This window comes from Lates calcarifer, linkage group LG9, assembly GCF_001640805.2.
Source record: "Lates calcarifer isolate ASB-BC8 linkage group LG9, TLL_Latcal_v3, whole genome shotgun sequence".
NCBI classification, from domain to species: Eukaryota; Metazoa; Chordata; class Actinopteri; family Centropomidae; genus Lates; species Lates calcarifer.
Genome location: NC_066841.1, coordinates 6,491,084 through 6,635,262, shown reverse-complemented (window position 1 = coordinate 6,635,262; position 144,179 = coordinate 6,491,084). Strand labels below are relative to the sequence as shown.

Below are 144,179 nucleotides of genomic sequence, written 5' to 3'. Positions count from 1 at the left end.
TCCCTAATCTCTAATGAAGATCTCCATTGAAAAATTCCAATCATCTATAGTAATATGTCAATAAAGTAGTGCTTATAAATCCTGGCCTACACTATATATCACATCATACACTGTATTTGTGAATAAATACAGTTTATTTCTAAGTTACTAATTTCTTTCTATGCTGTTTTATGAGCCTGCAGAGGGCAATGAAACACTACACTCTTCACACTGTTTGTTTAAGCTCAGTAATTCTTTCACACAAGACTTGCGAGAGAGTCTGTGTTATGTTTTCTATTTACAATGATTTGTGTGTATGTGTGGGCACATACAAATGCATTTGTTAAGGTTAATGACTCTGCTAACATTCATCTTGTAATTTGTGACAGCAAGAGTCAGTTGCAGATTGCAAGAAAGGTGTGATAAAATTCAAGAGTTCCTTCTTTTACGTTGTCCTTTTCTCCTTTTGTTTGTTTCTCTCCATCCATCAAAGATTTTTCTTGATGTCTCTCTTGGGTATATTTACCAGCTTAGTCTGACTGCCTGCTGCACTGTAAAAACAGAACCTTTAATCGATCCAACACTGACTGACCTGTCGGCTAATTAATAATGGATCAGGTTGGCTCATCAGCTGTGCCCTTAGGTGCCTTGGTTTGCCTATTTGGAAAAAAAAAATCTTAAGACCTGAGGTGACAGTGGAGTATATTTCATTACCAGACATCCTATTTACCTGGGTTACACCAGATTTATTTCAGTTTAGGTCAGGTGAATGAGAGTCTGCTAATGTTTTTTAGTCTAAATCTTTCAGTGATTTTTTTTCCCCAAAACATAGGATCAACATGAATTTGCATCAGACCTAGTTTAATTACCATAACTTCAGCTTGTCAAGATAAATCCTATCCAGATACAGTTATGTACAGATAGAAAAAGCTTTGAACATTTTCTTTCTGAATGTGGAAGTTGTGTAGTTAGATACCTTTTAGCATATAAATGGATATTATGAATATATGACATTTCTGAGTGTACATGGAAACAAGATGATGAAAGATGGAGTATTCCTTTTAAATCAAGCTGAGACAGTGATGTGCCACTGCACATCAAAGGTGCATGGGCTGCTGTTGGTAGATGGCAGCTGATGGTGGTGATGCTACAAAAAAGAATCAATATGCCAACAAAGGCAGTGACAAGGAGAACCGCTAGGAAGCAAACATGTGTTAACAATAGACAATTTAAAACATTTTTAAAAATCAACTTTTCAAAAGTTTTATAACAAAGCAAATGCATTCAACACATGAAGGATAGCTCACAGCTTCGTGCTGAGAAACACTGAATGTAAAAAGAACTTTATTTTTGTTTACAAGAAAACTCCACAGGATAGCTTTAATATGGAACCAAACACCAGACAACTGAGAAAGCACTGAAATTTCTAATACACGGTATCTCAATTTCAGTACAGATTTAAGTGGCACAAATTGGGTCTAAATTTGCAGATGATGGTAAATAATTTAATTTTTGTGGACGGTCTTGTCAGACTTCTCCACACAGATCACTCTGACACCTCTCAGGTGTGCGAAAGCTGCCTTTATTAATCCAAAAGTAGGACAGAGCTGAGATGAAAGGTCAAGTGGTGTCAAAGAGGCCAGGAAGTGGTGTAACTGAAGTCAATTATTGATTAGGCCAGCATATTGATATGGATACACACTTCAGACCAGTTTTAAGTCATGTATATAAAGAAGTGATGAGAGAACAGTTGTTTTTCATTCCTCTATTTTTTCTGCCGGTGCTTTATTAGATTGTTGGTCTAACATATTTGTTTTTGTCTGGTATATGTATTCAAATGCACATGTTCACCATACTCAATATGTAATTGGATAATGAATTATATGTCAACATTCATGCCAAGGAAGCTTAAATGATTTTGATTTGAAATTGTTATTGAACATGGCATAGTGTGCAAATGTCTGTATCTTCTCTGGAATTTGAGCTCTATTTTTCCACACCAGATGGAGGATCATGCAAATCACAGCGTTAACTATGAGTCTTGTGCAGACATGTACTGTAAGTGCACATCAGTACAACAGTCTAGCCTCAGTCTCATCCATACAGGAAACTGTGAAACATGATGTAAATTCTCGAAATACCCATCCAACCTCTGTCCTTTCCAGTGATTTAGTTTGGAAGTGTCATGAATGCTATTGAGATTCTGAGCAGCTGTGCTTGCTAAGTGATGTAAAGCTAATATTTTTTGACAAATCCAGATGGTTTCACACCTGTCTCTGCAAGCAAAACTGGTTATATTATCAAGCAGTGTCATAAATTTGCATCATCAACACATTTTAATAGTAATCTTAACAGTAAACAAGACCAAAAGACAAGGTTTGTTTTTGGTATCAAGGGGCAAAAGATGATTCAGTTGAGATTTGAGATTTGGTTGATTACATGCAGTTCGAAATTGAATAACAGTCCAAGACATATGGCGCTGTAAGAGACTTGTATTTCCATAGGCAAAAAATTAAGGTGCATGATGCCAAACTTAGCAGCTGTGAACATCATGCAAACCATGCAACAACAGTTAGGAATCATGAAGAAGATCAGTATGTGAACAAACATGTTGGCCAGGGGCTTCGAGGGTGTGCTTGTGTGTTTCTGTTGAATTCATGAGACATCTGGCATCCCTGAACCCCCTGCCCTCTATCCCAACATACACACATACACACACACACCAAGACCTGAATAATGAGGTGTCATGTCTCGCTCACACCCTGGGACCTCCATTCATGCCTCATCCATTCACGTCATCTTCCAAATCCATCTCTTGTGCTGTAACTCTCCTGTGTCGGCCGCTCTTTCTCTCTCTCCCTATCACACACACACACACACACACAGAGAGAGAGGGAAACACACACAGCGTCAGGATGGAGGTCAGGTCATGGTGTTGAGAGATGAGACTTGTATTGAGAATAATTACAGTTGAGGATAGGCTGCTCCCTGGCCTCTTCAGTATAAACAGCTCCTATTGGCCAGACTGGCTGGTGTCTGGCCTACCAGCTGCCCTGTTTGTCTCAGGTGGTAAAGGCGATTATTATGATTAATGAAGATATTATTTATCATAGCACATAATTTGACAGGAGAGCTGGCTCTAGCCACTTCGCTACAATGGCTCCCATTGTCCAGGTTCTCATAATTTATCTGCTCTGCATCTGTCCTGCATTCTTGTGAGAAAATGAGGTGTTATTTTCAAAAGCATTTTTGAAATAGGAAACATTTGCCAGGTTGGTGCTTGGTCATTCAGCTTACCTAGGCAACCCATTACTCCATCTATTTTTACTTAGTGCTCCCTTGAAAGACAAGAGAGGCCAGTGCAGACAGCTCTCAGAGAAGTTCAACTGTGCCCCTGACTGTTGTTTAGAATTTATGTTTTGGGCACACAATTTAATAACAATTGAATTGCTTGTTTTACAAGTGCATACGTAAGTGAGTCCATATATAATTTGTGTTTACATCACATTTCTAGAATCACAATCTCCAGTAATTGCAAATAGAATAGATTGCAGTCTTTACTATTTCATTATAAACTTTATTTATTAGAGTAGTAAAACAGATACTTATTTAATGAGTATCATCTCCTTTTCAACTGCCACATACTGTGCCTTCGGTTTTTGCACCAATCCAGTGACTTTCAACTGAAAGAAACATTTAAATAAAGCTGTTTGTGAGATAATATTTGCTTCCAGAGTGGGCTTGTAATGGCTGTGGAGTGTAGCATTTATCTATCCTCTGAGAGAATGTACCTTATTAAAGGAATACATTTTCATCAAAGATGGAGCCACAGAACTGCTTTGAAGAACTTCTCACAGTTACCTTCATTGTTTAAATATTCAGGTTTTTCAACATCAAAAATTCACAAAGGAAGCACAAATATCAAAACTATGCCAACACTGACTGTGAGGCCATTAGGAGATGTGTGTTCTTCCATCAAAGCTCGGGAAAGTTTTTCATTTTCTTTTTGAGCATCAAAAACTTTACCTGTTTCCCTTTAAAAGTTAAGAGTTTGCTCCTCTGGCTAATGAAGTGGTAATGAAATGATCTCAGTTCATGTGCCTGTGTGTGCGCCTGTAGCTTAGAGCCATCAATAACTGCTCTGTGATTCGGTAGGTTAAGAGGACAAGGACACACATGCACACATATACACACCAGCCCACGCACACACACAAATGTGCGCACTCACCTCCTGTCTTGTAACCCCGATTACCCACTGGTTGTGTCTTGCTGATGACAGCTTTATAACACTGCTGAGAGAGGCAAAACTCTCAAGACCGTGTGTATGTGTATGTGTGTGTGCGTGTGCGTGTGTGCGTGCACATGCATTCATTTGAGTGCACGTGTTTGTACCTAAAATGACAAGGAGACAGCAAACATTAATGAATGGGATAGACTGATCTAATCTAATTAATTCTTAGTTTCTCCCCAACCCTTTTTTGTTTGGCAGCTCAGATATTGGGAACAGACAAAGAGCAAGAAGGAGAAAGTGGTAATGAATAAAAGAGGAAAGGAGTGAGAATGGACAGAAAGAGATGCAAGGTACAGATAGAGAGAAAGAAGTAGCAAGCACAGGTGTAGGAGGCTTCTGAGAAAGGAATGGAGCAGGATAATTTATTCAGCCAGTATGTAAATAGTGTGAAATATAATGCTATTAGCTGTGATTATATTAGGCAGCTATTTCTGGAGAGAATCTGAACCCAGCTGCTATCACAGATGTTAGAGAAGAGGAAGAGGATGAGGATGAGGAGAGGAGAAGAGATGAGAGGAGATAGTTATGGAACTTCCCATTCATGCAACCCAAAGATTTGTTTAAGTCAAACAAGCCATATGCAGAATGTATGGGTATGAATGTTATTTATTGTATCTGTGCTCATATATAAAAATGCATCTCTTCTAAAGAAAATGCCCTTCCTTATAAGCAAGTGAATGTGTGTTAGCATCCCTAAGTGTGTATGTGTGTGTCTATGTGTGTGTGTGCGTGTGTGTACCTGTACTTCTGTTTGAGTTATAGACCCTATGGAGAGAGGACATTTTTGAAACGTGAGGAGTATTAGGTTTAAGTTAAGGTTAAGGTAAGGAGCTGGGGAATACACTATGTCAACGAATGTCCTCATAAAGATAGAAGTACAAGTATATGTCTGTGTGTGTGTGTGTCTATACTGTATGCACATGTACATCTTTCAGTAACAGCATCCCTGTAAAATCTTTTATACACACACAAGTCTGCAGATCCAGGGTCTGCATGTGAGGGTGTGTGTGTGTGTGTGTGTGTGTGTGTGCGCATGTGCGTGTGTGCACGTGTGCACCCTCGCCACTTCTCCTAAGCCCTCTTCCCCCCCTCTGTTCCTATGTTGAGGTATCCTTGTTCTCTGTATTGTGATGTTTTTATCTGTGTGTGATTGCTACAGTTCCCCTCAGCCAAAACACACAGCTCTCTGAAGGCACACACAGTGCCAGCTTTAGCCGCCCTCCGAGGAGTATACGTCAATAAAATATGAGCCCTGGCATACACACAGGCTAACAAACACTCACGCTAACCCACACGTTTGCACACACACTGAGGCCTGCCTCGGCTTGTGCGTTTACACTGCTGTGAACATCAACACTAAGTGGAAGTTTGCACGCAAACATGGCGGCCACGGGAGTTACCTCAGGCCAGCTGCTCTGTCATCCAGTGAATCAAGCGCACCCCTGTATTCCCTGCCCATCATCACTGAGGCTGATTTGACTGTTGAGTATGTTTAATTTATGAGCACCGTTTGTCCTTTTATATCCTGGCCTGATCTTTCAAGACCTTCCCATCACTCTTACCCCCAACAAAGGATGGAAAGAGGAAGATTGAGGAAGAGTGACACGTGTAAGAGAGAGAACAAGAGAGTGGTTCCCACAGGGGAGTGTGTGCGTGTTGTGTTAGCGTGGGAACTGTTGGTACAGCAAGCTTGTTTGTTGGTGCATCAAGTGACAGCAACAAACTTCATGTGAAAGTTCTGCAGGCTGAAAGGCTTTAAGTGGGCATCTCAGCACAGCAGAGGATCAGAGGGATGAGAGGGCACACACGGCATTCACACACACATACACACACAAACACACACACATACACAGCGCCTATCTAAGGCTTGTAGATTATGGCTGTTCCACCACTACTAACTGGACAATTTGAACCTAAAACGAAATAGAAAATTATATATATATATATATATATATATATATATATATTATATATATATAAATATATCTTATATTTTATTTTTATAGAAAAATATAATAGGCCAGATTTTGCCTCTGTACTGTAGATGCTACCAAAGAGTGATCAAATAATAAAAGATAATCCTTAAATCCAAACTATTTTGCCAGTGTTTGTTGGAAACATTGGTTAGATCACTCCAACCAGCAACTTTTCAAGCTCAAAGCATGGATACAACAAAACAAAAAAAAAGTATAAACCATCTTTTTGACTTCAACTGTAGACTTGGGTTTGTGTTATTTTTTGATTACATTTATGTTTTTCTTTTATTTCCATTTCCTTGCAAGTAAGTCTTTCACCTTATTCTTTCATCCTCAATTTGACTTTCCAGCTGCCTTCTGTATATTTAACTGTCTGTCTGCATCCGGCCAAAAGTGTGAATTCAACCTACTGTTCCTGTAAATGCCCACTTATTTCACATCCAGCTTGAAGCTGAACTCTAATAGTTTGGACCACCTTGGACTAATCCATGCCAAAAGTGGACCATAGAGAATAATCTCCAAGCATCACCAGATGTGTTTGCCTTGAGCTCCTGCCTGTTGTCACTCATTCTATTTATTGTCAGGGATGTAGCTGCCTCAGAGGTCCTCGAGCATGAATTTTTTGGGATCCCAGAGAGAATGACAAGAGGCTTTTTTGGCAACGATACCATGACTCCCAGAACAACTCAATGGCCATCAGGTTCACTTTCCTTTCAATTTACCAAATGCTCCATATATGGGCTCCATATATAGGCTGCTACCGGTAGGTGTAAGACACAGCAGTGTGTCTCCCCTGTAAGACAACCCATCTCCCCTGCACAAGCCCTGACAAGTGCAGTGACAAGGACACGATCCACCACTGACCTCCTACATGGTCAGTTGTGTTTGTTGAAACACGTGACCGAGTCAGAGGTGCTGCTGCTAGGAGTGTGTGTGATTCCCCAGCTACACCCAGTTGTCCAACTTAAATTCTTTTGCAGAGCATTGTGAGAACTTCTTCACATTATATTATGATATCAGTTAGATATGACAGTCACATCCTTGTCTACACCAAACATCTTCCAGTCACATCCTCACTTTACCATCCCACATTTGTCTTACACCGATTTGCCTCACCTTTAATCAGCACTGCTATGCCACGTTAACAGCTTGTGCTTCACAAGTTTAACTGTGAAATATCATTGAGTTTTTCAGATCTATTTTCTCAGTAACTGTGTGATGGAGTATGAGCTTTGTCACAACAGCTGTGTAGAATATATGTGTGTATATACACACACACACACACACACACACACACACACACACCCCAACTCAACAAACCTTGGACCCTTTTAGCCACAGAAATCCTTTGCCTTACTCAAGTTTAAAGCTCTGTGCCCTGTAACAGTTCTACAGTTCGGTCAAACTTTGCTAATTAGTATTGACAATGAGAATTGGATTTATATTAATGAGTGTGTTATCACTTTAGATCCAGACTATTGGGGTATTTCATGGTCTGGCTGGAGGGACATCAAGCGTGGATTGACGTTTGCAGACTTTTATGAGCTGGATGCTCAGACACAAATTAAGCCAGAGCCACTGAGAACAGAGACAGTTTTCTGAGTATAATTCAAGTTTTGTCAGATACTGAGAATTTCAGGTCACCAAAACCAGTAATTGTAAGTTTATTAATAAATTGTGAAATTATATTTTGATGGAAGGAATATTCTGCTCTTTTTTGCTTCTGTTTTCTGGCTCAATGCTACTCTCTTAACAGCTGTACCTCTTTTCTCCCATCTCTTTCTCTCACTCTGACCCCTTCTCTTTATAGTTTCCCCTTCTTTACCTTTCTACCATTTTGTTTGTCTTCTCCTTTGCTTATTTCTTTAGGCCCCCCTTTCTTTTTCTTTCTCACCTCTCTGTGAATGGACAGGGGTGCTCATTAAAGCCATTCTTTATCATTTAATGAAGCCATTGGATTAGAGGTGATGCATTGACCAGTCAAAGGGGAGAAGTGAGGAGAGGCATTGGAAGCAGGGAGGAGGTGAAGGAAATCAGCTGCTGGTAGCACCAAGTGAACATGTGTTTGATTGATACTAAGAAGTCTATACAGAATAGTTTGACAGTAGCAACTCAGTTTATTTAGTTGCACCATTATGGCAAAGGCTATGATTAAATACATTTGCCTATTTTATCTTTCTTAAATTCAGGGTCCATTTGTACAAATGTATGTTCAAACATTTGCCACCAAAGTACACTGACAACTGAAAGACAAGGCCCACAATTGAAATTTCATTCCTGAAGAAAGAGAAAATTATGTTTCTATAGTAGAAATCTTCTGTTTTCATGAGTTCAGACTTTAAGTACAACTTAAATCATTACAGTTTAATAAAACTTTAATAACCTACTTTGAAATACAAAAAAGTCTTCAGACTACTTGAGTATTCTTTGTTTAAACTTGAGAACACACCTCCCCTTCTTAACATTGCAGTTCATTCTCCAACATTAAAGTGTAGAAAGTCATATTTTAGCAACTCAAAGTTTTAGAAACTGAAACTCTGCTTCTAAGGAAAAGAGGTAAAGAGCAGATATCTGATCTGATCTTCATATTCAGACCACATAAGAAAAAAGTTTTGATATTCTTTTTGAAGAGGAGCAGTACTTCAAGCTTTGTCCTGTTGTCGATCCTAGGGGGGATAGAAACATCAATGAGGTGATAGAGCTTTTAAGTGTGGATGCACTGTGCTTGTATCCTCCTGACTCCAGCCAAGGAGACTGTACTGTGTGCAGCTAGCTGTGTCAATATTGAGATATCTCAGCTTAAAGAGACAAGAGAGGAAGCAGGCCCATCTCTCTCTCTCCCTCTCTGTTCTTTTCCCTCTCTATTGCTTTTGTTGTCTTTTTCTTTTTTTCACCCACCTTGTGTCTCTCTTCTTCTTTTCTGTCTTTCTCACTTATTGCTTTTTCCATCTTTTTCTATCACCTTTCTCTTACTCTTCCATTCTTTAACTGGTCCTGTTTCCTTTTTACTACCCTTCTGTTTCCCATTCTGATTTGTCTTTGTTTGTGTCATTCAATTCTGTCATGATGAACACCCGACCCTTTCTTGGGTGCTCTCTCTTTGTTTAGCCATTCTTTCCCTTTCTTCTTTTGTTCTTCTTTTTCTCGAACAAAGGAAAGCACATGTTGCATGTTATCATGAAGCCCAAAATAAGATTTTTATCCCAAGACGTCTTGGGGAGGACAGCAAACTGAACCCAGTCAGTCAGCCGACACCAGCAGGTGTCTGAACCTCCTGTTACCGAAAATCATGGAAACAGTGAAGATGAAGACACTGAATATGGCAATCTGTCTGTGAACAATTGTCTCAAAGCAGTGAGTTATACAGGCTGTAAATTAATTCAGTTTGGAGGAGCTTCTTACTGCTTTCTAGGCACATTGAAACATTTGTCAGAACACACACTGCTCTGCAGAAGTTTTTAGGTTTAGAGATTTTAGCTTTAGACATTCTGAGGCAGAAAAAGACGATAAATAAGCTCTATGAATTGATTTGTTACTTTAGGAAAGCCTAAGCTAGACATTTTGGTATAGACCTGTCTTATATTTGTGAGCAAAAGTTATTTCTTTTCACCATTGTGGTCACTATAAGAGACTCTGCTACACATAATTCAATCAGATTCCAAGGCCTGTAAAAGTGAAAAAGAAGGGGTGCCAAGACTGCTGCTGCAAGGATTCCTAAGGATTCTTTTGGTGGCATGTGGAGTTGGGGTCCCTGTGTTGTCTGCAAAATGAGCAACACAGAGAATGACAACAAGATCCAGTTTATTGATGGGAAGAGACACCACAGAAAGCCTGAACTCATGCTGTGTTTGAATTAATGAGGTAAGAGTAAGGAAGAGGGGTTGTACCAGAGCGAATGGCCGCATGAGCCTGGCATGAGTCTCATTGTTGAACTTCAATAAACTCCCAGTAATCTTTATACAACTGCGTTATCACTTCCTCCGTGACTATGAAGGACACAGCCAACTTTTGTAGTGATCTTTGCCACTAATGTGCTTTCTTCTACTTTGCCTGATTTTTCAGTGGCGTGTGCTTATCAGTTGACTGCACAAGACTGCTTCATTAGTCTAACTGGAAAAGTCACAAGTTAGTTTAGTGAAACTGATCTAATGCAGAGCATGAAGTCATGCATAAGTCTTCCTCTGTGAGCACTATGCTGCCAGACATTCGATCCAGAGCGCCTGCTAGTGGGCAAATTTGACTTACACATGATAATTTGGAGGATTAATGGTGCAGCTTATGTTTTATACTGTTGGAAGATGGCACTGAATGAAAGCTCTTCATGAATTTCCTGGACAGAATGCCAGACTTTGCAACTGCTATCTCCTACACCTTTAATAAACAGGTAATAGTGGTGTGTGCTGCAGGTGCCTGCACAGTGCAATCATGATCCACTGAGAAACAACTGCAGAACAGTAACTGCACCTGTCTCGTGCTCCCCAGATTGAAAAGCAAAATACTTTGTTACATCCTGCAAGTCAATTTTGCAAGTGAATAAAGCCATAAAGACATCAACAAAAAACATTTTGGTAATTATTTTGTTATGGTTCTTGATTTTCTATGGGGTCAGGTATTGTAATTGCTAATCCTGACCTATATGCTAACATCTTAAAAAGTGGTATTAAATGAAGATATCATTAAATGACTATTTAAATTTTAAATTCTCTCTATTTTCTCTCTCTTCGTTTCTCTCATGTCCTCTTCCTCTTTCTTTCTCTCCTCTGCCTGCTCTACTTACCTTCCCCCATCCTCTCCTTTTTTTCCCCCGCTCTTTCTTTCCTCCTCCTGATCCTCCTCTTCTCTGTTCTCCCTTCCTTTCCGTTTCTTTCCCTCAGTCTCTCTTCTCTCTCTCTTTCTTCCCATCTCTCTCTCCCCCTGAGTCTTTACCCCTCTCTCTTTCTCTCTCTCTTTCTCTCTCTCTCTCTCTCTCTCTCTCTCTCTCTCTCTCTCTCCCTTCCTCTCTCACCCCCCACTCTATAGGGATAGAGACTCAGTAGAATTACCATCCTCTTGATCTATAATTACCACACAACTCTCTCTACCCCTGGCTCTCTTTTTCCTTGCTTGCCAGCCAGCCAGCCTCAGAATGTACACAGGATACATCATCATTTAAACATTTTTTTTTCTGATAACAGCCTCATCCTGTTTGTGTAAAGGAATACAAGAATCCCTGAGATATTCAATGGAGGATGTTAAGCATGCACCCTATGACAAATGCATGATGGTATGACCTATATATTGGGTAAGCCATAAAGAAAACACTGAAAATATGAAGTCTAACATGACATCTTTTCACCTTCATAACAGGTGATTCACTGAACATCACAGACATTCTATAATAGCGGCTGTGACCACAAAGGCTAATTGAATTTGCAAATGTTCCATTCAGCTATCTCAGATGTCGTTCGTGTCAGCTAACAACTAATTTCTGACAGATACACGTGATCCTTTCTCTTTCATGCTTGCTCATTGTCTAATCATAGCATAGTCAATTATTTGCCTCTTAAAGTGTGTGAAGCATTTGCCTCTCTTGCTCAGATTTGACAGCTTGGGTGTTAAAGTAGTGTAGAGTCATATTTTGAGGGGTGAGGGGTATCTTTTGCTGCTGTTGAAACATTTGATTAAATTTGCACTTCCTAGAGTGCATCTTCCTCTGTTAACATGAGCACCTCTGCATATGTGAAAAAAGCTGTGTGAAGCCTGGCTTCATAGGAAGTAGTGTAAAATCTGATAAACTGATGCCTACTGGGGCTGAAGACTACAGTTAGACTGGAGTTAGAAAGAAGTAAGTTTATGAAACCTCTGTAGCCTGCTCCTCAAGGCAGGTCAAGGCTACATTAGCCACTATTAGAGTAAAACTGTCTGTGGTTGAGTTGCATTGTGGGTAATGTATGCACCAGGTTTTGATAAGGAGGAGGAATGCATAGAATTAAAAAGGCACGATCTCTGGTTCTGCTGCATCATCTTTGTTTATGTCCAGTGTGAGTCCAACAAAGCATAGGGTCAGAGCAATACTAAATTGGTGGAGTTCTCTTTTAAACTATTGCATGTACACTGTCAACTGAACTACTCTAGGAGCTTGTAGATTGCAGCTTAATACATTCTGTAGGGAATATGTTTTACCTTTTTGAATTAATGTCATAAAAGTACAGTGATCAGTAATGGTAGCTCAGTGTTGGTACATATTGGATGATCCTCATGCCCCAATTCACATTCAGTACCAATGTTCACTCCTAACACAGGAGGTAGTGTGTAGGGAGGCAGAATTTAAGCATGTGGTTGGGGTGGTGGATAGATATGAAGAACATCAGACTTTCATGTACAAGGGCAGAATTTGTATCCTGTCACAGACCTGCGGTTTCCTTTTTTATCAAACGTAATTGCAGTTTTTCCCCAGCCTTAACCAAGTGTTAAAGTGATCTAATAAGTGCTCAGAAGCTATAAACTCTAAGCAGCTAATCAAGAAGAACTTCACTTAATGTCATACTGTATGTAAATGCACTGCATTTATATACATATATAGCACTTTCATCTGAAGCACTTAACAATCTACCTTTTATTCTCCATTCTCCCATTCACACACTGATCACAGAAAGCTTCCATGCCAGGTGTTGCCCTAACCATCTGGGGCAATTTGGGTTTCTGTGTCTTGCTCATAGACACTCTTGCATGCTGCACCACTAGTATTTTCATATGGAGACTGTGGATGACTATTCTCAACTATGCATTGGTAACAATACATTCAATCATTAGTTACCCTTTAAAAGAGCAGCAAAGAGTGTAAAACATGGCTTGTCATCTAGACCTGTAATAGTAAATCTGGATAACTGTGTATGACTGTTTTTATCATGATGGATCACCTGACATTATGCTACTGATTTTGGGAAACTGCAAGTAACAGTTTCAACAGGGTAGAAACTTAATAAAATCAGCCAGTCTTTTGTATGATGAAATCAATAAAGCAGTATGAGGCAGTGACCCAGTATACTTGTATGTCCCTTCTTGGGCAGATTTGAGACCATGGTGGTTGCCCTTTTCTTTTCTTTCTTTCTTTTTTTAACTAGTGTGCCACTTGATAAGATCAGTCAGTCATTTGTTTAACTATGATGGAATTAATAAAGCAGTAGATGAGGCAGTGAGAGTAAACACAGTTTGTAACCTACACTTCTATTCTCCTCAACATCTATTATTCATCGGCCAAGATGATTCTTTCATGAGGCAAGCGAGTTGCACATAATTCATAACGCAGGCTGTGGAAACTAGGACAGAGTGAGATACAGGCAGAGAGGGGGGTAGGGGTAGGAAGGATGAGAGGGCTGACTGAGAAAGAGGGTGACGAAAAGGATGAAGACAGAGAGAGTGTCAGGATGAGAAGGTGAGAGAGAAGAAGAGGAGAGAGGCAACAGGATTTGGGTTTACAGAAATGCAGTAGAATGAGGGGGGAAACGTGCCGCAGAGTCTGTCTAAGTTCACCACGGAGAGAGAAAAAGATGGAAATTGGGAGATTAAAGGCATGGGAAAGAGAGGTGGGGAAGGGAGGGGGGTTGCTGAAAAATATAGGAGAGTAAGAGCAAGAAAGATGGGGAGGAGAGAGAGAGAGAGAGAGAGAGAGCTTAAGAAAGGGGAGGGGGGTTGCGTCTAGCCGATGTGACAGACATCTCTATCAGGCGGTTGGGGGGAGGAGTCTGCAGTAAAAAGAGAAGTTTATCATTGGTCCTTTGTTTTACCAAAGCAAGAGGAGAATACATTTTTTCAAGCTTAACTGTGCTGCCTGGTGAGGAGACAAATGATTTCCCTGCATTATTTTCTTTTGCAAAGAGAATCCATCTTACAAATGCACTAGCAATGAAACCAAAATGACCCTCTTGATTTTGTATCAGATTTTGTATCAGACTTTTGCAGTGAAATTCTCCTCAAAACAATTGTATTTCAATTTTTCTTCAGAAGCAAAGCCTGCGTGGCTCACGTGAAATATCACTGAAACAGTTCATTCCCTTGCACCTGTGACTAATGCTGCTAAAACCTGAAAGAAAGAGTGAAAGAAGAGAGATTTAAATGAAGAAAGAGACAGGTGCAATTCTCTGGTTGAAGAGGTGAGGCACGGAGACAAAAGTTGGGACCAAATTTCTCTGATCCGGTGCTGGGAGCAAAAAGATCAAAATTCAAACATGCAGCAGCTATGTGTGTGTGTGTGAGTGTGTGTGTGTGTGTGTGTGTGTGTGTGTGTGTATATGTATGTGTTTGAGGAGGGAGAGAGAGGGACAGACCGATAGAAAGAGAGAGAGATCACAGAGAGAGTGTGCACTTTCTCCCCTGCTATATAGCTCTGGGCCATGTACACAGCAGAAAGTCACGACCCCAAAGTACAGTACATGGTCTGAATTCCAATGACTTTTTGACTGAGATAGAGCATTTGTGTGTGTGTGTGTGGTGTGAGTGTGGGTAGGAGGATGGGTGGGTGTAAGCGTATGGGGGACAGTATCCCTTTGGGAGCTGAGAGCAGAAAAAATAGAATGCTGAATTGTGACAATGACACACTACCCTGGTGTACACACAAACATACACACACAGGCACACAAACATAACAACCATCCTTGGAAGAGGTGCAAGTGTAGGGCAGGACAAGGTGACCACAAATAGAGTTGGAACAGGGCTAAGCATCTTGGCACCTGCTTCTATATAGTCGTGCCAGTATACTGGGAAAACAGAGAGCTTAAAAAAGCTGTTAAAAAAAAAAAAGAAGAAGAAGAAGAAGAGACATCATTGATGGAGACATCCTCGAATGTCTGCTTTCAAATATGACACTCTACCTTGAAGAGGGCACACAGGTAGGAAGGAATATCGCAGTCACTCCGCTGAGGTATTGTTGACCCACACAACATCCCGTTGATAGACACTATTGTCCCACAGTGCAACACACAAGTATTTAACATGTTTTGAACCCACGTACATATCCTACATTTCTACCTGACCTTAAACAAAGTGATTGGATTTCTTTTCTTTTGGGCAAAGAATTGTAGATAGGATTGTGCAACAACTTTTTTGTGTGATAGTAAATGAATGTGTGAATGTATGATAGCAAACACAGACACACAAATATTCTGTAGAGCAGTTACTAAATGCTTAGTAATTACATCATACTGTAGTGTTTTTTTTCACTTGGATACATTACATCATGTATTTTGTTTTTTCATCTCACCAAAATTTGCTTGGTAAGAGTCCATGGCATTGAAAATCCCAGGAGCACATTTTTGTGGTTTGCAAAAGCTTCCTGATTGATCGGTTTATGTTTCAGTCTTCTTCTCTCCCCATCTCTTCCTCATTTTACACAAATATGTGTGTACGTGTATAATTTTATGTTTTTGACTCTATGCTCAGTGTTATATTTTGTACAATTGTGTGTGCATACATCTGCGCTTACATAGCAATAACTCTGCAAGTAAAGCTGCAATCTATCTGTAACTTTGTGTATTTGAACTTTTTAACTGTATTTTTATAGCAATTTGTGTCTGAGACACAGTGAAGCACTTAGGGAAGGAGCACTGTGTTTGTCTCTCATATTACAGTGTGAGTTACATGTAATAGTCCCAAGCAGTTCTTAGACTGTCTGATGGCTTCTCTGAATGCTAATGTCATTTTATAGCACTGAATCACTATGATCAATAGGCACCTAAATAATCTTTGATGCGTACAGTGAATTGGAAAATATATAATATAGATTTTAATATCCAACAAATTTGTAGCAATCTCTGGTTTCATTCTGAAAATGCAGTTAAAATGAGTGAAGGCATCTGCCAGAGGGGTGATATCATTTCTGTTGGTGTGTTATCAGTTTACTATTAAATTGTGATAAGCTCATTCTTGCAGTCAGTATTAAGAAACTATCCTGACACCAATATCACAAGATGTGAAAACTTACAGAAAATAACTCTTATATGGTGTCTACCACTAAACAGCATCTTGGGCTTTGAATGTGTACAATCTTGTTGTTCACTTGTATAAACAGTTGATTTAATGTTATTGTTGATAAATTCTGAATCTCAACAGTCCCGCCACTATGTGGGAGATTTTTTAGACAACTGAGTCTGATTTTCTGTCTCAATGATTTGATCAAGAAGTCCTCCAAGCTAAAACAACCATATAGGTTGCTTGTCCCTAAGAGATATGCCACCAATATTTTGGCTTGGTTTAGGCACAAAAACAGCTTGGTTAGATTTATGGAAAGAGCTGCTCATTAGATCAGCTAAAACATTAAAACCGCTAAATATTGTGTACATCCCCCTGGGGCTGCCAAAAACAATTTTGACCTGTCACGGCATGGACACAGGACCTTGGGGAGTGGGACATTGGCAGCAGATCCTTTGGGTCCTGTGGGTTGTGGGGTGGGGCCCCCGTGGATCTGGCTTGTTCCGGGTTAATCCCACAGATGCTGGATCAGATTGGGATCTGGGGAGTTTGGGGGCCAGGTGAATGCCTTGGGCCTTTGCCGTGTTCCTAGAGCCATTACTGACCTGTTTTTGTGGTGTGGTGCAAGCACTGTCCTGCTGAGCGAGGCTGCTGGGGAGTACTGTTGCCATGGGGGGTGTGCTTGGTCTGCAACTATGTTTAGGTGGGTGGCACATATCAAAGTAACATCCAGATGAATGTCAGGTCCCAAGGTTAAGCAGAACATTTTAGTGTAACAAAATGAAAAATGTTATTCACTTCACCTGTCAATGTTACAGCTGTTTGGTGTACTTACTTATAATTAGACCCTCTTTGTCATGGTTACAATAATAAACACATGGTAAAGAGAACTGAATGACGTAGATTATGAGATCCTATCAATACGTCCACAAAAAGCTAAGTTATAGTACAGTATTTCATCTCTAAGAGAGACAGAGGAGGTCACTGATTAGTCATGAATTGTTAGAAAGGTCACACAGTGAAAACAGAGGGCACCTAAGGTCACAAGTAAGACTCCAACCTTCACTTTATTTCTCCCATGTCATTTTAGAAGCACTGTTTCTTCCATCCTTTACTTAAAACCCCAGATTTGCACTTTGCTGAAACTTTAGAAGATGCTCTGGCTACCAGCACACCCATTTAAAATCAATAGCAGGAGACACTGCCCCTTTAGAGATCAATAGTGGCACTTAATGGAAGAGTTTTGGTGAGGTCTTTCTTTAAGTTGGGCTGTCCACTCCTTTTGTTGTATTTTATTTTTTTCTTTCATTGGGATGTACGGAGAGTAGCGAAATAACTCACTTTAAAGTACAGAAGGTAAAAATGGCAAAATAAAAAACAAAAAAACAATGACATTTATGGGAAATTTATGGGAATCCTCATTGTTTGAGATATGCACATACATTATACTGTACACTATTTCTGCAGCAGTACATATCCATCCAATTACCTCTTTAGACTTCAGGGGAAAATATGTTCTCTATTACACCTTCTATGGCCAATAACAAATGAACTGGAAATGTGACTTACAGTAATTACATGGGTTGTAAAATAGAGTTGGCCGTCCTCCAAACTCTGCTGCAGGGTCTTACCCCAGCAGGGCATGTCTTGCACTTAATAGACAGTGAGAAAACAGCTTTTATGGAATACCCTCTGTAAAAGGAAGGTTATTCCAGAAACCTCAGTCAGTTTAATTTAAAAAGATTTGCCTTTGCATCATTGCAGAGCGTGCTATATTTAACCACTAAGGTTTCTTGGAACAAACCTTTTAGAGGCAACCTTGTTTCCCTAGAAATTACATTTATATACAACTAAATAACAAATATGTCTTGTAGGAAACATATCCAATACAACCTGAACAGACACCAAAATTCAACTCCAAAGCATGTGATGTATTTATTTCTGCATGTACTACCTGTTATCCTTTACTTCCTACTAACTGCTTGAACTGACATGTTCATTGATTCATTGTAGACATGAAAACAAGGAACTGCTCAGACAAGGTGATGATCATAGCTTTATGAGAGACAAATTACTGTATTTACTGCTTTTCATCAACAACTCTGATGGTGTGCAATCAATATGTCAAGAAATACATGTTTTGGGATTTCACTTTTGTAGCAACAAGTAAGAAGTGTGTAGCTCTTAAAGCAAGCGATGATATATTTGAGAGAACTGATTACCTTTAAAAAAAGTTGAACATAGCTGAAATAAATCTGTTTAAAAATGTACCACTCCACATCACTGCACAGTTGCCCTGAATAATCGCATCACTCTTGCTTTATGCCTACAGCTATTTAGTGATGGTTTAGAATTCATCTGGCAGGTTGGAGTTCTGACTTGCTGCATTATCTGCTTGGTTTCTCTGTCTTTGTTGTCTCTTTCTCTCTGTTTCCAGTTCTTTTCTTTCCCCCCCGATCCCTGTGTAGAAGTAGGTTGACACCCCCTCAGAGAAATCATGTAGCTCAAATGATGACTCAGTCATCAGAAATACCTCTCTGACTCTCTGTGTGCCTTTGGAAGCATGTGCACTGGCACTGTGCATGTGTCACTGGGTGTGTTAATGTACAGTATGTGAGTGTCTAAGTATGCTAATCGTAATTAGTTGTTTCCTGTATCAGGCTGTTTGCAATTTGAAGCACAGTCTCTGCCAAGTGCCCAGAGCGTGTTTGTGCTTGTGTACATGTAGCTGTGTGTGCATGTGGGTTTGTGTCTGTGTGTGACTCTGGTGGCTCTTTGTTTATATTGGGGTCAACTGACATCACACTTCCTGTGCACCAGTATTCCCTGTCTGTCTGTGTACATATGTGTGTGTGTGCATACTATATTACCACTGGCAGAGTGATGAGTGCACACTCACAGAACCCTTAGTAAAGCTGTTGCCAAACCCAGTGACTTTTTTCTCCCTCTCTCCATCCCTCTTGTACCACTCCTTTATCTCTTCTTTCTCTTGAAATGAGCTGCAAAACTATAATCTATTTCTTTTCCTCTTTCACTGCAACACATTGTCCCCATCATCAACCATGCTCTGTCCCACTTCCTTTCTTATTCCTCCATCTTTTTTTAATCTATTTTGACCTCACAGTTATGTTTCCTTTTTTCCCTCTCTTCATTTCACTTATCCACTGTCTTATTCTTCCTCTCTTTCCACTTTGTCTCTTTTGGTTTTGTATCTCACTCCCTCACTCTTTGTTTAATCCATTTTATTCCCTACTCTAACCATCATCATCTTCCTCTTCACACCCTTCATTTCCAGTGTCTTTCATTTCCATTCTTCGTCTTCCTCCTTCCCTCCATTCTCTCATCTTCTTTTCATATCCCTCTCTCTTGCTTTCTTTTTCTCTGCCTGATGCTCTGTCTCTCTCTCTCTCTCCTCCCTTTAGAAATGGAGGGATTATGGAGATGAGAATGTTTATTGTTAGGGACAGGACCCGTCTGTGATCCTCTGGTTAAAAAGTCTCAATGCCCCCAACTGGAAAGAGCTGCATCACCAGGATAAATAGCATGTGGCTGTCAGACACATACAGACACATATACCTACTATTATGCTGATATAAATGTATCCTCATTCAAACAAGGATATAAGCACTGAAATGTCTGCACATAACCAGGCATAGGTATGCACCAAGACAAAAACATGCAGTGATTTCGTATGCATAATCAGACAGTGAAGTATACACTAAAATAGATGTGAAACACATCTATTTTATATAAACAAACACCTGCACGCAAACATAGAAACACCTAACAAAGCTGTCATGGTGGCACAACTAACTAGACGTGGCAACCACCAGGGGGTCATTAAACCGTAGAAGGGGGGTTCTCTCTTTTTTTCTGTCTCTCCCTGCATTTACTCCTTTGAAGTTTTAATTGCCCTCTTCTCATGTTTGTTAGTATGCTGCACACTGTATGCATGAGAGGAAGAGACAGACTGAATGTAGTGTGATTCATTTTGTCACAGTTAGAGCTCACGCTTACATTGTAAGTTGTAATCCAATAATATGTAGGATGTGTCAGAACATATAACCTTTGTAATTAGGCCATGAAACTGGTTTGATTACACATGAGCAACAAACACTATTTGCACAAATGAGGTATAAAGTCCTCCATAACAGAATTAAACCGCAAATCCATTTAGCCTGTATCATTTTTTGCTTTAAATTGTTTTCTACTACCATTTATACTCCTCATACATGTATCAAAATGATATTTATAAAGATATTCAGCATGCAACTCATGAGCTGAAGTTAGGGACTATCTCAGATAAGAATACTAAGTCACCAGACATCAACAATTTGCATGTCAATCTGTTATCCATTTTATTTTACAACCAGCCAGTTCAGATTGAGACAATCATGACAGAGTACTGACATGGTTTATTATATTGATTAAAGGTCCTTTACCTGTCCAAAAACTCTTTGTGCTACAGAAACAGCACAGAAAATTGGTTTCTGCATAACTGACTGGTTTTATGATAGCATTTTGTAGTTGCACTGCAGAATACATTTGTCACACAAGACAACATCAGATGCTCCAAACTGTTGTGAATTGTTGATGAGGCATTTAATCCTCTTTTTCCCTCTTTCTGTTCGGACAAAATGAAATTTTCCATTGGTTTACATATAAGAGTCTATAATGGAGTGCTGACATGCTCAGGTTTTTTTGGTCATCTGTACATCTGTACATGTACATGAACCCTGACTTAGAATAAGTGGGTTCATCCAAACCACCTATTTTCTAAACTGCTTATCCTGTCCACAACACACACTCATAAACACATATATACACAAAATAACAATCACTTTGTTTTTGCCTTGCCTGTTTCTTTGTTGTTTTTGTAATTTAATAAGAAATTATTGGATGGTAAATTGGAGGGTGAGTTCCTCTGCCACCTCTTTTATACCAGCATTAGTCAGAAAGCAAGCACAGATCCCTACAGAGGTTACATCCAGGGAATTGGAGTAAACTAAGAGAGGGATGTGGACTCTTGCAGCTTTGAAACTTTATTCTTTTATGCATCATTCCAGTCCCTGTGCATCCTTAATACTGTTAATAATAGTGGAAAAAAACAACAACTTATTTTTCATTTCAAAATGCACCCCGCTGCATCATTGCACATAGAACAAGGCCAAGGAAACCTCTTAGCTACCTTTCCAAAAAATAGATGTAGGAGTTCTCATTTGTTGTCCTTCATTTTTTGAAATTTATGGGGCCCATTTATTACTTTGATATATTTGTTTTTCTAAACCTAACTTCTGACAATTAAATTGCTTTGTGCCTTAAATAACTGCTGTTGTCTTTACCAGGTCTCCTACAAAATCCAATTCATCTCATCTAGGTAAATCAAGATTTTTTTAATGTAAACCCCTGACTAAAGTCAGTGGCTTTGACATGTTTGGCCACAGTGTCTCCCAGCATGAAAGAAACATAAAGCCATAAGGCTGTTTTACGTCTACTTTAATTGCTGTCCTATATGTCTGGCTCCAAGCTGTTCTCCCAGCACCACTGCAGTGTTGCCAGCTGTGCCGCTGCTCCCCTGGCAGGTAAATGATGAGGCCTGATGAGATGAGATGGCGTTGTAATGTCAGCTTTTTAAGTAAAAATTTGTTTTGCATCCCAAGTAGCTGCATGTAACATAAAATATGGTTAATGTAATGTGTTCTGGCATATGGCAAATAGACAATATCTGAAACATGAAATTTTTTATCATGTTGACCTTGAGGCATCCTTGGCATGGTCAATAAACCACCTATAGATTACAATGTTTTCCATTGAGAAGCTTAAATTTGATATAATAAGTTTAGTCATTAAGTTTGATGTAAGTGATTTTTATGCCAATTCTCACCAAATTTCTTTATATGACACATACCAGTTTATTTCACTCATTGTGGAGCAGCTGAATGCCAAGAGATGTAAATGCAAAAGTAATGAATGACCCATTGAGCACAACAGGCTTAATTTTTCAGCAGTTCGCTGTGAGCATCCAGTGAGCCCATACACAAGCTGTTATTAGAGAGGCTCTGCAGTGTCTACCAGCTGTGCCAGCTCTCTCCTGGCAGGCAGCATACAGTCACAAAACCATCTGTGTCTGTGGGCATCAGGCAGCGACACCAGCACAGTATATATGTCCCCCTTTAAACTGGCATTGTACCACTGCCTCCTCCACAGCCACAAAGATAGACCAAATCCCTTTTTAAAAGCTGTTCAAAAAATCAGACACTAACGTCTGGGCTTACATACAACATATATTTAATCACCATTTTAATTCAAGAACAGATTTGATATATTCACATCACTTAAATAAATTAAATGCAGTTTAACCTGAGTGGTGAAGCACTAAGCTGGAAGTCATTGTCCTTCTTATTTCTGGCAATGTAAGGTAGATTTAGATAATAAGGCTACAAAGCCAAAAAGCTCAATAATATAATGCATGAAAGAAAAATGTTTCAGAAGCAATATGAGAAGTGAATTAGGTGAGAAAGATAGCCTCTGACCTGGCTATAGTGGCTTTAATTACTGGCACATTTTTGCTATACAATAGCATGATGAATCAATTTTGCAAGGCATGGAAAAATATGGGTCCCTTGTGGAAACGACAGACAATCCAGGATATAAGACCTCAGTTAAATCCTAGACTGTGGCAAATTTTAGTGTGTTGTATTCGGGTGGCTCCCTGCATGATATAAACTGCACGTCCACCTAGCTTGGCAAATTTGCCTTTTGAGGGAAATTTCATGGGTTCATTATTAAAATTTTCAGCAAGAGTGTGAAGTCATTCACAATTTTGTTTTCTGAGTTTTGAGTTGTGTGTTTTTTCTGTCTTTTTTTTTTGTTTTTGTAAGACAATAGTTGATGTGATGTCATATTGTACAGTAGTCTGGTAGATGAGTTTAGTGTCTTGATATGCAAACAGTATATTATTTGCAAACTCCAAAAATTTGTAATTTCAGAGAGCATGCCACCAGGTACTTTCTTAATATCAGCTGGATGCACAAGAACTAGCTGATGCATCATATCCACATTACTCAGTTCCACTATGTATATTCGCATTTGATGTGAGACGGTTCTGTTTTAAAAAAATGTCTTTAGGTGCAAATCTAATACAATCACAACAATAGGTAGTTATGATTCTTTCTGTTGCTTGTGTCTTTTGCTATTTAGGCAACTCAGTAAACAAGATTTTAATAACATAAGCATTAGCATAATATTATTAAAGTGTTACACGCCTTCAGCTGTGTCTGTGAAATGATTATAGAGAAGTTGTGATCATACCTTTGGATTATGATTACTTTTAGAGTAATTAAGGTTGTGTGATAAATGTAAAGTGAATCACTGAATATGTGGGTGGTTTGAAAGTGTGACATCTTGCTCAGTCAGCAGTGACAGCTGTTCAGCTCCATTGTATTTCCCATCAACTCTCCTGACCCCAATCTTAGGCAAGATTATTACACATACAAACACATAAATGCACATTGCGCACTAGAATATAACTGTTTCCAAGTATCATATATGTTTATTCCCTGGGGAACTTCTATCCATATTCTCTCTCCTTTATAAGCATTTACATGCACACCATCCAGTCTATTATTGCTCTATAGGGGCCCATTTATTTTCACATGTAACATTCGAATTAAGCAGCACATGCATGTGTGCACAGGGGGTTGGTACTTACTTATATATATCAGTGGGAGTAAATGGAAGGAGAGGATACATATACACACACAGTATGTCTGTGAAAACTGCAGGAGTTTGAGCTTCATGAACAATTATTACATGTGACTGACACTGGCTCCAGGGAGTATATTGATTTTGCATATTACACTTCATCAGCATATTGACTTCTGATTGGTCAATGAACCCACTCTGTGGTTAAATAGGGAAAATTACTCCAGGCAATAACTCTACTATTGTCAGTCATGACAAAAGGGAAAATAATCCCATTACTTTAACTACTAAAATGTAACATTGTCACATTGTCATTTGCAATGTTAGCAGGGCTTTTATTTTTGTCTTACTGTTATCTCAATACTGATTTAATTCAGCACTTGAATGCTACATAATGACATCTCTATTCTGCATTGTACTTCACTGATGATATTGACATGGTTACCATTCCTTGGCCTATGGATTTTTTGGGTTTCCATTTGGACGTGATTGATAAATGAAGCTGCTAAGCCAAATTAGCTTGTAAAGAAAAATATTTTCAAGCCAATATTTTTTGTCAAAAATGTCTGTTGTTTGTAGCCATGTCGCTAATCAGTGTTCTGACTTCCTGCAAAGTGGTTATTTGTCTCCTTAAAGCATTGTTTTGCATCCGCCTCTTCATTCACCCTCTTGAAGCTTATTTGCTGATGATTCCCATTCTTTCTCACTTACAAAGTGTGAGTGTTACAAAAGGCCAACTGTAGTGACATTGTCAACGTATAGTAGGGCTTGATAAAATTTACTTAGCATACTACCAAGACACTAGTCTATCTATGCTTTTTCCAAAGACTACGCTTGATAGTCCTTTTGGCTACTCAAGAGAAGAATATTTATATCATGGTTTAGCTCGTTGGTTAAACTGTACTGACTCAGTGGCTTATCGATGTGTCACTCAGTTCTGTTGTGAGGTCTATTGATACTGTAATGATTGTGCCATGCTAAGTGCCTCTCTGCTTAGCCCCTACATGTCATTGATATAAAAAGGACAGCACTGAAAACTGCAAACAGCTTTTATAGTAATGCAGCTTATTGTGTTTTGTACCATTTTATTGTTCACATATTTGGACATTCATATACGTACTACATATGAATCTGTTATTCTGAAAGGTTTTCTGTATATTTCTGTACATAGAGGCATTGAGCTCAAGAAGCATACTGCAGATGTGTCTGTAATATTTTCCTGTAAGGGAATGTGTAGACTGTATTTTGGTGAAAAGGTGACTTGCTTGCCATCGTTTTGCCCAGAGAGGGAGATAGACAGATAACAGATGGTCAGAAACTGGAAAAAGAAAGAGTGATGCCAGCATTTTTGCTAACACCACTGAACTGGACAGACAATTGATTGAATTGCCCTGAGCCCTGAGGGTGTGTGTGTGTGTGTATCCAACACGATGTTAAAGTTGTAGGTTAATAGGAAGAGGAAATACAGGGTTTTAGAGATGGGAGGGTGTGTGTGTGTGTGTGTGTGTGTCCTCACAACATGTCCTCCCAGTGAATTCATTTTTACAACTCTCAGAAAACACTTAAAGTTAGCTTTAATGGAATTTAGGATTTTCCATACCTTTGCTCTAGTTTTCATAGTTCTAGCCATCAGTAATGTCAGTTAGGATTAAATTGTACCAGACTAAACTCAATGTTGCCTATGCCTTATTAGCCATATTAGCTTAATTGGTACATAACCTCAGCTGTTCTTACAAATAAATGTGAGCTTGTGTCAATATAAGAATCAAGTGGAGAAGGAGTAGAACAGATGCAAATGGTTGGCACCAGTACTGAAAAAAAGAGTGTAATGTATGTTTTACTGGAGAAAAAGCTGAGGGAGAGAAAAAGCAAAGTGACAGAAAAGTGCGAGGATGGATGTGAGGGAAGGCTGGCTGAGAAGAGGGGGAGAGGAGGGGGTAGATTGTAGAAGACAAAAAAGAATAAAACAGATAAAAAGGATGGGGGAGCAGGGCATGCCTTTGGGAAAGGGAAGCAATTGATAGAAAAAGATGCGAAAGTGTTGGGGTGTGTGTGTGTGTGTGTTATATAACTCTAACATGGCAGTGCTGAATTGCGGGATAATCTGAATTCTGTAGCACCCTCATCTCCTCCAAGTCGACTTCTGTGTAATCAAACCACAGACACTGTCTCCTGCAAATGGACTTGTATGAACCCGAGGGTAAGCTGAAGCATCGTTTATGCATCCCAAAATGTCAAAAAAAAAAAAAAAAAAAAACATTCAAGTCAACCCTGCTGCACTGAGGAATTTCTGCATGGTAACTATTAAGCAATGAGGGGTCAGAAGCATCTCTAATAGGATCAGTTTGATCCCACTTGTCCATCAGCATCAGCTGTGTAGAGGGATTGAGAATAAAATCAGATTTTTTTGTTTGTTGGTTTGTTTCCATTTAAATCCAGCTGAGGAGATTTGCTTTTGTGTGTATATATATATATATATATATGCTCACCATTGTCTATATTTTGTTATTTTTCAAACTGAACAGACAGCATAGCATAATTGTTTGCCCACACATCCTTCATGGAAGGTAATGAATGGTACACCACCATTTTGGATTGCTCTGGAGGACCTGTACTCACAATTGCTTAATGTACTATGATTTTAGTACATTTTAATCTAATGTACTACAACATCACTTTATTTATACTTTACTTATTATAAATATATTTTTATAATAAGTAAAATTATGGATGACGGTGAACACAAATCAGTGGTTTACTTCTTTGATCTATAATTGTCTTCATGCTTTTTCAGTCGATATAGCACATAACACTGTATTTATGCTATGGCTCATCTTAGATCCTCCGGCATTGTTTTCCTCGTGGATTGCACTTAGAATAAGTTATCCCCCAGCCCCTACACACTGTTTTTCATGTGAAGTGTATATATTCTGTAGGTCCTGAGTTGGGAGATAAAATGTGTGAAAAGAGAGCAGTAGGATTTGGAGCAGCATGCAGAGGGGAGCAGCCAAAATAGAGAGAGAATATCAGCAGCACTGCCTGCCAGCCTCACTGAGCTGCTAAGCAGGGCTTAACGATGCCCAGGGGGTTGTGTATGTGTGTGTGTGTGTGTGTGTGTGTGTGTGTCAGTGTGAGTGTGCGAGTGTATCTCTATGTGTGCTTTCCTTCTTTATAAGCCCAAAACAAGAGCTCCATGTTTTGGGGTCAAATAAAGGCCAGAGAATCTGAAAAGCAGAACTTTGTTTGAGGGTTGATAACTTGTCAAGTAGTTAGTAAACTGTCAAAGTGGATGCAGGATATTTTAATAGATGATGGGAGGAAGACAAACTTGTTAAAGCTGTCTTTTCTACTTGCATGGGAGTCCGGTTGTGGTGGTCTCTGTTCACATCACAATTGATACTCTTAACTGTGTTTTTTTCTTGACAGTATGGTGCTATAAGTATCTTGCTGTAACAGCTCTCAAAGCAGCTCATTCTTAATGTAGACACATGATAAACTGACAGGGAGAAGTCTGATAAGATAATGAGGTTCACACTATCACCTATACCTCAATGTATAGTCAGCCCAGCCAACCAGTAGAAGTTGCCAGTGCATCAATTTGGATGATGATCTTTTTCTGACTTCCCATCTGAGAAAACTGCATTTAGAACTTTACCACGCCAGATATATTTACTTGTCAGAAAAAGCAGGTGTAACTAACAATGTTAATGATGGCTCTTTTTCATTTATGTGCTCCAGTAAGCTGTGCCAGTGAACCAGCACGCACAATAGCAGGGACCTGGAAATGGGACATCTAAATGGAATGAAGCCATTATTCTCGTTGGTAATTAGACACATGCTTTTCCTGCTATGAAGTGCCAAAATGTCTGCCATGAAAAGGGTCCATCATCCTATTCAGATCAGGTTTGTAAATGTTTTTTTTATGCTATGGCTCCCAAAAATATATAGCTCAAAGCAGTAAAGCCGAGTTAGATTCAACTTGTTTCCAGTTAGTTTAACTGTGAATGTGAAAGTGAACTGTAGTTTTACAGCTTGAACCACTCATGTTGATGTGTTTTAGAGCCCAAGAGGAAGGCTCATCCAAAGCATATGAACTACTGTAAATGTTGCCCCAAAGGCCTAATGTGTTGCAATGTCTCACCACATATTGCCGTGGCATTCTGGAAAATCCCAAACTTCCTTGCATCAGAGGCCAGCTGGTCAAGCCCCAAAGCTGATTATTTTGGGAATGGGGGTGCAGTGTGTGCATGTGTGTGGGGAGCAGAGGGGAGGGGGAGTGGGCAGGGGTGGTGGTCAACTATATCTTGAGGCCTATTTCTCCCCAGGGACAGTCTGGCCGATCAGAGGGAATCAGAGGCTAACAAAATGCTTAAGAAATGTCATGTCAGTATAAACCGCCTGCTTTAATGCTTATTTTTCTGTAAGACAGTAATTCCCATCATTGTGAATATATATCAGCACTAGTCAAAATAGAAATTAGAAATGTTACAGAAATACTTTAGAAGCAGTTTTTATGGCTCTTGCAATGTAAAAAAATATCAGTAAAACAAGAATATACTCAGTAAATGATGGTAGAGCTGTCTAACATTTTCATTTTATTGACAATTGGTTGGAAAAAAAAATCATCTGTGGAGAGTAATTCTCGAGTACAACACACAAATATGTGTGTGTGAAAGTGAAGTGAGATTTTCTCAGTTGGAGGACTGAGTCAGTTTTGACTTGCTACTTCTGCAGGAGACAAAGGTGTCTTTCCTGTTCTAACAAGGTACTCCCTTCTATAAATGTGTGTGTGTGTGTGTGTGTGTGTGTGTGTGTGTATGTGTGTGTGTGTGTGTGAGTGCGTGTGTGTCTATGTGTGTGTACTGTGTGTGTATGGTGTGTCTGACTGAGTGAGAGAGAGGCACACACATGCATGAGTATATGTGTGTGTGTGTGTGTGTGTGTGTTCCACTGACCCTCCCTGACCTTGCTTTCCCATTCCCTCCCCTACTGTCATGAGTGGGAGGACACAAAATCACAGCTGACTGTTCAGGCCCCAAGGTACCATCACATCTGATTGCACCAAACCACTGGTTTTAGAAAATGCTTTAATATGGTGCTGCATCCTGTAGCAAAAGGAGAGGTTCTAATACCAAAGAAAGGTGGGGGAAATGGTTCATAATTCCTCTTGAAGAACATGCCCATTTCAACATTTTACATCAGATTGTTGGTGTTTCAGTTTGCCGTGTGTTTACTGTAATGTCACTAATCTTAGTGCTTATTTAAATGACAAGCTCTTTACATATCGCAGCAGAGAAGCTGTGTAGTATAGTGGAAAAAAAGAAACAAAAAAACAAACAGAAAAATAACAGAGTAGAGGTCTGGGTAGTAAATGGGAACATAAGCATTTGGCTGCAAAGCAACCCTCACAATTTTCTGTTTCTTTTATCATGAGCACAGTGTTTCCCAAACCTTAAGCAATGAGATTTACTATACTTAAGTGTCCATCTGCAGATATAGGAATAACCAATATGAAATAGATTGGAGAGGATATTTTATAGATAACAGACTGTATGACATGGAGGAAAATTGCAGAAAAAATGACCTAGAACTGTAAAAATGTATTTTGTAAATGCAAACTAATGGGTTTTCTGATAAAATATAATAATAATACTAATGTGTGGCTACTCTTTCTGATGTTAAATGCATTTAGAGTAGATCATATGTTGCAGTTTGGTTTTCTTTCTCTTTCTTTGGCTTTCCACATCCTGTATCATCTATCTCTTTAGTATGTTCCTACCTTTTCCAGACTGATCTCTACTCATCCACCCATTTACCAAACACCCAGGGAAATAAGAAATGTATCCCTTGACAACAAAATGAGAAGATACATCATAACACCATAGCTGACTGTTAAGGAGATGGTTGGAGGTTTGGGGGTGGATTTTTCTTGCACTTTCCTCCGCAGACATTTTATAGAATTAAGCCGACGACACCTCCATGAGACAACAACAGTTTCTGGCATCCCAGAACCACCTCCACACCCGCTGTCAGTGCTGATCAGACCCCTACACGTCTACAATGCACCACCACCCTGGCACTACACCTACAGTTATGGCTGTGCTTGGCAAACAGTGTTTATCATTTACTGTAAAAGAGGTAATATTTCAGATTTAACATTACAATTTGTGACAAAAAGAGGAGGTGGGGATTAGTTCATGTGTTGAGTTTGACAAAGAGGGTTGCTGTGGGGTCACTGAACATCTGATTATGTGTTTGGCTCGCGTGAGTGAGGAATGAATCAGTGCATGCATGTATGTATATCTGTTTACATGTGTGTGTGTATCTGTGTGCATGCACAAGGATCGTGGGAGGTGTCAGCAGGGTAAGCCACAGGAATATCACCCAGAATCCTTCAGTGATGAAAGGATCTAATTGCACCATGCAATGTGAAAAAAATGGGGAAAAAAATAGCAAGACAGACAGCGCACACTATAAGAACGAGAGAAAAACAAATAGAGAGAGGAATGAGAGAGAAAGACCCGGAGTGAAAAGTGAAAGAGACTGAGTTAGATGGTGATATATGACAGAAAAGGAGGATTGAGAAGAAATGTAGATACAAGCCAAGATGCCATTACAAACTCATCAAACGACATCTCACAGTTTTATGATCCCATAAATATAAATTCATTTAACATACTTTAAAAACCTGTGATGATACATCAGCTTTAACTGTACAGAAGGAGCCTTACAGAAGAGAATCTGTGGTGAGAATGTTTTACTTCAACGCACATTTAACTCAAGAGCAGACAAAGAACAGTCATTCACAGCTACAGTGTAAGGAGTTGGCAGAGGGTATTCTGTGTGTGTTTCTGAGAAATCTTAGTAAAGGGGACTTTATGGGCACATTTAAAAACTGTTACTGTTTAACTGTCTTGATCTAGACTGCTCCAGTTTGTCCTTGTGCATTGAATTAACTCACAGTGATAATCTGTGACCATAGCAGTTACCATAACCATAGTGCACACTGTTGTATGGTGTTCGCAGAACTTATGATTGGGGTCACTGCACATCAACAAAGGTCAACTTTGATCTTAACCCTCACTAGTATAGGGTTACAATACATGCAGTTATTGAGTGTCAGAATTCCAAACACTGTCTTAGTAACTGAGGAGTTGTAAAAACTGAATTTAACATAATTACGTGTAAAATTGTTTAATTACGTTTTTTTCATATCCTATTCGTATGTCATGTTTTCCAACCACCACTGGATACCGAATGAAGAATACAGTGTGAAAAATTTCACAGTCAGGCAAGACTCCAAGTTCACACCATGTGTTGTCCTGGTGCCTAAAGGCGCCCATAAAGCCCATAAATTATACTGAATAAGATACAGTGGCCATCCTCCTATTGATTTTATTGGAGCAGCATAAAAAGTGTAATTGAAATGGTTTTTAATGACTGAACATATGGTAACGATCTTAATAAGTAACAAGCCCTGCGCTGTTCATCACATCCACTTATGTCACCTTTGAGAAACGAGTTCAGCAGCAACGGGGTTCACCTGTGGAGGGTCTGTGATTGGAGAGGGCTTCGCGCTGCACTCCGCCCCCCTCGGCGCGCCGCCCGCCTCCCCAAACCCAGAGCGCACGCAGCTCCTCAGTACCTTCCTCTACCCTCAGCATAACATGAGCTCCCATCTCTCCGAGCGGACGCGTAACGATACAGATGGTTTCTTTACGGTATCCCGCTTTATGCTGACCGAGACTGCTGTTGTTTAGGAAAGAAAAAAAAACTCCCTCCCCTGTTGCCGGTTTTGTGTTTTCTTGGATGCGCCATGCAATCTCGCCAGTGGAGTTGTGGTGTTCGGCTGGTGGCATGGACGTGGGTTTGGAGTCTGGCATTGCTCGGAGCGTGGTGTATCCCCGCAAATGAAGGTAAAACACGCGACATTTTTGGGTTAATGACACAGTCTTTTAGTGCAGCGCTGGGGTTTCATTGGCACTGACAGGTCTGGCCGGTTAAAGGTCCGTTGTGTACCTTAGGTGCCCCCCCGACCGTCGGTCTCCTTCAGGCTGGCTTTACGCTTGCGACGGCGTTTGACAGAAAAGGAGGTCGCCTATAAAATTCATTTGAGCAGATAATGTTTATGACATCAGTGCCCCTCAAGTCAGCAGTGACTGAGTGTTCCGAAACGGCAAAAGCCGGAATAAAAAGGGACCTTTGAACAGAACATGCGTCTCTCCAGATAACCAGTCCTTTGAGGACTTGGCGGCGTCTACAGACGCACAGTGCGCTGCGAAAATCTCTGTATTCACCTTAACCATTCTCCTGTGCAGCGTGTAATGTCTTCACCGTACTGTTGCAGATATTTACCTGAAGACATTTTACAGCATTTTTAAATAAAATTTAAGAGACAGTCACGATGGGAATTCCAGTTTCCTTGGCTTGGCTTGTTTGCAGTGAGTTTTAATTGACCTTATAGTTTCTTCTCCTCTTGGGTGACGTTATGACTGTTTGCTTATGATTGCTGCTACATTCACATTTTAGGTTTATTCTAATCCAACATTCTGTCCCTGAAGATGTGGAGTGAGTCATTTTAACCTCTGGATTCAGCCTGTCAGTCAGTAACTTCAGTAGTCGCTTACAGCAATGTTCCTTGTCAGATATTAACAGTTTCGTGTCTTACCGCACAAAATCTGAAGCAATTATTTCCATGTGCGTGCAGCGACCGTCAACAGTTATCAGTTTTTATATCAACTGAACTAATGCACACCTGCATTTCCTCCTCCTAAGCCAAATACGGATCGCAGCTTAGTTTAAAAATACAAAAAGACAAAAAACGTAAAAAAAAAAAAAATAAAATAAATAAAATAAAGTATGGAAGAGTGTGTCAGATATTGTTCCCACGCTATTGTCCGCAGACGGAGCCGCGTTTTAACAGCTCGCGATGAATGCCATTGTTTGGGGCTATTAGACAAAATTATCCGGGAAGGGGGGGGGGCATTCATCAACCTCCTCATTCTTCATGTGGCAGATTTATTTGGTCAGAGTTTAGATTCACAAAGGTAGTTCCCAATGTGTGGCCATAGGACAGGCATGGGTCCTCTAGTGGTTTGCAGGGTATCCTTTAACAACGTATGTAATACTTCAAGTTCACCTAGGGTGTGTAGGTTACCCCTTTGTGGCAGTGTCCTCCGGATTAAATGACCACACCATGGTTTGGGACATTCAACATATGTATTAGTGCCTAACTGGATAAAGCACACTCTATATGAGCCTACAAGTTACAGAAAAGAGAGAAAAGTCTCATCCAGATCTCTGTAGTTTACTTTAAAGTCTAACCAAATTAATTACTTTTGAGGTTTCTCGTCTTTGTTATAACACAGCCTTGTTAAGGCCAAGCATGAGGCCGTGAGAATGCTGTGAATCAATGGCAGACTGGATCATATGTCTATTGATGAATAAAGAGAGAAAGAGCCGAGAACTCCTCAAAAACATCCACTTTTGATCTTTCATGTGTTAAAATTAGTCTGACATTTACTGTCTCTGTTGTCCTCATCTATCAAGTCTTTCCTTTGTTTTGCTCTGCAACAGCACATTGTTTCAAACTGTTTCATTTTCTTAAAAGTGCTCCCCCTCGAATTTGACTCAAAAAGCCAAGAACTTCTACTCAGCAAAATAAAACCGTTTAACACCTCACCCCTCAAGAGTGATTTGCCAGAGGCCGCCATTCAACACAAATTTTAGATTAATTTGGCACATATTTGCATTGCAATGGATAATCACACCACTGCATGCGTAATTGGAGGGGAGACAGAAGCACATAATTAAAATAGCCGCTATTCTGTCATTGGGGTAATTTATTGTAATTGTAGAAAAGTAAGATTAGACCATTTCTCAGCTCACCTTAGAAATCTTCGGGGAATCATTGGGGATTTTGGCCACTCGCCCATCTCAATTTTTACCTTAGTATGAGAGGGGCGTCCTACCAGGCAACGTGCTGAGGTTCTGCAGTGTAATGTGTCGCATTACACAGCAGACTTACCTCATTCACCTGTCTCTTTAAAACTGAAGTTCACCTTTAATTTAATTTCATTTGCAGCTACATGCCAGCCGAGTTTTCAGATCAGTGACTAATTGAAAGAAAAAAACAAGTAGCTAGAGAAAATCCTGATCCTCCCCGTGTTATATTAACATTTGTCTAGCAGTGGTGACAGTTTTCCTGCAGTGGGGTTCCACCACTGATGAATGATGCTGAAGAAAACTGTATGCACTGTGCCAAGTTGATTAATTTCCTCTCTTGAAACTAATCCATTCTTATTTAAATTGATCAATTTTCCGAGAAGATCTCGATACAGAGCCAGATGCCTCACATCTGTTTTAGAGATTATTGTGTTCAACTAATAATAAGGTCTGACTAATGAAGATGATCTGGGGTGTGTGAGTCCACACATTAGGGAGTTTAAAACCCATCACTTTGCTTTTTGTTGGTAATGGTGTTGATCAAATGAGGATGGGTAAATTTGGGTAAATTATAGAAAATGGCTTGAAAGAAGTGTGTGGTTCTTGCCTGTGTGTCTGTGTGAGAGCAAGAAGGCAGGCCATTAAGCCTAGAGTGATCCGAGCTAACATGTAAATGCCACAATCAAATATCATGAGGCACAGACGGGAAAATCAGGACTAAAGAGCCAAATTTGTTGAGAAAATGACATGTTTTAAAATAATAGGAGGTAAATATGGTTGCTAGACAAGACTGGGGTCAAGTTGGCTCTAAAACTCATCACCTGCAAGAGTGCCAAAAGTATGCAATTGAAAATAAATACTCTGACAGCCTTGTGCCTCCCAGATCAAATATTCAGCCGTCATTTCAAGAAGAATTTTATCAGTAATCCCCAAGCTGAAAATCCACTTATTCCTCAACATATTTGAAATACTTCGAGTATCCTTGAAGTAATGTCACTACAAGACTTTAAATCACTGTAGTCATTCAGTGGTGCAGACTTTCAATAATAACTTCTGTAGATCATTGTCACAGCCAGGCTGTAACTTGTTAGGTAGTTTGATCCTTAGAGAGAGTGAGAGAGAGTGAAAGAGGTAACATATCCCTTATGATCTAGTTCAGCATCACTTATCTCTTCTTTATGGCCTAATTAGTTGTCTAATCGCCTCCTAAGGACATCTTTTATTATTCTCTGTAGAGCAGTGGAGACAGTAAGACTAGAGAAGTGTGTGTAAGTGTATCTGTGTGTGTGTGTGTGTGTGTGTGTTGGGAGGAGTTGCAGACCAAGTATGTGAGTTACTGAACTAGCTCTCACCCCATATTTTGTTCATATCAAACCCATCCAAAGACAGTACCAGTTATTTGCATAGAAATCCTTCTGCTGGACCTTCTCTTTTATTGTTTGAGTACACAGTGTCAGATGCAGAGCAACCCAAACGATATCACAGATGAGATAAAGAAAACTGAACTCTGGCCTGACAAAACCCGAGAAGCGTTTATGACTGTGCATGTCAAGTCATGTTAAACTTAGACAAGTTTTGAAGCTGTTGCAAGAGAGCCTAAAATAAGATATATTATGTTCACTAATATGTGTTACTGTGTTTGGTGTCTGTGAAAATGCTGTTGGAGAATTTTTCACTAACTGTAAAATGTTGTAAAGTCATGACCAGGCTACTAGCTGAACAGGCCTCAAGTTGAGCTCCACCCAAAGAAAATGTTGCAGCTTGAAAATGTTTTGAAGCTACTTTGAATTTTGTAAGTCTCTCCAAATGTATCCAGAAATTCCTCTGTGAGCTCGCAGTTGCCTCTTTCAACAACAACTTTTCTGACTTTTATATTGAAGAAGCAGTTGGACACACTGATTGGCAAGATAAGACAGATTTCACAAGACTACACTGTCACCAGCGCTGCGCAAGATGGAAACATGTTTTGAAGAGTGCAGTGGTCAGATAATTGCAGTTGACAGCTTTCAACCGAGAAGCTGAGAGAGAAGGATTTTAATGGATCAGTTTGAGTTGAGAGCTGTGTTCAGCCCCTTGCCAGAGAAAACTGCATGGACGGGCATCTGATCCGCACCCCCCCAAAAACAAGATTCAGAATGTTTTTTTATGTGATTTTCTTGCTAAATCAGTACATATAATGTATTTGCAATTTAGCCAAGAGAACCACAGCATTACACTTACACTTTTACACATCTTTATGCAGAACACTTTCATAATCCCTCGGAAAATAGCAAATCATATCTCGAGAGCATTGTGAAATTAAATCTGCGAAACAATACAACAGTATGTCAGAGCGAATCAAGATAACTACATTGACAGCACAGAGTCATCACTCATAACAAAATCACACTGTTTAAGTGCTGGTGTTGGCTGAAAGCTGGATTTGAAATGTATTTTGTCCATGCTGTAGAGGCTGTCTGAATCCAATCCAAACCTTCTGACACAAAAGATCAACAGGCCTACAGACAGATAACTACAGGCTGCATGGAAGATAGGAAACAACCTGGGGAACTTCTGCTGCTTGCAATAATATAAAAACGGATAGGTTTGTTTAGGGTGACAGGGTTCAGCAGAGAGGGGTGTGCCGTGACCGTAAAATAATAATAATAATGCAAGTACATCTCAACCACCTGGAGGTGGGGTTGCTGCAGTGCCCCTGCATCTCACAGCTCTGGCTGAGCGACATCTCGGTGTAGAATCTCCACAGGACCAGCTGCGTCTTACGTTCATGGTACATCAATAAACAGCTGTCAGTGAAGATGTCCCCTTTTTGCATATTGCAGTGGATGTGCAAAATTTTTCCTTTACTTTTTCTTTGGTGGAGGGGTGTGTAACTGGGGGCACACAGTTGCACCCCACCTGCCAACCCCCACCCCAGGTTATATTTTTAATTGGAAATTTATTTAGAAAAATGCCCAACAATAGAAATCCTGTTACCTATGATAAGATTTAGTCTGGGTAACAGAGCTGGAGTGAATTTACAATAATGTTACAGATCAAACACTCTTCTTTTTAAATCCTCAGTTTGTCATAAAATTGGTGTTGGTGCTCAGAAGTACTTTGAATCTACTGAATACCTATGATTGTAGGTTGCTCCACCCAAACAGGTGATAAGTACACTTCCAGAAAATATTATAGGCCGAATTTTATGATAAGAAGGTACATTTTTCAGTTTTGTGAGTTTTTTTTAATTTTGATTAATTGATGTGTTCTTTCTCTGTTCTGACTGTGTTTTTAACCTTTAACAGTGAACCTGCTGGATTCTCGCTCTGTGATGGGAGACCTAGGATGGGTGGCCTACCCTAAGAATGGGGTAAGTATGACCATTGCTTAGATCTCTTTGTTACTGAGGGGTGATTTTTGGTTCGGTTTTCGAGGCACTTAGATGTGTTGTCCTCATTGTTTTTTAAACCATTAATACTCCATGTGACATGAAAACACCATTGACCATATCTAAATATAAACATCCGTCCATCTAAAATGAATGAGTTTTGTTAGTTTAAGTAGCTAACTCACTTTCTGGGTTTGACGAAAGACACCTGTATCTTTGAGATTTTACACTGAGGTGCAGGTACTTCATTTGTTTTATCAAGGTTAAAGGCCATTTCATTTCCAAGAACTCTCAGTTCATTATCAGGGTAAATTGAATTCATGAATAAGATACTGAAAGTCACCATGGAATATATTATTCTCAAGCCAGGAATTGAATTTCCATTTCCACCTATTCCCAGGGTAATGGCTAATTAGAGAATGACTTACTAGAGTTGGAAAATAGTTATTTCATGGTGTTATATAGTGTATTTTAATGAAAAATAAAGGCTGTTTAAAAACATATAATAATGTATTCCAGAGTTTCAAGACAACCTTAAGTCACGAGACAGTAGTTCACAGCCCAATCTGTCATCTTTCTCTGGAAAAAATTTAATTCCGTAACCTCAAGGGGGTTGATAGTGCTGGGGTTGGTTTATACAGGAATTCATTTGTGCACCCATTTGATCCATATGGAAAATCCCTAATATAGTTACAACTCCTGTTGGCAAATATGCAGCTATACACACCCAGACCAATAGTGCTGACCTTAGCGCTTTCACAGCTCTGGGTATTCAAATCACAGCCCACTCTGTGGCTGTATGTAGATGGGAGAGATAGTGCTGACAAAAGCAGCCGTATGCGCAACCATATTAATGAAGATGTGATTATGGTGTGTGGTTTCGACAATGCAACTGCATAAATAACTGCATTCAGGTTAGACGGAGGGAGAGAAGACAATGTAAGGATCTTTTTATCACATTATCTCTCATTGGCTGTTATGTTTTTGCTCAGCTACAGTTTACGTTGATTGAATTTAATCTTTTTCAGTTAAACTTGTTGTCTGGCATTGACAAACATGTCAGGCAAAATAAATAATCTTTTTCCTGTTTGGCATTTTAAATAACAGACGTTATCCATGTTGGCAATTATAATTCTTATCATGTTCACTATTTATACGACTGCGCCCAATGTTCAGCGCACACTCGCACATTCTCCACACACACAGACATGCATTCACACTTGGCAGCAGCAGTCTACCGTGGCTAAATAAGATATCAAGGAGGCACACATGTTTTTTTTGTTTTTTTTCCCTTTTTTGGGGAGGGGAGGGTGGTGGTGGTGGTGTTTTTTTTAAGTCTCATGTTCCAGATGGTTTGTTTCATCCCTCATTTTCTCCTCCTCCCTTTAATCCCCATCATCGCTTCTTCTCTCATTCTTCACTTTTTTTTGGCTCAGCTCTCATCCCTCTTCCTCCCATCCTTGCTTGTCCCCAAAAAATTTGTTTGGTTCCTTATCCCCATTTTCTTCTTACTCTTGTCATCTGCTCATCTTTTTTATCTCACCATCTACTCCCCCCTCCTTTCTGCTTTCATTTTCCAAAGCTTACATATGCCTCGAAAGTTCTTGAAATATGCATTTAGTAGCTTGAAATTGAAGACTACTGATTGAAGCATAGATAGTTTAAGTTTTCACTGTAGAAGCTTATTTTTCATCTATGATAAGCTCCTTGAACCTTAGTGTTGAGGTGAGGCTTCTTCTCTTCATTATACACAAACACTGTATAAACTGAAATTATAAAGGCTTTAAGAGGAGTCATTTTTAACATCTAATTTAGAACTGTGGCTTGAAGACATAATAGCTAGCAGGGGACCAAAGTCAAATTTTTGCCTTGAGGCCCCCCTAGCAGGTTAATCTGGCAATGTGGAGACAGATGTGCCGTGAGACAGAGGTGGAGAGAATTGGAGAGCTTCAGACAGTGACAGCCCAAGACAGCGCGTGAGAGAGAAGAAACCAGGCTTCATGCGACCTCGACAATACAAGTCCTCTGTCTCCTCCTGTTTCGCAGTAGAGGAGTGAAAATCACTGCAGATGGTAGAAAAAAAAGAGGGCATACGGGGAGTCAAGAAGACAAAGATAAATTGGAGAAAGAGGTAAGGGAAGGGAATAGAGTATGTGGCATTTAAAGTATCGCTAGAGCAGGATTAGTTTTTGTCTCCTCCCCATATATGACCGCAGCAGAGCAGATGAGGTTGATGAGGGTTTTGGATGGAGACAAAAGAGTAGAAATAGTTGCAGCCAGATTTTAATGCAATTAATAAACACTTGAGAAGAGATAGAATGTTGGGCATTATTCAAGTTTTTTGCTGACAGAGAAGGCAGGACAATTAGGAGGAAAACAACCACCAAAGTTCAATTAAGTAATTTGAAATTCCACATCAGAGCTACATTACAAGACATTTAACTGGTATTTAAAAATGTCATATTTGGAATTTCAGTTGGTTAATGAAAGGTTGCATCCTCAGCATTACTATTAGTGTAGTGTTGGATAAAAAAGGGGAAAAACTATATGGCAGAATTTTGGTTCCCTGCCCGTTGGGACTCTTCGGCTGTCAACCCGTTCTCATCTAATACCTTTATCATTTCCTGTTCCCATTGCATTGGAGGAGTGCGTGGTCATAGACTGGGTGGGCTGCCAATTATAGGACATTAGGTAGATGCTTTTATCTGCTGCATCTTTGAGCATCATGGAGGGGCAAGAAAAAGTAAGAAAAGTCAGGAAGCACGGTGCCATTAAAGGGATGAAACTCAAAATATGGACTCTTTTCCTGTTGAATCCATCAGTCTGTCAAATCGAAGAGCCTTTTTACTCCAAACATTAGTAGGCAATGGCGACTTGTTCTGTAAAGACCCCAGACACACTAAGCAAACCACAAAGAAGCTATAGTGCTGACTGATGAAAACCTCTTTGTTGCTTTGCGTCCCCTCAATTCTTCACTTTAAGCTTAAATCAAAGGAAAACACAAAGACTGTAGCTGATGGTTAGCTGATGGCTGATGTGCACCTCGTTCTGAGCCTGTGTGAGAGGAAAAAGTAAGAGGAGAACCCCAAGTCTTGGCAATGCACAAAGATGAACATGCCAAACTAGCCCGCCATTTTCACACTTCTGAATCTAGATTCACGCTCGTAGTACAGACTGAGAATAGGTCTGACAAAAAAGTTTCAGCTAGCACTGCAAAGTTTTGTTTTGGCTTTGGCTGATCAATTTTAAAAAGAAACACTATATCTAATTGTGGTTTTTATATTGAGATTACGATTTAAAATTGGATTATTTTCCATCTATTGAGGCCTCTAGTTGCGGTCTACACAGAAAAGACAACTGCCAAGCAATATTGATGACTTTTCCTCAGGAAAATTTACCATATTTTTCAGTTTGGCCAGTTACGGTAATGATGACAAATTGCAGGGGTTGGACAAGTGTGTTATGTGTATGTTGTTGTATGACCTAATAAATGAGAGCTAGAAAAAGGTTATGTCTAACAACATTCAGATATCAGACAACCTCTAATGATACAGCTGACAGCTCTGCATTTAAAGCTGCTTAAGCTAGCATTAATGCTAGCTTTATACAAAGGGACACACATAGTCTCACCATCCTGAATCCTAGAGATCCTGATTCAGATCTTTTCAGATGACAAGCTTGAACTTGATCACTTTAAAAGCGTACTGGAGATTCCACCAAATCTATTCACCAGTGATCCGTCTTCCACACTCCATGTGAAATGATGCGAGGCAATCAGTGCCATTTGCCCAAAGTCTTTTGCTCATGCAAAATGAAGAAAAAGAGGCGAAACTGACGGTGAAACCGTACTAAATTACCAAGCTGAGCAGCCTGTTTGAGAGCTGTCTTTCATTGACTGACTGATTCAGCATGTTCACTTAGCCTAAGATAGGGGCAAGCTAGCATCAAAGGTGCTGAACACACTGCAACAACTGTGCACAATGGTCGGGCACAGACACTCAAAGATGGCCCAGTGACAGCTAACAGTTGGCTCGGTGTGTCGGGGCTCTAAACTATCTGTCCCTAATGAGGAAGGGGAGCGGCTGTTTGAACAGTTCAAGGAGTGTTTGCTTAGAGATTTGTTGTGCTGCGGCTCTTGTGCTGTTCAGTGTATCCTCTCTTTTTCCCTTGACACATTACAGTACCATGAAGGAGGGAAGACAAGGAGAGGTAAAAAGCGGACAGAAGAGAGGAGAAAGATAAGAGAATGGTGGAGATTAACTAGAGGAAGTGTGACAGGAGGAAGGGAAGGAGGAGAGAAGTTTAAGGACAGAAAAGGAGAGAAGCAGAAATCAGGGACAAGGAGGAAGACGAGAAGCCAGGAGCTGCAAGTGGAAGGGGGAGAGATGGAGAAGTGGGGGATGTGGTCGAACAGTGTTTCTGGGTTAGACTTAAGATTGGATAATTAAAGGAAGAATAGAGGACACATAGAGGGAAAATGATGATAGACATGGATGAAATGAAAAGGCAGAGGAATGAGGCATGAGTAGGGGGATGTTAGAGTGAATGAGATGCAGGCAGAAATACATGGAAAAAGGGGGGGTGGGAGGGTTAGGGTTAGGGTTGAGGGGGATTCTTGTATGGGAGTGAGCAGGACAGATCTATTATAGTGTCATGACAGTCAGTGGTAATGGGGGGTAATAATAAGTCGCAGACAGCTTTATAGACTTTGAGCCAGGAGGGCACTCAGCACAGCCACAGGGGGTCTGCTGACGGATGTGACACACGGACTCACAAGCACACACCACACACATAATAGTGAACAAAACAAACACACTAATGAGAAACTAGAGGGATGCCTATAAGGACAGTTCAGTGTAGGGAGCAAGTTAGAAAAGGGCAGAGGGTAGAGAGTAGACACTGCAGAAGTGAAAGGGAGGTTAAGGCTGCATGAGAGGGTCTGTAAGGACTGAAATTAAGAACCTCTGATCACTGGGAACATTCACCATCAAAGGAACTCAAAACTCTCAGTCTGTTGGCTTTTTGATTGTTCACAATAAAGCGTCAAGTCACCCAAATTGCAGTTGGTGTTGAGAAACCATTCTAATACAATATACAAGAAGTTTCTTTGGAAAACATACATTTATAAACTGTAAGAGAGACAGTTCTTTTTGGAAGCAGTGTCGTGGTAACTCAGTGGTTCTAATGGAAACTGCACACAACAAGCAAACAGGGATACTGTTTTAAGGAATGACACAGCAGAAATCTTTGAAACATATCCGAAACCTTCAGCAGATAATTATAAAGGTATCTGTATTGCTAGATACCACGAGGGATAAGTGGGGAAAAAATGTTGCTTTCTTGGACTTTGGGTGAACTGACCCTGTAAAAAGAGACTATGTGAATTACATGAAAGGTGAGGTGGGTGCACTGAAGATTATAATTTAGAATGTTTTTTTTTTTTTTTTAAACAAACAGCAGTTAATTCCTTTACAGAAACAGAGAGAGATAAAGAGGCAAATCAAAAATAGATATGCCATAAAACTAGTAGTTAGATTTTAAACAGTACAGTATTTAGTGCATGCTTCTGTTTCTAAAGCAACTCACATTATCAGCATGGGTGGCCCTGACCTTGCGGTGTTAGTGTGTTGCTCTCTGAACCAAGCTTCGTGTTTGACCTCTGAGGACCCTACCCACCTAATACCATGTACTGAAGTCTTACAAGGTCCCATGAAAAGGCACTTGAACTTCCTAGAAAGCAGCTGCGTCCTGCAAATCCACGCATGCTCAGTGGTCACATCAAGTGTGTGTAACTAAAAAGATCTACCACTAAAGTGTGTAGTGTTTTTTTTCCTTAAATGAAAGCCCTTTATTTTATACTTGAGATGGATCCCCCCTATTTTAATAGGAAATACATCACATCAAGAAAGTAAGGACACCATTTCATGGAAAGCAAGAGTTTGAACCCAGTAACCTTCAATGGAAGAATGCACTTCTAATCTCATTTCATACAGGGTATTTATTGGCAAACTAATGGCTCATGTTAAAGCATTGTAAAATGACTCAGTTTTTAAACGACTTAGCTTATGCAAGTGTCATGTCCCACTTCCATTAGTAATCAAACACTATTAATATAGTCGAGCTGCGGAGTGGGAAGATTTCCAGTGGCAACAATGGCAACCACGCTTCATCCAGAGATACTGAACCCATTTGGTTCCATGCAAGACCAGTAAAGGTCATCTGTTCAACTCCCTGCTGGGCTACCAATGATGATTGGTGTGTATGTGTGTGTGTGTGTGTGTTAAGCTGTGTAAAGCTCAGAGCAGGCTGGTGGATCTGTGTGATCTAACCAGTAAGAGGCTTAATGTCTGCACTGGGACTGACTGGGCTAGAGTCTGGGAGAGATAGGGACTCAGTCACACATAAAGATATGTTTGTGTATCTATATTTGTGAGGACCCTCCTCAACATAATGCATGAAACCCTTCCCCTTAACCTAATCCTAACTAACATAACAACATCTGAACCCCCAACTTCACTGAATTGGCAACATTCAAAGTGTCTTCACTTTCCACTTTCCTCACTCTCAGGGACTAAAACTGAAAACGCACACTGTAAGCATATAAACCCTAAGGTATGTGCGTTTAACAAGACACATACTGTATAATAACACTTGATAATGCCTGTATTCATTCACAAATGGTTCAGAAACTGAGTGATAATAACCATAAAACAACAGAGAAAAGACTAAAGCAAGGAGGGATAAAAAGAAAATTGTGAAAAAAGACAGATGGTGAACAAGACAGAGAGAAGAGAGAGAAAAGACAAAGACAGAAGGTTGTACACAACAGCTACAGCAAGGATTGATTAATATGGGCTATTAAGCTATAACACCAGATCATAGTCTGGTCCCTCTGGCCATATTACAGTGACATGATGAAGCGCCTGTATTAGCCATGGGAGAGTGCTAGTGATGCAGATAATAGCCATATCCCAGGAGACCTGCAGAGGGAATTAATGCTGCTGTCTGACACACACACACACACACACGCAGGCATGGATGCAGACGCTCACATAAGCACAAGCTAGAACACTGACAGAATAATTTACATATATGCACACACACAGGCAGGAATGGATACACATACACACTTTATGGAGCTCTGGCTGTATATTACACACAGATGAACACACGTTTAAGTGCACGTTAATTCTTTTTTTCGCTGACAAGAACTCTACCTCTCATTTATGGTAAATGCATATATGCCCTATAACACTATCTCATTCTTGTCTGTCTGTTGCAGTGGGAGGAAATGAGGTGGAAGGGATGAGGATTATTCTGCTATCTATACGTAGACACTCTCTCTCTCTTTAAAATTTCCTCCCTACTGTTAAGCCATTCAAAAACGCATTGCTGAGGGTATAATTTGAATTTTTCTAACACTAGCACAGATATGATACCCCAGTTTTGACACTGATATCAAAACTAAACTTTTTTTGATTCCTTGCTTTGAGGACTACAGCCATATATTTCCATTTTATACTACTTTATACTTCACTAAATTCCAGATAGAAATGTTGTACTTTCTGTACTCAACTACATTTATCTAATATTTACAAGGTACTTTTCAGATTAGGTTTCCGCATAAGCAAGACATATATGAAGCTTATAAAATCCACTGCATAGCCAGTGTTTGTGAGCAGTTGAAGACAGAAACTTCTCAAACTGTGTCATTGAAATAACTGTTCCAGGCAAAGAAATATAAAATTAACCAATATTCCATAACAAATACCTAAAATCGTCCAAACATATAGATATCAATTTGTGTAATTGTTTCTAATTTCCTTTCTTGTGACCCTTTTGCAGGGGCCTGACCTCTTGGTTGAGTATCATTGGACTAAACTAAGTATATGTAAAGTAGATTAAACTAGCTCCATTTAACTACTTACAACAGTAAAATGCTACTTACACTTTGATGCATCAGTGAGTACTTTTACTTTTGATACTTTAAGCACAATTTCCCATAACAGCACCAGAAAAGTACTAAGCTTTGATACCCAGCTCGACATCCTCATTATCAAAGGGAAGTGCTCTCTTTCCCTTCTCCCTGTAACCTCCTGTCTTTTTTCTGCCTCAGTGGGAGGAGATTGGTGAAGTAGACGAGGACTACGCCCCCATCCACACCTACCAAGTGTGCCGGGTCATGGAGCAGAACCAGAACAACTGGCTCCACACCAACTGGATCCTGACCGAGGGCGCCCAGCGGGTCTTCATAGAGCTCAAGTTCACCCTGAGAGACTGCAACAGCCTGCCTGGTGGGGTCGGGACCTGCAAAGAGACGTTTAACATGTATTACTACGAAACGGATGGGGACGAGGAGGAAATGGAGGATGGAGAGATGAGAGATGGAACGGGGATGACGGAGGAGGAAGACAGGGTGATGAAGGAGAGCAGATACATCAAAATTGACACCATAGCAGCTGACGAGAGCTTCACAGAGCTGGACCTGGGGGACCGCGTGATGAAGCTCAACACTGAAGTCCGTGATTTAGGTCCTTTGACCCGAAAAGGCTTCTACCTGGCGTTTCAGGATTTGGGGGCGTGCATCGCTTTAGTCTCGGTGCGAGTTTTTTACAAACGCTGCCCGTTTCTGGTGAAGAGTCTGGCTGAGTTCCCCGACACCATCCCAGGCTCAGAGGCCTCGCAGCTGGTGGAGGTGGTGGGCCGCTGCGTTAATAACTCCCTGCCTCTGTATGAACCTCCCAGGATGCATTGCAGCACGGAGGGAGAATGGCTGGTGCCTATCGGGAAATGTGTTTGCCAGCCAGGGTTTGAGGAAATCAACGGATCATGTCAAGGTGAGAGGGAAAGTAAAGTTGATGTGGTTACTTATCAAGCAAAAAGCATCACATTATCCCAAATCGAGTTTTTCAAAAGTGAGAATTTCCCACTTTTTACTTATTTTTTACATATCACTGCTCAGTGGTCACATTTGTGGTCTTCTTGGGTTTGCGAGTGCACATTCATATTTGTGCTTCTTTTGGGTTACTGTCTTCATCCTGTGTGTTTATTTTTATATCCATGCATGTTTGTTTTTAGTATTGTGTGCTGGAGTGTGTGCATGGATCTGTTTATTCTTTTACTAAGAGTGCTTCTCACTGCGTGCATATGCGTGTCTGAGTGTGTGTGTGTGTGTTTCTCCCCAGCTTAGTGCAGGGTATTCCCCTGAGCCCTGCAGCACTTTGCTGCTCTCACACAGCCGCTGTTCTGCTCCCGACTCGAGCCCAAACATCCCCACCGCCGACCTTAACTGCCATTTCCACGGGCACCCAGGGCCTCTCTATTTTTCTCTCCTTCACTCCTCTCCAATCTTTCTCTGTGCTTTCTTTAAATTACTCAATTTTCAGACTTGCACACTAGACTCTACTTGTGTAGCCAAGAGCAGTTCTGAGTGGCATGGCGAAATTTCAGAAAAAATCCAGAGGATGGTTATTGCGGCGGGCATGAAGCTACGTGGTACAGAAAATTGAAATGTGTGATTATCTGGTAGCTCTTGAGTGTTTCATCTCTTCACGCAATGTTCAATTGTCAGTCTCAAGTGATGAACTAACTTTTTGCTTTGCTAATTTGCACATTCCTTTGTAGGAGTGTGTGCGTAGTGTATAAGAAATCTGAATTTTATAAACCCACTCAACCCTTGTCCTTTGTACTTTCTATTCTGAAACCAGTAATGTTGGTTTGTAGCTCAAAACCATGTCCTGCTAGCCATGGCTTAAGCACTGATACATTGGATGTACTGTATTATTCCTGTGCCACAAAGCTTGTATGATACATAGATTGGAAACTGGCTTGAACATTAGAGAAAGATGGTTAGTGGTGTGCGTATCTGAATTTCTATTGAATCCATCATACAACGCCCCCAAAAGGTCCAACAGTAAATCCTTTTCCTTTAGGACTAGTGCCTCTTTATCTATGATCAGTTCATTATAATCAAGTGGTAAAACATAGGAGCTATTGAAATAAACCATCTCTAGCTTTACTTCGTCAGACATGGAGTCTCTGTGGGGAGATCATTAGGAAATAGCTGTCAGTAGGTTACTGGCCTGCCTGGAGTCATACAGCAGCAGACTGCGCAGTCACCCAGACTGTTACAGATCTGCCGTTGACAAGGCTATAAAAACATTATGGTGTTCACCGGTAATACCTGAGACCTCATTCTATATCATATCAACAAAATTTGTGCAGTTTAGAAAAGGAACAGCTTTGAGGATATTATGCACTACACATTAACACTGTACTCAGAAAGGACACATATGTGCAAGAATAAAGATGTGTCAACATCTGAGTAATACTGTGATTACCGCTCATTAGCTTGCAGCCCAGTTATGGCAAAGCTAATTATGCTTTACAGACTTGTGCCTTTTGACTAATCTGGTCTGACCAGTCAGGTCAACCGAAGCCTGCTGGAGAACATTCAGAGGTACACTACATGTACAGTAGTTTCATCTGAAAATAATGTAGTCTCATTTTTTGCTCTAGTAGACTAGACTTGTATCTTTATACATTATTGGCAATGTGCAGAGCTTATTTAGTTGTTGTCATGCTAATGTTTCATTTACACAAAATATTACAGACAGCAGTTTTATTTCCTTCAGTTTTTAACACATCAGTGGCATTGTTCTAGAGATGATGATGGTTGATTGATTGGTCTCTTCATTTATATATACTCTGGTAGTTTTGAAACTATGTTCACATTTGAAACATTAAATGAAGCTCAGAACCCAAAAGGGAGAGTAAAATACTCTCTAGTTTATAAAACTAGCATCTGCAAGTCATCTTTTTATCATCTGCAAACTGAGCATAATGTATGCATATGTGTCATGCAACTGAAACCAAAAACATTTTCCCATTTTTAAAGTGAACAGATCCCAGTGTGCTCAAATACTATATAAGTTTTACAGTATAAGTTTTAGAGGCCTATGTATTTAATTGGAAATATATTTTCACATTTCCAAAGACTTAGTCAAAAAGTGGTTTGTAACTGCATAGAGCTGGTGTGGACAGCAGCAAAGATTAAAACTGTATTTTTGTGTCATGAGACATGAATATAAAGCACAACTGCATCTGCTGTGGTGTAGACTGAGCCAAAAATGAGTTTTCCTATTGTAACCATGATGTGAGGGTGTTATATGGCCCTGCAAATCTGACCCTAGAATCATGTCTTGTGAAATACAGAACAGTTTAGCCTGTTTTCACTGTCATGTTACAGCAGAATGACAGTGTTGCAGAAGGTTTAACTGATTTTCATTTTAATGAGTTTCTGAGTGTTTTGCATTCCAGGAAGATGAAGTAATGTGATATGCAAATTTCTACCACTGGTTAAACATTTTAGAATAAAAACAGCTCTGGTGCTCACACACAAAATTGATTCATTTGTTTTTCTGTTTTTTTTTTATGTATGTCATATGTACAGTAAAATGAAGTAAACATACTCAGTGGTAAGTAGTCGGAATAGAACATACTCCTCGCAATTAGTGAAGCTACAGGATGATTTTTTTCTTCACAGTTTCAAATGCAGATGAGACTGTTAAAGTGTTTACAGAGGGAAACACGGCAGGGTCTCTTCTCTCTCAGCTTTGTAACCATATGTGTTCACTGCCATAGCAAACACTTTTTCATGTGCATTTCAGTCACTCATATTGGAGCGTGAAGTGTTCAATTCTGTGTTTTTTTTTTTGAGACGCTGAAAGATTGCCCACACTCCGTACTGCGAGGAGTTATGTATTCAATGTTTTCTTATGTGGGATGGTTTCTGGTTGGCTCTCAGATGTGGAAGCTGTGAACATCTGCCGTGTTGGATTGGAGAACCTGTACTGGATGTAGTGGTTTAATTTTCTCTCCATTATGTCTACTTTGCCCTCTCTGTAAATGTCGGTGTGTTTTTAAAAAGGGTAGAGCTGTTTAAAAGGAGACAGAGCATTGTTAATAGCCAGAATTTATTTGATAGCCTGTGTTCAGCCTTTTCAGTTAATGTTTTAAGCATGCTTACTGTAGACTGTGAATCAGTGGGTTGCAGGTCAGAATACAGTACAATGTGTGTGAATGAGAGAAAATGTCTAAGTCTGCGTGGATCCTGGCTGTATTGGCTGTGTGTGCTGTCTAGTAGAGCATGATTTAACGCAGCCTTTGTGAATGTAGGACAGAACTTGTTATGGACACCTCTTTCTCCTCCTCTTTGTCTTTTTCCTCTTCTCTTTCTGCCGCTCTATCTCATTCCCACATCTCCACTTCGTCCTCGCCGTCTCAGTCCTTTGTTTTCTGTCTCTTTGTCAATACCTCCATTCCCCATCTTGCATCAGTGTCCTTTTTCCTCTCTCTTTCTCTCATTTTGTCTTGCCTGTTATTCCTTGTCCATCTATCCCCCTCTTTCCTTCTCTTCCTCTTCATTGCTGCCAACATTAGCACGATCTTGTCTTTTACACTCTTGCCAGTGCTTCTCACTCAACTTCCCTCTCCTCCCTCCTTTAAAGATTTGTCCATCTTCCTCCATTAACAATCCAGCTCTTGTCTTATTTTTCCCTTATTCCCTTATTTATCCCTCTCCCTCCTCCTCATATGCATACACACACACATCTCTCTCAAAAGTATATCTCTATTTATGGAAAACATTCAGACACAACACACCAGCACAGTGTGAGTGGTTTCCTCAGTGGTGAAATGATGAAGCATGTTGTACAACATCATTTGTGTTATTCATCCCTATCTTCTCCCATTGTCCTTTTCAATTTTTTTTTTCTTTTTTGCAGCATAGTTAACATTATCATTTAATATTCCTGTAATATGTGTTATTTTTTAAAATTCACAGCAAGTAAAAGATGCCTAGAGAGTAAAAGTAAAAATATTTACATTTAAAGTGTGTGGTGATGCTGTCTTATCATACCAGACATAATATTGTGTCAGATGACATCTAAAGATACTGTAGGTGATTGTGTTAGATATATAGATGTAGGCACAACTTTAGCCGGGATAATTGGTGGTAGCCCGCAGCACTGTCAGCCCAGCGAGACTAAAGAGAGGAGATGTATGAATAGATAGACGGAAGGATGAGAGGAGTATAGAGAGGAGAATTGATGGCTAAACAAGGGGACGCAAGATAAATTGAAGATTTCACACCACAGGATGTGAGGGCACAGAGACGCAGAGATGGATGAGTGTTGTTTCAGGGGTGATGGCGATAGAGGAAGGATAACCGAGGATAGAAGTGGGCAGATGGATGAAGGAGATGAGGAGGAAGGAGGGGGATTGTAGATTGAGTTCAGCAGATGTGACTTTGGCTGAATGAATACTAGAAAGAATGAGGGAATAATGGCTGAGTGGAGCACTGGAATAATGTTTGAGCTGAATTTTGGGTTTATGGAAGAACTGAGTTAGGTGTCAGAATGAGCAGAAACTCAGTCTTGAGTCTTATTCTGGTTTGGATCATATTTAGGGAATAACATTTATGTGAGGCTTCAGGAACCTGGTTATTTATATCATTTTTTTATAGATTATTAGGATGAACCCAGTTTGTAGGTTGGCTGTCAATACTGTGCCACAGTAGCATAATTTGTCATTACCTTTTTTCAATAATATTTTTTCCTTCTTGGTTTTGTTTTATTTTACTGACTGATGGATGGACGGACAGATAAATGGATGTACTTTATTGATCGGGGGAAAATGTCATGTTGCAACAGACTGGGGATGGCAATAGAATAAAAAATTTAAACCACAACTGCAGATCTTGAGACCTGCAGAGCCAGATGTGGAATGAGGATATACAATATACACATTAGAAACCGCATTAGACAGAGATACAGTGTGCAATTTAAGAAAGGTAGGAGTGCAGTAAAAACTGTGCCAAACGGCAGTGTATAATAAATGCAGTAGAAGTAAATATAAAGACAGTGTGTACGGATGGTAGTATGTTTTCCCTGTCACACAGAAGTGAGCCGTTGTACATAGTTATGAGGAATGGTGGAAATGATTTCCTGAAATGTTCCCTGTGACAGCAGAGCTGAATGAGCAACTTGAACGCACCAGCACTCATGGCCCAGACTTATCAGAAACTTGGATAAGGTGTTTACATGGCATATTATCTTGAGCAAAGTCTGATTTCTTAAAACTGGGATAAGAGCTTATCAAGGTATTTGGAACCAGGGTGTGATGTTTGGATACTCCAAAAGCCTTATCACAACAAGATTCCTCCTGTTTGGGTAAACACACTGAATGAAGGAATAAGTGAATGGAACGGGAATGGAAAATTGGTGAAATAAGGGGTGAAATTGTTGTTTATTTTTGGGTGAAAAAGTGTTTCCATAATGGATAAATGAACAGTTGAAATGACAGATTAAAGGCTGAAAGGAATGTTGGGTGGAATAACAGTTCCTTGAATGCTGGAATAATGACATGAGCTGAGTGAAATGTTGTAATGACAGTAAAAGAGCTAAATGACATACTGGAATGATGGAATAATGGAATAAGGGCTAGATTCATTGTTGGAATAATGAAGAAAAGGGCTAAATTGGATGTCAGAATGACAGAATAAGAGCCGAATGCCATGCTGAGAAGATGAAATAAAGGCTGAATGCAGTCCTCAGATTGACAGCTCTCAGGCAGGATTCAGGCTGCGCTGAATTCACGTGACAAAAGAAAAAAAGACTTGGAGGTACAAGATGGGCAGCAAAGTCAGAGCATGAAAGGAGGAAAAAGAATGACAGTAGATGAGGAATACAAGTGAAAATGAGAATGACTGTTGGTATCATCAATTAAGAGAATTGCCTAGAATGATAAAGTGCCACTCAGTAGTAGAATAATAAACCTGGAGAGAATTTTGTTCGGCGAATGCTGTGTGTGTCACGGGAAGAGCTGGATTTCCCTTGACGATACTTTGTTTCAGTGCCAGGGCTCCCCTGATGTTCCTCTGTGTTTGCCTGCCTGTCAGACGTCACTGCAGCATATGTCAAACTCGATCTGGTCACGGTGGTGGTGCTGCCATCAGAAACTGTCTCGCTGGCGTAGTAATGTGAGGAAGCTTTCTGCCTTCTTCCTCCGGGGAATTATGGGCTGGTGAACGAGCAGCTCACACTTTCGGTGTGGGGCTTGTGGTTGATGGTGTTCTGACAAGGGTATTACAAACACTTGCGTAACACAGAGAGACACACGATTATACCAGCATCTGCCATTTCAGTATGATTACCAACATGTGCTGATAAGGATCTGTGTGGCAACACCACCTTGCTTTTGGTTGGATTTATTCATGTATTAATTCGTTGATTTTAGTTAATTTGTATTTTTGTATCATGCCAAACATTTGGTCCATCTCGCACGGGATTTACACTGTTGGGATATACACTGTCTTAAGTAAAACTTCATCAAAAATCAAAATCATCATGTTGTATGTTTGTCTACAAAGTTTGAAATTATATGTCCTGATTATGTTCACCACATATAACTAGACCCGAGAAGGAGAAGAGACACAAGTTTCTAACATCTCTTTACTCAGGATAATAGACTTTTTATCATCTCAAAATTTTCTCAGTGTAGCTATAACAGTGGAAACTGATTTATTTGAGCAAAAATAGCCAGCACGATATCTGCATCATCACTGTATTTAAAAAAATCTCAAAATTTTACCTTACTAAATAAAATGTTACAGAATTCCAAGTAAAATGGCCATTTAATTAATTTTGTGTCTTGGAGGTGACAAATCATAATGATTACATCATATATCTTTGGTGGCTATATTTATTAGAGATAGTGTTAGCTATACAATATTAGCATGCTTCTTTAGCTGAATATTTAGCAGCCAAAACGTGTGCCCCTATCCTATCTATCTAACTAGATCTAAAAAATCCAACGGCAAGTCAGATATTTGTTCCCCCCTTAATGTGTCTTATAACTTTTTACCATTTGAATTAAACATTGTTTAATTATCATAAATATAGAAGTTCTGTCATCTCAGAATTGCTCCAGAGACAGAGCAGTGTGGTGAATGATGGTGCAGAAATCTGGAAGTGGCAGGAAGCCTCTCTGATTCCACCATCTCCTGAAATATGAATCGACTGGATTTATCACGGAAAGAGCCACCATTCATCTTTTTAGATCTTGTTCAATTGGAAACTGCTACAGGCTTTTCCTACACTCCCTCCCTCTGAACTCTCCTCCTGCATTTTCCTCTCTCTCTCTCTCTCTCTTTCTCTTTCTCTCTCTCTCTCTCTCTCTCTCTCTCTCTCTCTTTCTCTCTCTCCTCCATCTTTCTCCCCACCCCCTCTCCATCTCCCCATCATCTCAACGTGGTGATGCTGTCATGACAACTAAAGTGCTTCCTGAGTGCTTGTTGGGTAAACTGACTTTCCCAGAAGTGCTTCCTCCATTTTACCCTTCCCCCTGCAAACGTGTGCACACATTGACATGTTTTTACTATACTTGTGAGAACTCTAAATGACATAGCGCTAACACCTAACCCTGATTTAGCCACAACCATCATAACTAGATTCATAACCCCATTTATTTCCCTAATATGAACTTGAATCTGACTCTGATCTTTGCCCTGTAACCAAGTCTGAACCCACACACCCCGCTTCGAACAAATGTGGGCAAGCTACAGTGTCCTCACAGAGATATTATTACAAGAGCACACACACACACACACACACACACTCCTGCAGTTGGTGAAATATTCATAAAATGTTTCATTCAGCAGAGCCAGCTTCTTTCCATGAAAGCCTGGTCGTCTCCAGTGGCCCAGTCAGCAGTGGCTTGTAGGACTGGTTAGACTGGTTATGGTTATGGACACTTATATTTCATGTATGTTAGGTGTTGAGTTTCTCATATGATACAGTTTACAAAACAATTATTATTTAGTTATTGACATGTTTTTTTTATACTTTCATTGAAAAATAGTGGTGGTGAAACTGAATTTCTGTATCTCAGTGCTGTTTCTAGTCCCACCAATATTGATTTTTAGCAAAGATGCATATTTTAGAGCCCTGACTGGCACCCTCTTCATTTTAGGATAAAAGCTTACACCTTTACAAACACAAACTGACATTTAAGCTTTCTGGGAAATTTGGGCTTACACAGCCATTGTACAGTACAAGTTATCAATGCATTTATCTTTGCTATACAATGCAGATGAGCCCTGGAAAAACAACTGTGGCGCTGTCTCTAAATTAACTAATTACCTGATCATTCTTGTAGCCTCTGGCTGATTTTTTTAAAAAAAGAAATCAAAACAAGTATTCCTGGCAATGAAATCAAATTGCATACAGAAGTGTATCAGCATGCATCTGGGTAATTTAAAGTAGGACTTGTGCAGTCACAGCTCTTGCATCAGCAAACATAGACACACACGAACATGCACACAGACACATAAATGTTCTGCACTGTTGTATTTTAACAGGACAGAAGAAATGTTATTAGACTCACAACCAATTTCATGCACAATCGTTGCATGTCTCACCCTCCACTTTTTGCTTAAATCAAATGTCTCAGGAGTATTGTAATACCACTGAGACACTGACCCTTGCACACCCAATTTGTGGGTGGTTGCAATTTTTTTCACAATTGTTGGTCCACTGCTAGGGACTCAATATTTCAAATAAATGAGTGTCAACTAAATGCTGAAACAGTAATATAATATGTAGACTAGTGTCACAGATATTCACTTGGTTGAATTATTTTCCAACACATATGGTCAGCATAATGTGACACTTGATTTATCATTATGATGTATTGCTAATATTTAATGTTCCCCTCTAGACTTCAACTGGCCCAATGAATTAGTTTATGAAGGACCACTGTCGTGACCCTCTTGACCTGCTGGTTTCTGCTTGTGGCCTGATTGTGAGAATAAATGGGTGTAGACAATGACCTCCTCCTGTCTTCCAACAGACAGGAAAACCCCATTGACTCTATTGTATATTCTTGTGGTATTATCATCTGCCTTTGTTTGTGTTCACACACGGCATACACAAATATGAGCGTGCATCAACACATACACATGAATACATGAACACAAACACAATAATACAAAAATAATGCATGAAGGTATGAAACCCTTATACATGCACACACACGCACACACACACACACACACACACACACACAAATAGGCCTACATACACACACACTGTGTTTATGTTCCTTAGGCCAGTAGCTCGCTGTGGGACAAATACAGGAACAGGATATTTACTGTGTTTCCTTAGCCGGTTTATTAGTCCACAATAGTATCTGTTAACAAAATAGGCATAGTATTGAAATTCAGCCTTACCATTTTTTTGTGTTTCTTCTGTCAAAGTTTACGTTTATATCAGTCCTGTTGAATCTGTGTACAATTGGAAGAGTGACAGGAAAGATGAAAATATCAGTGATTGTCACGTCCAACCAGTAGTACGAGCGGTTTGGCTTTTTGGTCTTATTTTATCTGAATTGTGAAGTTATATTTGACATTGTGTGGTTGAACATAACTGCAGTGAGTATACTTAGTCAAGTACTGTTATGCAAGTACTTAATATTTTAACAATGCCTGCATAATGCTTGTATTTGATACTTTGAGTACATTTTGCTGGAAATGCATCTGTGCTTTAAAAACATGACTTTCACTTAGTGTTTACTGGTTCTGACAGTAGTCATGAATTATTTTCTTTCTTTAGATATCTCCCAACTCCCAATCAGATTCTTTTGTGATAAATGACCCTTGACCTTATGATATTTAGAAATTTGTTCTTATCATATATCAATAGGAATGTAATATTGGATCCGTACTGTCTCTACACTCTTAGAAATGTTAACTGAAATGCTTAACTTTATCTTCTGTTTTATAACACCCATCTACCCACCCACCCCTCTTCAAGTATGAATATCTCTCTCTGCCTTAATCGCTTACTCTCTTTAATCCCACCAAATAACAACCAGTCATATAAATCAACATGTTTACAGTGAAATGTTTCCAATTAAAGAGGACGCTCGTTAAGAAGCATCAACGGACACTGCTGGATCCTTAATTGCCTGGGATGCCAGTGTGTGATGCATATTAATTACGTATTAACCTCACACAGAAACACACACACACACAATTGCACACAGGCGCATTAGTGTGTATTGCATATTAATTACCTTTTACCCTTTGTTCCATGCGTTAAGAGTTGCGTAGCATCAGAAAGACAGCTTGCCCAAGGGCAACACACATACACACTAGCACACACATGCTAATACCACCAACACGTCTGTTAAGGTTGCATTCACAATGAGGAGTGAGCCATTTCAGTTAGCCAGCCATGACCATAACTAATCTCAACACAATGAAGTGCGCATGTGTTTGTGTGTGTACCTGTGTGTGATCGGCTGTAACAATGTATTCATGAGTGGGTATGTCACTTCAAGACAATTAAAGCCACCTGATCTTCGATTCATATCCATCTGCCTGTCCTTGCATTTCTTTAGAGGGCACCTACCGAGACAAATGATGAGAAAGATTGTTAGATTAAGTGACGGAAATAGTCGCTTAATAAATTCATTCTCAAGTGTTATGACCTCTGATATATTTTTGGGATTTGCATTCTCCCATACTCACACTTTTCTGCATGCATAAATACATTCACTCTGACAAGTATGGAAACATGCATTCAAAATTGTCAAAAAGTTGAGTGTGAAATTATGGACACTTCTCACCCTCATCTTGGCTATGTAGCAGAAGGGGAAGGACCATCAACGTATTTTCAAAGTTGTGAAAGTGCTGGCCAAGGAAGGAGAACATGTGGTTGTGGCTGATGGCACAAGCGTGAAAGGAAAATGTTTATTTTCTATTATTCAAGTTAGCACAACAGACGGTGGATATTTTGGCCAGTGACAATTGTGGTCACATGTTGTTAACATCTTTTCTGGAGAGTGCACAGTGGCTGTGTTTGGTTTGAGACATCAACACCCTGTCAAAAATCACTATGCCAGTGAATATACTGTGTACATAGTGTTCTGCATGTGCTTGTGTTAACTGAAGTATCCAATTTGAGGCCCAGCAAAGGTGACCATGCTAACATGCTGATGCTTAGCAGATACAAGTTACCATATAATATCCCTTCTTTAGCACGCTAGCATGCTAACATTTTCTAATTAAACACAAAGAATAGCTGAGGCTGATGTAAATGTCATTATATTTATAGGTAGTGGACAAATCATCAGCAGAAATCACATCAGCAGAGCCATACCACTAGCATGGCTAAAATATATAATATAATAAATGCACACACCGTTGATTGTGTTGTAAGGGTGCACTGGTTTATTATTTGGCGTAAAAAGCTTCATTTCCCGAGAGCGATAAACCACCTAATGTATACAGGGTAAATAAAAGCAATAGTCAAACCCAGTTAACTTGCATACTTTTTCGCTCTCATCCTGACTTTAAGGCTGCCCTTCAACTCCACACTGAACATATACAGTATGTTCTTATTTACCCTGTGTGGCATTTTAATCGATTTATCCCAGTTTCAGCCTTTGGCTGGCTGCTCCTGACCTTCATGCCCCCTTTCGCCTGCATGTGGTAAATCCTTAGATACATAATTAAGCAAAAACAGTCAAAAGTGCAACATAATATAACTATTTAACTCATTTGCGCTCATGCTGTCATGTTATGTCTAACAATAAATGCATGTCGTTAATTTCCACACATGTTCTGTGTTCGCTTTTCCTGTAGAGCGTGGATAATCTCTTTACCCTAAATGGAGATGAGCTAGAATTAATGATAATAAATAACTTACCATCTACCCTGTTGGTGATTATTAGTCAACTGGAATTAACTTTCATTGAAGTGGCATGCAATGGAGTTTTTTTTTTTCACACCAATTTGCACATTTTAATTGCAAATGTTCATATCATTCTCATAATCATTTGCAACTTCCAGGGGAAAGACATTCCCATGCATTATTTTAATTTAATCAAAACACATCATCTAATCCTTGACACCACATTATCAGCAAATGTCTATCTGTCTATGCAAATGTCTATGTCTATCTGACTCACAGGCTGAATATCTTTCTTTTTTCAGCAACATTTTTAAGCAAATAAAGACAGTTTTATTTTGCTTAGAGTTCAAATGCCAAAGTAAAGCTTACATATTTTCTCTTCCATTGACTTAAAGCTTTGTAGCTCTTCCGAAAAAAAAAAAAATCCTGGATCATACAGTATAGTGAACATTATCTGATATGCGTCCCCAGTGTGTGTGAAATAAATAGAAAAACAAAGTAGTTATCCTCAGCAGTGACAGCTGGCAGCGACTGAGGCCAACAGACATATACAACAGGAAATAAAAAGATCCATACAAACTCAAAAACTTGATCAACAGGAAATCTAAGTCAGGAGCCATTACAGTACCACGCTGTGCCCACACCATAGTGTTTGATTGACAGGTGATCTTTGGGGAGTGCAGCACCGACACGCCAGGCGGTGAGAGCTAAGCACCAAAAATAAAAATAAATAAATAAAAATAATCATAGTTACACTGGCATGGATATCTGAACACACTATCTGAAATTATTAATATATCCAAAGCAGTTTTTTTATTTGCCTCCATTTTTTTCCTTCTTTCTCTTTCTCTACTATTCTCCATTATACTTCACTCTGTGCATGTGTGCCTGTGTGTCTCTATATGTGAAATGAGCTGCCACCAGATTTTTATTGATTTGGCCGTGGGGGTTTGGAGGATGAAGTCAAGGAGAGCTAGACACCAGACTATGACAATAAATCTGTATGCGACCATAAATGTGAGTGTGTGTGTGCATGCGTGTGTGCGTGCGTGTGCTTGTGTGTGTGTTTGAGAAAACTGGCTGAAGCAGACAAAGGATCAGGTGTGTCCTAGTGCCCCGAATACAGAACCCTCACATAGAGGTAGTATATTGTTATAGACTGTTAATAGTAAAATTAATACAAAACATATGGATCCCTTTTTTATATGCTTATCCCATGAAAACAAAAACAAACTGAAAAATAAAACAGTGAAAAAATGAATTTATTTATTATTTATTTATTTATTTATCTTTTCACATCTGAATAAAATAAACCCTAAAAGCATACATTAGCATCTGTGCTCTTTTGAGCATGAATTATGTCATCAGATTTATTCGTCTGCTCAGTCAAAACTAGGCCAGCTTCATGAATGCCTCAAAAGCAATGTCTTGAGCCTCAACTCATAATTAGGGAACTTGTGGCATCCTACACACCAAACACATTAACAAAAGGCTTCCCGTGTGTGTGTTTGTGTGTATGTGTGTGAAGCAGAGGTGAGACACAGAGCGATCCAGGGCAGAGGGAGAATTTTTCAGGCCTAATGTTCCATGACAACGGGCCAAGGTTCCGTCAAGGTGAATCAGAGCCACCGCCGCCTAATGCCTGAAACACACACGCACAAGTCTTCCCCTCTGCTCCTCCTTTGTTTCATCCTCTCTTCCCACTATCCCCTCGTAAATGTTGCTTTCTTCCTCTTTTTCCTTTCTTCCCACCATTGCCTTTTCCCCCCACCTTATGTCGTTTTTACCTTCCTGTTTTTTCTCCTTTCCTGTTCTTTCTCCCCCCAACGTCTCACTGGAAGTCTAATTATGTAGTTCTTAATCACAGTTGCAGTCTGAGTGGGCTTCACAATTGGTGAAAACAACAGCGTCAGGCCTTAGAGCCTTTAGAGGACAAACACAGACATAGCTCATCCCTTCTCTTTTGTCCTATACTCCTCTCTCTGGCATCCTCACCTATGTTCTCCTCAGCCATTATTTCCCTTCTCTCTTTGACAATAAATGAAACAGAAATTTGTCACTGACCATACAATATCTCTGGACACAGTAATCTATGGAACTCTGCTTATCAAGTCCAATACCCCATTAGTATTTCATCCCCTATTGCATGTGTCTATTTGAGCACGACAGCAAATTCAGGATGGAAATGATGCTGTGATAAGTAAGTGATTGGTTGGCAGGCGGGGGGGGGGGCAGCCATTGCGACAGAGGTTGTTGATGTACTCTCGCGCGTTAACATTCTGAGGGTGTCACCCTCCTCTCTACCTGCCCCACTTAGATCAGCTGTCTGAGTGTGTGTTTGTGCGTGGGAGGAAGAGAGATGATGACTGTTTCTGTGCTTGTGGCATTTGTTTGTATATGTTGCACATATGGGGCTGGGCAGGTACAATACCGTGCAGCAGATGCAAGTGCAAATTCTTAATCAGGTGCTGGTCACAGATCACTGAGTTGAGTAGAGGACTTAATATTAATAAGAAGGAAACCCCCTGCAACAGGAAAAAACAGTAAGCTTTGTTTTTTTGGGGAAAAAAAAAATGTGAAGAAGACAACAGGGTTGTACACGTTGGATAAAAGAAATAATCCCTAGAGGGACATAAGAAGAAATCAAACTTCAAAAGAAACAAAAAAATACAAATGTGCAACAAAAACTAGGTGACAAATGCTCCTTTTAATTTCAACCCTCCAACTACAGTAGTATCTCTGATGAGGAACCTCAAAACAACCACAACCACCCAGGGAATTTTTTCTACCGCTGTGATTCTGACCTCCTTTTTTTAAAGAAACTAACCATGCTGTCCTGCTTTTTCTCTCCCCAATTTTTTTTTGATACCTCTCTCTCCATGACCCCCTTCCCTTCCCTGTACGTCTACTCTTATCATCTCATCTCCTCTTTATCCAAACACCCCATGGCGTTGGCACCCTCCTCCCCTTCTTTCAGTCTGCAGAGTGGGGTTTTATCGCTCGTTGCTGGAGTCTCTGGCCTGCAGTAAATGTCCACCTCACAGTGTGGCCAGGCAGACAGGAGCCACTGCTTGCAGCTGCGAGGATGGATACTATAAGATTGACTCTGACCCTCCCAATATGGCCTGCACACGTGAGGATATAATACCTGATAGCATGAATCAAAGTTTGTCAAGATGCTGTTGTATGATATGATTGCATGTGTTTGATTTCTTCTTTTTTTCTAACCCCTTTCCCTCTCTCTCAGGCCCTCCCTCTGCTCCGCGCAATGCCATCTCCAATGTCAACGAGACCAGCGTCTTCTTGGAGTGGTCTGTCCCCATGGAGACAGGGGGCAGGAAGGACGTGCGTTACAACATCCTGTGCCGACAGGTCTTGCCAGATGGAAGGGGCCTGGAGGAATGTGGCCCCAACGTACGTTTTCTGCCACGCCGTGTCAGCCTGTCAAACACCTCGGTGATGGTGGCCGACCTGCAGTCACACACCAACTACAGCTTCCTGTTAGAGGCTGTCAATGGGGTGTCAGAGCTGGCCAAGGACCACGCGAAGCAGTACGTGTCACTTAATGTGACAACCAATCAGGCAGGTATGTTGCACCAGATCTGTCACAACTGTCAATATAAGCTGTTTTGTCAATCACAGTCTCCATATGAGTGCTCCAATCAGCGCCACAGCTGTCCTGTCACAGCTGTACTGTTTCTACCCCCACCCCCACTATTTAAACTTATTCTGAATTTCCAAACAGAAATCATCACCATTTTGTCATGACTCTTTTTTTTTCCCTTTCCCTCCTTATTGAGACTGCCACAGACCAACCTGCGTGTTGGATTCCAAGCGAGAATATCTGGGTTTGATAACAAAGACACCAGATGATCAAATCATCACAGTATTTGTCCAACAAATCTGTCGCTGTATTAATTCTCTCTTGTGTGCTATCCCCACAGTGAATGATGGAATGTTGCTCAATGGAAAGCCTATTTTTTGTTTTTGCCTTTGCATCCAGCTATGTCATTGAAAAAGCAGCTTGATCCCCTCAATTAGACATTACACTTCATCAACAAGATTTGCAGGAATCTGTGGCATAATGAAAGCTCTTGATTTGCAGGCTGTTTGCATAACGGGTGTCTTGTGTGGTAGCAGGTGTTATTCTGCATGCCTATCAACAATGATGAATCAGGGCTGATGACATGCAAGTTTACATGTTAATTTTAGGCTGGGAAGTACTATTTTTGAGGAGCTGTCAGTGAAAAAGAAAACTTCAGCTGGTGTAATCTTTCTTGCACTTGTAGCTGCTGGGAATATTTTATTATTTGCGATCCCAGAGCAGCTTAGAAAATCTGTGTGAGAAAACTATAAATTATGCTTGAGCAAACCAGTAAACCAACACAACGACATTAACGTGAGCAGCACAGTGGCCAAACATAAAGGACCACTCTAATATTGGACAATGAACGAGCCCCACTGCACCCCATAGCTGTAAATATCCAATGCTTTGTTAGCTTCCCTTTAAATGGAGATTAGAATTCATGTCTGCTTTGGGAACCCATTTTAAAATTTACGGGAGGTATTTGCTTGTGTAGTTCTTTTATTTGCTTGTAATGAAATGGGGTAGCACACAGCGTAATGAAATGAGGAAAAATATGAGATTAATGCTCTCCTCCCCAAGGCTTCCATCTGGAGGGAAGGCTAGAGAGAAAAAACAAATTTGAAGGAGTGTGTTTGTTCCGTTTTGTTGAACAGATGGTTCATTGGCAGTCAAGGAATAGTAGGAAATAGTAGTAGTAATAGTAGTAATAGGATGGGTACAGTTTGTGTAGGAGAGAGAGAGGTAGGCAGACAGACAGAGAGAGAGGCAGATGGTTGTCTGACAGTTGAGAGTACTGACAGTCCTTTAACTGTGTTGTCACTGTGGCTGTCAGCAGACTGAGTGGATTACACCAGACTACACAACTCACATTCAGTTTATTGGAGTTGTAGCTGGATTAAAGTTAGCCAGTCACTGGACCAAGTGGAGATTAAGGATTACAATAGATTACACATGGCTGGCAGAATCGCTGGCAGATAAAATGTGCTGCTCTTTGGCATGGATGTGGTACAAGCAATGCTATAGTGTGTTTTTGTTTTGCCTTGGAAATGCAGCACATGCTGGGAGCAGTCACTGGGACAGGGCACAGAAATCAAGAAATCAGAAGATGAATAACTCAAACATATATTTACAAATAAGTAATTTAATTGACTTATTTACTTAATTTAATTTACACTGGCAGACAAATGGAACAAACAACAAAATGGCCATATGAGATTAGATTAGCATAGAAATTGTAAAAGTAAAATAAAACTGAAACAAGAAAATATGGAAGGCATGTAGTGACCATTAAAACATAAAGAGAAAGGGAAAGCCAGGCTAAAGGTACATTTTAAGTTAATGTTTAAATTTACCAGCACTTACAGATAGCTTCAGCTCCAAGTTAAAATTGCCTCACCAAAAGATTTTGTCCTGCATTTGGGAAAAAAAACTACTGTAAAAGCAAAACTGACAACAATGCATGAACTTTAGAGCACCCTGCTTGGCTAACAGCCTAATTTATGTCTGCCTAATTTTAACTTTCTGCTACTGTGCTGTTGTGTTGTGCTGCTGATGTTGAATGGTTTCATTAATGTGGGAAAGGTCAATATGAACTATATCTCCAAAATCACTCAAGTTTTCTTGAAAAATGTAAGACTCGTATTTAAAAGTCAAGTTGTTTTAAGAGCAGTCGAGAGCAACATTATTTAAATGGCTCAGTATCACAAATCATGTTGTGTTCACCGCTGCATGGGGAGAACTTCAACCACTGCAGGTCATATGTGTAAACTGACTTACCAAAGTGATGGGAACAATCATTTTAACAATAGTCGTGAAGCCATAATTGTAATGAGCAGCTTAACATGCACTGATCCAGCCTCACCTCTGTATTGCAGATGTAATTACCCTATCAGGACTTTGATTAATGTTGTAAGCATCTGTGTTTTGCCTTCTTGTGTCGTGCTTGCATGTGACTGCGCATTATGACCGTGCCTGTGCTTGGTGAGGGTGAAAAGGCAAAAACAAGATACCAAAACAAAAGTACAGAGAGACAGGGGCAACAGGGAGACTGAGACAGACAGAGATAGAGAGAGGGAGTCAGAGGATCTGCTGTTTGATGTGTGGGAACTGTCACACTTGATAAGGGATCCGTGAAAAAGGTGATTTCACAGTGTCCCTGTGAAGCCCTGCTGAATAATAAAGTGTTGGTGCTCATGAGGAGGAGAGGTGAAAGGCAGGCGAGAGGGAGGAACAAGAAAGACGGAGCAACAGGATGGAGGTAGAGAAGACAAACTATGAGAGAGAAATGATGGAGAGGTTGTGATAAGGAAAGAAAAAGCAAGACTGAGAGAAAAGGTGGACATGAACTGCTTGTAGACATTCAAAATCACTCCAAGGTCTGGTGCTGCTACACAGCTTTAAAAAGGCAAGTCATGTATTTTGCACTGCTTTGATGTTGCCTTTTACACCAGTACATATAATTTTGATGGGGGTAAAACTTAAATTAATTTAAAAAGGAAAAATGTAATCACCAAACTGACTACAGAACCCAGTAATATTTTAGGGCATTACATTTTAAGTATTTGCTCATGTACCACTGTGAAGGCTTGAATTGCCTGTTAATGGTCAATCATTACAGAACATTCAGCCCAAGCTTTAGGATTATATATGCATTAAGTGTTTCTCTGGTAGCTCCGCTCTATTATGTCTGTGTTTCTGGTCATTTGTTTTTTATGTCGTTCACAGTGTGGGAGCACTGCATAACGGCACACTAAACGCTCTCATACATTGTTTTTGCTGTTGCTGGCTATTAACCAAATGAATCGTGATACATTACCTTGTGGGTGGTAAAGTGCACAGCTTGATGCTCTGGCTATGTGTCTTACTTTTTTTTTTGGCACAGATACTGTATAAAAGTAGCGGAGTGTTTGGTCTGAACTTGAATTGAGCTGAACTTGGAGTAGGACATTACTGGAAAAGATGGACAAGACGTTTAGTAGATCAGAGCAGAGAGGATACGGGAACAGAGAGTGGGTTGGAAAGAAGCTGGCCATGGGGCACATAAAGGAAAGACATAAGTGGCTTCATTATTGGGTTAGGTGGCATTTCATATATTGAGTATGGCTGTCAATTGCCTTGATATGAGACTGTTTCAGTTCTGGACAGCTATCAAAAGAAAGAATTTCAACCTCTCTGGCATTCATAAAATGTGTTGAGAAAAATGCCAAAAATATAAACTTAACATAATGCAAAGCAATCATCATGACTTAAAATGGCAGTTATAAGGGGACCAAAAGCACAATTTATTCAGAAAAAACAAATAAAAGACCTCTGTGCTGCCCCTAGTGGCCAGAACCAATATGTCACATAATTTTCAACCTCTTACTAAACAAGTGCCTTAAACCTGGTTGAGTCAGTACATTAAGTATTCCATCTGTCCATTGATTATCTATACTGCTCATCCTTTAAACGTCATGGGGGACTGGAGCCAACATACAGTATTCTTTTAAAGGTATTTTTTCTGAATTGTATGCCTTTATTAGTCAGACGAGAGTAGAGAGATGACAGGACAACAAAGTTCTAAGGTTTCTAATGAAGTGGGGATGATGCAGTTCCTGGTCCAGACCCAAACCCCCCTCTATGCCATGGAGATCCCATACTTTCATGAACTCCTGTATGGCTGAAATATGTATTTTTCAACTGATAGGAACGCAGTACATTGTATGATGGTCCTTGTTCAGGGATAGCCTGCCAAATGGCTGTCACAAAATGCACGAGAATGTTGAGACTGACATGTAATAGAGTCAATGGGTTCGATGTTAAGTTGCAAACAAAAGAAATGGCAGCAGCTTTGGTACTTTACAACCTTAATAACGCCATCTCTCTCTCCGCCTCCTATCTCTCTTTTATTCGGTCTCCCAGTCTATCTTTCTGTCATTCTCCGAGGGTAGTTAAAGGATAATAAACCAGATAGTTGAAGGCATGTATTGATTTTGGTGATGGTTCAGACAGATAGCAGTCTGAGAGGCTTATGTCCTACACTGTGATAACATTGCTCTTATCTGAGGCCAGAGTTGTTACACTGAAGGGCTGCGCTTGTCCACTGAATAACTTTCACAACCTTTTCTGACCTCTCTCTTCTTGAAAATGAAGATGTCTTGCAGCTACAGATTGATGGCCAAAACAGACAATGACCTCACAGGCATAAACGATGGCAAAACATGAGGAGTTTATGTTCATTTGTGCTCTGCATTACCGTGCTAGTTGCTCATTAGCAGGTTTGACATGCATTGGAAGTGTCTAAACCAGGAACTGTGATTCCACTGTCACCCTGTTGCTGAAATTAAAGTGTTGCTGGGGCTCTGTCTACACTCTTTCATCATGTCTCCCAGCACTCACTCTCATATTTCATCTCTCACTTTTTTCTTTTTTTTCCCATTTTTGTCAACCCACTCGCTTGTCTTCCATCCCCTCCTCCTCCTTCAGAACCCCCTACCCTCTCTGCTATCACCTCCCATTCTCTCTCAGCATTGGCATTTCTCAGATCTGTCAGATTTTAAAAGACGTGTTTGTTTGGTCTCAGCAGCTGAGTTGTGGCACTAAAAGGTGTCATATTGTTTAGATGGGTGCTTCTGTTGACTAAAATGCTGCTTTGGGTGTTATATATGGACATTGTACATCTGTGGTATTTGGTATTTGGTGAGAAGAGAGAGCTGGGGCTGAAAAGGAACAGGCAAAAATTAGTTGTTGACTTGATCAGGCTGTGATCATTTTTTGGTTTTAAATGTGCTCCAAAAATAAAGACGTGGTATATGTGTGTGTGTGTGTGTGTTAAATGTATGGAAAACAGTATGTATGGAAAACAGTTGCAGTAGAATTCCAAAGGAAGAAAATCTAACAGTTTAATAATTTAAGGTTAATAATTTAAGTCATTTATTAAGCAAAAATCAAAAGCTGATTAATTGCTTCTAAAAATTTTTTTTGATTGCAGCCCTAATTCAAATTCGTATATATATTTTACATGTGGAATGTCATATTAAGTTTATTTATATAACCCAATATCATAAGTCTGTATACTAGAGGGCTTTACAGTCCATACACCCTCATATGACACCCTCTATTCAAAACTTTTGATTAAATACAGCATGGCAAACTGCATCCATTTTTAGAGGATTTAAACTTAGATTCTGGTGTATTGTTACTCGTTAAGCTGCTGGGAAAAGAGGCCCTCTCTCTCATCATCGCATCCCAGCCTTTATACCATTTAAGCATTGAGTGTGTGTGATTCGGTCTCTGGTTTCAGGCTTTTAAGATGTTGCAGATAACACTTCTGTGCGACCATCCACTCAGGATACAGTTACTGTGTTTGTAGCAATGATTTATTCCCTGTGGAGTTCTGCTGAGGCTATTGAAACCTAAACGGTGTTTAGCATTTGCAGTAGAGGTTTACACACACACACACACACACGCACTGTTGGGATGTTGCCTGAGGGAGCATTTTGCCTGGTTAAAAGCTCTTTATGTGTCAGAGACTCTCCAACTGTCCCTCTGAGAGATGGGCCAACAGCTCAGGTTACAACAGGATGGTTCGATGATTGATGCAAACTCACACAACTGAGCTCACTTGACTTCAGGACTTCCAGAATAAATTACAAAACAAAATCCTATAATGAAAAAGGAAAGTTTAGCAAGTACCAATAACAAGCGAAAAAAAGAAAAGAAGATGATGATGAGTGTTGAGAGTTGTAGAAGGGCATTTACACAAAGGATAGTTTAAAAAACTATTGGTATAAGAGCAATTGGCTGAATTTCTATCCTAGTACGCTAACAGTGGAGTTTAGAGTAGCATAGCTGTGAATAAGTTTTGTGAATTTAACATGTAAGCGACATGATCTATATGCAACATCAGCTTTTTGTTTCATCACCACATTAGAACAGTTTTACAATGTGTTTTGTATCCTTTGCAAGGTGCCAAAATTGGTACTCTAAACACTCAAAGCCAGATGTGAAGAGTCATAGTTGACTTCACAGGCTCGTCTGCCAGCATGTACTGAATAGCAAGATATAAGGGGATAGTTTAATTAGGCGCAGGTGCACCTTATTGCCAGATTGCAGGCATTTTTTCAGAGGCAAAGCTGCTTTGGAACCAAACACAGTCTCACTTGTTGAATTAAAGCTCAATGGACGGAGCCAAACAACCTCAGAGGAACTTTGGTAACAAACAAACTTGAATTCCAAACAAGAAACCCTGGGGAAAATATGACAAAAAAATGTCTGATTGTTTTTTCCTTTATTTACCCAGTGTTACAGAAATAACACGACACAAAGACAAATGTACATTACAGTGTGAATTCTGATATCTCTCCTCATCGCCATCTTTAAAACCATTTTTCAGTCTTTTTTTGGGGTGGGGTGGGGCGGGGATTTTGTGCCTTGATGTTTCATCTGCATTTTAATATTTCATAACGTACAACAATCAAAGCAAGCATTACAATCAGCTCTGGTCATGTAAACTTCAAAGGATGAGGTGTCATCAAAAGAGGACTGTCTTACAGATGCTGATGGTACCCAACAGATTTTACAACTTTGGCATCACTTCTCCTGTGTTTAATCACTGTTTATTAGGATTTTATGTCAGTCATGGTAAATGCTGCAATTAAAAGGGTGCATTGGTTTGCATTATATTAAACTACTGTTTTTGTTTGTTTGTTTGTTTTTTTTACTTTTCAAGTATATTAATGATGGTGCTCGAAATTGTACTGTATTTATATCTTTGTGTGTTTGCAGCACCGTCCCCAGTGAGTGTGGTGAGGAAAGGTCATACTGGGAAGAGCAGCATTGCCCTTTCGTGGGCAGAGCCCGATCGTCCTAATGGTATCATCCTGGAGTACGAGATCAAGTATTTTGAAAAGGTAAAAAAAAAAAAAAAAGTGTATATCTGATATACAGTACACACCATATACTGTATTGAGCTACGATCAACAATCTGCAATTCATGCAATGTAAAATTGTGCAGTTTGTGATTGTGAGGATTATGGTTACTGGGCAACTGTGTTAATTAAAAAAAATGCTGCATATGAAACCTTTTAAGTTACGGCCTCGTATAAAGATGACACACAAAGATTATAATTATTTTTCATCATAGTTTCACAAGAAAAACAGCATTACAGGGTTTATGTTTAGTGCTCTATGAGGTTACCTGGTAGTGAACTTTCAAAGATGCTTTTGAAACTGCTGAAAATCTACATTTCCATGCATTTGAGATTTTAATGATACTAAAGGGACCACAACTACCACCAATGGATTTTTGCCTCATTCCAGCTCTCTGCTCCACATATTTAATATTTGCATTTGCAGAAACTTTTAGACCAGCATTGTTTAAATTGGCCCTCGGAGATACAGCTGAATGATCATTCAGTTTTCACTGAGGTGGCTTTTTAAATCAGGTCCACCACTTCAACATGACTCTTTGATGCAACAGTGCTATAGCTTGGGGTTATGGGTTTTGTTTTTCAAAGTTGAAACTATAGTAGTTTGATATTGAGATCATTGTTCCCATGCCCTTCCTCTTCTCTCTCTTTCATCTTCTGAAATCTTCTTTTCTGGGAAGGTCAGAATCAAGGTATACAGGAGAGCCGAGCAGGGTTTGTGGTCAGTGGTTAGCTAATGGCTTCTGGCTAATGGAGGAGGCATTTAGCTGTGTTAAAACCTGATGTGGTTACAGTTGGGAAACTGATCTGTACACACATGCACTTACACACTCAAAACTCACACATATACTACAGGTAGCTTAGCCAAAGAAATGCACAGAGGAATGGGCAATAATGTGAACACACACAGAGGTGCAGGCAAGAAGACGCACACTTAAAAGATTTAGCAGAGTCTACTCTAATCAAGGCTTGTGAGTCTAATCAAGTGTTTGCATGTAAAGCGTGTTAATAAATAGCAGTAACCCTCTTGCCCTTTCTCCCACTACAGGAACAGGACTCCAGTTACACTATAATAAAATCCAAGGAGACTGAGATGGTGGTGGAAGGCCTGAAGCCCTCTTCAGTCTACATCTTCCAGGTTAAACATGGGGCCAAAAAATGAATAAAAGCACACTGATAAATAATAATGGGGTGGAAAAAGGGAAAAAAAAAATCCCAATATGTAGAAATGACAAAAAACACTTTGTTGTAGTCTGTGTTTAAATGCAATTACAAAGAAGTTGTTGAATTTAAGTCTTGTGTAACATATATGAACATATTTAAACATATGATATTCATGATAGATGTGATATATATGGATATGATGCATTGCAGGTGCGAGCAAGGACCTCAGCAGGCTATGGCGCATTTAGCCGGCGTTTTGAATTCCAGACCAGCCCTTACTGTGAGTACACCTGAGAGAGGGAGAGAGAGAGAGAGAGAGAGAGAGAGAGAAAGAGAAAGAGAGCATGAGAGAGCATGACAGTACAATAAAGTTCAGCTTGTACGTGACTCTCACCTGCTTTTGGAAGCTGTATCGACAACAGATGCCAGGTGTATTTTGTGTGTATGTGTGTGCATGACTTTGTGTGTACCTAACTCTTTATTTATCCCTTTTTCTTTGGCAGTAACTGCTACCAGTGAGCGTGCTCAGGCTTTGATAGTAGCAGTGGCCATCACGTTGGCTCTGGTCCTCCTGGCAGTGGTGGCTGGATTCCTGCTTAGCGGACGGTAAGAAATGAGACATAAATACAACTAGGAAAGCATGGAAATGATATTTATACTGATATGTGTGCAGGTGCACACTGTCTACGCACTTCTTTTTCCTGTGAGAACTCAGGTGTATATCTGGCAGCCACAGTACATTAAATGCTACCAATTGTGGTAACATTGATATGGGAATTGTGAGGTACTGAAACTGAGATTTTATTTTACTTTCAAATGCAGTTATTCTAGTTTTATAGAGCACATCAGTCATGTACATCTCAGTATACGTGGATGTATGTTAGCTTAGTCAGAGGACATCCCCTTATCCCTCTCTGACCTAATGCTGACTAACAAAAATTACAAATGTCAAATCTCATTCCTGACCTATATATTGCTGTGTTGTTGAGCAGCATTATGGGATTAAACACATGGCTTGAGGTTAGAGTTTTGTAATAGGTTCGGATTAAGCATTACTTTTTAGATTATAGCTTTCGTGTCAGTGCATACAACCTTACTCTGCTACACACCAGCATTTAGGAATCTGCCCTCCATACATTATACAGTACATTAATGCTGCATTTGCATGCCTCTGGGCTTACATGACCTTCACTTAACCTTGAGTTGTAATTGTTACAACCAATTTTCATTTTCATCTTCACACATGCACACACACAGCCATACACAAGTGTGAATATACAGTTGAGAAGGAATTCAGATACATGCAAAGCAGTTAATCACTGGCCATAGTAGAATACATTAAACTGTTTGAGAAAGCATTCAGCTTTTGTTTTTGTCACTTGAACTAATTTATTTGTCTGTAAGTTTCATGAACTTGCTCTGATTTCCACTTCAGTAATCACACTTTCCTTTGATATGTATCTGATTAAGTTAATTACAGGCTGCATACTGTCCTTTTATTGAACCATAATTAACAAAGCTGAGGGCATTTTGATAAAGTTCAGAGGATGAATTCAGATTCATATCCATGTTCTGAAGGTTCCCTCTCCCAACATATTTGTAATAATGATCTGCCTTACATCCATCCATCCATGAATCTGTTCAGTCGTCTTCATTTGTCTACACACATTGTATGGCTTCTTTGTTCATTGAACTCTCCATCCCTTGAAATAATTTTAGTAATTTAATTCATTCTTATTCAAAATTGTATTCACAAAGATGGCGAATGTGTAGATCTTTGACAAAATAAACACATGAATAGACAGTGGGTGCACGCTGGTGAGGTTTAAGGATTAAAAAGCAAATCAGAAAGATACAGTGGTGATTTTGGTTTAACCAAACAGGGATGAGGATCGCTCTGGTTTTGTGTGGGGGAGGACGGATGGAGGAATGCCAAATTTTTCCGGTGGTCGATTTGGGACGCAAGCACCACAACCGCCTCCATCCAGTGTATTCCTACTTCCCCTCCCTCCTGAATGACCCTCCAGACTACACAGGCATGCATAGACATCCAAACACAGCACACATGTAGACACACGCACACACATACGCGCTGATGCATCTATACATGAGTTAATACACACACACACACATACGCACACACATACACATGCAGGAAGTTGGAGGGCTGGCTGGGCTCTGAGCGTGCTCAAACCCCTTGACTCAACAGATCCGGCAAACTAAACACCCTCGGGCAGACACACATGTACAAAACGCAGACACACACACACACACACACACAGACTCTCCTCCCCCCATGTCTATCCAGCTGCCCATACCAAACCCCTCTAGCCAAGCCTGGCCGTCCTACAGAGAGCTGTGATGGGAAAGATTTGGACATGACCCCTCTGTGTGTGTGTGTGTGTGTGTGTGTGTGTGTGTGTGTGTGTGTGTGTATTTGTGTGTTCATGCACTTTTTGTCTTCCAGTCCTGAAAAAATGAGGAAAATTCTACCATCTAAAAATATTTTATTGACTTTCACAGATTCAGTAGAGTAAATCAGTGTGTTTACTTCACAAAGCATAATTTGACTGTGTGTCTGTGTCTGTTCTGTCTGTGTCATATGTGTGAGTGTGAGTGTGTACATACAGGATTAAGTTTAAAATCAATCCTCCTGTTTAATCTGGGTTATCTGTGATTATCTCTGATGCTTCCTGTCTAAATATTGACATACAGAAGCTTTTTGAGCTCATACACATATAGGCATACACCATGACATATACTGACACACATCCATACAACAAACAGCTTAATACCCATTTTGACCATCAGGGCAAAACACAAACAAGCAGACAGACATTAGAGAAAAGGATATGATGCTGATATAGACAAAAGCCAGCAGTTTAAACAATTTCTCTCACGTGTCCTTTTTCTTTTTCCAGCAACTTGACAAAAAAATAAATCTTTCATTTTGGATACAGCCTTTATCAAAAAGTGCATGACTGTTCTCTCCCGTGTCAAAAGTCAGAGTTGATCTGTTCACAAGGGCTTTCTTAGAAAATGATACTATTTGAAAACTGCAGTCCTTTGCTTTCATCTGAAAGGCTGGTACTTTTAAGCATTTTCAGCAATATTTTTTGAAAACCTTGAAATTTAAGTTAACAGTTCCTATATAGGAAATAAAAATCTTGCACTTAGATCTAAGTATGATTCTGTCTTGTGTTGGCCAGGGTTTGCTTAATGTGTCTGGGCTGTTCTATGATATCTTTACCACAATATCTATCAGTCACCGTTTCTTGTCTCTGTTTGTAAATGTCACTGCTTGCTTCTTTTTAGATATACTGCAGACAAAATGCCTGAGACCATACAATATGTTGTGCTACTTTAAACTAGAAACTGGAAAATTATGTAAAATCATTGCTAAATAATACTTAATAGACAATTTGAAAGAAAATGTATCTCTTAAATTGAAGGTTTTCTAACATGTCACTAAATTAAACAAATAGAAAAAAGGGTGCAGATTAACAGTGCTGTGCTATAGCCTAATTTGTTGCACGTTTAGCAGTTTCTTTGTGTCATTGATACAAGTGTAATTGTCAGATGGCATGAAAGATAATGTGTAATGTAATGTGTTTGGGTCTCCTCCCTCTCAGGCGGTGTGGCTACAGCAAAGCAAAACAGGATCCTGAGGAGGAGAAGATGCACTTCCACAATGGTCACAGTAAGTTAAAAAAGCCCAAACTTATTCTGTATATGTGTGTTTGTGGGAAGTTCATTCAAAGTTTACGCTACATGTACAGCGGAGGGTTCAAACAGCGGTCATGTCTGTATGAGTTTGTTCATCCCCGTAGGCCCACGCGTATGTGTGTGTTACCAGTACAACTGACAATGTTTTATACTAGGAGCTATTCTTTCAATGACAAGCACATGACATGGTTACATGACAGCCCTGTTGACAGAGGACACATAAAGCTATGATTATTTATAGGCTGTGACGGATTAATATATTTGGCCACATTTTTGCTATCCATCTGTTGGAATCAGAGCCGACTGTCACGGAAACATCAGCTCTGGAGAAGTCCAGTGAATTGTGCCAGTGTGTGTGGTATACTGCCAAATTGAGCCATACCATGAAAGAAGATATTGTAAAATTAATGTTAATTACTTATGCTCACAAACTGACTGAAATGGCATCTTCTTTTTTTGGTATAATTAAAACAATGATTCACTGTATTTTGTTCTTAAGATGCAGTCGTTTTGGTGAATACTTTTAGAAGGGGTGATGTTTTTTTCAAAAAGGCCTCAGAGGTTCAGTGCTTGTGCTTAATCACATTGCAACAAATAAAGTGATGATAATAACAATGACATAATTAACAACTGCAATGGCAGTCCTTTCATTCCCAAAAATTCTGAGGTGATGTTGTTTAGGACTGGAAAATTTGTATAAAAACTTATATCATGGTATACATAATTTTATGTACATAGGGTAATCTCAGAAAGTATTCAGACCCCTTCTCTCTTTTTGAACACTTTATTATGCTATAGATTTGATTTTACATGGATGAAAGTGCAATTTCTGCAAATCAATCAAAGATTTTAAATTATTTGCCAAATTTGTCTAAAAACATGTCTTCTTTTTGTCATTTTGGGTCATTGAGTATAGACAGATGGGCAAAAATGGCAATTTCATCTATTTACAGTTGTATCTACAACACAGTAAATTGTGCAAAAACTGAATGGGTATGAACACTCTCTGAAGCCAGTGTATATCATTATAGAGAAAGATTTCAGAAAGAAAAAATGCTTGAGAAGTTGTTTGCAGATAAAGTGACCAGATGAACAAACAGATTTATCACACTGATGTAAAATAATCCTGTAAATTCAGTAGAAAAACAGTAGAAAGCCTGTAGAAAAATATTTATCGACTGACTAATTTCCATCATCCCAGTAATGATGAATGCAGTAGCAAAGCTTGAAATATTGCCAGCACTGGTATAGAGAATGAGACCACTAATACTATTTAGCTGTTTTGTATGCATACCTTACCCTGTGGATACAAGACTGACTACATGCTAATGTGTTAAATGACATCTAAATGGTAATGATGTCATGAATGTGCCTCTGCAGTTAAGTTCCCAGGGGTGCGTACCTACATTGACCCCCTCACCTATGAAGATCCTAACCAGGCTGTACATGAATTTGCCCAGGAGATTGACGTCTCATTCATCTCCATAGAGAGGATCATCGGAGCCGGTGAGTCAACTCCATGTGCCTGTCTGTATGTGTTACAGATACACTCATTCTTATTCTGAGCATCAGTTTAAGGTTGATTCGGCCAGAATAATGTATCACAGAATCCATTATTGTTCACTCTGAACCACTGAGGTGAACCTGTTCAATCAAACATGCTCAGGTAAAATCCTCCAATGTCCTGTAACAGCTTAATATCAAACAATACTTTACAATACTTATCCATTTTCTCATTACCTCTAACATAGTCCATCATATTTTTCTTCCACCTGCATAAATCTGTCACATTCATAATTGCACGTCATTGCATAGACGCAGAGTTACACACAGTCAATTAAGCCAAACAGTGTGCTAAAAAATGACTGATCACACAGCTGTAAATGGTGTTTGTGCTCTGCTGACAAACATGTTGTTGATTTGCAACCTTTGTTAGACTCACAAGCTCTGTAGCTGTGCAGCAATGAAGTCTAACACCTTTTTTGGTTTGTACTTACTTGTCTATTGCAATAATGAGCACTGAATATGAGATTGAATTATGTTTGCCCAGTGTTTACAGTATTCATGAAAGATTGCATTGTAACACTGATCCCAAAAGGTAAAAGAAATGGAAAAAAGTGTCTGAAAAAGCTGCCTATTCTGGGTTGTTTTACCACAAGGTGTTGAGGCCACACTAAAGCTCTATTGTCTCTCCTCAGGGGAGTTTGGAGAGGTGTGCAGTGGACCACTGAGACTGCCTGGGAAAAGAGAGATCCAGGTTGCCATTAAGACCTTGAAAGCAGGCTACACAGAGCAGCAGAGACGTGACTTCCTTTGGGAAGCGTCAATCATGGGCCAGTTTAACCATCCGAACATCATCCGTCTGGAGGGCGTGGTCACCAAGAGTGAGTCATCAACATGTCTGTCTCTAGTCAGATTTAACACTGTCTTTTTGCTTTTCTGGGCTGTGAGACTAAAATGCACCCTGTAGGATTTGAAACATATGTCACAATGCAGATTACTGGGACGAGTCATATGGAAGTTGTGCTGTGTAGATATTTAGGCATCTCAAGCTCAGCTTGTCAGGTTCAACTCTACTTGTCACACTCTGCTCTGATTTCTTCAGTCTAAAGGCTGCACTTTGTCACGGTTTTTCAGCATCCACAGCCATACGCCATCAATCAGATTCAGATATGTTTTGACAGCTTCAGTTGAGGTTTATCAAGCTCACTTCTACTTTGACTTGTACTTTGACCTTTTTCTGTCTTGCACATACAGTTGATGTCATCATTCAAGTGCTACCATAATGGGAAATTATAGATTTTTTTTAGAGATCTACAATATGTTTAATTTAGCAATAAACAGCTGATACAGAGTTGTCTGAGCAAGCATACAACACCCTCAGATCAGCCAGCTCCATTATTAAAGATAACTAAATCCTACAGCAGTGCTGTATTAATTGATATTTGATGGCTGCATAACTAACTCTGCCTATCAGGGCTGGTAATGAGAACAAAATTAATACTGACATATGCTCAGTTTCCAGTCTATTAGGTACACCAGCTAAAACTAATACAATCTAATCCAGCTGTCATGTAATACATTGTACATCATGACAGTTATAAGTTTTGACATCATCAAAATATAACATTTAAAATAATGTTCAGATTTGTCTATTCATTTGTATTCTAGTTTTTGTAGTAAAGTATGTTTTTTCTTCTCTCAGGTAAGCCAGTGATGATAATCACTGAATACATGGAGAATGGATCACTGGACACATTCCTTAAGGTAGGACAGGAGGAGGGAAAAGATTTCATAGAATGGTGAAGGAGTGGGAGGATGGTAAAGAAGAGTAGGAGGAAGATGAGGATAATAATTATAGGAAGTAGATAGTGGATAAAGACAAAGAAGTGGAGGATACTGTGGAGTGAAAAAATAATAAAGGAAAGGAAATGGAGTCAGCTCTCAGACTTAGATCAGTGTTGCACTGAATTACTTCAGTGGACTGAGGTAAGTGGCAAAAAGACAAGGGAGGAGAGCCACTACTTGCTGATATGCCAAATTGGGAGGGCAATTATCATAGAGGTGGAAAAACGTTTAATCTTCTGGAAGGGAAAATACATTTCTGAGAGCTATTTGTAATGGAGACACTCCACTGGAGGGAAATGGGGATCAGGATATGTCCACCAAGTCTATCATCATTCCAATTCAACAGCTCATCATTCTACACATTCAAGCAGAAATTAGCTAAAGAACAGTGTGATACTTAGGAGTGTTTGTGTAACATTTTTTCTGGAGTTACACTGACATCTTTCAAGGGGAAAGCAAAGTTACTCAGCGCATGAGATAAATCAGTTAGGAGAGCAGCAATGAATATAGAATAATCAGACAAGTTCAGTTCTGTGTCCGTCTCCATGGTAGAGATTTCAGATATTGAAATGTTGAGTAGCCCAGGCTATGAGATGCATGATTTGGCAGAAGATATGAAAGACATCTGAGCACTCAAAGCTTGAATCATGTCTGCGCTGTCTAGACAATCTGGACTTCACTGAGAGGAGAAGGTGGACTATAATGAAGAGGCAGGCTGGCAAATCTCTGAAATAAGTGATCCCTCTCCAGAGCACTTCTGTTCACTGGTTACAGTGGCATGATGCTCAGTTGGCAGACAAGGCTAAATCCTGCATGAAAAAGGGGGTAAACTCCTGCAGCAGATGGCAAATGGAGAGATGAAAGAAAGAAGGTTATGCAGTTGCAAGATGGTAAAGGTCTCAGAAAAGAAGTTACGGAAATCTGGGAAAGGTGAGAATAATATGATAAGAATATGATAATAATAATATAATAGTGTTTGGAAGTACAGATTTGCTTGAGAGGCAGTGCCGACTGGAAACATCAGAGACTTGCACAGGATGTTCTAACCCAGATGGCATGGAATGAGAGGATGCTGAGAGACAAAAGACAGAGGAAGGAGGGAGGAGATACGCTATATGGTCAGTGGAAACTGCTGACATGACTGTCCTCTGTGCTCTGAGGGGAGTAATCCTGGATGGCAAAAGGGAGGCAGAGGAGGACCGGGCAGAGCAGCACAGAAAAACCCTGTGAAGTAATTACATGGATGGCTGGTGTACTGAGGCCGGTATTAATGACACAGCCATGAGAAAAGCAAGGGGCCGGTCTGACTCCTGGATTAAGTGTCACAGCTATGGACAATGCTCCGTGAGTTTCATAACTCACCCCTCGCTGGCTTAACATCTCATTTCACATGTAAGTGGGATGTTCTGCTGTGGATGGATGGGGAAAGTAGCTGTAGTATTGATGGAAACTGAGGCTGAAACCATGAGGGGAAAATAAAGTGTAGCGCGATAGCTACAGTACATGTCCTCGTGTTGAAATATGGAGAAAGGATGAAAGGAAGATTGGATACTTTACACTTGGATTGGAAGGAACTGAGGCTTAAAACAGTGAGAGCTGCCATCAGGAGAAAACTAAGAGGGACCCCAGTGGAAGGGATTTCGGTTGGAGGAAAAGAGGTTTATTGACCACCAAAACCTCTACATCCTACCAAGATTCTGTCCTTGTCAAAGTACCTTTGCCCTAACATTGGTTTTTTTGTTGTTGTTGTTTTTTTGTCAGATATTGAAAACCTAATTATTAATACACAGGTATGGAAATATGAAGAGAAGTTTAAGTCAGGGCAAGAAGTGAAGAATTGGAAAGTGGCTGTGACTTGCTTGAGGGAACAATGGCTGTGCTGGAGTCTGTAGCAGAGACAGTGATTTCATAAAACATGGTGTGACTCAGAGCAGCAATGAGCCTAGAGCAGGATTAGAGGAATCTTTAATCTTGGTTTGGGTCTGTCCGTAGAACAGGAGATCTACTGACAGGAAGACTTGTGGATGTATTGGAGGGAATGACCTGGGGTACAGAGGTGCACAGGTGATAAGACAGGAGAGCAACGATTGGACGACCGTCTTCGCTAACATTAGATTGAGGAAATGGCAATCATTAGAGATAGATTACCTGGAAATTATATTGCCAGCAATTAGAATTAAATGAGAGCAAGCTGCAATAATGTGCTTTCCCTCAAAATCCACCACTGACACAAAACTGAGATAAAGCTTGGCATGCACAGTGTCTTTAAGGCTATACTGTAAGGTGCAGTAATTGACTTTTTGGCTTTCATGCTACCAGAGCAGCTGTGAAGCGGCCATTAGCAGAGGTCATACATATCGTCTCTCTTTCACTTTTCTATATTGTCTTGCAAGCTGAGCCATCTTAGCAGGCTACACAACTTAAACCACACAGAGCAAGTGATAGGGACTGAACCACGTTTTCAGCTAAATTTTTCCAGACAGTTTTTAATGTCAAACCATGTGGGGATTCCTTTATCTTTACAGAACTACTGCATACATACTACAGAGTTATAGTGCAGTGTTGACAGTAAGGGGAAGCACTGCATTTACTATATGCAACATAGTTTTAAGTGCATGTAGGGCATTCTAGATAAACACCATTAATACCTGCAGCTATTGGCAGGGATTTAACCATTAAGACCTAAATTAAATATGGGTAAACTGATAATAATTACATATTTTTAATCTTATATGATTTCTGTTATTATATCATTTTTCTTCTGATATGTATATATCTGACATCTTCATCTTCTCACTGTTCTGTTCACTGCTTTGATTTAAGATATCATGAATGTCTTTTTTTCTATTTATTGTTTCTTTTCTTTAGAAAAATGATGGTCAGTTCACTGTAATTCAGCTGGTCGGTATGCTGCGTGGCATCGCGTCTGGCATGAGGTATACACGTCCACACAAACACACAATGCATTACTGAACACATCATTAGGGCAAAGTGTTTAATCATCTTCTTGGTCTTTGTGTTGATAAATTCAGGTACCTGTCCGACATGGGCTACGTCCACCGTGATCTAGCAGCCCGTAACATCTTGGTTAACAGTAACCTCGTGTGTAAAGTGTCTGATTTCGGCTTGTCCCGGGTCCTGGAGGATGACCCAGAGGCTGCGTACACCACACGGGTAAAACGGCTTGTTTGTGTGTGTGTGTGTGTGTGTGATAGGGCTGCGAGTAAGGATATTTCTATTGTCATCTAATCTGTTTATTATCTTTTTAATTAACCAAGTCTGAAATGCACACTTGTTTTGTCTGACCAACACTTCAGAATATGAAGATATTCCATTCACAATGGAACAAAAACAGAGAAAATGAGCAATTCCTCAAATTTAAAAGCTTGAGCAAACAGGTTTGGCAATTCTGCTTACTAAACTTAAATAATTAATTAGTTGTGGCCAGTTTTCTGCCAATCAACTGATCAAATAATCAAGTAATTGTTTTAGGATTGGAGTGAGAGAGAAATAGGAAGGGACATCTAGAGGACACACTGTTGTGGCTTTGAAAGCATTTATATTTAATCCGGTGTGTATCTCCATGTGTGCGCAGCTATTGTGGTATTTTAAACTTTGGATTAAGTGGAAAACTCTCACACAACAGAGTGTTTTTCAAACCGAGTACACACATACGTTCTTGCATGCACACACACACACACACACCCGCGTATACACAGAGATGGCAGCAGCGGGTTTTAAATTGAGCCGTGTGTCCCAGGCTGAGTGGCGTCCTGTCAACCACAGACGGGCTGCTTCCTGCAGGAGGAGGGCCAATTAGTACTCGACTCAGTCTCCGCAACACTCAATTAGCACTGAGTCTTGCTGCCTTAGCACCAAATATCCTGTCACTCACCTCTCACTGCCAGGCTACATCTCCTATTGCTCTCTCTCTCTCTCTCTCTCTCTTTCTCTCCTTCTCTCTCTCTCTCTCTCTCTCTCACTCTGTCGCTGTCTGGCTCTCTTTCCCTGACAGAGCAGTGAGAATAACATAATTCGCACCCTTCAAATAATCAGACCCTGAGATATCCTGCTGCTATGTTCATCAATACTGCATCGAGCTAATTTCACTACTCATCAGCTAAAAACACATTTTCCTCTGGAACTCAGCAGTCATCCTGTGAACTTTTCCGTCTTTGCAATGAAAGCGCAATAATGAAGACGAGGGAAAGGCGTAGAGGAATCTCGGGCCCCCCGTCAGTTAGGACAGGAAATCTGTAAAAGAAAGTGAAACTTGGTATCATGAATGTGTGCCTAAATTGGTATTCATTAGTGTAATTGTGAGTTGGACCACATGTGGCAGAAGTGTCTCAATTAAGGTCTGTTCTTGGTTTCCATCTTTTGTGTAACAAAACATGCAAATTTTGAATGACTGCAGCTGCATTTATACACCAGAAGGTCATTTGCACAAGTGTGGCGTTGAGCTGTTGTCTCTGTAAACATAAGGTTATTTATATAAAAGCTGCTTGACATTTGGAGAGTATTTCAGTCTTCATTTTCTACGTTAAATTCAATTCAATCTGCTGAGGTGTATGTATTGTCTGATAAATGGTCTTTTGTTTTGTCATAGGGCGGGAAGATTCCTATTCGCTGGACAGCTCCAGAGGCGATCGCATACAGGAAGTTCACATCAGCCAGCGATGTGTGGAGTTATGGGATTGTCATGTGGGAAGTGATGTCATATGGAGAGAGGCCCTATTGGGAGATGTCCAATCAAGATGTAAGTTTGACATGACAGTGTTATGGAAATCATTTTTGTCCATGCTGTAATTTTTCTTGTTTTGATTAATACCCAGGTCAGCTACATTGGAATTATTGTTTCACCCCATAAGTGGTGCATACAAAGTAAACAAAGTACATTTAGTAGCTGCTCTGGAACCTGATCATTTCACACTGTTTTCATCAGCAGGTGGAGTTTTCCCAGTTGTCAGGGAATTTTTTGGTTTCCTTTTTGTCTCGCTAATTAAAATGTTGTATCTTGTTTCTTTAATCCTTACAAAAACTAAGGTGTAAAAACAACCGCTTCTTGTTGTGTGCCAGATTATTTCTTGGCCACAACCTGTAACTTCCTGGTTCCTGGCTGCCTGGCAACTGCCCAGACACAAGAAATAGTCTTGGCACATACACCTAAAAAAACAGCAAATTGTTGGTTTCACACTTTTACACAGTCTTGTTATTTGTTTGTCTGTTTGTTTTTGTATGGTTTAAATAAATGAGACATAAAGCTTTGTCTTTGGACAGAGACAGGCCAACTGTTTCCTCTTGTTTACAGTCTTTGAGCTAAGCTAACCTACCAGGCTACCAGCTTAAGTTTTAATATACAGATGTCTCATCTAACAGAATGCCAGAATGCCACCTTAGAAACTGCAGCTGAGCTGTTGAAACAGCAGTTTTACTCGAGTGCTATTTTCAAGAATGAATTTTACACGTCAGCTAGGTCAGTTTTTTCCAGCCTTGGGCTTCCAAACACGGGGTTGCATCATACAATAATTTAACACAGGTCATGATAGGGTTCAGATTAGAGGTATGTCGATATTTGTTTCATGTTTACCTGCTGAAAGAAATTCTGTGTAATCTACGGTTTTTGGAGCTTCATCCATGCTCTTGCTAGAGCATAAAAGTAAGTTATACACAAATTAACACATGATTCAAGTACTGTAAAGGTGTACACTAGCAGCATGAAATCACTGATATTTTTGTCTTTTCAGTTTGTATCCAAGTGTGTACTTGCATTAGAGTAGAAAATGTTAGCACAAGCCAAGTGCATTGTTCCTTGGGAACATTTAAAGGGAGATGGTGATGTTGAGGGAGTAAAAGAAGGTGTAGGTGAAATATACATGTTTCCTGTCAGGAGGCTGAATGGATTAGAAATAAGGAGGGCTGTGCAGGAACCTATTATTATAAATCTGTTACTGCAAAGTTTGGACAATGACAATGAACACTGTGGGGTGTAGAAAAAGGTGTGCGTAAGCAAAAGGGTGAAACAGGTGAATACGCAAGGAGATGCAGTGCTAAGCAGAAAAATGTGTCAGGGAAAATAGCTTGGCTTGCTTGGGCTATAGATCACCCATAGGTGTTAAAGGATTTTAGATCACTTGTGAACAAAATGCAGACGTTTATTTCCCAGTCACGGCATGATATTTAAAAAAAAAAAAAAAAAGTCCAAATGCAAAATTATAAACTTGTAAATGAGTGGCTGGTAGCGAGTTAGCTCTACTCAGGAAGAAGAGACGAAGAAATGTGAGTCAGAGAAGAATGGGATGATGAAAAGCGAAGGAGAGGGTAGTGCCTGCATTATAGTGCAGCCCAGAGATCGCTTTAATGGTGAGATCTGCAATTGTGTCACATGGCGATCAGTGAGAATGTAGCATTTGATTCTGACACCACACACAGGTGCTCACTTCCCACCCACAGACACACACACGCGCACACATAGGCAACATATGCACGCACAGCCCTCCAGTGACCTCTTCATCCCCTGCCTGAGACCCCTCCCTCCTCCTTTTGGTTATTAGGCTGTCTGTCTCGAGAAGTCTAGAGACGGGGAGAAGTGGAGAGGAGAGGAGGATGAGAGGAGAGGAGAAGACGTTTGATGTTTAATTGAAAGCGTTATGCTGGATTTTCTCTGATCTGTGCAAGAAAGTGCAGTCTCTCTCTCTCTCTCTCTCTCTCTCTCTCTCTCTCTCTCTCTCTCTCTCTCTCACACACACACACACACACTTTCTAAGCTCTCTCCTTCTGTTTCCCATTTCTCTGCCTTTCCTCCTCACTTCTTTCTCTCATCCTCTCTTTTGTCTCTCAAAAATGCAACCTCTGTCTCTGTCTCTGTATTCTTTCTTGTCTCTCGTCTGCCTTCTCTTTCTTTTTCCCACCTCAGTCTCTCATTTTCTTCCTCTGATCTTTCCTCCCTGCCAGTCAGCTATGTGTAGTTCTTCTCCTTCTCAGCGAGCAGCGATGATTTGATGCTGCGCCTCTCTCTTTGGTGTGTCTACGTGTGCTTTCATGCACACATGTGTATTGGAGTGCTATCACGTCTGTCTTTTGTGTGAATTTGACACAAGTAAAGGCTGTCATGAACTCAACAAATCAATTCCCTCCAGTGTCTTGCACTGGCAGAACTAGGCTGAAAACTCCAGCCTGCTTTCCATTGCAGCGTCCAACAGAGAGAGCTGGGGTTTATTTATTATTCATCTAACTCAAGCACCCCCCCTCAAAAAAAATTATTTCTGTGATTCAGTGTTGCATCTTGTTACTTGCAGAAATTATTAACTGGGCTACGCAGCATATCAAATAGACAAATAATGATTTTATGATGTGTTACTTTGTTGTTCTTTGCTAACTTCATGGAGGTTTAAGATAAGAGAACAGGAGCATCCCTGGAGCGAGTATCAGAAATCAGGATCTCGCTCTAGTGAATTCAAATTGGAAGTAACATCACCTTGCTGAGGTGCATCATGGTGCTGTTGTGGAAAAGTTATTACATGTTCAGGTGTAAAAACAGGTTGTGTCCTCTCCGCACACTGATTCGCTGTTGCTCTCTCACTCTGGCCATAAAGTAGATTTTCTTGTATTTTCCATCTCTCTTTCTCTAACTGTCATTACTCTCATTCTCACACTCATTACTCTGACTGTGCTTTTTAATAAACCAACCTCCTATCTATGTCTATCTGCAGGTAATAAAAGCAATAGAGGAAAGCTATAGGTTGCCGGGTCCTATGGACTGCCCCGAGGCTCTGTACCACCTAATGATGGACTGCTGGCAGCGAGAACGCAGCAACCGCCCCAAGTTTGATGAGATTGTCTGTCTACTAGACAAACTCATTCGCAACCCCAGCTCACTAAAAAAACTGGTCAATTCCTCACACAGGTGGGACCTCACACCACAGAACAAAAACATATCTACATATCTGTTTGGACTGATTGAATACACATGGCAGTCTTTTTATTTATTTATACATAAATTTTATTTGAAGGCCAACACAGATACTGACATTTTTGGATTTAAGCTACAGACAGCCAACTGTTACACAGATGTATGAATTTGAGCATTTTCTTAAATTTATGCTGTTTTAATTTGATATGTATGTTGGCCAAGGACATGACACATTTTTTCAGCCTTGAAAATATGTTGTGTTTTAATTGACCTGTTCGTTCTTAAGTCAATTAAACCAGCACTGCAAGCTAATAGACCCATCATCGTTCAAATGAAATGTAAATACAGTCTCCTCTGAAGTATTGTGTAGCTTCATAATTAAATGAAGATGGACATAGTCTCTGACTCCTGAGTGGCAGCAAAGAAGAGCAGAGAAATAATGAAGAAATAAATGGCTCAATTTTCTTAAAACTACGCATTAGTGTGAAGTGTACTCAGTGCAGTGTCCTGTGATTATCATACCATTTGAACATTCAATTGGTATTTCCCCGCTATGTATATGCATTGCATTAGTGTATAATGGTATGAAATTGCTATAAGTGCTCTGAAGCAGACATTTAGTCAGACACCCTCATTACCTTATTTTCTTCACAGAAATAATGAAATAATGTGAGATATTTTTTCTCTTTTCAACTTGCACACACACTAACACACACATGAAGCTGCCTAATAAATCAATACCATAGCTAACAGCCAGCCAGTTAGCCAAATTAAAGGGACGCCAACAGGGCTTGCCCTTGTTTGCACATGACAGTCCATTCTAGCTGTAGCGTGGAGAATATTGTTAGCTAGCATGAACATTTCTGTTTGATAGCATGTAGAACTCTATTTTGTAGCATGAAGAGTGAGCTGAATGACAAAGCGTTTTGAATGGACAGCATTTTCAGCTTTATTGTGCATAACTAACATTATGAAGCATCACTGGTAACTGTCAGGAGCTATGCACTGAGCTTCAAAATGCAGTTGATTGCACAGTGAATTCCTGTCCTTTACATTAATGATAATGATGTGAAATATAGCTTGTGCAGATAAAGTCTTTTAATCTTCTTTTAATCGATCCTGATGAAAAAATACATGTATAACCCTGTGTTTTAATTTGATTACTGTCTTACTCTTTTGTTTACTGTGTCTCTACTCATGTAACAGGGTTTCCAACTTGTTAGTGGAGCACGCCAGTGTAGAAGGGGACTGTAGCACTCGGAGCCAGACTGTAGGGGAATGGCTCGATTCCATCAAGATGGGTCGTTACACTGAGCTCTTCATGGAAGGTGGTTACTCGTCACTGGAAACAGTGGCTCAGATGACATCAGAGTAAGGACACTTAAGTACATGCAGACATATACAAACCATATGACATGAGAATGCAAGCCTGTGAAAAATGTTCTACAACACCAGCATCCCTTTTAGAACTGAGAGTCTCTATGAAGAAAGAGATAGCTGCAAAAAATGTGTATGACCTATGCATACAGTACTCTGGGAACAGAGTGCTTTAATCAGGCTCTCTAAAACATTACAAATAAACCATGTGAAGAAACATTTTTTTTTTAAAGTGTGAGTGCACTCATACATGACTGTTTGATAAACAAGTGCCTGTTGTTTGTATGCTGTTTTTCAGGGATTTGCGGAGAGTAGGCGTGAATCTGGCTGGACATCAGAAAAAAATCATCACTAGCATTCAGGAGATGAGAGTCCATATGAACAACACCAACTCTACTGTAAACATCTGATGCATATGTACAGGCACGCGCACACACACACACACACACACACACACACATAGACGTAAACACAATATATGGACCTAGTATGTGACGAAAAGACTCAGATTTGCTGTTGGACCTAGAGCGGCTTAGCACTTTCTACGGACAAGGATACCCAGTGTTTATGGATCTAAACTGGAGATCACATTTTTGTGGTTTTGTGTGGAGTTTGCTTGTGGTGTCACTGGGGATATTTGACATTGCAGGACTTAAACCAAACTGAACTGAACTGAGTGGTCCTACATGAGGGGGAGATGATGGAAAGATAAATGAACTGAACTGCATTAAGCTCAAGTGAAGACTTTTCATTCTAATTATTCCATTTGTGTGAATCTTGGGGATTCTGTTATCTTGTGCACTGTTTGGAATATCTCAGATCAGGCATGAAACGTAAGACTGCAGATGGCTCTGAAAGCAGTCAGCACTTTTTGTCTGTATCACAAACATGGGAGTTTCATGCAGCGGGCTCAAACTGACATTTTTCAGCCTGTCTCAGGTGATCTGAGCCCAGTGGATCTGAACAACACTGGTTTATTCTGTGGCAGTTTTCTCTGGAAGTACAGTTCCATCAGGCATCATTGAATTGGACACCATTCTCAGGCAGCGTAAACATGTAATAATGGGTCACAAGAGCAAAATCTTCATTAGTTTACATTTTTGCTTTGCCCTGTTGATGTGCTTTGGTTTTTGTTTTCCTGTCTCATGTCACAAGACTGCAGCTGTAATTCTGCTGCGCAAATCATGGAAAGTCCACACTCATATTCAGTATCACATTCTTCATTACCTTTCAAAGCAACACAAGACAAGAATGCATAATGCAACCTTCATTGTTTAAAGGGGAATACATTTAAAATTGGGTCTTATTGAGCCTACAGAGGAAAAGTGTTAAAAGATACAAGGCTTTAGGCTTTGGAATACTCTATATCTGTTCTTCATGCTGAATGTATAGCACTACACAGAACACAATGTTCAGTTGCAGCATCAAACTGTTGTAGTTTGATATGTAAATGCTGTTAAAAATGGATAGAATGTGGCAATAGAACCATTCTGGTCCTTAAAACCAGCTTCTAAATGAAGTTGCAGATTGTACAAGACATTCAGCTGGGTTTCTGTCATCTTTGTTCTGAAAATCTGTGAGAATCTCCTCGAAGATCTTTATTAGTTCCTACAGAACTCACTCAGAAAATTCCTTCATATACTTGATTACTTCACTCATATTTTAATGGAACTGTCACTCCAATTCTGAGGAACCTTCATGCATATTCTAGCAACATCTAAAATCAGTCTCACAGCTTCACTGAGAGTCTAACAGAACTGTTTACTGAGAATCAACTGGAACCTTTCTTCAGTATTGCAGCTTTCATGCAGATTCTGATAAACCTTTACCGAGGTTCTAACAGCAACACTGGACATTCATACGGAACAGTCACACAGATTGTACTGGAAATACCACATCATGCCCAAAGGCACATTTAGTAGGATCCAGTGTAATATTCAATCCAATGGAAGTTTCATTCATGGAAATTCATGGAATGTTCAGTCGATCGTGATTGAGTATTTATTCAAATAATAATGGATCTGCTACTCAGACTCTCATGGAAAAGATTGCACAGACTCTAGAGGGACTGTTTACTGATATTCTAAAGGAACCTTCACTCAGATTCTAAAGGAACCTCTCTATCTTCTGGGATTCCAATGCAGCCTTCACTCAAGAGTGCACTCAGATCTTCATGGAGCCTTCACTTAGAACCAACAACCTTCAGGTACGGCAGAAAACGCTCAGCAATCTGTTCAGTTCACCGTGCCGCAAAATCTGTCTGCCCCACACATCTGCTACACCACAATAAACCTCACTCTTAACAGGACTGCTGAAAGTAAGGAGGCAATATTGATCAACTTGATAATCATTTATTTATTTATACTTGTTTAAAGAAATGAGCAAAAATGATGTAGACAGTTTGTGTTTCATCATAATACTCTTGTGGACTACTGAGCAGCTCTGCCCACGTCTTTCATGTATATAATGTATTATATATTTAAAGCAGGGAGCATCGTTCTTATGTCTACCATCACGTGGACAAGTTGGTATTGATTAAGAGTAGTATACATTAGTAAATAGTGACAAATATTCAAAATCAGCATTCCTGCTACTTTGACACGGGCCAATGTCAGGTGGGGGCAACCAGCACATCTGTCTCCAACTAAGAAGGCCGGGTATGCAGACAGATCAATATTCATATTATGTTGTTGATGATTGTGTTTCATTTCAAGTTCTGATGCAAGACCTACAGATATTTTCAACTGGCTTCTGTAGTTTCTAAAAGCAGGAGAAGTATGCACAGGGACTGATATAAGAACCTCTGGTATATGGTATGGTCTAGTTATACAATGATGTCAATAATAAAGCCCTTGTTTTACTTCTCCTTGGTATATTAGACATTACTACTCAGTGCTTTATTGCTAAAACTTGACCCTGTTCACCATAGTGTTCAGCTGAAGCAGGAACTGAGTTCTGACAGTATATATTCTCTTTGCAGATGATATGCTAATATTTTTCTTGATTATACACAGTGTACTGCTAGTGCCGTGGCATGGAGTGGAAATGAAATGAGATTGTAAAGTTAGTTTTATAAGAGGTGGTATCACCTGACTGTATGAAGAGCATAGAAAAGCACACAAGAAGAAGAATGTAAGGTTAAAGGGGTATTTCACTTTATTTGGAACATGTTTGTCTTTTAAATACTCAGACCTGCACCTAAGTAGAATCAAGGTAAAAGGCCTCATTAACTGGTGTTAAAAGTCATGTGTCAAGGTGTCAAGATCAAGATCATACTTCTTGACTGGTTTCATAAAATAATGTGAATAAGGAATGGTCCCAATTGATATTCTACATAGTTATGAGTTTTTAAAAGTCAAAATGTTCTACCAGAGTGAAAGTTCGCTTGATGTTCATTTGTTGAAGTGGGGAATGCATCAGTAATATGGTGCACTTTTTTATAGTAGACAGTGTAAGGCATGTACAGTGAAAGTAATTGGGCTGGGTACTTTCAAATTATCACTCAGCCTGCTTTCAATTAATGTTTCAGATGAATACCACAGGCATTTGATGAAATTTCACAGTGTTTTGATTCCTTCGAAATTTCATGTTATTGGCTTTTTACAACCACCCTTTGCAGTTTGATTTTTAACCTAAAACCTATGCCTGGGGCATGAACAATTGGTGAATAGTACACCCTTATAAGTGCCTCTCATCTTTTGAGCACCATTATTTCCTCCCCTGCCAAAATGCTATGCCCCAGTTGTGCCCCAAATTTTCTACAGTATTTACTTTTTGCCAACAATATCTACAGGCAATAAGAAGAATGTCAGACAATGTGTATGTTGGAACTAATTTAATTTGCACTTTATGGGAAAACTGTTGCCCTTTTGTTTAACTAAAATGTCTATAGGTGATTGACTTTTTAGCGTCAAAGGTTTTCTTAATGATTTACTATATAATTGCTATAATTACTGTGTTCCCTGATGCTCATTATATCACTACATATTCTCAATGCTTCCCATGGTGTAAAATTTGACAGTTAAGCACAAGGCATTGGTAATATTTTTAAAAACAAATCAAAGCTATATATATGGAAAGCTAAAGCATCACTGATGTAGAGCACCATTTCCTCATGTACGGCACAACTATACACCTTCAGAACGTAAGCACAGGGTTTTACGGAAATCTTTTAAGACAGTAAGCAGAAGATATGATTTTGTACAAGAGGTCAATAATACTAGCCCTAGATGTCAACAAACTTCAGTCGGACATTTTGTTGTGACAGCATTTGTGGCATTTCAGCATTACTACCGATTAGTACAAACATTTGAAAACGGGTATTGATTTGTTGCCAATAAACAATAAATACACAGTTGATAGGTGTTTCCGCACAAAATATCTTCATCAATTCAAATAATTTGTTCTCAGCACTTTTGCAATAGTATTATTTTATCCTGGCCACATCTTACAAAGCAATTCTCATTTAGCAGGAAGAAGCAAAGCACAGCAAACCAGCAAAGACGCAAAGATTAATTAATGTGTTGTTACTCTACAATGTCAGTTGGAACTCCATCAACCATGTAGTGAAGAGTGTATGCAGGGACCAATTTGTAATGTCAAATTAAATCTTAGAACACATTCAGTGTTCTTTAAAATGGACTTTCAGAAACAGGTATGATTTATTTATATACAGTATACTACACACCAATATACACAGAAACTTGCATTTGTACACACTGGTTTGTTGGAATTGGCTCCATCATAAAAGTACTGCATAAACCATTGGTTTTAAGGAATTCTAGCAAATGTACAAAAGCAATACCTGACACCTGATATTATTAGCAAAAACATCTTATTTGCATACACAAATGCATGGCGATATAACAACCATATAAGGTTGCACTGACATCTAAATGGTTTTAAGACACTTAAACATGATGGAAAAAACATGTTTTGGTATCTTTAAAAACCAAAGAAATAAAGCAGAGAAGTGGGCGGGGTTATATCTAGGGCCAGGGCTCTGGTAGCAACAGTTCTAATGTTTTCCTTGGTCAGAGATACTTTTTTGGACTAGCATTTCAAATACTTTTTTTTTTAAAGCTGAGTTGAGTTGATTTGAGTTGAGCTGCAACAAAGAGCAACTGTGCAGATGAAGTCAATGTTACAAGACTGTATACATCAAGAGTCTTGTTCCTGGTTGCCAGGAAGTTTGGAATAAGCTTGAACTGATTTCACATTTCTAGCTGACATCTTTGTCACAGCAACAGCCAGTGAGGCATGTGGATATTATAGTATTGTGTTCCATCTGACAAACCACATTGAGGGAATAAACTACTACTGTAGAGCTATTGTGAGTTGAAATTTATAACCAATATAATAGTATCAGACAACATCATACCCAAGGTTTTATGTTCATGTAACATTTAAGATTTTTGTTTAAAGTAAACCTTCAAATGCAAATTTGCAGTGGGAAAAATGCTTCTTAACAATGGCCCCGCCCACTTTGCAACTGTATACTTCTCAGGAAGTGGAAAATAGGTACATAGGTATATTTATAGGGACATGACACATACGGTCTTAGGAAAAAATGGTTTTCACTCCAAGTGTCAACATACAAAAGCAGGTATGCAGTTATTAGATGTTCCCCAGGTCAAAGACAATTATGTGACATGTTATTGGTAACTCACACATAAGGTTTTAAACAATTGAATTGAACAATGAACTGTTTTGTGATTCATTGAAAGCACAGTAAGAATACTTAGCTATTGATGTGCTATTGGTTTGTCTTTAAGACTGTCATGTATTATGTTTGTGTTGATGTTTTTGTAGTGTGTTATCAAATTCTCTATTTTTGCAATAAAACTTTTTAAAAATCAACTCCTGGTGGACCTTTTTTTGTCTGATCACTTACATATGCAGATAGGGGTTTGATTAATTGTTGCTTTATTTTGGCCTAACATTAGCTACACATGCATGATGCTGGAACCATTCATTCATTACTCAACCATTCTGCAAAGCCATATAAATGGTGCAAATTCAACTCAACTCAGCTGGTGCTGTTATCCATTCTCGTATGGACTTGTTGCCCCTTGAAACTTTCCTAAACAATATTCAAACCTCCTGACACTAGTGCTAATTAGCAAAGGTTAGCATGTTAACATGCTAAACTAATATGGTAACACGGTTAACATAATTTACTAAACATACAACATCAGCACGTCAATACTGTCATTGTGAGCATGTTGCCATTAGTATGTAACTCAAAGTACCACTAGCATAACTAGCATGTTCTGTGCCCTCAATGACGTCTCCATACATGTTTGAGTTTACCCTGTAGGAAGAGGCAAATGTCAGAAATGCATTTTAGGAGTGAATCATAGAATATATTCTAATTAGTAATGAAATGATGTCTCATCTATACTGCTGCTTGGATTGTAGCCTCTTACTGGTTTTGCTGTTAATATTCACCAACCAATTCACTGAACTATTGACTGTGAACTTTATTTTAATGTAATTTCTAAGAATTTGCTATCTTTTTTGTCTGTGTGTATATCCCTTGTTTGTTTCTATGTAATGAGGTAATTTAGCCAAACAATGTAATTGCTAAAAGATGTTTCCCAGCAATGCAATTAGACATGGTTTATTGGTTGAGATACCAATTGTCAGGGTAACAAGGGAGCTAGTTAGCAGTTTTTCTCTTTGTCCAGATAAAGGGTGGGAAGGAGGAATAGCTGGAGACAGATGGATAAATGAACACAGAGACAGCTTTTGATCTAGGGAAAGAATATAAGAAAAGAAAGTCTCACTAAATAGCCTAACACTGTTTCCATCTTTGTGCTGAGCTATCTGGTAAAACTCATTGTCAGTGGTGCATCGTGGCTGACAACACAATCAAGTAGAATGCAGTTCATTGCTGGGTTATAGTGATAATGAGCTGCGAGGTTTATGTAAAATGTATGATGTTTTAAAACCTGATGATGCAAGCCCTGGCAATGATGTGTCTGTCAGATGCATTGAAATTAATTGCTGATGTCAGCAGCTCATGTTTTTGTGTGATCGCACTCACACAAAAGAGTCAAAAATGTGAGAGTCTTGCTAACAATTAGTGTATTATTCAAGGCTAGTATATCTGATTTTATTTACAAAATCACATACAGAATGTAGTGAACATTCATTATTGATTATATTTCAAATTCTTAATTCTCAGGTTTTACTATAAAAATGACTGCTTAATCTTGTTTGTAATACATTTAAAAAATCGCTAATTCACATATCTTTTCATGATTCTTGCAATAACCTTGAATCATGAAGGTGATGCTCAGTTCTTGCACTGCTACAATAGTTTATATGTAAATATCATCACCAAATGGCTGTGTGTATGTGTGTTATGATGTCAAATCAGACCTTGCTGATCTCTTGGGGATTCCACTGCCTGCATGGCTCAAGGTGATTACTACACTCACACACACATGAAGTGTATGAAGGTGAAATTAGCCATCACACCATCAGTGTGGCTATTACCAAAACCTCTGTATCAGCGGCTTGACGAAAAGAGCTGCAGGGTGTGCGAGTATGTGTGTGTGTATTGAGATTGCACTGGGGCCATGCTCCCACTGGTGCTGACTGGGATTGTTCTTGGATGGATGGACAGGTTTCTGGCTATGGGCTAGCCTGGCTGTCTCTTTGTATGTATGTATGCGTGTCTTCACATACCTGCCTGCTTGTTTGGCGCTCTCCACTTTGACCGGCGCCGCCTGCTTGACTGTTACACGCTTGTATTGTACATCTCCATATCTGCATGACATTCAGTTTGTGACTCTATTAGGTCTTTCTGTCTGGCTCTCTGTTTTGCCTTTACATCTCTCTGGCCCAGTCTGACACTCTTTACTGTCTCGCTGTCTATTAGACTGTCACTGTGTCAGTCTAAAGTCAGGTATCCCAGGGCGCGATAAAGTAATTTTCTCGTGAAGAGGTGTCAGTGGTCCAGGCGTCCCAAGGGTCATTTGAAAATCATTGCAGAGACGCCTCTTTAATCATTATGAATGACCTTCAGTAGAACCTTATCTGTCAGTTTAGGTGTGATTGCGTGGGTGTCTGTGAATCTATGGGTCTGTGTGTAAGTATGTGAGAATATCAGTATGTCTGTTGGTATATACATGCATTCCTGTGTTTGAATGTGTTAATAGTGTGTGTGCCGACTATTACATTTTAATGCAATTTGTTTGTCTAAAGAAAAAAAAAGTTATCACAAGAGCCCAGCAGGAAATGGGTGCAGGAAGTACTTTGCAGTCAACCAGCTGGTTCTGGTGCAGATTTTCTAGTAGGATAGCTGTTCAAAATGACGGCGCTGTTGTAAAGGAAATTTGACCTAGCCTTTCTAAAATGATGAAACTTGCAGGGAAATTATAAGCTTCATGGGGTTACCTCACACTTACTGTTTTTTTCCAAGAAGGAATCATCCTCAAGGATGAAATAATAATGGCTTTTCGGTGTGTTCCAGTTTATCCGTGTACATGCTTGCATACTGGATAGACTACTGTAAAAATGCCCCAAATCAGTACATACTTATGAAATGCAGTGTTCTTTTCACCTTTGAATAACCTTTAAAAACTCAAACAAAACACTGGGATATATTTATTTATTTTACTTTTATTATTTTTTATTATTTTTATTTTATATATTTATTTAGTTTTACATAATGATAACTTCAAAACTGAAATCCCTGCAGTGTTTAGACAATGTTTACATAGTATGCTCTCTGAAGCATATGATCAGTTCAACAGGAAAATGAAAGTGTCTCTGAAGTCTAATACTAGAACAGTCAACAGCCATCTGTCAGCATTAAAAAGAGGCTCAGTATGGTTTTAAGAGATTATATGAATTCAAATTTAATTAAAAAAAAACAAACATATTTTCCTCATATTCTCCTGAAGTATGTTTCTTAACGTCCAGTTTCTGGCCTCCTAGTTGTCATAATGTAATTTTTAAAAATCTCTTCTCATGCAGATGGGAGCCCAAGGTGCATATAAAGTTGCTCGCTCTCTCTCTCTCTCTCTCCCTCCCTCTCCCTCTCCCTTTCTCTCTCTCTTTCTCTTTCTCTTTCTCTCTCCGTGTAGCAGCCACCCTCAACACCCATTAAACTGTTACTAGAGGTCTGACCCGGACCAAATAAGCTGGTGGTAAATAGCCTTATCCATTCTGCTACTGATCCGAGAAGCCTGCCATGAGAGGGCTGTGTGATGTCAAGTGGCTGGCAAGGACACACATATACACACACACACAGAGAGAGAGAGAGAGAGAGAGAGAGAGAGAGAGAGAGAAAAAATCTCGCCAACGGTAGCAGTCTGGCAGGTCTTTGTGTAGCACTGGAGATAACGCAACACACACATTGGCTTCTCTCTTAGTCTCCCTTATTCTCTCTCTCTCTCTCTCTCTCTCTCTCTCTCCTTCCCTCCCTCCCTCCTCCCTCCCCCCTCCCTCCTCCCTCCCCAGTATCTGTCTCCTTCATAGAAAAGCAGCCAGAGGGAGGTATTTGTCACTTGCCCAGATGTTTTTCCAAGGTCCTTTATTCGAAGCAGTCAATCATATGAGCAGAAATGTCCCTAATGTGAAGTCCCTTTAGTCCACTGGCTCTATGCGTGTGTTTAAGTTTGTGTATGTGCATCCATGCGTGTGTGTGTGGAAGGTCGGTCAAGGTGAGATGAAAGTGCAGTTAACCTGAGACACGGGAAGATAATATATTAATAACAATTACAGTACCTCGCACACACAGCACACACACACATACGCACATACGCACATATACTGTAGTCATTTTGCTGGTCTAATGAGGTCTGTCGCTGCCTGTCTGACACACACACACACACGCACACACACACATTCACAGATTTTAACTGACTTCACCGGGCACTGACTCTTTGTTCCTCTTTTCTCTATAAAAATATAACCAAGCATCTTTATCCAAGACAAGATTGTTCATGGTTCTCTTCGATGCTCACAAACCCATTTCCATATTAAGTGATGAAATCAATTGCAATGACCTTATGAAAATGCATATGATGCAAAGAAAAATATGTCATGATTATTGCTTATTTGTTAGACCTGCAAAAAAAAATGACTCAGGTCATTCCATAGCTAGAGCTGCCACACCCCTTAATAAAGCTAGATGAATATAAACATTAATGTATTTCCATGATCTGTATTTAATTTTATTCTATCATATAATCTAGTCTGTTAGTGTTTTCTAGGTTATCGAAGCAACTCAAAATATATAGTAATTTGCAATATTAATTTCAAACATATTGAACACATATTTAAATAGTCCTGCTACCTTGTTTGCATATGCAGATGCTTGATATGCAAATAAAACCCTTTTACCTGGTGAACAAATCAAAATGCTCACTTGTGGTGAACATTTGCTGAAGTCCATGAGACAGAGCTGTGTGCAGCTGTGATATAATACTATGCATGAAAGGATCATGTAAGAGAAATGGTAAAATAAAGAGCAGCAAAATCTAAGGATGAACATGAAAAGGATTTGCAGGGTTTCATGTCAAGCCTTCTATGGTGTGCGCCGCTACATTTGGAAGTTGTTAGCCCCCTCAACCTTGCTCCATAATGAAGAGGTGCTGCCTGCCCACTGAGCTGTCTCATCTGATAATTATTTTGACATTACCCACTGAGAGCTGGAAGGGAATTATCCTCCACAGCGTCTGCTTGCCATACATTCTCCGTAATCAGTCCCGCTATGCATGGATAAATTTGTGCATTCACTGTGGGCGAGTACAAAATGTGTATGTAGCAGTGTTGGGGACGACATGTTACAAATGGACCACAGTCACTTTACTTTTTCCTGTAATAAAGATGCATGATTCAATTTAAGTAATCATATTACAGTCACTGATCAAATTCTAAAACACATTTCTGCAGGCTTCATTATTTTTTACTGAAAACCTAAAGGAATGGTTTATGTCTTTCATTACTTTGACAGCTTTGCTGTAAAATTAATTGAGCTAATAACCAAAAATTAGCCTAGCACAATTGTCTTACAATGTAATGCCAATAAGTAGTGTCACTAATCAGTGTAATCAATTATTTAACGAGTAAGGCAGGTCAGCAACAAAACAGCGATAGTACTACTGCAGAGTGATGTCATTGGTCTTGAATGGAGGATCTGCTGTTTCAGCATCTGAGGAATAAAAATCACTAAAATGCCTACAAATAACTAAGCTGAAGGCTTTGTTAGAAGTTTTGTTGCTGCTCTTTATATCAGATTCACAACATTGCTGCTGCTGCCACATGCTAAACCACATAACTTTGTTTATTAACCTTGGCCCTTACAGTGGCGCTTGCGCTGTTTACCTACTTGTAATTCTGACTGGGTTTAACATGTTGCATACAGTAATGCGAAGCAGCAGCAACCCACTGTGAAGAAGTCCTGAGGGACAGCAGGACCAGATGTTTCTCACAGTTTGATCAAGCCACAACATTTTTGATTTATGATGTTAAAAATATTTTTTTGCCTTTTTAGAAATGCACTCAAATCAGAATGTTCAATTAATTCAACTCGTTGAGTTTATTTCAGCATATGGCAGGGTGTAATAGGTTAATTTCTGTTCATTAAACTCCAATAAGTTCAATGTAATTCACTTAAATTCAAATAAAATCAGTAGATAACACAAATGTTTGATCCCAGAAAGTGTTGGTGCAGAAGATGGTTAGGCTCACATTTTCAAATTTCAGTTTAATCAAAATTCTCTAGCTCACAAAAGAGCAGAAAATGCACTGTAGCGATTCTGTTCCTTTTACACAAAAATGCAATTTCCTAAACAGGACCACCACTTTTTGTAGTATATGATATTAAAATTTGTGGTTTTCCTCAGATCTGTATAAACTGGAGTTAATGGCTGTGAGAATGTCATGGTCTCAGTGAAAAACAGCCCATTTATCTTAATATTCACTGTGCTCTGCATAGACAAACTAATGACTGCAATGCATCACCTAGATATTATATTTCAATAATAAAAAAAAACTGTGTGTGTGTGTGTGTGTGTGTGTGTGTGTGTGTGTGTGTGTGTGTGTATGTATGTATGTGTGTATGTGTACCCATTTGAGTATGTGATGATATTTCTCTCTCGGTCAGGCTCCCTGTATGTCTCTTGCACATTTGTTAATATCACTTATGTGCAATGCATCACGTATGTGTAATGAAGTGTCTCTCATTTAAACCCTGTCTCCTTGGATTTTCATGCCTATACAATGAATTTGAATTGTGGGATACATTCACTGGCCAATGCACAACCAGTGCACAGAATGGTATGACAAAAATGAATGTGTGAAGGTGGCTTGGCATAGTCAGTGTTTCAGCATTGAACACCTGAGGCCTGGGCTCATGTTTCATTGACCTTTTCTATATTTAGGTTCTGCATACATGTTAATTTACATACATGTTAATTTGTGTCTTTCCTGATTTGAATAGGCAAATGTTTGCATATATGTTCAAAATGAAGATTTCACTGCTGTGTTGGTTAAAAAATAAAACCCCAGGTGGCAAAACATATTTAGCTAATGCAAAATAGTTGCAAATGAACATAAATCTCCAAGGAATGGTTTCTTAGTCTGACCTTCACTCCACCAGTAGTGCTCACTACAGTGTGTAATAAGTCATTATTAAGTCATGTTTCTAAAACGACTATTGATTTTAACCCACAGCGAGAGTGAACTGCCAAGGGTCTCGACAAAATGCACAGATGGAAATATGAGTGAAGTTTCTATAAGGACAACCCCTGCAGATGATCAGTTATCATCCACACTGATGATGAATCGCTTTGCTGTACTTTGATCACTTTGCGCTTGTTCTTTATTGACATTCCCCCAGAGGTATTTTCGTCTTATTTTGGTAGTCTTCCCTGGCAGAAAAATCAATGAATGTTTGAATTGCTTTGAATGGATGAATTTGTCTGAATGAATGAGGAATGAATGAATGATGTATAAGGTTAAGACAAGTGCATTTCAGAGCACATTTCAAATGTTGTTCTGCTTTTTGACATCTGTCTGAAATAGAGTAAAAGGGAATTTTGCACTGCTTGACCTCATTTGGTGCAGTGGCTGATTCTGTCTCATGTTGTTGCATTTTACTGCAGTCAATTTTTTTAATATGGTTATTAAATACACACATGTATGTGTAGATGTGTGCACATGTGTGTGTGAACCCATTTAGCTCAGTGTCAGACCTTCTCAAAGTGTATGTCATAATACATTCAAGTCCATTAATGCCTGGGAATGAAACAGAATCTGAAAAAGGACACGCACACATGCATGCACATGCACACACCCGCGCCCACGCACGTATACACACACACTCAGAGCGCTGTATGTCTCTGATAGCTTCTATTATCTAGGTCTCCCTCCTGGCTGCACATCAAACATGGATGAGCTCCAACCATAAAAGGCTCCATTTTCCTTTGATTTATACAAGGAATAAAAATCGGAAAGGTGAAAAGTCCAAACCATGCATATTTTATCAGCTCGCTGACACCAAAGGCAAGACGGAACAAATTTTAACATAGAGTAAAACTTAAAATAGACCATGATAGGACCAAAAAAAGGGAGCTGCAATATTGAACCTCCCGACCTCTGTGGCCAAAAGCCTTCTAACCTAGTCCATAATGCCAAAAAATAAGTAAATGTTAACCATTTTACTAGCAAGTTTAACCACTCTCTCCATTAGAGGGGGGAAAACACATGATTTTGAAGTCTAGACAGCAATGTAAACATGCTATTATACTTTCTGTTCAAATTTTTCTTGATGCTGCAGATATGGAATGAAAAGATACAGCTTTGGGATCAATAAACCAGTCCTCTAGGCCCAGTTTGCCTTATTCCTTGTTAAAAGACAGCAGTGATTACAGATCAGTGCTCTGGCAATGAGAGCCTTCATGTATGTGTCCCCATAGCATTTCTACTAATAGTCTCTTCAGCAGGGAGGGTGGGGGCTGGATGGTATGTGTGTATGTGGTGGTCTTATTGTTGTTTTAATACGTCTTCTCCACATGTGCCGGCCAACCGCTGGTGAATAGGTGAAATAATGAGTTGCTACAGTAGCCTTAGCTCATCACATTAGTGAGACCTTTTCTTATCTGAGAATCTGACAATGGCCCAAAATTAGAATGAATATGTTTTTAAAATGTGCTCTCATAGCAATTAATGTCATATCATGTCATTATATGAAATACACAAATATTTGCATTGTGCCCTTTAAAATGTGACTTCCCTCTTTTTTAGTAAATAGGCACACATATATACTTCATACATATACGTCAGATATTGTACCCACAACATCCCAATGGCAGCCACAGTAAGGTTAGACTTATTTTTTATGATTATTTTTTTTTTTTACGGAGAAGACTCTTAATCAGGCTCTAAATTATAGAAGCCTCTGGTTTTTAAATGTAATGAATCTTTTACATTCTAGATACACTGAATCATCAACTTCATGTCTTGAATCACCCCTTCAGAATTCATATATATTTAAGTAAATCCCCTCAAGTACACAGTATAAGACATCTTTTTCATATGATGCCACTCTCATGCAACACACCACTTGCAGATATGTTCACATTTTTCTTTTTGTGAGTACATTTGAAACCTATCCACCTAGTGCTTTCCAACCCTTCTGTTCTATACATCCATCTGCCCACCCTCCTTTCCTCCACTACTCTACTTCTCCCCATAAATCGTTCTATATGTAGCTCCACTCCCATCCCCACTTCGCGTCCCTCATCTCATCCTTCCTTCCTGTCTCCTCTTGTTCCCACTCCCCTTTTTCTCCCCTTCCCCTTTTTTTTTCTTCCATCCATCCCCCCTGTCTGAATAATGCAGCAGCCACGCAGCTGCACTGCCATTGTCCTGCACTTCAATGTTAATGTTGTGTCCTTGTCACAATTATTGGGTCACTATCATCCATCACGGCTAATCATTGTCATACAGATACCCAGACAAACAATGCACATTACAGAGAACAAAGGCACACGCATGTAGAGAACAAAGGCGCACATGGAGCAGGGAAACATGTTGCGGTTATGACGGTCGTGTTAGATTAAATGATGCACTTTGAAAAGGTAGCAGGCGCTTTATTTCGTCACTGAAACAGATGCCACATGCAAAATGTATAACTAGAAAATGTAAATAGACGTGTTTGTGTGTTCAGGGGTTTCTTGTTAGCTAAACTGTGGGAAACAAAGTACATACAATACAACATCAACATTCAGCTTAGAGGGAAGGGATATTTGGAGCCATAGTAAAATTATTAAAGGGTCAGTTCTTTCACAAAATCAACAAAAAGCATATTTTATCACTGACAGTACACCTAGTGGTGTTGAGCCATACAGGTAATTTTGGTTTTGTTTGCAGAGGTGTTAAGGTGTTTACCACCACCACAGGGATTTTTGTGCTACTGAAATTACTATTTAAAATGTTACATTTGAAATAAAATTTAAAAAACTTTTTCCTACAAGAAAGTGTTATTGGGGTGGCAGTAGAATTTTCAGGGGTGGATACTGAGAGTCTGAATTCTGAGTGTGTAAATGTATGCATTATATAGTGCCCTAAAAAGTTCCACAATGGGACTGATAGAAATATAAATTGCTGTTGTGTAACCCTACAATGGTCAGTGATGATGCAAAAAAGAATTCTGAAGCGTAAGAGTCTGAAAATCTCAATTTACTGCTCACTATTGAGTGAATTATTGAGTGTCTGTTATGTTGCATGTCTATGTAATTTGGGGGAACTGGCCCTTTAATTTATAAAAGTTGCTCTCCCAAATGCATCTGTAACCCCATGTCATTCCAGATTGATGGCTTGTGGATCTGTGAATAAAGGAGGGGCTCAACTTATCTCCAAAAATAATCACTGGTATTGAATTTTGTTTCCATCATCACAACGACAACTGGCTGGTCGTCCATTATTCTGTTTTCGGTTTACAGCATTGACATTTGCTCAGACCCATCAACAGCAGTTCGTGAAAACACAAAATTCAGCCTTGTTATACAGAAATAGCCTTATTATTCAGAGTTGTTGTCATAGCTGAATTTGTAGAAAAAGTCCTCCCTCTCTGTCTTCATCACCTCTTTGTGGTTTGGCTCAGCTTCAGATTCATGGATTTAGGGACTAGAGAAAGCTCGTGATGGAGGATGGGTCTTTTGCTGGATTATTTGTTTGATTTTCATCAAACAAGCACTTTTCAGTGAAGGACTCGAGTGCATGGATTTGGACTGCCACTGATGTCAAGAATTTGTGCGGGTGGGGCTGAAGGATGGAGGGCTAGTGCGGATTAGGTTAAATAGACCCATTAAAACATGAAAGGTTGTTGATAGCTGATGTGGGAGTATCAGACATCTCCTCTTAGAGACCAGGGGCTTAAGGGTATTGGGCGAGCGTGTGTGAGAGTGAGTGTGTGTCTTGGTGTTTGCGTGCTTATGTGCTGCAAGTGAATCAATAGTGATGAGAGCAGGCTGGTTTCTATTACCTATTTAATTAACCTCCATCAAACAAACATGATAGCACCTTGAGATCACTCAGACCACAGTTCTCCACACGGACGCGCACACACACACACACTCACACACACACACCAAAATCCACAAAGAAAGAGATAGTACACAAAAGTATAGTCACTTTTGCTTTTACTGTCACAGAAAAGAAAAGACAATGGACAATACAGGACAATACAGAGTATTCACAAAAGAGCTAAGATAGCAGGTTCCTCTCTAATTAACCCCCTGACCTTGATGTGAGGACAGAAAGGAAAAAAAATGTAACAAATGAGACCAATTAGGCAAGATAGTATAATTAGATTTCTTTCATTTAATTCCTTATTAATGGTCAGTTTTACTGTCACTGGTTTAGAAATTGTAAGGTTGCATTGCCACTGACCTCATGCCGCTTGAGTGTCAGCTTGCAAAGCTTTGTTTATGTCTGCAACAAAGCATCAGGTCGCTTGTTACCAACTGTCGCCATCTCAGAAGGTATGAATAATAAAGACTTTCTGGTTGATATCAAAATATTTATAGAGATGATGACTTGTCAGTGCCAAACCAAAACAAGCCATTTGGATGCTGCAGCTGGGAAAGAGCAACATGGCCGCGGTCTGTGTCTGACAGACAGCTGTGAGAAGTGTGTGCATGTGTATGTGTGTGTCTTCTGGTGTCTGATTAGGCAGGGGTGCATATCCTCTCTCTCTTTCTCTGTCTCTCTGTTTTTCTGGCATGATTACATAACAGGCGATCTGCAGTAAAATCTGTGCATGCTGTGTACGTGTGTGTACAGTATCAAGAGCAAATTTGTGTATCGTGTGACTCAGTGCGTATGTGTGACCTAGAAACGTCGTCCGGTCTCTCATGGCTTCATTAGGGCATAAACCGAGAGTTCAGAATCTATAACCTTCAAATTATCACTCTACTCCCTCCCTGCAAATTTGTGTGTGTGTGTGTGTGTGTGTGTGTGTGTGTGTGTGTGTGTGTGTGTCTTTTGTGTCATTTCTATTTCTTTGTGTACCATTTTTTTTCTTCTTCCCCTTTTGCCCCCTATCCTCCTCTTTTTGCCACTGTCTCTTTGTGTCATGAAGGGTGTCTGGTTGTGAAAGTATTTTTCCAATCTCTGAATTCCCATCTCAAAAGTTTTCTTTTAACAATGTCCTCAGTGTTCCTCACCACAGAAACACAGTGGTCTACTGGATAATCTAAGCTTATTTAGTGTATGCTAAATTCATATCATAGCCATCAATTTTACCATTTTGGTATGCCATATGGCTGTTAATGCTACAATGCCTGTAAGCCCAAAATGCAACAGTGTTCAGCAGCATCACGTATAAGTTGCGTCATTGCTCTCACAGGATGTATTTTTCAGTTATCATTCATTCTTTACCCATTCAGGTAGAACAGGTAACCAAGGTACAGAGCCTGGAATGTGCTGATCCAGTGACTGAATATGAATGAATATTATATTTTAAAAACTTTGCTTTTGAGTTAGTGCCTGTTGACTTAAAGAATTTGGGCAGTGATGTGTCCTGACGTGAGTTTATATGTACATACGTATCACCTGTATGTAGGCTGACAGAAAACAATGGCTGCCATGTGCAACAACTCCTCAAAATTCGCCCGGTGGCTTTTCTGTGTGGAGATTGCATGTTCTCCCTGTATCTCTCTAGGCACTCCAGCTTCCTCCAGTGACATGCAGGTTAGGTTAATTGTTGACTCTAAATTGCCCTTAGGTATGAATGTGAGGGTGAATTGTTGTTTGTATGTTAGCCCAGCAACAGACTGGTGATCTGTCCAGGGTGTACCTACTACCTTGACGTCCTATCAGCAGGACAGAATCATTTGTCAGTCCATACCACAACTGCTACAAATCACAGTAAAAAAGTATTTGTGATCTCATAACAATTTACTGTAAGGTTTTGTTAATATAAAAGTGGTTTGAAAGTGGTATTAGGCACAAAAATAACTTGGTTATGGTCAGTGACACATCTGCAGTCATGGTTAAAAAAAACCAACATCCACCATTGGTAGGAAACAGGAACCAAACTGTGGTCTCTTGTGTTATAGCTGACATTTTATTGACCCATTCGGCCACCCCAACCTCTTCCATTTGTGGACTTTGTGGTTTTATAACAATGTTGTACTACTTCCGCTTTAGCTGCCAATGGATGAGGAAGAGTCATAATTCCTGTGGTGGCTACAGGGCTTTGCCGCTTGAGCATAAACATGTGTATTTTTTGGGAATTTGGAAACCACTGATGCTGTCACTGATCATATGCCACCTGTTTGTGTTACCCTTCTTTCACCATTGTTACAAAGAGGAAAGGCACAAAAATCAAACCTACAGCCAAGAACCAGATGCCCCTCTTTTGTACTGAAGGTTAAACCAGGAGAGGTTTGTGACAAAATGCCCTAACATTGTCTTTTCAGAGAATGAGCACAACTTCCACTACTGGAACTCTAGATGCCTAAAATACCTCCTCCTACTCTGCAACTCTATAGTACAGATAAGCAAAGCAGTACAGGAGAGTTATCAGTTCCAGGTCCTACACACAGAACTACTGCAGCATACCTCTCTCTCACTTGCCCTTTACCCCACCCCCACCCCCCCACCCCCCTTGCAGAGTCCCACCTCATCACCTCTCTTTCTCTCTTCCCTCTCTTCCTCTTGCATTCTCTCATCTTTCCCCCCCTGCTGTATCCTCCCCACCTCTCTCTCTCTCTCTCTCTCTCTCTCTCTCTCTCTCTCTCTCTCTCCACCTCTCTTCCCCTCCTCCCCACATGTCTGTCTGTTCGAAACTGGAGCAACGTCTTAATCGAGGCTCAGAGACGTGACGGGAATGTCTAAGCAACCCCAGCTCTGCAGTACAGACGCAAACACACACACACACACACACACACACACATGCAGAAAAACACACACACATTCTGTTTGGCAGCCAATTAACAACCTACGATCCAGCACCAAAGGAATAACTGCATGTTGATGAGCTGGCGGCTCTATGTGTGTGTGTCTATGTGTGCGTGTGTGTTTGTGATGAGCTGGTGGCCGTCAGAACCACTTACACAGATAGAAGGATATCTCTTTTATGTGTTCTGGGGAAAGAGGGGGATTATGGTGCATTAAAAAACATCTCCATGAGGGACAAACTAAGACAGGAACAAGGAATTGCAAGTTTGTGGCTGAGATTCTCTTTTGTGTGTGTGTGTGTGTGTGTGTGTGTGTGTGTGTGCACTTGATGCTGTTCTGACAGCTTCAATAAATGTGTGTGTTTGTGCACACAAGCAGCTTTAGGAGAACAATGCAGATGATTTACACGGAGCTGAGCCTTGCTTTCTCCTCCTTATCCTCCTCCTCATTCTTCCTCTATTTTCACTACCTTTCATTCTCATCCTCCTCCTCCTCACTTCTAACGTGCCTTCACTTTGGGGAGTTCATCCAAAGGTGAACGCCTGACGAAAAAATTTTATCTCTCCCCTCCCAAAAAAAACCCTCATACATTCTCTTTATGTGTCAAAAATATTGACACCAGCCTTGACACAATATCCCCGAGCAGCAAAGCGCTGTGTTTGCCAGTCCAAGTTTCATCATCCATCCTTGTTTTTTTGTTTTTTTTTTGAGTGATAGAATATGTTGAAAAGAAGGCTGTGGGTTTAAATCCTGCCTTCTGTGCTGCTCTTGCCCTACTTCTCTTCACAGTCCTCCATATCGATCTTTAATGTTCACTGTCTGGATAAATAAATATAAAACTGTCAGATGAGAGGTTTAAACTATTATTAACACATGAGTAAAATAATATTTACGATGACAGCTCATTATTATCATAAGAAAAAGGCCAGCCAAGAACTCACTGAGAATAACTTATCTATTAAGTGTGTTTCCTACTTTCCACTGAACTGTCATGAAATATAAACAGATGATATTTTATTTCTGTTTGACGTAATTTTACTCCTCTGCCTCCAGATTGTCTTTTACATTAATGATCTCTTTTCAGAAAGGAGATATGACCTGCAGAGGACATTGTTTAATAACTGTACTGTTGTTTTGCATGTCTTACTCATTTCTGATCAAAACTAAATCAGTACATGTCATAGAAATTATTGACATAATGAAAGGGGAGGCCATTAATTAATTAAACAGGAACAGTTACCACATTTATTAGAAACTCTACATAACTGAAAATGACAACTAACAGTGTTTTTTTCATGTGTTGGTCATAAACTGTTAGTGTATTAATTTTGTTCTTTGTTGAACTAGAATGACAACTAGTGGCAAAGTGCTGAGATAGCAGGAAGGTTTGCTGGTAAAAGCAAGTGGAAGGGAATGCTGCCATCTGCTTGAGAGATATGCATATTACATGGGAGATCAGAGAAAACTAACAGTGGGTTAAGAACAAAATCTTGTGCTGAGATATTAAATAACATGATGTTTAATTTGTGAAACTAAAAGAAAATCCACTTTTGATGCATTAAACCATGGCAGAATAAAATTCCATCTCATTTAAAAGATAAATGATATCTTCCACTGTGTCATGTACCTGTTAAATCTCCCATTGAAATTTTAAGCCAATTTTGTACATAGTTTTTCTTAGTCAGTGGTGTAGTCATTTTGCAAAAAAACTCAGAGAGATACACAATAGTGTTGACTGTAGATTAGGAAAAAGTTCCTGAAGACACTCTGCAGAGCATGATGCCTTCACTAATATGAATTTCACATTTTTGATTTTCTTATTTGGCTTAAGTGACCTTCAACACATACTTCACAAACTGGTCCTATATTGCATGTCAAATCTTGTTTTGTACTGATGATTTCAATATTTTGTGGTAATTTCCTGGTCAAACAGGAATTTATGAAAACCACTGTGGTACAAATATAATTATAAAGAGGTTAATTTCATATCTCTCTTGATAAAGGACAATAAACGTTACTCAGCTTCTGTCAGACAGGAAACTTCCTAAAAAAACAGGAACGATCCAGTGATGTCAGCAGACCTGAGTAACAGCCCCACCCAGTGGACAGCTCTGGTAATGACAAGAAAGTTCCTGAAGACTCTGGGCCTCCCCCTGTTAGAATATAAAAGCTGGGACAGTCCCACTGCTGAGACAGAAAGCAACACAGAGGAGAACAGACACTTGAACAGTGTTTCATCTCACAAGAAGACTCGACACTAAACACACACTGAAGATGCTGTGTTCTCATGGATTCCAATCTGCCCTCAGTCCATTCATGGACTTTTACTGGCCTGTACGCAGTCTGTGGCCAGAGGTCAGACCTCTGCTCCACCAGCAGAATCTATTGCAGAGAAACCTACAGGAGCTGCACAGCAGTCTGGAACTGATGGACAAACTTCAACACAAGATCCTGGAGGAGACAGAGCCTTTCCAAAGCAGTGTGGCCATGCAGCCAGTCTCCTACCAGCTAGAGAAAGAGGGAGAAAACTTTGGCCTGACCCTGGACACTCAAGGCTTTTCCCCAGAGGAGCTGTCTGTCAGACAGGTGGGCAGGAAGCTGAGAGTCAGCGGGAAGTCCGAGAAGAAGCAGGAGGACGGGGAAGGCTCCTACTCTTATAGACTCCAGGAGTTCAGACAGGAGTTTGATCTACCTGAAGGTGTGAACCCCGAAGCCGTCACCTGCTGCCTGGCTCCAGACGGGAAGCTCCACATCCAGGCAGCCAAAGGTCCATGTGTTGAGGAGGCTGACAGAGAGCTGACTATCAACAGGAGTTTGGAGGAGAAAACACAGCAGAGTGTGGCAGCAACCACAGCGACAGCAGGAGGCAGCACACAGGACAAACCTGAACACATGGACTGATCACAAAGTTGCTGTGCCAATGTATTTAAAATGTTTTTGATTTACAAATGGTAAATGATGATATGAGCTTTTGTAAATGAATAACTGAGTATAATAAAATTTAAATGTATTTAAATTGAAATTAATATTTTTCTCTTCATTTTTAAAATTTTAATTATTTTCTTTCGCACAAATACCTCATGTCTGCGAGGTGAAGTGCTCTATATGGATACAACAAATAGAACAAGCGCTGTATGAATGTCTGTGAACGGGTGAATGTGAACCTGTAGTGAGAGGCGCATTAAATGGTCAACATGACTAGAAATGTGCTATGTGAGTGCAGTTTGTTTACCATTGACCATATCTCAGTAAAAATTAAAAAAAAAAAAAAACAGAAAAGAAATTGGATACATACAATATACTTTGTACAGTATGTACATATATTATCTTACTATATTTATTTAATATTGATGATTATGGGGGAAGAATGTGCCATTAGTACAATGTCTATAAGTCCAACATTAATTGATTTACCAATGTTTAAGTCTGAAAGTTATACATATTATAGAATCTGTTGTGAACATTGTAGCTACCAAATATAGTCAGCAAATCTTTACCGAGGTGCAATTACCATAACAGAGGTGACTTTACCATTTTTAGCAGTTAATATGAAATGCAAGGTATTGTTGACCTATTTGCTAATTTTTTCCCAGTCATACATGATTTGTCTCAAATTCATGTTTTTTGCTGTGACAGTAGATGGAAATTGTGAATTCCACGCAACCTTAATTTGACTGAGAAGAGAAAATGATCTGATCATATTTAAACTGATGAAATCAACAAAGCTGTCAATTCAAAACATAACCCATTATTCCAAGCATAAAATATAAAGAAGGAAATGAAAAGTACTGTATACAGTAAATGTAACATTACATCCCAGCTGCCATGAAAGTGAGTAGATTAAAGTCATAGAATAATTGTCCAGTCCTAAAAAAAACTTAATGATTGTAATTCACAGTCAATTCCAGTTCAAATCCACATTATTTAGAGGTCAAACACTAATAAGTGTGCATAGTTATTTTTTGACCCAAACAAGATGTGATAAAAACTGAATAATAGCAATAAAAAGTCAGGAGACATAGCTTAAGTTTCAGTACTTTTATTGAGTACATGTAAACAACATTTAAAAACACAATTATCATTTAAACATTCTTTCAAAAACATTTTAAATACATTGACACAACAACATTGTGATCAGTCCATGTGTTCAGGTTTGTCCTGTGTGCTGCCTCCTGCTGTCACTGTGGTTGCTGCCACACTCTGCTGTGTTTTCTCCTCCAAGCTCCTGTTGATAGTCAGCTCTCTGTCAGCCTCCTCTGCACATGGACCTTTGGCTGCCTGGATGTGGAGCTTCCCGTCTGGAGCCAGGCAGCAGGTGACGGCTTCGGGGTTCACACCTTCAGGTAGATCAAACTCCTGTCTGAACTCCTGGAGTCTATAAGAGTAGGAGCCTTCCCCGTCCTCCTGCTTCTTTTCTGACTTCCCGCTGACTCTCAGCTTCCTGCCTACCTGTCTGACAGACAGCTCCTCTGGGGAAAAGCCTTGAGTGTCCAGGGTCAGGCCAAAGTTTTCTCCCTCTTTCTCTAGCTGGTAGGAGACTGGTTGCATGGCCACACTGCTTTGGAAAGGCTCTGTCTCCTCCAGGATCTTGTGTTGAAGTTTGTCCATCAGCTCCAGACTGCTGCGCAGCTCCTGTAGGTTTCTCTGCAGTAGATTCTGCTGGTGGAGCAGAGGTCTGACCTCTGGCCACAGACTGCGTACAGGCCAATAGAAGTCCATGAATGGACTGAGGGCAGGCTGGAATCCATGAGAACACAGCATCTTCAGTGTGAGTTTAGTTCAGAGTCTTTTTGTTGTGAGATGAAACACTGTTAAAGTGTCTGTTCTCCTCTGTGTTGCTTGTGTTTCTTTCTGTCTCAGCAGTGGGACTGTCCCAGCCTTTATATTCTATCTGGAGGAGGTCCAGAGTCTTCAGGAACTTTCCTGTCCTTACCACAGCTGTCCACTGGGTGGGGCTGTTACTCAGGACTGCTGACATCAATAGATGGCTCTTGTGTTTTCAAGAACCGTCCTCTATTTACTGGGCTTTAACACTGGATGTCACTCAAACTTATGTCATTATTTGAAAGTGTCATTTCAACCAAATTGCAATAATCGTACTGTCTCACTAACTTCAAATGTTATTTAGACATGCTAGATACTATTGGAAGGAGAGACTACTTACCTCCATTACTAGTAGCAGTGGTACTCAAGTTGTTTAGAGCAGCTTTGGAATTTCATTTGTAAGTATGTTTAATTATATCTACATTCAAATTTAATTCACTTTGCCTCCATCTCTCCACTACACCTCATCAGTGTTCAACAGCTCAGTAATCTTCCTCCTGTCGTCCTTGGATAGTCTTTTCTTTTTCTGTGGCCACATTACTCTAAAGCCACTGTCTGCCTATTAGCACCAAAATCAATGATGACCAGACAGGAGGAAACTTTAACATAATAAAGAGAAGAGTGGAGAAGAGAAACACTCAGTGTGGACACAGAGACATTCAGTGTCTTATCCTCTTTTTGTTGGTGTTTTTCTGTGACTACTTTCACTCCTTCTTGGAGGAGATTCATCTCCTGAGGCCTCATTTCCCATCCTCTCCTCTTCATCTTCCAGCAAGATGCTTCCTCTTCTGTTTTAATGTAACTTTGTCTGGCTAAGGGCAAAATTCTTTTACTGACTTTTTTCAAAATGTCTGGCTTTGTTTATGCTCACACAACTACAATTTTCACTCGTAAAATTTGCCTCCTAACACTGCACAGGCCCCTTTATATTGAGTAGAAATAGTCACAGCAAATCCCATCCTCCATAGGCAATTTGTTTAAACACCCATATGAAAATATGTGCTTCTCTACTGTGACCAAAAATAAACTGGAGGATCAAACACTTTGTCCAGTAACTTCTTTCAGTGCGTACACACACACACACACACACACACACACACACACACACACACACACACACACACACACACACTCACATATACAAATGTGGCCTTCCTTTGTGACTTCTACAGTGTTGCAGTTACCTATACTACTTACCTCATAAATTCTCCAAAGATGAGACTTCAACTGCTCCAAGTAAATATTCACTTAAACTCAATCACACTGCTGATGCTTGCAAGGTTGGCAATTCATAAGCTGTGTAATGTTTTACCATCACTTTGGCTGCATATCTGCCTTTTTAAAGAGATATTATGGTTAGCTGATCATCCTATTTTTACATCTTGTTGCAATACACGTCAAATAAGTTAAATAAATAATGATTTTCAATAAAACTATATTTTAGAGACAAACATTTATTTACTCAAGAACATTATACAGTACATGTTTATAACAATTCTTGAGATAGCAACAAATAATAAGGTTAGTTAATCTACAATAACCCCCCTACCCCACCCCAATTGAAAACAAAATTGTTCAATAATCAACTGCATAATTCATTACCAGAAATCCATAACAGAAAAAAAATATCTTTTTCTTTTGTTTTGTTCACACCATTCCCCAGATCAAATAAACATAATTCTTCTAAACATTTCACCTTCCCTGGTTTAAAGAGAACCACTCTCAAAACCAGATTTTGCTATAAATTATCATCAAACTTACAAAGACTGCACATGAAAACTATTAATTTCATCAGAAACAGTTGCATTTTCAGTGTTGGGCAAAGTTGATGTTAGACATTTTGACTATTACTCTTGGTTGGAACTGCAAGAAAATTAGTAAAACATGAGAAAACAGAAATGGATTCATGTTCACCAGTGAAATATTCTCTTAAAACATAAAGAGGCAATAAAGATATTATATATTTTTTTTCTTTATAGGGTAATAAAATAAAACTTTTTAGTTGAAAGAGTACAAATACATATCAGTATTGGTTTGAAGAAAAATATTGTGTAATGCCTTCAAAGTAAAAGTACCCTTTGAGGTAGATCAGTCTCCTCTTCAGTGTTATGTAACTCTTTGGAGGGAAGGTACATTACATGCGACCTTCATAGGGTACTACCTACTTGAAAAAAAGTTGCAGTCACAGTGTGTATGTTTTTCAATTGAGTGTGGTTGCAGCATTCATCCTGTATGAATCTTATTTGGCAGGCAAATGAGCTTTAGCATTGACTGGAGAGATTCTGGAGCTGCTTCCACAGCGTCAGCATCTGCTTGGGACTCCGTCTGTGAACGAGCAGAACAGATTTGTAGGCGCAGGTTTTGCCTCTGTCTTTCTCCGGGAGATCAAATGTTAAAAAACCCGGGTGATGGTTTGGAGAGAGCCCGAGTCTGTGTATGCACATGCCCAGATACACATCGTCTATTGGGAAAAGGCGCACCCTCTCGGACACCTCTTTCAGTCTTAAAGCAAGTGATCCAGAATATACAACCCCTCCTCCACCAGCGTACGGTGGGTAAACACCTTTGTAGAAACTTTCTGGTATGTAGTATTTAGTGGATGGTTCACGGTTTGGCATGGCGTTATTGATTACTTCCCCCACAAACAAATCCATGCCAGTTTCATTTGTGTAGGCTCTCCACAGGTTGTGCTCTTCCCACTGCTTGTTCAGGTAATCCAGAAGGGCATCTGTTCGAACAAAGACATCATCATCGCCTTTGAACACAAAGATGGCAGTGGGGCAGTATTGCTGGAACCAGTTCCAGAACATCAAGTCCTTCAGGGTTAAGTTAAAGAAAGTGTCTCTAAAATCCCACTGTAGGATATCCCCATATTTCTCGTTCTCAAGATCCAGGAGGTTTTGTAGGTCTGGGTGAGGACCTGTACTTGAATCTTGCCTTCCAAGTAGAAACACTGTGCGCACTAACCTACCTTTCTTAATTGACCCCGCCCTCACCAGGCCACTGCGTCCCCACGTTTCACGGATGGCCTGCCTGTTTTCAAAGTTCCCCACTTGAGATTTGATAGCCATGAGAAGCATGGGAGTGTCCAGATCCAAGCTACTGTTGTTCTTCCTACACATACCAGGCTGATTGATAAGGAGTGGATACTCTCTGCAGTGCATTGACCTGATGAATGCCTTCATTTGTTCTGGCAGGCTGTTAAAATCCTGCATATGAGGGACTGAACACTTGTGTGACATGCAGTCAGATACGCATTCGTCCTCAATTTCTGCTAAAAGCTTAGCTTTTGGCTTCCTCAGCACCCCAGTTGTGTTTCCCTGCAGAATAGGATTGTGCTGACGATCCCATGCATGCTGCAGCTGGTTCCACAGTGCACTGTCCTCCAGACGAAGGTTCCAGAAAGGGCCAAGCGGGTGAGAGGCCAGAGCAGAGTTGCTATCAGAAATCCCTGGGGCAATATAGTGAATGGTTATTTTTGGAGGAGCGTAGGAAATGGTGACAAATATGGACACCATGACATAAATCAGAAGGTGGCCGGTCATCATGCAAGGCAGCAGGCACATGCACAGAAGCCTCCCGTTGCATTTGCAGCATTTGCCCATTGCCTTCTGTGTATAAATCAGACACACACCTGCACACAGATAAAAAATAACGTGTAAGAAGATATGATTTTTCAAAATTCATAATGGACAAAACATTTAAACTGCCCTACTTCCTCAATAAATTCAGACCACTGCAATGACATGGGTCTACCTAAGAGATTTTTATAGCAAACACTGCAGTCAACCCTCTGGAGTCTCTGTCTCCTTGGTGATGGTCCATTGAGAGTTATTATCTGTTCTTGTCTACACAGTCTGAGCATCATCCTGTACCTACCTGCCGCTAGGCACACAGCCCCTGTAGACACAGTGTGGAACATGTAATATGCAACAAAGTGGATTAACTCCCTCTTTGCTCTTAAAAGTTGGGTAAACACTGCCAAATACTGGGCTTTTCACCTCTTATACCGTTTTTTCTTCATTTTTGATAGCAGCACTTTGTTATAAATTACCTAATTCCACTGCATTAAAAAGACAGACAATAGCCCAATAAAGATAGGTAGTAGCCCAAAGTGTCCAGCATTCTGTTTCTCTATAGGCCAGGAGTCCTTCTTACAGTCATTTTTACAAAACAATAAATGAAAGACAAAACACAAAATGACTTACAAGTGAGTGAACTTCTCTCGTTGCTTGAGCCGACTGAGATAAAAGACACACTGACTTGTGGTGTCCACCTTTTCTTTTCGTTTTTTCATCCGGCTTGGTTATAGGCTGGTTACAAAACGGCACGTTTGTCGCACATCATTTATGTCCATAACGATGAATGTGAAAAGAGAAGCATCATATAAATCAACGACAGACGTCCTCGCAGTAACATCTGCAGCTGAGCAACAGGTCTCAGGTGAGGCAGACTGTGCGTACGGAGCATGCGCCCCTGTCTCCTTGATTCTGTGATGTATGATTGAGGAAAATAATCACAGGACTGACGCAGGCTACGACCTCCTGCTGACACAAACAGATTTAAAGCATTGGAAACCGCTTCATCGGGCAATGATTTGTCCATAGAGCGAGAGGCGTTGCTTTGCATACATGTGCTGCAGGTGCACTTGCGCATATTTGCATGATGCAGCCAAATGGCCGATGAAAGGCTGATCTAAACGCGATCCAGTGGCCGTTCGTTTCAAAAATGATTACCTTAATGATTTAACTTTTGATTTACTTTACGATTTGCATGTTTGTATACTACTGATACAAACATGAAAACGTGCTTCATTACACATAATGTACTAAAGCCCTACATGTGATAAATTATTCACGATTATGCTCTACACTTTATCCTTTACATACATATGAACGAAAAAAACGTTTACAAACATTTTAATATTAAGACTTATAGCCTACGTGTTAATTAGAAACGGATAACACCATCATAATAGAGTTTATAGCATAGTTTGTAATTATGACCTTTATTTTAAAAAATATATATTTTATGCTTTTACTGACATTCTAAATTTCCATAGACCATCGTGTGTTTTGCGATGCAGGCGTGTTAACCAACAGATAATAGGAAAAAGTATTTTTAAAATGTGCTATTTTCTATTTTAATATGCTATTTAAAAGGCAACATTTTAGTTTAACCTATTCTATTTTATTGACGAGCTACTGTATTATGCAATTCCGAAAGGACAATCAAGGTACCCGCTGATAAACATCACCGACATACCTCCGTAAGTAACAACGAATGACGGACACGACGTCAAGCCAATAGAACACCCGTCTGGCAACAGGTTATCGGCTGAACTCCGGATTTTATCCAATAGGAAGACAGAGTAGGCGGGACGTGGCGGCGTCGTGTTGCCGTTTATGTTTTGCTATACATGTTTGGTTGAGCTTTGAATGAGGGGCCATCATCATCCCGGCGGCTCGGAGGTGGAAAATACAGTTTAAAGTCTCTCTGGATGCATTTATAATGAACAAGCAGGGTTTTCTGACAGGTACCCGAGTGACCGTTCAGTGTCCTTTCACCTCCTCGTTTGGTAAGTGTGTTTTTAACAATTAAATAGATTTGATTTACAAGCGAGAAAACATGCAACAGACGTGTTTATTTGTCTGTGACACAAAGTAGCAAGCTTGCTAGCGGATTTTTTTGAAGGCGAGGGGAGGAGGAGAGGGGGGGACTACCAGTCATTTCCAGACAAAAGAAACCTGAATATTTTCACTGTGCCTGTATACCAGAGCAAATGATACTCAGCAGTGTTATCAAGTCGCCTTTTGTGGCTTGTCAAAGTCTACATTCACTGGCAGTTTAGTCAGAATCGCAGTAAGTAGCGTTAGCTTATTCTTCAAACCGTGGGTTTGTTATGTGTATGGTTTCGGAGAAGTAGTAACCCAAACAGGCAGTTTCTCACAAAAAAGGCAAGAGGTTACAAGACAAAATATGGTTGCTTATTTTGCCCACAAGGCCCCTGATAGCCGTGGTCAGCATTTTGAGCAGACATATGCATTGTGGCCATATCAGCACGCTTTGTGCTTTTTGTTCCTTACATTAAGACTTTCTGTTCACTTTGAGAGGCTCCCACGTACGATATTTTGTCACTGGTTCCCCCTCATCAGTAGTCCATCAGCTTTTGCTGTTTTAGGACTTTTAACATCTCCTTTATGCATTAACCTTTAGCAAAGGGAACAATCGTAATTTTGAATTTAAGCGATTCTTTTTTTTTTTTTTTTTTTTGCGAAAGAATCAATTTCAAAGGACCTCGGTCAAGGTGTTTAATAATGTACAATAATTTACCTACCCATAGTTTTTCCAGCCTCTGCCTTTCTCTTATGCTGGCTTCATAGCTTTCTTCCAAAAGCTATTATTTGTGTAGTGTATAATGGCTCTAATGGATAGCATGCTTGGATGCTTAGACAATATCAATAAACTGCAGGGACTAAAACTGTAGTTAATTATTTTCAGGACTTGCTCTGAAAGCCATTCATACACTTGCACTAATAGTAAGCAGTCCAAGGGTTAAGCCTGTGAAATTAATTCCTAGAAGGAGCTTGGACTTTCAGGGTAACATGCTGAGGATAGTTATCCCTTCCTCCCTGGCAGCTGAGTTGAAAAGTCTGCATCACTGAGGGGTGCTGTCAGTATTTATCTAAGTCTCACTGATCAATAGTTTGCTGCACTGTTTCTGTATTGAGATGACTGGGTCCAGAGAGAAAGATTTGTTTTCAAATTTGATTAAATAATTCAATTAGAGTATTCTCTGTAGGTACTCTCTGAAATTTCTCTGTCTGAGCACATGTGCTTCCTCATTAAGGTGAAAAATTGATCATGGTAATACACCAAATAAAATATGTAAAATAGTAAAATAAAATAGTACAAGGTTACATATGCAAGTCAGAGCTCATGACAGCATCCAGAATTAACTGTTTAGTGTGTGTTGTGGCCATTGAATTCCACATTTCATTTGCACCAATATGAATTTACAGAATAGTGATTTGCTCAGGATGGGAGGATCTGTGAAATCTTAAGGATGTATATTAAGTTCATCTGGTAGGGCTTTGAGATCCTGCCCCAGACAAGGGTTTAAGACGGTTTGACACTGCTCAGCTTTCCTATGAGGGGGTGTACAGTGCTTTCAATAATGACAGGTTTACCATTGGATTAGTTTAAGATTAGTATTGGGACAATACATTTGCCACCTATGACATACATTTCTCTATTTTCAGTAGAAAATATGCTTGAACATGACTATACAGTTGAGTTGTCTTCAATATGTTTTTAAAGGTTGGACAATTAAGCAAAGAACATCATTTATTTTGACACATAATCATCCATGCCCTGCACTATTTGGAATGAAACTGAAAAAAAACAACAACAAATGTACAAGGTCTTAGATCAGTACTTTGAGTGTTTATATGTTATTTGTGTGAACAGTATTTGTGTGGTTAAGTACCTGACCTGTGACCTAAGAGAGTCATATAAATATGTGTCACCCTGTTACATAAAGTAAAAACATATTTCTGTAAGAATAAATTTGTTCCATTTAACCATCACTAAATGTGCAGGAAACTGTATTCATTCAATACTGGCTTGTAATTGTATCATTTAAATACTGATGACTGATGCATCATGCATGTGTACCAGCAGTAGAGTATGTTCATCAGAGTTTGTCCAACAAATGCTGAATATAAAAACAACAACAACAACAACAAAACAATCAGTTAATTCTTCAAAACTGTGGTTAGGTGTGTTGTGCTATGACTGCCCAACTGGCTGACATACAGCACAGTACATGGTGGGAGAGTTCATAGCGGGGTGGCTATGATACATATCATAGTCATGGCTCTGAGCAAATAAACAGTTCATGAAGATGGATGTGTGGGCACAATTGGTCTCGTCATGACAAAAATGAATGTTATGTACTGATTTTTTTTTTTTTATTGGGCTTTGTATCTTCTTATATATCCCCTCGTAATCTCTCAAGTGTTAATGTGTGCTGTTTCTTTTCCTCCTGTTTCTTAGGTTTCATTGGGTGTGCTTCTCTCCGCTACCTATGTTTTGTTCTTTCCATCTGATATTCCCAAGGATTCCTCAAGATTTATGCCTTAGTTCTGACTAGACATTACTCAAAAATACGTACATACATTCTGTACATATAGCTTTTTAAAATCTACAGTTGGAATTTGGTCAACAACCCATCACCTGTATCACCCTACTTCCCCTATCCCTTTTTGTCTTGACATCAGATTAAGAGAGGCATCAAAACAAACTAAGGTCCACACACACGCACATACGTTCACATACATAGGCCACCATGTCCTCCATCCTTCCCTTCACTCCCCCTGTAGTAAAACGCCTCCTGGGGTGGAAAAAGACTCCAGCAGGTAGTGGGGGAGCAGGAGGAGGAATAGGAGGAGTAGGGGAACAGAACGGAGGAGGACAGGAGGAGAAATGGTGTGAAAAAGCTGTGAAGAGCCTGGTGAAGAAGCTGAAGAAGACGGGGCAGCTGGATGAGCTAGAGAAAGCCATCAGCACGCAGAACAGCAACACAAAGTGTGTCACCATACCCAGGTGAGATGAGGACACATGCACACAAACCTCTGTTCTGTGTTTCCCTGGCTCCGCTTTACCTATTTACACACACAAGCGAGATCAAAGCAGTGCATTTGAGTAACTTCAGGGCAGTATTCTTGTTTGACAAATGTCTTAATTGATTATCAGAATAGTTTGATCAGAGCTATTCTATCAATTGACTTATAGTTTCAGCACGCTTGAAGTTGCGCTCACGTTCACACATCCGCAGTCAGTATGCACTGGTATACCACAATGCCACCAATACAGATCAGCACAATGAGGTGTGTCAACACACATGAAAGTAAGCTGGAGGGTGACAGGCACCCACTAGCTTGCAAAAAAGAAAAGTCTCTGTTGTGCAACAATGGGCCCACTTCTCTGTTCTGTTGTGCCATAGCTTAGCAAGGCAGCAGAAGTGAAACCTGATTGGAGGAAACAGATGTCTAACACATGATGCCTGCCAAACTTGTCCTGTGTGGACTATATGTAGAAAATGTATGCATTCACATTGTGTGCATGCAGTCATGTCGATGGTTAGCTCTATTCTGATCAGCCACTGTAAGTATGTACAGGCTCTGATTGCATCTATGTTGTCATCTTGTGCAGCTACAAACACTTTGTTTCAGTATTGCCTTTCATCCCATTACATTGATCAGATAGCTTGACACAACTCATTAGAAAGTGCTAATTAGATTTAGATCAGATGAATTTAATCAAAAGATTAATTAATTTAATCAAAAAATTAAATTAAGTGAGAGCTTATCACAGACTCCAACAGTAGGTGTATTAAGATTTAAGTGTACACCATGTGTTTTAAGTGTACACCATGCATACACCTTTGCAGCATCAGTATCTATGCCCTTTGACAACTGAAGTTGCTATATTTTCAAAAATGTTCTTTGGGGTAATAAACATCTGCTGTTTCAAGGAAAATACGGGATGGTGCGTGCCGAAGCTGGTGTGTCTCACTGCCAACAGCATGAGTGACTAACTAAAGCCCCTTAAAACAGGGATCGCACTGTATTGCCATCAAGAAGACCCTTAATTATGCAGCCTTTGCTTGTTTACACTAAACCAAGCAAAGCTGGCATAATGCTGCCCCCATGTGTGATATTTGATAGCATGCTGGCATTCTGGAATCAGAGGAGTGACGTGTAACACAGCAGCATCAGCGCCAGTAAGTGTTGTGGTGCCTCTCCCTTTTACACAGATGTCACTCTGGTTCTGTGACTGGCTCTGCTGCCAGCATAAAGGCAACATCAGTACCCTACCCAGTGCCTTCCGTGTTTGTATTGTTTTTATACACAACAGTGAGTAAAGATGCAATATTCAGACCTTGAACAAGCTGTATAAAAGGGGCTTAAGTGTTTGGGTTGGTACTTAGCATTAGCCACTCCATTTAATGAAGTACCTGGTGCCTGAATCAGTCCTGAAATGCTATTGGTGCATCTCTGCTTGGATGTAAAATCTACAAAGAACTGGAGAGCTTGCATTTATTGTAGACTTGGTTTTTAGTAAACAAAATATTTAAGTAAGAAGACAAAGAACAAGCAGTCTGAATGGGTGTTGATGGCTGATGGCCAAGAACAGTTTAGCATGGCGTTATATATGTTTGCTGTGGGCTTTGGTACACACCATCCCCCTCCGTCACACAGACTGTTAAAGCCTGAAGGTGTTGTGCACTGTTAACAAAAATGGAAGTATAAGGCTTAAGACAGAGCAATAGAGAGAAGAAATAATGAAACAAAGAATTAATATTTACAATACAAACACTGCATAGCCATTGTGCTGATGCTGGATTTTGCAATAAGTTATTGAATGTGAAGAGTGTCATCACCTCGTGGTCTTTGCAAAGGTTCTTAAGAAAGAGCAAAAGAGTGAAAAACATCTTTCATCCATCATATCTGTATATCCTTACATACTCTCTTAAAACAGAAAATCTTCATCTCAAATTGCATTTTTTTTCACAGGAATAACTCACTTTTGAGTATATTTGTTTTCTTTTGAAGTATTAATTTTTCTGAAACAACCTTTGTGCACCCAAACCTGCTGATATTGTAGATACTTGGCCTGAATGGTTCATGTGTCTTTCAGTATTGATTTCTCTCCTGTGTCGCATGATAAGTTACATGAGCCAAGTCACCAGACCAGGTGAAACCTTATCATGACAAAAGTGGCAAAGTCAAGGGAACCCCATGAGAAGCATGTGATTAACATCAATCAATCCGCTGAGGATCAGCAGAAAGGGGAGATAACTAGGCTGCTCAGTGAAGATTTTATGAGCTTCCCTTCTCAAATTTTTTGTGTAATCTACACACACTCTCCTTTCTTTCTCTCTCACTCCCTTTCCCTGTGTTTCTCTTAGCTTCCTTTAATTATAAAGTGTCAATAATAGAATTCATCCCCACAGAGAAAAAAGTCCCACTTCATACTCATGTCAGCTACAAATCAGCTGCATTTGGTGTCCTGCTGAAATACATTTTAAATGGGTAGCTTGCTTTTAACCACCTTGTTTCTTCAGGTTAATTTTTGACAGAGAAGAATAAACATGGAAAGACTTAATTTATACCTGGCATTATAAATGCGATCTGAGTAAATGTGGTATGTATCTGGCTTGACAGTAGCCTAATTGTGTGTACTTGCATTTACAGCACTGTATTGACCTAATTGTTTCATATGTTTTGTGACATGGTGAGCAGCTGGAGGGTTGATAGGAAAAATAAACATGGCAGATGCAGGTTTAGCAGGGGAGGTAGTAGTGCACTGCACGTGTTTACTTTAATCACGGAGGAGTTCATCCTCTATGACTCTAGTAATACTGGATGATGGCGTTCCTGGTAGGTGGTTACTTTCTCAGCAGTACACTTTGTACAGATTGCTGGCTCAGGTCAGACAGTTCTAATCACATTGCAGTCTTAATGCACGCTGTGTAGATCTACACCCTGTGTCGACATGCTGCATAATACGTCTTAATATTTACATTATAGAATTGAACTGGTGAGAGCATCAGTGCTGGCTCAGGTCTGTGGAGCAGCTCCAAAGAGTAGCTGGTACTGTTGGTAGCTCTCAGTACATGTGAGTGTTGTGAAGTTCTGTAAATTAAGTATGAAGCAGGGTAGTGCTAGAATAACATGAAAGCTCAAATGAGTGAATAATTAAAGTTAAAACACAGTAAAAATATTTATCCAAGATGCTGTACAGGACATCTGAATCTACTCAGATTGATAAGGAAATAGGAAGAAGTTTAGACTGTGAATGAGAAGAGAGGAGAAGTACCTTAAATGTAGCAAAAGGATTAAAAGGTAGAAAGGATAAAAGGCTAAAAACAAAAGAGCCTGATGCCAGGCCTCTCTCTGTTCCCTCACTCTGAGGAATGTAGGCTAGATAGGCTTCTGAAGAGATACTGATAAGGTGATGGTGGGTCATGTTAGACATTTACTTGAATACTGCTCCTGTCCTCAGTCTGGAAAGAAGAGTTGTTTTTTTAACCACAGGATTTCAAGGCTTGTAACTAAAGAATGTTATGTTTTCTTGTATAATCTTGATGGTCTTCAAGGATTGATGGTGACTTTGCTAAAATGGCCCTTGTTAGGGCAAACCCTGCCATGAAGTTGTAGGTCTGGATGTATTATCTGACAGTGCTCAGCAGTTTTTGGTAGATAGCATTCCAGGCATTTTGATGCATAGCTCACTTCCCTTTGAACACACAGAAGCAAGGTTGACAAACATCTGAGATCTTCATCTTGTTTTTTTGGGTGGTGGAGGATGTTAGAACAGTGTCTGGAGGATTGTCAGAATATAGCAGGTGTAAGGCTTTGTAGATTTTTGTGTTTGAGTGGAGGTAGAAAATGTGACTGAGGAAGGGTGTAATGGCTCATCTGTGTCTAGAAGTAGCAGGCATGGATAATTTGATGACTTCAGAGAAAGGTTTTGAATACAATATACATCACCTCTGGAGTGAAAATATCCTCATGATGTTTTGCAAGTGATCCAGTTTAGCTGCTCACTAAACAAATGTAATATACAATTCTAGCTTTTTAGCTTTCATCCAGAGTGACTTATAGGTGAGTAGATAAGAGTCTTGCTCAAGAGGAGAGCTTTTGACAGACAAACACCGTATCAAACACTGATTGTTCTGGTGACCTTTAAGTGAGACATTAGCTGTGTCTGGAGATAGTATACTTGGGCTTGTATTTGTGGAACTCCTTGAGTAGGTTGATAAGTGCCGAGATATCAGGTCTTGTACAGACAGGTCTGGCAATTACTTCACTCTGATCAGACAGCAGAATCTCCTCTCCTCTCCACTCCTCTCCTCTTCTCTCCAAGATGCTGAGATAAATCATAAAAGCTTTAGAAAACTAGTTAGCAATAACGGGATGTGTGCTGTCATACACACACATTTGTATACGCATATTTGTTTTGTATCTGTTTTTTTCTGTTGTCATGTCCTGACATGTTTTATGTAGTCTATTGAATTTATTTCCTCATCCACATATCATTGTTTAGATGCATATATCTCCTGTATGACTTGTTGCTTTACATCACACTTCTCTTCATGGCTTAGATATAATGTGCAAAAATGTGGGTCATATATATGTGTAGTTCATATAGTATGTGCAGTCAGGCATTGCAGGAGCTTGCTCAACCTTAAAGCCCAAAAAACAAAGAAAACGATTAGACATGTATTCTTTCTACAGTGTGAGTAAGATCACACCTGAGCAGGAAAGCAGAAATCAAAGATTATTTGATCATGGTATCACCTTTCGTCTAAAAGTTTTAACAGGGCACTGCAATTTAATCCCATCTAGCCCCTTGCATCACCTGATTGCACCACATCACTGTCAGATTTGGATTTGTCATGTGATCACCTACTATCCAATTATAGTCTCTTATTGAAGAGAGAGGGGGCACATCTTTTTTACCTTCCTTCATGTCAATAAGAGACCAACTGTAAATATCTGTGATTTCATCCTACTAATTTGGAATGAAACATCTCATGTTTACCATCTGTTTTCTTTTATTTTTATCCTTTTTGCACTTGTCTCGTGCCTGTGTTTGTGTGTGTACATGTGTGTGCATGTCTTTTGTGTGTGTGTGTGTGTGTGCGTGCGTGTGTGCGCGTGCGCGCGCGCGCGCGTGTGTGTGTATGTTTGTGTGTCTGTAGCAATTGCTCAGATCTATGGGGTCTAGGCTCAGGCCACACGATAGAGCAGTGGGACTCTGCAGGCATGTACGGATACCCTGACCACAGCAGGTGAATACACTCACATGCACACAAATACACAATGAGCTGTAAAGGTTAACACCGTGAATTCATTTGTCTGGGCATTTCTATCTGTTGCCATTCATATGTGTCATTGGCACAGTGTAATAAGGCAGAATATGATACAGGTAATAAGAACATAGTTTAGCCGTATTTGAAAATGTGTGGTTAAAGGCAGTTGCAATAAGCAAGATCTGTTACATTGAGCACACACTGAGTGATATTCACTGCCTTTGCTATCAGATAAAGTGACCAAAATACTTGAATAGAGATCAGTTTCATGGTGATTAAAACAGAGCTGCTTTCTCTTTTATTATAGTAAGGATTTCTTTTTCTGTAAAATGAGGCTAGTCAATTATATTTTACATTTACAAAGAAAACAATTTATGTGTTTTTGTTATTCTTGCAAGGCCCTACTCTAAGAGATCATTCTGACTGTACACTGGGTCTTTCCAACTGCACTGACTGGTCTTATGAAACAAAGTTTACCCATAAAACATTAACAACATCCTGAACTTCACTGGTTTGGCAACTTATCTGCCTTTATTGTTTACTCTTGTTCTTATTTATTTGGATAGTTTGCGCTACCAAACCACATACTAAGTAAAGCACACCACCAAGTATTCCCCCCAGTTTATAGTCTGCTGTCAAGACTTGGGCACATGACTGAGCTGTCAGCCATCCTCTCTCCCAACCTTCTCAGGTCACTGGACGGGCGTCTTCAGGTGTCCCATCGCAAGGGCCTGCCCCACGTCATCTACTGCCGCCTGTGGAGATGGCCTGACCTTCACAGTCACCACGAGCTGAGGGCCATTGACACCTGCCAGTACGCCTTCAACCTGAAGAAGGATGAAGTGTGTGTCAATCCCTACCATTACCAGAGAGTGGAGACGCCTGGTAATGATCCTTGAGAATTGTCTGTGTTTTTGTGAAATGGTTTTACTCTGGGTATTGCAGGTGGTGATCCTCAAGGTGCCCTCTAACAAATGATGTTAATTACGGCAGCTGAAATTGTTGGGAGTCCATTATCAATTGCATTCAATATGTGTTGCAGAAATGAGTCTAGATGTATTTTATTTGTTTTCTGTATTTTCATGTGTAAGAAGATGGACACTGTTGCACACAATTGCCTGGGAAAATTATACAGTTTTGATTTGTATAACAAATTGTATTTGCCTTTTCTCTCTAGTGCTGCCTCCAGTGCTGGTGCCACGCCATACAGAGATTCTGACGGAGCTTCCGCCTCTAGATGACTTTACAAACTCCATCCCTGAAAATACCAACTTCCCTGCTGGCATAGACCCTCCTAATAACTATATACCAGGTCTGTATGCAGGGCAGGAAGCAAGAACACACACAAAAGTTCTTTCTCATATCTTCAATGTTTCATGTTTATGTGTACAGAGACTCCACCACCTGGCTACATCAGTGAGGATGGAGAGACCAGTGACCAGCAGATGAATCAAAGTATGGAATCAGGTAGACTAGTTTAGTGCTGTGGTAGTGTACTTTTTGTTGTGTATCTCACTGGCTGGAAAAAGTAAGGGTCAGAAAATATTTTTTAATAATTTAAACTCATACTTAAAGCCACACATAGGTTATTTTCTCGTGTTGACAAGAATATATTAACTACAACAACAGTATCAGACAAATTAAACAGCACAGTTTACACAATCTATATCAAATGTAATGCAGAATAAAAAAAAAGGTGCCATTTGTTGTGTCTTTTTTTTTCTCCCAGGCTCACCAGCAGAAATGTCACCAAGCACCCTGTCGCCTGTCAGTCATGGCCTGGGTAAGACTGCTTTATGTTTTATCATTTTTTCTTTAACCTGACTGTAAGTCAAAATGTAGCTCTAGAAAGTAAAGCGCAGAAATGAAGGCCTGGAAAAGCTATCTAATAGAAAAATAGCAGAATGTCAAAGCCAAGAATTTCTTCCTTATTTTTCTATTTCATTGTATTTTTTTTTCCAGACCTTCAGCCCGTCACCTACAGTGAACCAGCTTTCTGGTGCTCTATAGCCTACTATGAGCTAAACCAGCGGGTTGGGGAGACATTCCATGCCTCACAGCCATCTCTGACAGTCGATGGCTTCACCGACCCCTCCAACTCGGAACGCTTCTGTCTAGGGCTTCTCAGCAATGTTAACAGGAACGCAACTGTTGAAATGACAAGGAGACATATAGGTACAAGCACACACACTTCTACACACACGCATAAATGTGCAGTTTATCAGTTAACATCAGTACAAAAGGTTCAAAGGTCACAGTGCAGGTGTCCTTTTCCTTTTCAGCACAATGGTTTTTCTCAGATTCTTCACACTCATTTATTTGAGCAAAGTTAGAAACAAAACTTGTAGAGATAAAAGAAGGGTTGGGGATCAAGGTCAGGGCTCTGTCATGACAAGCTTGTTAGAAATACAGTAGTTTTTTCCTCTTTGTGATTTATATCTTCCTCCCTTTCTTTTTGTCCCTTCATCCTCACATTTCTTTCCTGTCTCACACTCTGCAGGTCGTGGCGTGAGGTTGTATTACATTGGAGGGGAGGTCTTTGCTGAGTGCCTCAGCGACAGTGCCATTTTTGTCCAGAGTCCCAACTGCAACCAGCGATACGGCTGGCATCCGGCCACAGTTTGCAAGATACCACCAGGTTTATACACATAAATAGTATTTCTTATTTTTTCTCTTGAGTCATATGAATGCTGTACATCTAACAAAAAGCCTCATGCCTAAGGTATATTTGCAGTGTTGTTGTTTATTGTCAAAAAGTGGATGGAGTTCCTACTGAAACTTTTATGTGGCAGCTTGGATCCCTATGAGCAACAAGAGTCAATACCACCAGACAAAATTCCATAACTCTTCCAACTCTTCCATAACATAGTGGCTTTCTTTTATGATGAGAATATTCCTGACTGAGGAGTACATTGTGGAGAATACTAATGCCCTCCACAATGTGACAGTTTTTCTCAGACTTGCACCCACTCACACTGACTCATCTGTACCCATGTAACTTTGAACATTTCAATTCTGGCCAAATGAGCCCTGTGAACAGTATCATTACTGAGGCGCAGAATTGTACTAAAAGGAAACACAAGGATCTCATAGACATTCAGGGGTTGGACTTCTTAGCTGTGTGGGGAATATTCACCAATGGTACAATACACCCACACCTCAAGATTCACAATGTTTCTGCTTGATGCTTTCAAGTTATCTTCAAAGACATGGTGAAGTAAATCTGAAAATCTACATTGTGGTGCAATAATGCTTACTTTAGGGTTTAGTGTTTGACAACTCTCTTATTAATAAAATACAAACAGATGAAGAAAGGTGTCTGACTTAATTCTTTCTGATGGTGATGAGCTCTCGCCTCACTTATTTTCTCTTTTATTTTTTAGGCTGTAATCTGAAGATTTTTAACAACCAAGAGTTTGCTGCACTGCTGGCCCAGTCAGTCAATCAGGGGTTTGAGGCAGTCTACCAGCTAACCAGGATGTGCACCATCAGGATGAGCTTCGTCAAGGGCTGGGGAGCAGAGTACAGGTGTGCACATCATTCTGTCCTTTACTATCATCCGTGATGAATGGAGGGGTGTAGGGCTCTGGTTAGACCAGAAAGTTGTACAGAAAAATGAGTTTACACATCCTTGTGAAACAGGGTTGTGCTAGAAGCTTGGTGACATAATGACTACTTGCCGTCTGTGTAGTGCCTACTGTTGGTTGCGTCTAGTTTGGTTTGTGGCAAAACTGATAGGAAGAGGGTGACTCTGTTGCTTCTTCTTTGGCAAAGTAGGGTTACATAAAATTGAAAGATGCCAAACAGATAATTTGAACTTCCTCCTGTTTGGATACTCTCCATGTCCTCAAATTTAATTGCTTCTGTTTACAAATCCAGTGATCATGGTGATTGCTTTAAAATTTATTGAGTTTGCTCTGAAATCCTGCTGCTACAAATCCTGTGTTAGTGAGACTTAATAGCATTTATCTGTTTCTGAGCACTCTGGCTTTTATGTGTATCTGGTCTTTGTTAAGTTGAAACTTTTGTCTTACATGAATCAAAGATTAATTAAGCTATTTATTTACTGCAACATGCTTGTGAAAAAATCAGCTATGGTATACTAAAGGCTGCATTGGGCATGGTTGCTGCCCACTCTAAATGACAGCAGAAGGCAACTTTTAAAATTGTCATCATAGTATTTAAGCCTGGGCCTGGCTCAGCTTAAGTCACTGTGGCTCAATCTCAGCAAAGCTTGGAGACCCTTCCAAATGCTGCTTGGTGCATAGAGCAATTGTGTCATCTGCCCTGAACACTGACTCACAGGCTGATGTCATATGCCTTCAGCTTAATGGACTGAGCTTAAATAGAGCTACAAATATAGTAGTAGCATCTTTGAGAAAACAACTGCTTAAACCTAGTTTTACTACAGTCAATTTTGAGAAAGAGATGAAAAGTGACTCAGAATTCAAATCTAGCTGAATCCTTAGGCCTTAGCAGGATCCCATCAGGTTCAGGTATAGATTACATGATCTGTGATGCTCAAGAGTCAATTTAGAGTTTACTTTCACATTTTGAATCATTGCCTTATTTGCACAGATAAATCTAATCTCTATTATATTCGTCCTTTTGTTGTAAAATGTCAGCGATTACAGGGCATTTGTCTGTATCTCTCTCTCTGTGGCCGTCCAACCATCCATCCAGCAAACATCTGTTCTGCCCCTGGCTTGGTTTTGCGTTGTACCCTCCCAGGAGCCAGACAGCAGTGTTTGTGGGGGTGTTTTGGCTTGTCCTCACTGGCCAGGGTTAAGCTGCTGTGTAGCCTGTCTGGTTAACAGTCAGTGTCTCTGCTGTTTGCAGAGTGCAGGCCAAGCCTGGCAGGACCACAGAGTAGTCAGCTGTGTTTGATCATCTGGTCAGACCAGGGCAATGCAAGCACCCATTTACTTTTTTATTAATTTGCTGTTGTTTGCTTTAAGGAAAAGAAAAACAAAAAAAACATTTAACATACTCTCTCTTGTATTGGGCTGTGACTGTTGGGATATCCTGTCATTACCTGTAAATGTTACTGGGATTTGGACATTATTATCAACAAGGGCTATTTCATACCACATGCCATACCACTTTTAGTTACAGCTGGATCAAGCAGAACTAGTCGAAAGTTTGTCTTTACCCTCATGCTTTATTTTATATCTACAGGCGTCAAACAGTAACCAGCACCCCCTGTTGGATTGAGCTGCATCTCAATGGCCCCCTCCAGTGGTTGGATAAGGTGCTGACCCAGATGGGATCACCCTCAGTGCGCTGCTCCAGTATGTCATAAACGGGCTCCTGCTGATGCGGACGCAAAGTCAAACTGACATTTCACAACGTTTGAACAGTATGTCCTAAAGGAGACAACCATGTGGTCTTAAACTGATGTACTAACAACATTTGAAACAAACAAAAACAAACAAAAAATGATTACACAACGGACCTGGAGGATGAGAGAATGACCTGACAAACAGAGTGGAATGTTAACAGTGATGTCACACTGGACCTAATTACCTTTGGCTCTGTTGGATCAACGTTAGGCTGACATTCCAGTAATCATGGACCTAATAATAATTAAAATCACCCTGCAATATCAAAATGACAAGAGAGTGATGTCATAATGGACCAGACTGCATTCATGTTTTTTGGTGTTTGACTGACGCTCTGATCCAGACACACAAAACAGGACCAGGCATTACTGTCCTCCTCAGTGAGGCAGCAATGGCGTTTTCTGGGATTGAACATGTGACCTTTTAGTTATAGGACAGTGTCTCCAACCACTAGTCCACTTTGCCTCTTCACTACCTACCTGCCACAGCACAAGCTTTGGCGCAGCATCAATATTTCCGTTTACGCAAGGTTGACTAACAGTAGTAACTGCCCCTCCAGGCTCATGTTCCAACCAAAGTCAGCTTCACGCCTGGACATGAATTTCTTAGCTTTTCTTGGTTTTGGTGACCAAACTTTCAATCCATTTTTATCTCCACTTTTCTTGCTTCTCTCCCAATCAGTCCTGTGTTGTCGTGATCAAAGACCAGACTACGATGGATTGCACAGTCTTAGAGGGGTGAACACTGAGAGAGCAAGTTGATGTCTGTAATAATTATTACATACCCTGTCTTCAAATGTTCACATGCACACACATATACTGTAACAGAGACACACTTTTGCAGTCCATACATCACATAACTAGCTATTTTAGCACAGTTGTTTTGATATAACAAAAAATAATTTCCTCTTAATGCTAAATGTCAATTGGTCCTATTCAACAGCGAGTTTGCAGTGGGGCTGATGTATGAGTGTGGATCAGACCTGAAACAGAGGAGTATGTCTTTTATTCTCCTGTGAGGAGTTTTTATTTTAAACCAGCACAGATAACTGGAATGAGTAAGCTAAGGAAACCTCAGAGCAAGAGCAGTATGACATGTCATGCCTGTGGAACTTGATTATATCTTTGGGGTTATCCACAGTCCTTCTAGTTTTTGAGGCCCAACAAGGTGCACTTTCTCTGTTTCCTCCCTGCATGCTCTTGCTCTCTCTCTTACATTCTCTCCATTTTTGAAATTATATCATCTTGCATATGAAGGGGAGTCCTATGTCGGTACTCGGTGTAAACCCAAGGGTCTAAGCTTCAGTGTCACCCCCTGCTGTTTAACAGGCAAAAAGATAAACCATCATCACTTAACGTTTAACAGATGCAGAAAATGTGCAAGTCTCTCTTGATTATATGCTTGGACTGATGCATGGTTTCTCCAGACATTTTAGTAATAGGAAAAGTCCTGCAGTGTGGGACTATAAAGATTGCCCCATACTGTACTTGCACTGCCCCCAAATCATGCACCCATAATAAAGATGCCTTTGATGTAAAATGCAGCAGGATATGCGTTGAAATGTACAGATAGGAATGTTGCAAATCCCATTTGAAGTCAAGAAAATTACAAGAAAATCTTAGATATTTTTAGAATGTTAAGATTTAAGATATATTAAGATTTTGCCCTTCTACTGTCTGAATTGGCTTACTATCTGGAGCATGTTGATTGATTGATTTTAATCCCATTGATTTTAATGAGATTTCTTGCCCTGATTTAAAGCCAGCTGGTACCTACATTGGTATTTTAGAGTCCAAATCTTTTCAACTCAAAGTATTTAAGCTTTAAGTATTTGACAAGCTAGTTATACTACACAGTTATTATTTTCTTTACACATTCTTTTAGCTACATTTTTGTATTTTCATGTATTTTTTATATATAAATATATTTAAAATCTTTAAAGCTTTCTTCCTTTTTATTAGAATTCAGTATTTTTTTAGAATATGCCCTCTGCTTGAAATGACCACAGCTTGATGATGATTTGTGAGTTATGTAGCATAGGATATAACATTTACCACTGCAAACAGTTCTTCAGTGCCACTTGTGTGCTGAATGACCAAGAGGTCAAGTCATCATGATTACCATCTTCCTTTCTTCAAAACCTCATTTGGCTGCTAAAATGGTAAAAGTGTCTGTTGCATTTTGGAATCTATCAACTGCTATAGCTGTTGAAAAAGAAATTTCTTGCCTTACTCATAATAATTTTTCAGCTCTAGGGTTGTGACCCAAATTATGATAGTGTTGTCCCAAAGACTGAATGCATGTATTTACAGTATGTCCTGTGCACTGCAGAGCCACTGTGTCAAAAGCCTAACTGCTGATGAAAATCTTATAGCTCTACTTTTCAGGTATTGCATTTTATTGGCTTGATGTTAATATTTAAACTTGCCAGTGTCCTTTTGAGGTTTGGTTGGTTGCATTGCTCTACAAATGAAGATACAGTCTTAGAGACATGCTAACTTTCAGTATACCATAGTTATTAGAAAATCAAGCTGTTTAAATAATTACAATTCAAATTTTTGGAGATATTGCAATTTGATCCAGCAGCTGGGCAATATAGTATTCATTTTCAGTATCACAGCAGCTTCAAAAGCTCTGACTTTGGAAGGTGAATTTGTTGAATTCTGACTCACTTCAGCAACTTAGGACATTCCAGTATGCAGTGTAAAAGCTGCTTTCAGCACCGCAGCTGTTTGATTCTCAGTATGGTTATACACTGTTAATTAACAGTGAGTGTGTTTACATGCACACAGGTATTGTGATATTATATCCCAGTTGAGGCGTCTTTACTGTAAGTGTATGCCTCATGTTTATCCCAGCACTGAATACATAGCAAGTTGTTTTTGTGAATGTTACCACAAAAAATGGGACATGTAAATACAGTATATGTAAATGGGACTAGGTGTATACCTGCGCCACCATCTTGATTCATACTGTCACATTCCAGACATTTTGTTTGACTTCTCCAAACTGTGACAAAACCCTGACGAGGGTCTTAACTTGGTGCACGTAAACATGTTCACATTTTCTATCTTAATTGCTCACTACTGCAACACATGGGGGAAATGTACATTTAAAAAAATGTTGTAGAAAAACCAAATGTAGGTTTAATGAAGATTTAGTTTAGCAAAACAAGGGCTGAGACAAGAAGTCCAGAAATCCTGATGTTAAACATACATACTGTAGATCCTAAAACAAAATTTGATACACACTTGATAGATGACATCCTCTCCTACGGGGCAACGTACTCTGACCAAAGTGGAAGATTGACACTTCTGAAAAACCTCAGAAGCAAAATGATGGTCCTGCAGGACAAGCTGTTTTATGTTGGTTTGACCCAGGCAAATTTTTCTTTTTATTATTATTATTCTTATTTTTAGGCAATCATACCATACTCACTTGTAACCAAACAAAACCAGCCAAATACAGTGATATTTGTCTCTCTGTATGTGTATCTATCTGTCCATCTGTCTGTCTTGTCTTTTTGCTGGTATGTTTTTTTTTTTTTTTAATTTAATAGGGAAAAAGTTGACTTTACTTTGTCCAGGTCAGTGAACAAATATAGTGTTTCCCTGGAGGCTGTTGTATCATTGCTAACCCACATTCTATGCAGTGGCTTCAAATTGTGTAGACTGTTGACTCAGACACATTTCCCCAGCAAGACATATACAGTGTACTTTTTGATGGCTAGACATACAGTTTTAAATATATTGCCAGGATCCAGCAAAAGCCTTTGTATCTACTTTTTTTTTCCTTCTTTTTATTGCGTGCCACCTAACATTGTACCCCAAAACCAACCACCTTTTTTTTCACTTCCTAAAGATTCTGTGTTTTGGAGATGGAACATGAGACCAAGTGAGGTTTCATGTCAGCTACATCTACACATTCCGACGGTCCACATTCCTATTTACAGATCACATAATGTATTTTTTTTTTTTTTTTTATTATTGTGATGACAATTGTGTAACCCCAAAAAAGCCTCTTTCTGATGCATTTCTGAGAAGGTGGCTTTTTGGAGAAAGTGAAGTTTCTACATGTCACTGGTGGTGTTATTGTATAGTTTTTCTTTTATTTTACCATACATGCTTTTTTTCTTGCTATCAACAGAGCATATTCCATTAGACAACAAACTGTTAGAATTTCTGTCTTCTTCAAACACTGATGATGATCTTCATAGGCTTTCCAACTATTCTACATATACATACAACTTCTTACAGTGTACACTAATAAAGCTGTTTTAATTCAACTGGAAATTGTGTCGTTTGTGTTGCACGCCTGAATCAGAAATCACATAATCCACAGTTTGCCCATCTTGGAAAAGACAGCTTTACCATTGATAAACTGTGCATTTACAAGAGTCCATCCTGACACTCATTACAAGACTATAACAAGTGGTAGCACATGAACTTGTCCAGCAAAGATTTAGAATAGAAACATTACTTTGTCTTACAGTAGAACTCCTTTCATTGGCATTATTTATTTATTTGTCTGCAAATTTCGGAATTTAGATTTTTTCCTTATTGAAACTGGTGACAGTTAAAAAAATCTTAGTCCAAGTTTCGCTGCATCCTAATTTAAAACTGCCCATGTCGCTGTTGTTGTTTTGACGCTTTTCTTTTTCTCTTATTTCTACCAATGGTGGACCAGTAGGGGGCGGGACTTGTCAATTAACTCACCAGGAAACAGGTGTGGTAAAGAGAAACGTGACGGTATTTTTAGCGGGCATTTTGGGATGACGTTTGCTTAAGCTAGTTGATAGTCCTAACCAGAACCATGGCGGCCTCCCTCCCTTTTGTAAAGAACTGTGTGCTCAAGCAGTTATATAAAGCTTGTTTCTTGTTTGGAGTGAGTTCAGCAGAAAAACTTGAGGGACAATACTGTTTATTGGGGGTCCTGCTTACTGCTACATTTGTCAAATGGAGGTAAGCCCAAAACAGCATACCCGGACAACAGAGATACGCTCATTGTTTATGTCAACAAACAACCCATATGACTCACATGAATACAGTAGAAAATTACACTTCACAACATTATATTTTGTTACTAAAATTGACCAAAGTAACACTATGCTGTTAATAGGTAAATTCCCAACGCTGCCTATCGGAGCCAGTAGACTTTAGTAACCCCAGTTTGTACCTCTCCCGTATTGGCAGTAGTGTGGTAATGCTGGGGCTAGAACCTCAGATGTCTTCGTTAGCTTAGTTGTGATTGCACACACTTCATTACACAGTTCTGTTCTTAACGGCAAAAGGGAAAAGTCCGTTTTATACACAAAGTCTTAAAAATGTACCTCTTTGTATGTTTTGATATTGAGACGGTCTGTGCCTTGTTCTACACGTAACTGTTGAAATGACTAGATGCACAATTTAGGAGTTATCATGAAGACTTGTCCTTTTGGGGGCAACCGTGGCAGTTTGAGCGTGTTTTGTATTCGTGGAGACAAATGTAATACACATAAATAGTCGCTAGAGGGAGGTAGAAGCAAACTAATGAAAGGCCTCTGAGTAAGCGGCCCTGCATTCATAAAGTTGTGAGCCTAAATAATTTTTTGGAGTGTTCATACTCTTAATTTAAATATGATTATTAATCTGTGAATTTGTTGACTTAGTAGAATGTTTATAGACAACAGACAGTTCAACTGCAGTGTAAATTTAAACTCACTCACCTGTCCGTTTTAACATGTTGTGTATTATTTTTCCTGCATGAGATTTTTCAGATGTGTTGAAAACATCTTAAAATCCAAATTTCACTCATTGTGGGTCATATCCTGAACTAGTTAGGTTTTCAAACTTGCTTTTCTGGTCAAAAGCAGAAATCACATTTAAGGTATATTCATCAAAGTTAAACAGATGAAGTCTGATATATCCAACGTTGCGTTAATTTCACCTTTAAGAATGCTCATCATGTTTCAGTTTTTCCTTCCATATGAGTATTAACATGCACAGACAGTGGATCACAACCCTGAAACAGTAATTGACAAATAACAAATAAATAAAATGTTCATCTCTCCTTCTGAATTATTTAGATTTGTTTACTGTCAGCGGGTGAAACCTTTAACCCCTCCCCTCTGTGTGCAGTGCAGCAGGCTACTTAGCGAAATGACGGCCTTACAGTTAAACATCTCAGAGACATTAAAACACATTAAAAACCTTTGCAGTTAAAAGGTTTGGTGTACTTAGAGCGAACAGTCTTTGAGAGTGAAGAGACTGTTTGTACGTGTGTGTGTTTGGATGTTGTTCATTCACTTTATTTATCAGGAACAAGCACATTAATTGATGTCATTATGATGTAAGTGTACCATTTTACCATTTGCTCATTTTCATCCACATTCCCTGCATTGTCTGTCTGGGTGTGTTCCTGCATTACATATTTTAGACACATGCTTGTTGTTGGATGTTGATGTTGATATTTGCATTTGTGTTAGTGTACATATTGCCATGTGTGTACAAAATCTGTTTTTGCTGGCCACAGTGAGTACGTTTTCTAAGTGACTCACTTGTGCTCCATTACCAGAGCATCATTAAGTTGTTGTTGTTGATGCTTGCCCTGCTTCCTTATGGTTTGGCCTTGGATCTCATCCATTCCCCTGAGCCCTATTACAGTACAGAGCAGTAAGCATTTCCCAAACAAATTAATACCATATCCTGAGTGTACCTAAACTTTCTGGAAGTGTAATATAGACTGGTAATGGTGGCAGTCATTTTTGTCTCTTGTGGTTGCAGAACGGATTTCAGTTTATGTTTATGTTTCTGAATAGTTTAGAGACACAAGCATGTTAATTCCTGTGACTGTGGCGTCTGCTTTATGGGCTAGATATCGATTGGACGTGCTGTAACCATTCTGTCTCATGCAGTGGCGGCAAATACAAAATGCTTTCCAATAACTATGAGAGTAATTCAGGTTGGTAAATTACAGTCAACAGCATACATATTACAACATTGAGCTTACACAAGCCTATGGATTTCATAGGAATATGAGGGTGTCTGGTCCAAGAGAGCGATGGCAGGTTTAGATCATTACTGGTTAGCGTCTGTTCCTTAAGAGAAAGAGAATTTTTCTGTCAATGCATTACTGCATTAAAAGTAGATTATTAGACTGTAATTATGGGATATCATTGGTTTCTCTGTTAAATAAATAAAACAGAGGATACATTCCTGGGAATTGCTGTAGTTTATCTACATTATTGCTACATTATTATTCATTTTGCACACACACAGAGATATGTAATTTTTTTGTCAGTATTTATTTGTTTGTAGTCTATTATGTACTGCTATCCATCTCTATCATTATTGTTCTTTGTATTTATCTAGGGTATAAATCCCACCTGGGTTTTAAAAATGCATTTAACTCTCGCTGTCTGCCATTTTTGATTCCTGGTGACATAGGAACGTAGGTCCTGACATACGACCTGAGTGTTGACCCTGGCTGTCATCTATCATTAATATGACTTTTGTTTCTGACGTTGTTTTCGTGCTGTCTGACGTCCTGCGGTAAGGTTCCTCCCAGGGTTCCTTACATTTCACCTACCTGACCCCCTTGATTCTAAACCTTAGACATGCTGTTTTGTGTGTGTGTGTGTCTGTGTGTGCATACTCTTTTCTGTTGGTGCAAACCCTCTTTACTACTTGGCTTTAGGTCTTAGAAAGGTACTTTGTGTGTGTGTGTGTGTGTGTGTGTTTGGGGGCCATAGGGCCTGAAGAGGGGTAATCATGTATAAGTTATGTCAACTAATTAAGACTGGTCCCTAACCTATGGCTGACCTCGAGGAAATAACAATGCACCATCTAAAAGCCTTTGTACCTGTGTACCTGTGGCCTCTTGGCCACAGTCGAGTGTTGGATGTCCTGCGTGTGTGTGTTCTGGCTGGCTGGTAGTGCAGGGCTACCTTGATCTGGTAACTGGAGCACGAGGAGGGAAGAAACAAGAGAGCAAAGAGAAAAGGACAGTGAGAGAGCGAAGGAGAAAAGAGAAGGGGTGAAAGAAAGAAAGTGCCTCTTCAGTGAAAGAAAGTAAGGGAGAGGCAAAGGCCTGGCCCATGTAATTAGGCCTAAATGAGTTTTCCACTGAGTCAGTGGGTCGTGGCGATGCAGCACTGGGACAAAGATAGACTTGAGGTCAGGGAGTCATTGAGTCAGGAAGACGGGGCACGCTGTGGTCATACGAAGAGAGGAGGCATCAAGGGATGCTGGAAGTCAAGTTTTTTCAGGGAAAATGCCCAATACCAGTTTTATTACTGTTGTTAGAGCTGTACAAAGAGAGATTTTATGTGAATGAAACTTACATCTTATCATTTTTATTTTATGTGGGAAATAACTCTAATAATAACTCTCTTAATTCAAGGTTCTGCACATCCCCACAAGTGATTTCACTTATTGCATATGATTACAGTTCTTATCTAGACTTTGTGGACATGTACTAGGGATGTCACTTTTTATTCAGAATTGTCCTTTTTCATGATAGATATTTTGACATGTAATGGTGGGAAAAGCACAGGTGTAAGCAATGAAATTAATGTGAATTAGCTGCTTTGGTTTCAGGGTCCAGGATTTGTGCATGCTGGCAAATTGTCACTCTGTTGTGGCTTACTGGGACTCATGAATAGAATGGAGCCATTGTAAATGGTATTAGTAAAACCTGTGCTTTTCCCACTATGACAAATCAAAATGTCTGCTGTCAAAAAAGCTCTATTCAAAGTACTGTTTTCAACAATAGAAAAAAACAGACCTGTAACAATCTTCAATTTCAAAATGCTAACCATCTAACAACGGCATTCCAAAGTTCATAGTTATATCAAATACTTGCATTAATATGCTGCTAAAAAGCCTCTACTCTTCTGGGAAGGCTTTCCACAAGATTTTTGACGCTGGCTGTAGGGATTTACTCCCAGCCACAACAGCATTAGTAAAGTCAGACAGTGATGCTGGCTCATAGTCATTGTTCCAAAAGGTCCTGGATGGAGCTGAGATCAGGGCAAGTTATTTAACACCAAACTTGAATTTTATTAATTTTATTTTTATCACGTTAATCTGTGGGTAATCCCTGTTTCCCAGTTTCATACAAGGGACTTTTTTGTGAACACTGGGGCACAAAGGCAGAGGCCCCAGAGTATGTCTGTGTAGAGTAAGAGTTCCAACTGTGGTCCTATCAACCAGATTATTGCTGTTGCTACTGATGTGTCTCACAGAAAACAGCATACAGTGTTAACATCAGTGATGAAAGTCAAAAGTCTCCCTTTGATAGACAGAATATTGTGCTTGGTGGGTAAAGCTTACTTATACAGTTTACAGTGCTGATGACTTGATTTTCTTTGGATTGGGAATCACTTACCCTTGGGCTTTTATTAAAAATACGACAAGAAACTGAAAAATGCACAGCTGTCACAGTAAAAACAAGACCATTCATCCCTGCTTGCAAATCATGCTTCAGAGACTCATCGTAAAATGTTAAAGGACCATCAGTGGCCTAGGCCTGGAGGTGTCACTGTTAAAGCCATTAAGTAACCCACAACTAGTCCACATCAATACCATTCAGCTGCAGACGCCCAAACTGATAAATCAAAAACGGGCTTCTGACTAACCAGCTGTCTTCAGATGCGAGACACTAATGTCCAAATTGTTCTGGTGTTTTGGTCCTTTTTTTTTTTTTTTTTTAAACTAATTTAGTTTGAGATGAGTTTGCCAACAATCAACAAACCCAAATTTGGGAAGTGGAGTGCAAATGCATCTTTTATTTTTATTGGTCACCTGTGGGTTCTACATTTTACCAAAAAAGACTCAACCAACCACAGTCATTAAGATGAACCAACAGGAAGTATGTTCGTGGTTGAAATGACATCATGCAACCTGCTCGTGACCTGCACTCGGATTGGGTTCAAAGGGTCGCTGGATAACAGCATTATGGGGTCGTTAAGGGGATCGGGCCACTCATGGAAGAGGCTGTACAGTAGTATATTTGTTCAGGTTCCACAGCAATAAAAACACTCACATACTGTGCATTTTGGCACTGTCAGGCTGTAGTTATTAGCTCAAGGTCAAAAGACGTAGATTAGCAAAATGGCATGGTAGCACTCCCTCTTTTATTGCTTTAATAATACTTTAATAATACACAGATTTTTTTTATCATTAAACTCATAAGTCACATCAAGATTGTTAGTCAGTGAAGCTGCTGATGCATCTCAGGCATTGTAGAGCCATGTAAACTTATTAACTAGACCTTTGTCATGATCCCTGTCAAAGAACAGCTTGATTGCACCTTAAGCAATTACTCTTAAAGGTGGAATATTTTCCTTTTCAACCTGGTCTTGTTCTACAGATTTTGTATTTCTCACTTTTTAATCCCTAGTTTGTTTTTCCTGTAGTTTAAGATGTACCACTTTGCAATCCCTCTGTGCTCATATCTTTTCCTTCCTTTCATTTTCCATTCTTTCTCTCTCTCCCTGAGACACAGAGTTACATGTCTGAATGTGTCTGTCTTTACATTATGTATATATCAGTATGTAAAATCTACATACACCGTATGGTTTCATGTCTCATCTCGTTACTATTCTTAGTGATGAGATAGCACACACACACGCATGCCTAGACACAAATGTATATTCACACCTGTCCTTTCTTATCATCACACACACCTCCACCTCCCTGTTATCCCTCCCCTCCCCCTATATGTGCTACATGGCGGGGGTGTGTGTGGGGTTATGAAAACAGTTAGGCTTAATAATTGATGTTCTGCATTTCAATCAATTCCACCACAGTGTTAGGCTAATTAAGGTTAGCTCCATCCTCCCAGGGGCTGTGTGTGTGTGTGTGTGTGTGTGTGTGAGAGTGTGTGAGTGTGTGAGAGAGACTGTGTGTGTGTTTTCCTGCTCCTGAGGGTTCCACGCTCCATTTTATATCTCAGAATACATGGGAATTCTCTATTTCAGGAACAAGAGATGAGAGATGGACTCTCTCTTTCTCTCTCCCTCTATATCTTTCACACTCTCTCTATCTCTCCCCAGCACTTTCCCTGGCTCTCTCTCTCTCTCTCTCTCATTCTCTCCATTTCTTGCTTGCTCTGTTCCTCCCCTCTCTCTCTCTCCCCAGGCAGGATCCTAAATGCAATTAACATAGCCGCTTTACTGCCTGCTAATTATTAACACATACACGCATGCACACACCCACCACACACTCACACACACACACACACAGTGGCAATGATTATTTTATGCTGGACTAATTTAAAGTTCATTGACGATTGTTTTAATTAATTAAATAAGAAAAGTACACACTTTAAAAAACGTCAGGCTGCCAGGCGGGCACTGCAGGCGTTTGCATATGAAGGTAATAATTATCCTATGTGTGTGTGTGTACGTGTGTGCCTGTGTGTATGTATCGTGTGTGTGTGTGTGTGTGTGTGTGTGTGTGTATGTATGTGTATGTGTGGTAACTCACCTACAACATTGTTTCTGTGTGTGTATCTGTGTCTGTGTGCATAGTTCACCCAGCCATACAACCTTAAGGTGTGTGTAAGTGTGAGTCTTTGTGTGTTAATGAGTCTTCAAACCCTCTCTGTCAGTATTTAACATTAACAGGAATAACTAAAGAGTCCAATTAAGAAGCAGAGAATTCTTTATGTGCAACAAATTTGTTTCTATTATTAAATAGTCATGGGTGGGCCATGCCTCCCAGAGTAGACTGTGCCTCACCTTCTATAGATCAGTTTAATTTGTTTCTGTATCAGTGATAAATTTGGTAAATGCCAAGTACATGCACATTGTGTTTTAGGCACCTCCACACATACTGATTACTTCTAGACTTGACTGCCTTATTGAATGTTTTCAAATGCTGAGTGTATCTTCTATGGTAGTTGCTTTCCTTTTGAATTATTTATTTGCCTTTTTTTTTATTAAGTTTTCTGATTCAGTACCTTCTGTGCTTTGTACAATCATTTTCATTTTCTATTTGTATTTCTATTTTCCTATTTCAAACCTTTTCATAGAAGCACTTTTTGTACTCTGAGAGTATCAGATAGTGTTTTCCAGCACTGATATTTTGATATGAAACCATAGGAAAAGAATAGGTGTGAATAATAAAATTGATCATGACTCCATGTCATTTAGCTCCTTCAGTTTCAGGATCATGGCACCGTCCCTGCTGGCTCACTTTCACACTGTCATGGATTACTGGGACACTTGAATAGAAGGGAGCCAACATTAATGTTACCAAGAATACCTGGTAGACACTTCTTCATATCATAGCAGGAAATGCACAGGTGTTTTTGAGAACAATCAAAATGACTGCGTTTAAATTACATTAGCAAGTTCCACAGTCCTAGTGTTGTGCATGGGCCACTATCATTGGTTACTGGGGACACGTGAAACCGTGCCATCGTTAACAAAACTAGCTTCACCTGTGCTTTTTTAAAAAGTTGACAGAGTGTAAAAATGTCTGCCATGCATAAGGCCTCTTGATACAGCCTGGAAACAGATTGATTTTTAATTATGCAGATCATAACCACTTAAAGTGTCCAAGGGTGATAGTTTTGCACCCTTGAATCTCAAACAGGATAAGTACTGTGGTGGCATTTTGCATGCTTTGTATGCCAGTGAGTTTATCTTATATACTTGATGTAATTAGTCTGTAGCTTTAGTTGTACTGTTTTACTCATCAAGGATGACCTGATGAACCTACTGTTATATTCCCACCATAAATACCTTCCTGAAGAGGAAGATGGCAAATGGTATCTTCATCAGCACAGGAGATTACACCCAGTTGTAAATTCCTGAGATGGGTCACTGTCTTTATTGTACCCCAAGATTTTACCCAATTGTAGAGAAATGTTCTCTGGCAGTTCAATCAAAGGGCCAGAGGCATACCACAAAGTATAAAAGGGAGGTGAAAGGTTTGGTCGGGGGGCACACCTCTGAACTACTTACTGCTGTGTGGTTCTGTGTGTTGCTTCCTCTCTATAGAGATTAAACATTTTGGTGCATGCTATCCTTGCCAGTCTTGTTCTTTGACTTTCTACAGGCAGACCGGGAAATTTCCATAACAGTACACATGACATTTGTTGTTTTAGGTTGCACTTGCAACTGTATGAAAACCATAAATTACACAATGTGCTCTCTAAATACAAGAATATTCCCATAAAATAATTTTCTAGCAACTAAATTAGCCATTGACTGTTATTAATTTATGTATATGTGCTTATGACAACATCTGCTCGCAGAGTCAGAGTTGACCCTCTTCCCTTTGATTCTCCTCTCTTTTCCAGACCCTTTGTGATTGTACATCATTCTGGACAACAGTGTTAGTAACTACAATGTAAGTGAAGTGGACATGGAAAAACACTGAACAAAGAGACATACACAAAGGTAAGAAGAGAGAGATGTAAGATGATTGGATGTGTGCTGTGAAGAATTGATCTAGTGCTGTTTTTGTGTTTGAAGAGTGCACAGAACCCATGTGTGGCCTCAAGTAACTAGACACCAGGTGTGTTTGTTTAATATCGTTAAAGGAATAGAGAAAAAGGATAACCAAACAAAAGACAGAAAGACTCTAATATAACTAAAAGATGAAAGAGAACAAATGAACAGTGAAAAACCTCATGAACATGTGTGTGCTTGTGTGTGGTGGACTCAGGTGTTAAAGTACACTCCCATTACACTCAGGAGTTGTCAGAAACAAGGCTGGAGACACAGAGCCACCGTCCTCCAACATTCTGACCTTCTCTCTCATGCTGATCTGATTTCATGCTCTTTCATTAACTTCCCTTTTACGTGTCCCCCTTCAGCTCTTACTTCTTCATTCTCTTTTGCACTCCACCCATTCTATTTGATAATTAGAATAAAAGTGACACAAAAGTTTAGGTAAATTTACTCACAAGTTTGCAACTTTTTATCACTGTGAGATGGTACTTATGGGAAACACAATCCACCATATATTGAAATGATATTAATTTTGCTATTTGCTTATTTATTTTTCTTGCTCCTGTAGACAAGTAGACAGAGACATTGTGCTATGTCAGAACACTGAACACTGCAGCTTCAAAGGAACTTAATGACAGAAAAACAACTGCCTATACATCTTTAAGAGGCATAGACCAATAACTGTCAAAGGAAGTAGCACCTTAGTCCAAGCAAGTGTAGGGATTGTGAATGTGTATGTTTAGGCAAATGAGACTGTCATCAGTCTCA

The 144,179-nt window shown here is 39.7% G+C and overlaps 5 protein-coding genes across 8 annotated transcripts; 3 read left to right on the top strand and 2 right to left on the bottom strand.

The window, feature by feature from the left end:
* Positions 1-31,526: 31,526 nt before the first annotated feature.
* LOC108886022 (ephrin type-A receptor 5) lies at positions 31,527-92,347 on the top strand. Its single transcript, XM_018680621.2, has 19 exons — positions 31,527-31,811; positions 37,128-37,192; positions 45,327-46,047; positions 60,944-61,099; positions 61,214-61,552; positions 68,819-68,943; positions 70,010-70,099; positions 70,336-70,405; positions 70,629-70,731; positions 73,758-73,825; positions 75,232-75,357; positions 76,050-76,235; positions 77,057-77,118; positions 80,068-80,135; positions 80,232-80,373; positions 81,809-81,958; positions 84,912-85,105; positions 86,318-86,482; positions 86,787-92,347. Exons 1-19 carry the CDS (start codon positions 31,712-31,714, stop codon positions 86,896-86,898), a joined length of 3,042 nt encoding a protein of 1,013 aa, XP_018536137.1. The 5' UTR covers positions 31,527-31,711; the 3' UTR covers positions 86,899-92,347.
* A 15,755-nt stretch (positions 92,348-108,102) lies between these two features.
* On the top strand, positions 108,103-108,938 carry LOC108886020 (heat shock protein 30-like). The gene has a single exon (XM_018680618.1). It carries the CDS (start codon positions 108,191-108,193, stop codon positions 108,815-108,817), a length of 627 nt encoding a protein of 208 aa, XP_018536134.1. The 5' UTR covers positions 108,103-108,190; the 3' UTR covers positions 108,818-108,938.
* A 1,001-nt stretch (positions 108,939-109,939) lies between these two features.
* Positions 109,940-110,768, bottom strand: LOC108886021 (heat shock protein 30-like). Its single transcript, XM_018680619.2, has one exon. It carries the CDS (start codon positions 110,675-110,677, stop codon positions 110,051-110,053), a length of 627 nt encoding a protein of 208 aa, XP_018536135.1. The 5' UTR covers positions 110,678-110,768; the 3' UTR covers positions 109,940-110,050.
* A 1,475-nt stretch (positions 110,769-112,243) lies between these two features.
* Positions 112,244-114,368, bottom strand: si:dkey-175m17.6 (N-acetyllactosaminide beta-1,3-N-acetylglucosaminyltransferase 2). The gene has a single exon (XM_018680673.2). The coding sequence runs from the start codon at positions 114,343-114,345 to the stop codon at positions 113,002-113,004; it is 1,344 nt and encodes a 447-aa protein (XP_018536189.1). The 5' UTR covers positions 114,346-114,368; the 3' UTR covers positions 112,244-113,001.
* Positions 114,369-116,153: 1,785 nt separating this feature from the next.
* Positions 116,154-134,252, top strand: smad2 (SMAD family member 2). Of its 4 annotated transcripts, none has more exons than XM_018680616.2 (11): positions 116,154-116,318; positions 118,799-119,347; positions 124,515-124,604; positions 125,317-125,510; positions 125,803-125,937; positions 126,018-126,080; positions 126,355-126,408; positions 126,588-126,800; positions 127,126-127,263; positions 128,009-128,153; positions 129,804-134,252. In XM_018680616.2, the coding sequence occupies exons 2-11, from the start codon at positions 119,091-119,093 to the stop codon at positions 129,925-129,927; spliced, it is 1,413 nt and encodes a 470-aa protein (XP_018536132.1). In that variant the 5' UTR covers positions 116,154-116,318; positions 118,799-119,090; the 3' UTR covers positions 129,928-134,252. The 4 variants fall into 4 exon arrangements, with proteins under 4 accessions (XP_018536132.1, XP_018536131.1, XP_018536133.1 ...); XM_018680615.2 differs by having other exon boundaries at positions 126,018-126,092; XM_051072826.1 differs by lacking the exon at positions 116,154-116,318 and adding an exon at positions 116,364-116,602 and having other exon boundaries at positions 126,018-126,092.
* Positions 134,253-144,179: the final 9,927 nt, after the last annotated feature.

Excerpts from the sequence above, each read along its gene's own strand:
- smad2 (XM_018680615.2), top strand. The coding sequence starts at position 119,091 with ATGTCCTCCATCCTTCCCTTCACTCCCCCTGTAGTAAAACGCCTCCTG. Across the intron at positions 124,605-125,316 it reads GGATACCCTGACCACAGCAG|GTCACTGGACGGGCGTCTTC; the intron begins GTGAATACACTC and ends CAACCTTCTCAG. Across the intron at positions 128,154-129,803 it reads GGCTGGGGAGCAGAGTACAG|GCGTCAAACAGTAACCAGCA; the intron begins GTGTGCACATCA and ends TTATATCTACAG.
- LOC108886020 (XM_018680618.1), top strand. The coding sequence starts at position 108,191 with ATGCTGTGTTCTCATGGATTCCAATCTGCCCTCAGTCCATTCATGGAC.
- LOC108886021 (XM_018680619.2), bottom strand. The coding sequence starts at position 110,677 with ATGCTGTGTTCTCATGGATTCCAGCCTGCCCTCAGTCCATTCATGGAC.
- LOC108886022 (XM_018680621.2), top strand. The coding sequence starts at position 31,712 with ATGCAATCTCGCCAGTGGAGTTGTGGTGTTCGGCTGGTGGCATGGACG. Across the intron at positions 46,048-60,943 it reads AATCAACGGATCATGTCAAG|TCTGCAGAGTGGGGTTTTAT; the intron begins GTGAGAGGGAAA and ends CCCTTCTTTCAG. Across the intron at positions 85,106-86,317 it reads CTGGTCAATTCCTCACACAG|GGTTTCCAACTTGTTAGTGG; the intron begins GTGGGACCTCAC and ends CTCATGTAACAG.
- si:dkey-175m17.6 (XM_018680673.2), bottom strand. The coding sequence starts at position 114,345 with ATGGGCAAATGCTGCAAATGCAACGGGAGGCTTCTGTGCATGTGCCTG.